General features: G+C 43.3%; 1 protein-coding gene and 1 long non-coding RNA gene across 8 annotated transcripts; one reads left to right on the forward strand and one right to left on the reverse strand.

The window, feature by feature from the left end:
- Window positions 1–6,190: 6,190 nt before the first annotated feature.
- Window positions 6,191–39,300, reverse strand: LOC121293828 (phosphoinositide-interacting protein-like). 4 transcript variants are annotated; one of them, XR_005946604.1, is made up of 4 exons: window positions 39,026–39,125; window positions 29,072–30,018; window positions 28,262–28,303; window positions 6,191–6,562 (listed from the first exon to the last, which is right to left on the reverse strand). XR_005946604.1 is itself a non-coding variant. In XM_041217202.1 (2 exons), the coding sequence occupies exon 2, from the start codon at window positions 30,008–30,010 to the stop codon at window positions 29,582–29,584; it is 429 nt and encodes a 142-aa protein (XP_041073136.1). In that variant the 5' UTR covers window positions 30,011–30,018; window positions 39,174–39,300; the 3' UTR covers window positions 28,832–29,581. The 4 variants fall into 4 exon arrangements, 2 of the variants coding, with proteins under 2 accessions (XP_041073136.1, XP_041073135.1); XR_005946605.1 differs by lacking the exon at window positions 6,191–6,562 and adding an exon at window positions 21,260–21,437; XM_041217202.1 differs by lacking the exons at window positions 6,191–6,562; window positions 28,262–28,303; window positions 39,026–39,125 and adding an exon at window positions 39,174–39,300 and having other exon boundaries at window positions 28,832–30,018.
- Window positions 37,879–93,960, forward strand: LOC121293829. 4 transcript variants are annotated; one of them, XR_005946609.1, is made up of 3 exons: window positions 37,879–37,993; window positions 41,833–42,073; window positions 93,863–93,960. It is a non-coding gene; the product is annotated as an uncharacterized LOC121293829 (long non-coding RNA). The 4 variants fall into 4 exon arrangements; XR_005946608.1 differs by lacking the exon at window positions 93,863–93,960 and adding an exon at window positions 58,173–58,242; XR_005946607.1 differs by lacking the exon at window positions 93,863–93,960 and adding an exon at window positions 45,664–46,534.
- The last annotated feature ends 50,219 nt before the right edge of the window (window positions 93,961–144,179 follow it).

A 144,179-nucleotide genomic window follows, 5' to 3' on the forward strand; every position in this document is an offset into this window, starting at 1 on the left:
CTAAAAATCATGAGGGGTCTGGACAAAGTAGATAGGGAGAATCTGTTCCAGCTCGTAAATGGATCGAGAACGAGAGGGCACAGTTTTAAAAAGTGTTTTGCAAAAGGAGCAACTGCGAGGTGAGAAAAAACTTTTTCACACAGCGAGTAGTTAGGGTTTGGAAAGCATTGCCTGGAAGTGTGGTGGAGGCAGGTTCAACTGGGGCATTCAAGATGGCATTGGATGATTATTTAACTAGAAACAACGTGCAGGGTTACAGGGAAAAGGCAGTAGGTTGACACTTAAGTTAAAATGCTCAGAGAGCCAGGGTAGACACGATGGGCTAAATATCCTCCTTCTACATTGTAACAATTCTGTGATTCTGTGAAATCTGCCATTCTTACCTGGTCTGGCTGACAAGTGACTCCAGACCCACAGTAATGTGGTTAACCCTTAACTGTCCTCAAGGGCAATTAAGGCCATGCCAGCGATGCCCACATCCCCCATGAATGAATGAAAAAATAATGCAGAATGAGATTCTTCAAATTTCTGGTATCCCACGTAGTAAAGATGGAATTTACCTTGGTTACCACAAGCCATTGAGTCTTGTTATTGCAAATGATCTTATCTACAGCATTTTGGAGAGCTCATTTAATGCTTTATAACTGTGAGCTCAATGTATAAATAAATTAAAAACAAAAACAGAATTACCTGGAAAAACTCAGCAGGTCTGGCAGCATCGGCGGAGAAGAAAAGAGTTGACGTTTCGAGTCCTCATGACCCTTCGACAGAACTTGAGTTCGAGTCCAAGAAAGAATAAATTATTTGCTTTTCCATAGTTTGAAATTTTTTGGTTAGCATGAATTCTTCCCTTCTAAAAGGGGTTCAAGCAAACTTATCTGATTGCTGTGATTTATTTCAGTTGACATAGGTTAGCATTTATGCTTCTCCCATGGTCCTCACTTGTGAGTCTGGTACTTCTTTTTAAATGAGACTCTTCCTTATCGATACCTGCCCAGTTTCTTGTGGGTAGGTGACACTAATGCACAAACAGGGCAACAACCTCAGCTGCTTTCTAGAAAGCACAAAGTTGAGCATTCCTGAGAAGTGTAAACATCCCATCTTTGGAATTAAAATAAAAATTAACAGCATTAGCGGCTGCCATTCAGCCCTTAGTGTCGGTGTTGTGTCTTTGCTGAAGCAATCAATGTCTCATGTCTCTATCTTTCCATCACCTGCTTCATTTAGCCAACTTTCCCCTTAAGAGATACAATGCATCCTGTTTCAACAGAGTGGCAAGGCATTCCATTGCATTACAGCCATCATTTAAACATAGACTAAAGAACTAAATTCCAGGCGAGAGGTGAGAGTAACAGCCCTTTACATCAAAGGTAGCATTTGACATCAAGGAGCCCTAGTAAAACTGAAGTCAATGGGAATTGGGGGAAAACTCTTCATAGGCTGGGGCGTATCTAACACAAGGGGAAAGTGATTATAGTTGATATTTCATCGAGGAGACTAGAACTAGGGACACAATTTAAGAATAAATTGGCCTCTCTTTTAAGACTGAGATGAGGAGATTTTTTTTCTCTCAGGAGGGTCATTAGTCTGTGGAGTTCTCTTCCCCAGAGAGCAGTGGAGGCAGGGTCATTGAATATATTCAAGGCTGGACTGGACAGATTTTTGATAGACGAAGGAGTCAAGGATTATGGAGGGCAGATGGGAAAGTGGAGTTGAGGCCACAACGAGATCAGCCATGATCTTATCGAATGGCGGAGCAGGCTCAAAGGGTGCAATGGCCTACTCCGAAAGATAGTCATCTCAGTCCCAGACATTGCTGCAGAATATCCTCATGCTAGTGTCCTAGACCCAAACATCTTCAGCTACTTAATCAAGAGCTGCACGAAGATCTTTCACTGAGTCTCTTTCTTCACTCTGTGACCATTTTAAGTTGATGACCCATTGTCACCAACTCCCCAACCAAAAGAAACAATCTTTACAACAATCATTCACATTTACATAGTATCCTTAACATAGTCAAATGCCCCATTAGGTTATCACTCTCATCAAAACACTTCATAATTTAAAAACTCTAGTAAATCTCCTTATTTGTCTTCTCTGCTGGATATGGCCTCCATATTTCAAGTACTTCTTCATCATGATAAGCTTCTCTTCCTTGGCATGACTGTTTTGGTGCCACGTCATGCTCTCGTCTGGACCTGGAAAAACCGATCAATTTTGCTTCCAATTTCCACTCCTCCATCATTTTCACACGGACCATCTCTGACACTTCCCTTCCCTTCCTTGACCTCTCTGTCCCAATTTCTGGTGATAGACCGTCCACCAATATCCATTACAAGCCCACCGACTCCCACAGCTACCTCAACTACAGCTCCTCACACCCTGCTTCCTGTAAGGACTCCATCCCATTCTCTCAGTTCCTTCGCCTCCGTCGCATCTGTTCTGATGATGCCACTTTCCAAAATAGTGCTCCTGACAGGTCTTCCTTCTTCCTCAACCAAAGTTTCCCACCCACAGTGGTTGACAGGGCCCTCAACCGTATCCGGCCCATCTCCTGCACCTCTGCCCTCACACCTTCATCTCCCTCCCAGAACCATGATAGGGGCCGCCTTGCCCTCACTTTTCACTCCTCTAGCCTCTGCATTCGAGGATTATCCTCTGCCATTTCCGGCAACTCCAGCATGATGCCACCACCAAACACAACTTCCCCACCCCACCGCCCCCCCCCCCCCCCAACCCCCGTTGACATTCCATAGGGACTGTTCCCTCCGGGACACCCTGGTCCACTCCTCCATCACCCCCTACACCTCAATCTCCTCCCACAGCACCTTCCCATGCAACTGCAGAAGGTGCAACATCTGCCCCTTTACTTCCCCTCTCCTCTCCGTCCAAGGGCCCAAACACTCCTTTCAAGTGAAGCTGCACTTCACTTGCACTTCCCTCAATTTAGTCTACTGCATTCGTTGCTCCCAGTGCGGTTTCCTCTACATTGGAGAGACCAAACGCAGACTGGGTGACCGCTTTGCGGAACACCTTCATTCTGTCTGCAAGCATGACCCAGACTTCCCTGTCGCTTGCCATTTCAACACCCTACCCTGTTCTCATGCCCACATGTCTGTCCTTGGCCTGCTGCAATGTTCCAGTGAAGCTCGATGCAAACTGGAGGAACAGCACCTCACCTTCTGACTAGGCACTTTACAGCCTTCCAGACTTAACATCGAGTTCAACAACTTCGGATCATGAACTTTCTCCCCCTCCCCCACCCCCACCCCCACCCCCACCCCTTTCTGATTCCCCCTTTTTTATTCATTTTTAAATTTATTAATTTTATTTATTTTTCCCCTACTGATTTTCATTATTTTTTATTTCCATTTTCATTCATTGCTTAATCCCTAGCTTTTAGCCTATTTTCGATCTTTCTTCCCACCACCATCCCCTCCCCCTACCCCACCCCCACTAGAACCATCTGTCACTTACCAGAGTGCTTACCCTGGTCCGGCCATTATCACATTCTGCTTTCCACTCAATGTCATCATTAGTACCTCCTTTAACCAGCACCACCACTATTAACAACCCTTTGACCTTCTGTTTATGACATCTTTCGCAATCTCTCCTTTGCCTCCACCTATCACAGGCTTTCTATCCAGCTTCACCTGTTCCACCTCCCCTTAAACAGTACATATTTCACCACATTTCTACTTCCCTTCAGCTCTGAAGAGTCATACGGACTCGAAACATTAACTCTGTCTTTCTCTCCACAGATGCTATCAGACCCGCTGAGCTTTTCCAGCACTTTTTGTCTCTGTTTCAGATTTCCAGCATCCGCAGTATTTTGCTTTTATTTTGGCATCATGTTGAGTCAATCCTGCATGGAATATGGGAAGTGGAAGGAATTTTGTGTTGAACTTTTAACCTGCTGTTGCACTAACTCATGGAAACAAATGGGTGAAATCATCCCAGATTTGCACTAAATGCGGTAGCAGACAGGTAAAACAATCGGCCGCAATGGCAGGTTTTCATGCCATATTATCCCAAACCGGCTGCATTAGTTACACATTTCCAGGAAACATGCTGCTTTCATGGTGGGCAGGCTCTCATTTGCCAGCTACACCATCACCTCGCCACTTCATCACGCCGGGTGCCATGTTTAAAGTCTAGATGCACAAACACATCTGTGCTTCCAGCCCAGGACTACTGAAGTGAAGATATCCACGAAAGGCAAAAAGACCCCCAGGTATACTGATGCATCACTGGAATGCCTTTTGGGTGCTGCGGAGGCCTGCCTGCTGCAATGTCCTCTACTTCCACTCGCAGGATGGGCAGCGGTGTGACCAAGCAGGCTTGCTAGACAGTGGCAGTGGTGGTCAGTGCCAATGTTGCACAGAAGAGGTTGGCCATCTAATGCAGATAGAGGATGAATGATCTCATCTGTGCAGCCAGGATACGGCCACCATCTCATCACCCTAAACTCACACACCCAAGCCCATCACGCATTCACTGGCATCTCACTCACTGCCAGCTCAAGGGGCATCACCACCCATTCTCTCTCTCTCACATATACTCACATGCCCATCTGGCCTCATCTTCTCTGGAGACTGCATCCTCAGCCCTCACCATCTTGAATCCACTTGCACAGATCAACATGTGCCCCACACACACCCTGGGTTACCCTCCTTCCCCAGTCCAGCCCTCGTCCTGCAGCCTCTTCCCTTGCCTGAGGCCACTTCTCCCCCTTCGCCAAGCAAGACCTTGCCCTGCAGCCATTGAAAAGCCACCCACATATGGCTGATCTCGTAGGTAGAGACCCGCCATGATCCCCCCTAAAAGTGATTTGGTGCTGTCCGAGAAGACTGGTGCTGATGAGTGCTGACCGAAGGAATGGTAGGCAGAAAAAACCCTTCAGGTCCCAAGCGAAGTGCAGCCCACCAGGTGCACATTGCTTACGTGCTGTTGTGAAACACGTCGGCATGATTCCCTGCCGGCGTGGATGGACGATTAAGCAGGTGGGGATGATTCCGGTGGGCTGGCCTAATAATGAGGCTCCCAACATCTGATGGCAGGAAATGTGGCCCGCCATCGGTGGGCTGAGCGATGATGGCAAACTGGCTTCACGCAGTCATTAAACTGGTCACACCATATTGTCCGCTCATGCCTGATGCTGGCAGGCACGGCCAATCCCATCTAATGTTGGAATCAACCCTACTCAAAATTAATATCACGGTGAGTTTGAGGAAATCATGTTGTGCAATATTTCTGCTTGATATTACGGTGTATTGACTGCAAAGCCAGCACCTAATTATTCAAATAGTAGCATCATGGTAGAGATAACAGCAGCCTCAGAAAGTCCATCATTTTCTTTCTTACACTGAAGCATTGTGCTCACTCGATCAACATTAAGAATTGCATGAAAAAGAAGTTTAGTTCAATTTTGTTATATATTTAGAGGAAACATGTTTCATGTTTGTCAAAGAGAAACATAACTCACCATTTGCAAACCCAAATGAATTTTCACCTATGCTGACAAGTAAAAAAAAAAAATGCATTTTATGAACCATTGTAGACAGCTGTCTTGTATGTATTATGTTCTTTTAAATGTTTCCTGCATGGGTAACATATCTACATTATCACAGATTTCATGAAGAGTCATGTTCAGGGCCCTTTATCTTGGTCAAATAATAGTGTTGCTAGTTACTCAATCTACTATCGTAGATCAGGTGAAATTAGATTACCTTATTTTGGATTTATATTGTCACTGATCACCAAAGACTGCTCTTGTAATTGATCTTTGGTTTTGTTGGCTCCACGCTCTAGCATCAAGAGGCAACATATTAATCCAGTCTAGAAACATAGAAGGGGTCTTCTATATAAGAGTTTCTGTTGTCACTTTGCCAAGAACATGTTCCTTTGAAATCATTCACCTCTGTCACAATAATGGGAACTCCTTTTCGCAGACAATGACTTCCTGGTACGGTTGTTAAATATTCCACGTGACACCAAGTGTGAAACAAGTTTAATACTTGACCTTTTCCCCACCCAGTTATGATGAAATGGTTCACGCTATTAAAATATCTCGGCAAATGCGTAAGTCTATGAAAACAAAAAACTTTATTCATCATACTTTATTACGTACAGTTATTCAGATGTGCAATGCATGAAAATTATGTGATGGGAGCAAGACGCCCAAACACAGTCTTCATGCACAATACAATATTGAATTTAATAGATTACACATTGGTACAAAAGTAAACAAACCCTCTCAAACATAATCATGTGCGGTTATTACACGGCTACGCTTCTTGTATTGTGACTTCTTGAGAAAAACATTCAATGCTGGCTTGATGCTGGTTGCAGTAAGCAATATTGTCCTTCTAAAAAGCAAAGGCAACTCAGTCAAGGATAAAGTCTTCCAGGGTTAATACAAGTTTAAGACGGACAATTTTCCCATGGGTTTTTGAGGTATCGGAGCTTTCATTGTTTGAAGAAAGCAAATTCTGTGTAAAATTTAATCAGTAAACAAAGAGCTTTCATTATTTAGTGGAACAGATTCTCCTTCATATTCCACCTGCATTCAAGAGATAAGATCATCAATTAGTAACTCAAAAGGTGATCATTTTCAAAGTTAGAGACAAACAAGCAGGAAATGAAGCTACTAAACTTTGTAAAACTAGTCACATCTCTAAACAATTGCTTGCTTATGTGAATAGTACATTCAACAACTCTTCTAGTCCTAAAAAAAATATATAATGCATTTAACCTAATCAAATGCCCCAAGGTGCTTTGCAGTACTTTAATTAAAACAATCATGACGCCAAGTCACATAAAATGATATTGGACCAGATCTTCCCCTCAGCGTCAGGAACAGCTATTCATGCTCCGCCACTTTGACCCAGGCACATTTTCCACAGTATTTTTGTCTCTGTGACATGCGGACAGACAAAGTTGAGCTCTGCTGCTTCCCTAGGCAGGCACAAGATGGTGACAGAGGAGGGCAGGTGGCAAGGCAGGCTGGTTAGAAGGCCCACCTCCATTTAATGGTACATCGGTCCAGTTCAATTCAGGGTTTGTAGACCCCCCTAGCCATCTCATCTCACTGCACCCACCCTCTCATGTCCACTCCATGCCCCCTCTTACTGCAAACTGCTTCTGATGATACAGTTGCCACATATGGGCCAATGTCTGCTTTTCCAGATGACCTTAGTCCAATTCCTAAGGGAAACCATAAACTAAAATAACCAAAGTTGCCAAATGATCCCCAAATGAAAAATTACCAAAAAGATTTCACTTTTTGTAAGTGAAGAAGTCACACTGGATTTGAAATGTTAACTCTCTTTTGCTCTCCGTAAATGCCGTCAGACTGGCTGAGTTTTTACAGCACTTTCTGTTTTTAGGAAGGAAGGATGTTTCCCCTAGCTGGGTGGGTCACGCTCTCAGAGTAAGAGGCAGGCCATTTAGGACTGAGATGAGGAGGAATTTCTTCAGTCAGAGGGTGGTGAATCTTTGGAAATTTCCACACCAGGGGACTGTGGAGGTTCAGTCACTATGTTCAAGGCAGAGATAGATAGATTTCTAAATAGTAAAGATATCAAGGGATATGGGGATAATGCGGGAAAAAAACGTTGAGATAGAAGATCAGCCACGATCTAAATGAATGGCAGAGCAGGTTTGAGGGGCTGAATGGCCTACTCCTGCTCCTATTTCCTATGTTCCTAACAAGTTTAGGTTTGTGAGTTGAGTGACAGGAACCCTGGGAAAATAGCTGCAGTGGAGAGAAGTGGCTGAGCAGGTCAATGGCAGCAGGATCGCTTCTATAGGGTCTATTTGCAGGGCCAAAAAAAAAAAGAGATTTGACTTAAATTTCCTGTGGCTGCCTGGAAGGTTCCAGTAGCATAAAAATTAATTCCTACCGTGACCTCGACTGTCACAGACAATGCAGTCCTGCGATGTCAAAGTCCCTGTTTCACAAGGTCACAGATCTCTGTATTGACCCTCTCGGTAAAAGCGCAGCCTCCTCATGCACTCATTTGGGATCACCTGAAAGTTGGAGTACTGGGTACTTGCAAAACTCAAAACAGTGTCCAACATCTAGTGATTCTGCAATCTGACAACATTCACTAAATAATCCTGAGTGTGCTAAGAATTACACTGACAATCAATTTAAGATCAGCTGGGTTCGCAGTGTGGCATATTTGTGTGTACTGGAAGCTACATATATTAATATACAGGGCTCTGTTCTTTGCAGACAGGAAGAACATGTACACACATTGTTTAGCTGAAACAGACACAAAATAAGTGACAGCCATTCGCTGACTCATTCCTCAGGGCAATGCCTTGACCAATTAGGGTCAAGCTGCCTGGTTTAAATTTTAAACTGCTTTGTCAGTCACCATCACTGCTGCATTCTCCATGGCAACACCACTTACAAATCAATCAGCACTCTCTTCACATACAGTATAAATTGTTTTCCCCTTATATTGGTATTATTGAGAGGCGTCCTGATGAGTGCAAGATGGAAAGCTTAGACATGTCTCCCTTTTCAGCAATACTCAGATTCTGTACTACCAAAAGAACAAGGTCTGATGTAGGCTGGATTTGACAATATTGAATGTTGTGACTGATTGACACTGATGAGCATTGGTTTAACATGTGCCATATGTTTGGAGTAAAGTACAGTGGGGTTGATTGTTTGGCAGTGGATTATTTGTTGACTTAAGAATTTTTTGTATGGCAGTCACATAGTCAAAGGGCCACATTTTGCAAATGCAAAGGAATACAATTACATAAAAAAGGGAGTGACAAAAGTATATTGCTTTGAAGTGAGTCAGACGGTATAACTTTTATTGTAGGAAATTCTTGGAACTTTTCACCAAAGTAGTCTTCTGTACCTTGCCGGGAGAATGAAAGATTAATATTCGAGACTGTCTTTGTATGCCGTGCAGACATCTCCAATTTCCACTTTTTCTCTTGTAATAATGATGTATAGATCCGATATCCTCAGTAGAAAACTGTGTGTGTGAACCATATCCTGAACACGACTATTTTTATACCTAACGTGCGTCTGAATACAGTAAATAGAACCACCTCATGATGATCTGCTCAAAGTTTAGTGAAGATGTTTCACAGACTGATGTGTGTGATTCCCTCAGTTATGAGAGTGAACAAGGTCAGGAAAAGACAGATTTGAAAGGTTTACAGAGAAATCATCTAAAACATATCTTGTCTTGCACTCACTCCCAAATAACGACAAACTCACAGATTCATAAGGAGGCTAGAGATGGATAATCAATGATAATCACAGCGAGAGAGACCTGCAACAACCCTCAGTGTAGGAAAGGCAATTCATTGTCCTTTGGCCCAAAAGCAATGAGTTCCTGTAGTTTGAGCTCAGGCTGGACAGTAAGAGTTGACTGGAATGTCCGGAGCTCGTGGTGTGACTGTGAATCTGGAGACTGGGGAGGTTAAGAGGTGGCGGAGGGAAGATCGGGCCCAGGGTCTTGGCACTCATGCTGCTGCTGAATGACTCAGTCAATGTGTAGCAGCAATAACCTTCCTTATAGCTCCCTGACTGTAAAAAAAAAAAAGGCCTAACAACTCTCTGCACACAGCTTCTCATGTACATGCATTGCAGGGTCTTTGAACTCAAGGTTTCTCGGATCTAAAGCAGCATCAATATTCCTAAACACCCTGCTGCGTTCCTACTGAACATTAATTCCTTGGCCTGAAGATGTGAACTGTGATAATAAGGTTTGTATTCCCTGCATGCAGTTTTATATGAATTTACAGCACAGAATCAGGCCATTTGGCCCATCTCATCTACACAGGTGTTCATGTTCCACACAAGCCTCCTCCCACCCTTCTTGATCACACTATCAGGGTAACCTTCAGCTTCTTCTTCCTCATGTGTTTATCAAGTTCCTTGAATGTATCTATACTAGAATGGTTACAGCACAGAAGGAGGCCATTCAGCATACTGTCTGTGCTGTGTTGCAGAGAACTGGCTCAGCTAGTCCCACTCCTCTACCTTTTCTCTGTCGCCCTGTAAAATCTCTTATCTTTAGATAATTATCCAGTTCCCTTTTGAAAACTGCAATTGAATCTGTCTCCACCACATGCTCAGGCAGTGCATTTCACATCCAATCCACTAGTTGTATAAAGAATTTTTTTCCTCATGTCGTCTCTGGTTTTTCTGTCAATCATCTCCGGGTTCTTGACCTTCTGCCCATAGGAACAGTTTCTCCCCATTTACTCTATCCAGACCCTTCATGATTTTGAGCACCTCTAACAAATCGCCTTTCAACCTTCTCTTCTTCAAGGAGAACAGCCCCAGCTTTGCCAATCTATCCACGTAACTGAAGTCTCTCACCCTCGGGACCATTCTCGTGGATCTTCTCTGTACCCTTTCGAAAACCTTTGCATCTTTTCCATTGAGGCGGAACCAGTGTTTTATGAAGGTTCATAGTTTACTTGCTTTTGTATTCTGTGCCCCTGTTTATAAAACCCTGGATTCATAATAATTCATTAACTGCTTTCTCAACCTGCCCTGCCCACCTTCAATAATTTATGCACATAGGCACCCAGGTAGCTCTGCTCCTGTGTTCCCTTTAGAACTGTACCCTTTATTTTATGTCACTTCCCCTTGCTATTCTGACCAAATGTGTCACTTCACACTTCCCTGCATTAAACTTCATCTGCCCCGTCTCTGCCCATTTCACAAGCCTGTCTGTATCCTCTTGAAGTTTATCACTTCCCACGGCTCACAATACTTCCAAGTTTTGCATCATCTTCAAATTTTGAAATTGTGCCCTGTACACCCAGGTCTGGGCTATAATATAAAATCAAGAAAAGCAGTGGATCTTCTATATACGAACCACCTCCCCCACTCCCCCACCACCCCCTCCCCTCCCGGCCACCCCGTCAGAAGTAACATTGCCTGTAATTCATGTTTCAATAGGCTTGAATTAAATAATCAATTGTTGCATTACAAAATTCTAACTGTGCTAAAAACTAATCATGCAATATACCACATGGTTTGAAATAAAATACCGGCCAGCACTCATATTTTTCACTTAAAAGCATTGTTTTACTGACGTTTGGGGACTCAAATGATTAGAACATAGGAAAACAACATAATGGTAGATTTGAGTATTGCTTTTCCTCTTTGGGACAAATGGCCAACATACCTAGCATCGCACTGGCACTGAAATTCATGTACCACATTACCCATATGTGTGATGATTGTCCCAAAGACTGGCGGATCGTATCAAACAGCATGTCCTTTCTGCTGTTCCCCACGGACAAGGTACAGACCGTAGCCAACCAGCTCATGCTGGCAAAACTCAAAACACAGTGTCCAACATTAGATGTGATTCCGCGATTGGACAACATTTCCTAAATAATCCTCAGTGTGCTAAGAATTACGCTGATAACCAATTTAAGATCATCAGTTGGGCTCACAGTGTGGCGCATTTGCATGTACTGGAAGCTACATATATTAATACACAGGGCCCTGTTCTTTTCAGAGAGAAAGAACATGTACATACATTGCACCTGTTTCAGCTAAACAAAATAAGTGACAGCCATTCACTGGTTCATTCCTTGGGCAATTATCTTGACCAGAGTCAAGCTGTCTGGTTTAAATTTCAAACAATGCTTGGCAGTTAACTGTCAGTCACCATTAACTGGTGCATTCTCAATGGCAACACCTCTACCAATTAGAGTCCACTTGCCGACCATCAGCACTCTCTACTCATACAGTATAAAGTTGTTGCTTCTCCTGACATTGGTGTTCTTGCAATTGTCCTGATGAGTTCAAGACGAAAAGTTTTGACAAAATGTCTTTTTTAAGCAATACTCAAGTCCTGTATTACCAAATGACTAAGAGTAGATTTAGAAGTGATATGGCCAACACATTTTCTGAGAGTTCTGGCACCTCAAAATTTGGCACTACCCACCTGGTGGCAGCCTTTGAGTCAGAAAGTTGTGGGTTCAAGTCTCACGCTAGCACAGAAAAAAAAGACCTAACCTGACACTCCAGTACAGTGCTGAGAGAGTTCTGCACTGTTGGAGAGGAGACATTAAACTGAGGCCCCTCTGCCTTCTTCAGTGGAAATAAAAGATTGCATTTCAACAGTGACTACACTTCAGAAGCTGTGGCTGTGAAGTGCTTTGGGGTGTCCTGAGGTTGTGAAAGGCACTATATGGAAGTCTTTCTTTCAAGGCTTAAACTGTGATATTTCCCAATTGACATTAATAAATGCATCCATTACTCTATACATCACACTAAGGAATTTACAAGTTCAAAGATTCAAGATTACTAACTACAGGCAGGTCCCAGCAAATCCCATGATTACCATTTTTGTAAGTATAGACCTGTCGAGCTTTACTTAAACTGACAGAGGCACCGTTTAGTTTAAAATGAAGTTTATTTTAATGAATGGCACTTCTAGTGATTTAGAATATGTTGAAAAATTTACCGCACTTGAGGCCACTCTGTCCATCGTATCTGGCCGGCTGAGAAAAGAGCCGCCCAGCCTCATCCCATTTTCCAGCATTTGGTCCGTAGCCCTGGAGATTACAGGGCTTCAGGTGCATATCCAGACACCTTTTTAAACGAGTTGAGAGTTTTGGCTCTACTACCCTTTCAGGCAGTGAGTTCCAGATTCCTACAACACTCTGGGGTGAAAATGTTTTTCCTCAGTTCTCCTCTAAGCTTTCTAGCGATTCCCCCTAGTCACTGACCTCTCTGCTAAGCGAAATAGGTCTTTTGCGTCCACACTATCCAGGCCCCTCAAAACCTTGTACACCTCAATCAAATCTCTCCTCAGCCTCTGTTCCAAGGAGAACACCACCAGCCTATCCAATGTTTCCTCATAGCTGCAATTTTCCATCCCTGGCAGCATCCTTGTGAATCTCCTCTGTATCCTCTCTAATGCAATTACATCCTTTCTGTAATGAGCTGACCAGAACTGCACACTGTGCTCAAGTTGGGGAACTAGTATTTTATTTTGTTCCAGCATAAGCTCCCTTCTGTTATACTCTTATGCCTTGGCTAATAAAAGAAAGTATTCCATATGCCTTCTTAATTATCCAAGTGGTCCTGCTTGCTTGAGGGATCTGTGGACATGCAGTCCTTCACTTCCTCTACACCTCTCAGTCTCCTCCCATTTATTGTGTATTCCTTTGTTCTGTTTGACCTCCCCAAATGCATCATTTCACACTTCTCTGGGTTGAATTCCATTTGCCACTTTTCTGCCCACCTGATTGATATTTTCCTCCAGCCTACTGCCTCCCTCCTCACTATCACTCACGAGGCCAATTTCTGTGTTGTCTGCAAACTTCTTGATCCTGTCCCCTAAAATAACATTCAAATCATTGACATATACCACAAAAAGCAGGTACTGAGCCCTGTGGAACCCCACTGGAAACAGCCTTCTGGTCTCAAAAACACCTGTCAACCTGTTTCCTGCCACTGAGTCAATTTTGTATCCAACTTGCTTTATTCCCCTGGATCCCATAGGCTTTTATTTTCTTTAACCAGTCTGCCATGTGGGACCTTGTCAAAAGCCTTGCTAAAATTCATGTGGACCGAATCAACTGCACTACCCTCATCAATCCTCCTTGATATCTCCTCAAAACATTCAATCAAGTTAGTCAGACAAATCCATTAACAAATCCATGCTGACTGTCTTTGATTACTCTGTGCCTTTCTAAGTAACAGTTCATTCTGTGTCTCAGAATTGATTCCAATAATTTGCCCACGACCAAGATTAGACTGACTGGCCTGTAATTATTCGGTCTATCGCTTGCTGCCTTTTTAAACAAAGGTACAACAGTCCTCCAATCCATCCTTCTGTATCCAGTGACAATTGGAAAGTGATGGCCAGAGCATCTGCTATTTCCTCCCTGGCTTCTTTTAATAGCCTGGGTACATCTCATCTGGCCCTGGTTATTTATCAACTTACAAGGATTCTAAATTCCTTAATATTCCTCTCTCCCTACATTTATCATATCCAATACTTCACACTCCTCCTGCTTAACTACAATGTCTGCATCATCCCCCTCGTTTGTGAAGACATATGCAAAGTATTCATTCAGAACCATTCTCACATCTTCCACCTCCACAAAAAAGGTTACCTTTCTGTCTTTTACGGGCCCTACTCTTTTTCTTATTTATCCTCCTATTCTTAATGAATTGATGAAACATCTTTGGGTTCTCCTTGATTTTGCTTGCCAATATTCTTTCATGCCCTCTCTTTGTTTTCCTAATTTCCTTTTTGATTTCACTAATGCACTTTCTATACTCCTCTTGGCTTTCTGTAGTGTTGAGTTCTCAGTGTTGGACATAAGCTTTTCTTTTCTGCCTCATCTCTCCCTGTAAACTCCTTGACAACTGTGGGGCTGGGTGGGGACGGGGTCTAGCTTTGACTGTCTCACTCTTTTTCTTTGTGGGACCCCGTTCACTCCGAATCTTGAAACTCCCCTTTTGATACCTTCCATTGTTCTGACACTGATTTACTTTCAAGTAGCTGTTTCCAGTTTACTTTTACTAAACCACTCTTCAGTTTAGTAAAATTGGCCTGGTCGCAATTTAGAAATTTAACTAAAAGCAAAATACTGCGGATGCTGGAAATTTGAAATAAAAACAGAAAATGTTGGAAAAACTCAGCAGGTCTGGCAGCATCTGTGGAGAGAGAAACAGTTAACGTTTTGAGTCTAATATGACTTCTTCGGAACTGAGAGAAGTAGAAATGCGATGGGTTTTCACTTTGATGTAGTATAAACTGCTGCTCCCTTTACTATTGGCATTCTTGTGGACTGACCTGATGAGTGCAAAACTAAAAGCTTTGACAGCATGTCTCTTTTTTCAGCACTACTCATGTTAAAAACTGAATTATGATCACTACCACCAAAATGCTCTCCCACCTCCACTCCTTTCATCAGTCCAGCTTCATTTCCTAAAACTTAAGTCCAGAACTGCACCCTCTTTTGTTGGACTTGCTACATACTGGCTGAAAAATTCTCCTGAATGCACCTCAAGTATTCTGTTCCCTCAATTCCTTTCACACAAACCATCCCAGTTAATATTGGAGTAATTAAAATTCCCTACTATTCCTATTGTTTTTACACTTCAGAGGTTTGCCTACATATTTGCTCTCCTGTATTCTTCTGACTGAGGGTCTATAGTATGCTCCCAATAGTGTGACTGCCCCTTTTTTGTTCCTTAGCTCAATCCATTTGGCCTCATCTGACGATCCTTCTAACATACCACGCTCCTCACAGCTGTGATTGTTTATTCAACCAAAATTTCCAGCCCCATCCCCTCTCTATCATGTATGAAAAGCCTGTAACCAGGAATGTTGAGCTCCCATTCCTGTCCCTCTTTAAGCCATGTTCCTGTAGTAGCTATATCATACTGCCACATTTCTATCTGTGCCCTCAGCTCATCTGCTTTATTTGTTATACTCTTTGTATTGAAGCATATACCCTTGAACACTGCCAAACTCCTTTTTTAAATTTTCTAACTTTTGTTTCTTCTGCCTTCTAGTCTCATTCACCAAGTTTTTTCCTTCCATTTCTGACTTTTGTCCCATCTGAACTCATAAATATCACACTTTTGAGGTTGAGTATGGTATATTGTTGGGGCACAGGAGATCATACTTTAACTTTGCATCTGGTTGTGCCTTGTACTAACACTGCGTGCCTGAACTGGGAAAAGTACCTTTCCTAAGAAAGGACACCGATCGCCTTGAGTGCAAGGAGAATTTCTTTTTTTCCCCCCCAACAAGAAATGGTGGCGTGGTGGTAATGTCACTGGACTAGTAATCCAGAGGCCCAGTCTAATGCTCTGGGGGCACAGGTTCAAATCCCACCATGGCAGCTGGTGGAATTTAAATTCAACTGCAAATTGAAAACTACTCTCAGTAATGGTAGTGATGTAATTATCATGATTTGTTGCAAAAGCCCATCTAGTTCACTAATTTAGGGAAGGAAATCTGCCATCCTTGCCCAGTCAGACCTACATGTGGCTCCAGACCCACAGCAATGTGGTTGACTCTTAACTGCCCTCTGAAATGGCTGGGTAAGCCAGTTCAAGGTCAACTAGGGATGCGCAACAAATGTTTGCCTTGCCAGCAATGCCCACATCCCATGAGAGAATATATATATTTTTTAAAAGCAGTTTAAGCATTCAGGGCAAACTAGCCATTGAACAAAATCAATAGATTCAGATTTTGAATTGCCAGTGCCTCACAGCCAATCATGTCAGACATGATCATGTCATGTGGTCCAATAGTGATTTGAGATTACTTAAGCATCAACAGTACAACTGGGCTGAATTTTCAAGATCCACTCATGGTGCCATCAGAACCTTCCCACTTTCCAGGAATGCACAGGCTAAGTGAAGATCTAAACAACTATCAAACATCAAGCCACTTCCTCCTGTAACCAAAGGCTCTGCTATTAGAAGCATTTAACTCTGAAGTAATACATCATCCAATAGGAAACATATTTATCATTCCTTTCAGGCTTTGTATCATTCAACTTTAAATTGACAGCTTCCTTTATAGAACAAATAAAAAAAATGAGATAAGTCAATAATAAAAGAACATTTATGATTCAGGTAATGGACAAAGAAAAACAGCTAATGGAAATGAACGTGATGAAGGATAATTAAGTCCACTACCTGTGTTGCTAAGTGTTTATCCTATTTTCCCTCTTGATGGATAAAGAACTTTGTACTGCTTAAGGAGCAAACAGGATGACATTGTTGTATCAGATCAGCATCTAATGCCAGCAGACTAATAGTAATAGAGAGACAGTGGCAGTGTTAGCACTCTTTTCAACTGTCAATGGATTAAAAAAAAATTCCAGTGATGCCAACAGACTTTCCTCAAAACATTCTAAACTATAAAGCCAACTTGACTTATATTTAATCTGGGCATAGATTCATACATCACAAAATACTGTGTCTGGGCTGGCTCTTTGGCATGGTTATCTAATTCCTCTCACTTTCTTGTCCCATAGACTTGCAAATTTTTCCCATTCATGCATTTATCCAATTCTCTTTTGAAAGTTACTATTGAACACCTTTCCTCCCACTACTCTTTCAGAATCCAGATCAGAACAACGCACCATATGTATATTTAAAAAAACTCATCGTGCACCTGTACGTTGGCTAGTTATTTTAAATCAGTGTGCTCTGACTCTTTGGCCATGGAAACAGTTTCTCACTAATCACTTCATCAAAATCCTTCATATTTTGAATGCCTCAATGAAATCCCTCCTTAAGCCTTCTCTGCTTTTAGGAAGTACAATCCCTGATTCTCCAGTCTTTCCATATGGTACCATTTTGTTAAAACTCTTCTACACCCTCTACAAGGCCTTGAAATCCTTCCTGAAGAATGGTGCCCAGAATGTTTTTAAAAATTCATTCTTGGGAGGTGGGTGTCGCTGGCTGGGCCAGCATTTATTGCCCATTCCTAACTGCCCTTGAGAAGGTTATTACTAAGCAAGTGCTAATGACTCCTTCCATTACTTCATGATGGAGAGTAGGCCGATGGGGTTGTAATTGCCCAGGTTGGATTTGTCCTGCTCTGTGCATACAGGACATACCTGGGTAAATAGTTGGGTAGATGTCAGTGTTGTAGCTGTACTGGAACAGCTTGGCTAGGGGCATGGCAAGTTCTGGAGCACACGTCATCAGTACTATAGCCGGAATATTGTCTTTGCAGTATCCAGTACCTTCAGTCATTTCTTGCTATCATGTGGAGTGAATCAAATTGGCTGAAGACTGACATCTGTGAAGCTGGGGACCTCCGGAGGAGTCCAAAGTGGATCATCCACTCGGCACTTCTAGCTGAAGATTGTAGCAAATGCCTTACATTTTGCACTGCTGTGCTGGGCTCCTTCATCATTGAGGGTGGGGATAATTTGTGGAGCCTCCTCCTCCAGTGAGTTGTTTAATTGTCCAGCACCATTCATGACTGGATGTGGCAGGACTGCAGGTTAGATCTGATTCGCTGATTGCGGGATCGCTTAGCTCTGTCTATCACTTGCTGCTTATGCTGTTTGGCAAGCATGTAGTCCTGTGTTATAGCTTCACCAGGTTGACACCTCATTTTTAGGTATGCCTGGTGCTACTCCTGGCATGCCCTCCTGTGCTCTTCACTGGCCTGGTGGTGATGGTCGAGTGGGGGATATTCTGGGTCATGAGGTGGTTGTATACAATTCTCCTGCTGCTGATGGCCTACAGCGGCTCATGAATGCCCAGCCTCGAGTTGCTAGATCTGTTCGAAATCTATCCTATTTAGTACGGTGGTGGTGCCATGCAACATGACGAAGGGTATCCTAAACGTGAAGGTGGGACTTCATCCTCAATGACAGTATCAGTAGGAGTGACTGCCGCTCAGTCATGGACAGATGCATCTGTGGCAAGCACGCTGGTGAGGATGAGGTCAAGTATGTTTTTCCCTTTTGTTGGTTCCCTCATCACCTGCTGCTGACCCAGTCTAGCAGTTGTGTCATTAAGGACTCGGCTAGCAGTGGTGCTACTGAGCCACTCTTGGTGATGGACGTTGAAGTCCTCCACCCAGAGTAAATTCTGTGCCCTTGCCACCCTCCAAGTGATGTTCAACAAGAGGAGCACTGATTCATCAGCTGAGGGAGGGCAGTACGTAGTAATAAGCAGGAGATTTCCTTGCCCATGTTTGACCTGATGCCACGAGACTTCATGGGGTCTGGAGTGGATGTTGAGGACTCTCAGGGCAACTCCCTCCTGACTGTATACCACTGTGCTGCCACCTCTGCTGGGTCTTGCCCGTGGGTGGGACAGGACATTTCCAGGGATGGTGATGGTGGTGTCTGACTCCATGTAAGGTATGACTCTGTGAGGGTGACTATGTCAGGCTGTTGCTTGACTAGTCTGTGAGACAGTTCTCCCAATTTTGGCACAAGCCCCCAGATGTTAGTAAGGAGGACTTTGCAGGGTCGACAGGGCGGATATTACCTTTGTCATTTCTGGTGCCTAGGTCGATGCCGCTTTCATTCCTTTTCTGTGACTTTGTAGTGGTTTGCTTGGCCATTTCAGAGGGCATTTAAGAGTCAACCACATTGCTGTGGGTCTGGAGTCACATGTAGGCCAGACCAGGTGAGGATGACAGATTTCCTTCCCTAATGGACATTAGTGAACCAGATGGGTTTTTACAACAATCGACAATGGTTTCATGGTCATCATCAGACTTTTAATTCCAGATTTTTATTGAATTCAAATTTTACCATCTGTTGTGGCGGGATTCAAACCCAGGTCCCCGGATTACTAGTCCAGCGACAATACCACTACGTCATCGCCTCCCCTAAAATACTCCAGCTGAGGCTTAACCAGTAACTTATAAAGGTTTGAATGACCTCCATACTCTTGTACTCCATGCCTCTTATTTACAAAGCTGAGTACCCAATGTGTTTTTTTAAAAAACAGCTTAATCTGCTCGTACTGCCACCTTCAAAGATTTGTGTACATGAACCCCCCGAGTCTCTCTGTTTCTGCACCTACTTTAAAATCTCTATTGTGAAACCTGAGCAATAAGAGCAGAATTCCCAGAATGATTTTATACCTCTTGTTTTAAGTGTATCTTGAAGTCTGATTGCCCAAAAACATAACAAGGAGGAGGAGTGCAAGAATGCCACCAGAATCCTTATGACATTGCCATGTTTTAGTGTCTGTCATCATGAATGCTGTGCAGCTCCTCCCTTTGCACTGGTTCGATATACAACCCATGCCCAGCAAAAACAGTTGAACATCATTATAATGTTGAGGTGCTAAAATCAGTTAAATCTACACTTGGCATTTTCAGTTTACAAATAGTTGTAACCATGAATATAAGTAAATCTATTAGCACAAAAACCAAAGCTGATACTCTAGTGCAGCACTGACAGATGTAAACTTTCCAAGGCACTATTTTAAAGAGGAGGAGAGTTATCCGTGGTGTCCTGGCCAATATTTATCTCTCAACCAACATCACAAGACCAGATTATCTGGTCATTATCGCATTGCTGTTTGTGGAAGTACACTTCCTATATTACAACAGTAGCTAGACTTCAAAAGTACACTATTGACTGTAAAGCACTTCTGGAATATCCTGCAGTTGTGAAATATATGCATGTGTATATAAATACAAATATTTCTTTCCTTTTTAAAGCTATTTAATCACTTGGTATTCAATAAGTGAAAATATTAGTGGTTAATGCCCATAACAATGAGATCTCCAAATCAGAGATCCAGGATTATTTACTTCAGAATCCCCAGACAACATCTAGAGCCGAGGGACAGAACAAGCGTGCCATTCGCAAATATCAATACTCGTTTGTACCACGGCAGTTCCCAACTTTTAGCTCAAACCTAATTATTCCATAACATTTATAAACTTTAATTAACAACCTCGTAGTGATGCCTGGAATTGAATAAAGAAAATATTTCAAAGAGCGTTATAGACCAGAAATAACCGCCCAGTCCATCATCCCTATACTGGCGTTCCTCCTCAACATGACCCACCCACTAATCCAACTCTCTAAATCTACCCCGCAAGCTACCAACTGCACCTGATTCAAGTTTAAAACTGATTGAAGATGTGTGGTGGAGCGCTTATGTTCCAACGACCTTTGTGCAAAGACGTGTTCTTAAACCCCTTAAATTCTTGACTCCAGCCCCAATTAACTCTGGCTATCAGTTCTCACCCCTTAAGAAAATCTGTTCTTTAAAAAAACCTAATGACTCTAATTAGTCATTATAATATTAAACTGTTACTGACTGCTTCATTATATTGAGGACTTGGCTGGGTTCAAAAAGGGTTTGGACGCATTGTCGCAAATTGGTCTCCTGCCCGAGTGTCCTGTGTGTTAACTTTGCGAAGCTGGAAAGTTCAATTCAGTGAATTCTCTAAAGAGGGAATGAATGCAACGCTTTCCAACTGATATCAGCAACAACAGAGAGAAAAGAGGTCAAGTCTGATATTGCAATAAACATTGTAGTATAACTCCCCATTTTGCTGTGTAACTCCACATTTAAATCCCCAGTTGTTAAGGTCAACTTGATAGATCTCACCGTTTAGACCAGTCGCTCTCCATTCAGTTGTTTTCTGGGTGGTAAATGCTGGGGGAGCCTCACATTGTTTAGCTCCACATATCTGGGCTCTTGCCTCTGGGACGGCGACATCTCACGGAAGCGCCGAACCACGTCCCAGCTGGTATGTGCGGGTACCTCTCCCACACCCATCTCCCTCTCCAGTTTATCGGCCTCCTCCGGCAACACCTTGCTTTTCCCGGACCGCCTTTCGGAAAACTTGCCGGCCAGCTTGGCTGAACCCTTCCCCCTGACCACGGAGTCTTTCTGCAGTTCCTCCAGGGGGACCTCAATGTTGCCTGTGCACCAGGAGAGCCACCAGATCAAGCTAAAGAAGATGATGATGGAGCCGCTGTAAATGAGACAGTCTCCAAAACCCCTGCCATCCACCCGCACATTGGCAAAAATGCCAATGAAGAGTAAGGATAGGCCTCCCACGTCCAAAGCAATAGCTATCCAGAATAAACCAGGACACCTCCCAATACCTCTCAGCAATACCATTGCCTGTGGCATGCAGCCCACCACCAATAAAAAAAAAGTTTGAGTGCAAACTTCCCCAGGTGTTGCTCCTGGGCAAACCAGCTGCTCGTGACGTAAATCCTGTTCTGTTTGGACGGAGAAATCGTGAGTTAATGTCTCTTAACAGTGTTACATGCAAAGTAACAGAATAAGCTCTTAAAAACATTTTAATATAGTATATAGGAATACTTATCCCTTTCATTTTTAGCATGATTTTGAATTGAAATATGCAAAGGCTTAGTAGTGCAGCTCTCTCGCCTGCGAATAATAAGTCTGAAATAACATTTTTAACCAGTTAGCTTTTTTTTTGCTGAGAATGGCTGACATGTAGTTAGGCATTTGAGTGTGCCATAGGTTATGTCACTGAGTGTGCTTCTGCAGGTTTGGGATTACAGCCTGAGGAGTGAGTTTGCATAGAACTAACAACATTTAAAGAAAATTTACCTGTAAATCCATATCAATCCAAAAATTCTTATATTTATATAGCACCTTTGACATCGTAAAATCTCCCAAGGCCCTTCACACCAGTATTATACTAAATTTCACACAAGCCATGAATGATGAACAGCTTGGCCAAGAGGTCAGTTTTAAGGAACACCTTCAAAGAGGAAAGAGAAGTAGAGAGCTGGAGAGATATCAAGATGGAATTCTACACCTTGAGGTCTAGGCAGCTGAAGGTGGAGTGATTAAAATTGCCAACCCCAAAGAGACCAGACCTGGGAGGAACACAGATATCTGGGATGACTGGAGGGCTGGAGGAAATTCCAGAGAAAGGGAGAGATTTGAAAACAAGGATAAGAATTTTAAAATTGAGAGGTTGTTTAACTGAGAGTCCCTATAGGTCAGTGAACACAGAGATGATGATGAATGGGACTTGACAAATGGGCAGCTGAATTTTGGATGAGTTCAAGTTTAGAATGTGGGTGGTCAGCCAAAAATACATTGGAATGATCAAATCTGGGAGTAACAAAGGCATGGGTGAGGGCTTCAGCAGCAGATGAGCTGACGCAGGGGCGGAGTTGAGCAATGTTGTGGAGGTGGAAATAGGTGGCTTTGGTGATTGCACGGATATTTGGTCAGAAGCTTATATAAACGTCAAATGTGACACCAAGGTTGCAAACAGTCTGGTTCAGTCTCAGAAATTTGCCAGAGAGTGGGATGAGGTCAATGGCTGGGGGATAGTTTTGGGAAAGGGGCTGAAAACAGTGGCTAAACTATAATATGCCCATGGATTTTTCTTTTTGCCATGCAATTGGTAACTGTACATTTGCAACTGTTTGAAAATATCCTCCACAAGTAGCTGGCGAGTGCAGTCTGGAGATTATATTGGGCACATGGACAAATCAGACAGTAATAGAAAGCAGTCGACTATTTCTCCAATTGCAATTTTAAAAATATGGCAAGGTCTAAGTGAAAGGCTATGGAGCACAAGGCACAGGGCAAGGCATAGATTAAATCAGCAAGTATTTGAAGGTGCCAAACTTGAAGTTTGAAAGTCTATGGATTGAAATGAATGTTGAAACAAAGATTAAATCATTGTAACAGGTATGAAATATAGGAGCGATAAGGGCAATGTATAAGTCTGCCCCTAGTGGCAGTGTGGGAACATGCATTACAGTACATGTCGCCTGGTCTCAAGGGTCAATGGCGATGCTACTTTCCAAAATATTGTACAAAATATAACAAGTAATATTCATCTCACAGCACAATTCCTTTTTTTAAAAACCTGGGCAGGAAAACTGCTGTTGTTATTTTGACAGGAAATAACTCTGTTTATCATGTTGTGACTCAGCATATGATATGCCACCATTAATGTTGTTCCAAGGAGTGTATATATTCAATTAAAACACAATAATACAAACTTTGCCAGAGATCTGTTTTGTCACGCTCAGTCTGCATTTGCTATAAATGTGAAGCATCATTCTCAAGCAGGCACACAGTCTGCTTGCTGATCTGTACAGCCCATTTAATCTGATGTGATGTTGGTCATCTTTTTAACAGGCAAATAAAGCCAAAAGTTAACATTTATATATTACAAAAGTTACAAGATAATTGGGGGAATAAGGTTACATAAATACACAGCAGGTTCAATTGACTGTTTTAATGGAATCATTGTTTTAATCCCAGGTTAATCGCAATAATCTGTCAACATGATTTTACCATATCACTGGTTTGCAAAGTGATCTTGCATATATCGGGGCAAGTAGCTTTTACAACATTTACTGCAAGTTTTATTCTACAAACTGTGTTTAGCCTCAACTATGAGGAATGATTTACAACTGTTGTGATTTTTCCATCATACTGTCTTAGTATATGTCTGAGTCATATCTGGATTAGACTAAAAGGACAGTTTGTCAGGATTCATGCTGTCCAATTTATTCCTGCCTCTGATGCCTGATTAACTGAAGCACAAGATGGTTAGTATAATAAGGAAAAATATGCAATTTATTAACTTATTTTTGTTACTCTTTCAGCTATCTACATCATGTACAGTAGCCAGGCTGGGCATCTGCCAATACTACTCTGTAACTGAGCATTAGTGTGTGCAGTTGTGACCTGGACTGTTTTGTCTTCTGTGTGTTGATGGACATGACCTCTACTCTCACTGACAACTCCATCAAATGGGCAATCGTTCATGCTACAGCAGATTAGTAAACCAACCCCTTGATATTACTCAATCTTTCATCTGCTGTAGCTCAAGTTAGATTATCAGTAAGTGATTTTGATGAAAGGCACAGTTTTTAGATACTCATGAAGAATGCTGAGATTGTCCTTATTTTTCCTTCAAAGTCTGTACTTTCTTACCAAATATAAACATGGCACAATGTTACATCAAACTACCACTGTATTTTGTTTGCATGTCATCAATGTCATACACTCATTTGGATTCTGTATAGACTGTCTGCTGATTCATTTTACCAGTTTACCTTAATGTGACACTAATGACAGTTTTAGGAGGCAAGTCAAGCTAAAATGTAACATCTAAGGTAAGGGGCAGGAGGTTTAGCGGGAATTTGAGGAAATTGTTTTACACCCAGAGGGTGGTTGGAATCTGGAACATACTGCCTGAGGGGGTGGTAAAGGCAGGAACCCTCACAACATTTAAGAAGCATTTAGATGAGCACTTGAAACGCCATAGCATACAGGACTACAGGCCAAGCTGCAAAATGGGATTAGAATAGATGGGTGCTTGATGGCCGGCATGGACACGATAGGCCAAAGGGCCTGTTTCTGTGCTGTATAACTCCATGACTCTATGTTATTAAAGCAATATATGATTGAGGATAGTACATATTATGATAGTTAACCTTTGCTTACACAAAACCAAGTTGGGTCCGTATTCCCTATTTTGATGCTCCTTCAGCTTATTCTAAGTATACTGCTTTCAGTCACTCCAGTATTCACGAAGACAGCTTTTCAAAAAGGAATCTCTAAAGTAGTGAACATACTGTTCTAGCATAAGTGCAAAAAAAATACAATACTAATGGAAAAAGAGAAAAAGTGTACAAAGACATTATCTTTGTGCTCAATCAATATGTAATAAGCCTTTAAAAAAATTTGAGTTCCTAATGGCATTTATTATGCTGTTTTATTAAACTACCAAATGGTTGCAGGAAGTTCCATCTGAGAGCCAAGGCAATTTGTGCACTTATCCAGGCAGTAACAGATTTCAACAAATTTGCTTTGTTGCCAAGAACAACTTAGAAGATAATAAAATATTCTCAACTGTCAGGACATGCAATATTAGGTCATCTTCTAACATAAATTATATGGATTGGAACAGGCACTTCAGTTTCTTTTTAATTTCTCTGATTAGCTAAATAAACTTTAGTGTCTTTTTTTATTGAGTTCAATGTCGGTCTTCTCTCATTCCTTAGGTAAAAGCAAAGTACTGCGGATGCTGGAAATCTGAAGCAAAAACAAACATTGTTGGAAAAGCTCAGCAGGTCTGACAGTTAATGTTTTGAGTCTGTATGACTGTGAGTCATCTGGACTCGAAATGTTAACTCTGTCTTTCTCTCCGCAGATGCTGTCAGACCTGCTGAGTTTTTCCAGCAATTTTTGTTTTAGTTTCTCCCATTCCTTATTTTGCTATCTTCTCGTTCTGTGGCCTCCTTGCATTGTACATTATTTTTATCCTCGGGGAAGGAGATATTCCAACGTACATGAATTCTATTCTGTAATTGATGGCAAAGACTGCCATAGAATGAGCCTCTCTGAGTTCCCCTTCATCTCAGTGGGAAAATGTCTCTCTCCGCCTTGTGCAATCCCTGTAATCAATTGTTTGGCTGTAGTATGGACATTGTTGTCTGGAGCATAGTGGCTACAGATATAGACTTCCCATTACTTGGTGCAATGTATTTGCTCCAGTTAATTGCCATCCTGCTCAAACTTGGAATTATTAATTCTTGCAGTTTTATTTTCCTTTATATCCTTTCATCATTGGTTTGTATTATGGTAGCATTGTGCAGACAGTAGGCCCTTTCCAGTACCTGTCTGACATGGACATTCTTCAATTATAAGTTGAGATGGCAAATGTTAGGGTGCTATTTTATTGCACATTCTATCCTTGCATTTAACCGCATTTGTGCATTATTGATTGGTGGGTTATTGGATAAAGATCAGTAGGGGGATCCTGGGTTGATCTTTTCCTTCCCGAGCCAGTGGCACTAAGACCAATTGCAGTGTGCCCACAACATCTCGGCTGACATCAAATAAATTAGTCAATTAACAAAGAAGGTGTACTAAAGGCCAAGGGTAGGTTTTCAGGTGGATCGCTCAAACAGGGAATAAATAAAGAAAAACACTGAAAAGCAGATGATTACAAATGGAAACACTCAGCAGGAGCCTCATTGTAGACACTGGGCCAAATATCTACTTTTACAACACTCAGAAGGCAATTAGGCTCCAAATCTTGGGGAGATATTTTTTAGCACAAAAAGGATAAGAAACAATACAGTGCCAAAACTATGAGACAATCTTATTGCCGATAGGAACTATATTATTGTTATTTTTTAGGTCTAAGAATGTAACCTGAGAGGAGTTTTGGCTGCTCTCTGTTGAAAGCTAATGTTGAAATCACATTACTCCTCCGTTCTGAGAGTTAAAATCACTATTAAAAGTTGAAAAAAATATTGTTCTGACTATAGTAGAAATGTTTTAACACAAACCATTCCAGGGTAACAGGATGTAGACTCTAGATTACAATTTCTCATGTTGTGAGTACTTGATTTCTGCTCACAAGTTCAGAGCTGTGATGGTAGGGGGTAGGTATTGATTATTATGTGATGGTAGGGGGTAGGTATTGATTGTTATGTGATGGTAGGGGGTAGGTATTGATTGTTATGTGATGGTAGGGGGTAGGTATTGATTACTATGTGATGGTAGAAGGTAGGTATTGATTGCTATGTGATGGTAGAAGGTAGGTATTGATTGCTATGTGATGGTAGAGGGTAGGTATTGATCGCTATGTGATGGTAGAGGGTAGGTATTGATCTCAATGTGATGGTAGAAGGTAGAGTCATAGAGGTCTACAGCACAGAAAAAGGCCCTTCGGCCCATTGAGTTTGGACCCATCAAACAATTGCCTAACTATTCTAATCCCATTTTCCAGCACTAGGCCCATAGCTTGAATGCCATGGCATCGCAAGTGCACATCCAAATACTTCTTAAATGTTATGAAGGTTTCTGCCTCTACCACCCTTTCAGGCAGTGAGTTCCAGATTCCCACCACCCTCTGGGTAAAAAAATTCTCCCTCACATCCCTCTAAACCTCTTGCCCCTTATCTTAAATCTATGCCCCTTGGTTATTGATCCCTTCACCAAGGGGAAAAGTTCCTTCCTGTCTACCCTATCTATGCCCCTCATAATTTTCTACACATAGATATTGATTACTATGTGATGGCAGGGGGTAGGTATTGATTACTATGTGATGGAGCAGGAAGGTAAAATGTGTAGCCAATTTTAGACTGTCCCTATGGCTCTCAGACAAAAAACAGCAAAGAAAGTATTATTCCAGACAACACTCTCTCAATATTTTGGGCAGACACCCTTTCATAAAAGGGGAGATGGTGGCATAGTGGTAATGTCACTGGGCTAATAATCTAGAGTTCTAGGCTAATGTTCTGGGACAAGGGTTCAAATCCCACTGCAGCTGCTGGAATTTAAATTCAATTAATAATCTGGAATTGAAAAGTTAGTCTCACTAATGATGACCATGAAACCATTGTCAATTGCTGTAAAAACCCATCTGGTTCCCTAGTGCCCTTTAGGGGAGGGAATCTGCTGTCCTTACCCTGTTTGGCCTACATGTGACTCCAGACACACACAAATGTGGTTGACTCTTAACTGCCCTCTGAAATGGTGTGGCAAACCACTCAGTTTGAGGGCAGTTAGGGATGGGCTACAAATGCTAGCCTTGCCAGCAAGGCCCACACCCCATGAAAGAACAAATTAAAAACTGGCTCTTGCTCTGTCACCCTACTTGGATTCCGAGCTGGGGCGTAGGTGTGTGGTATGAAGAAACTGAAAACAAAAAGTTGGCAAGGATTATCCAAAACTGTCACTTAAATAATCCTCTCAACACAGGGAAATTTAATTAAAATATTTTGTGGTTGATCCTCCCAAACCTACCTGTGGAAATCACAGATGAAATCTCAAATTCTAACCTTCACTCTGTTTAAACAAAAAACAGAAAATGGGATAAATTGGTAAATTTAATTCTACTTTATGTTATTTTGTATTACTTTTTTTTATTTCTTAGCTGAGTATTATTGAATTTGAGGTTTTAATCTGTTGTCACCTAAGATGTAAGAAAATCATGGCGACTTTTTGTCAAATTGTTCTCTGATGATGTTTCTGTGAAGTGCAGTAGGATATGTTCTTATGTTAAAGGCACTAGATAAATGAACAGTATTGTTGAAAAATGTTGTTCATACTTCAAATGGGTGTGTTTGTGATTTATTTGAGATTAACATTAAGGCTTTCTGTGCGCAGTGTTCAATCATTTACCTATGTAAGAATTAAGAGAATTGCACCATATTGATTTTAACAGCAGTTGCTATAACAAATATGATTGGTTGCAAATCTCATTATAAATTCCACTTGATATGATGGGTCAACTTGAGGGATTCTTGGACAAATATATTAGAGTGCAAGTATTTGAAATAAGGATTCACACTTTACGGTGCACAGATCATTTCCAATAGAGCAAGGCAGGTTTTTAATGATTAGGTGCAATATTTGGCTTGATGCATTTTTTTAATCTCTGGCAAAGACACCCAAAGTTATGCACCATGTGAAACATGCATATTTTCTACCATGTCATCTGTTGATTCACTGACTTATTTCTATGACAATATTTACAAATAACTTCACACCATAAATGATAACCTTTTACAAGCATAGTCAATTTCACAATCTCAAAAACTATTTGCTACATACCAGATAACTTGATAAACTTTGATGCAACAATTTTTGGTCCTTCGTTAGTCTGTTGCTAAAAACAGCTTTATAGTCAGAACTGGCTGGTCCCAAGAAGCCAAACGATTAAATTCTTTGATAAATATCGACTGGGTAGAAATGTTGAAAAAATGTAAGATATCTGCTGAAAGAAGGTATCCATTTTCTTCAATTATCATCGAGCTAATAAAATTCATTAAGTGTCACATTGTTACTTTATTTCATGTTTTATGACTTATCATGGTGATCACTCTTAGTTGGCCATAAAGCACTTTGGAATGTCGTCATGTCATGAAAGGTGTATTATAAATGCAAGTTCTTTTTCTTTCTAAACAGCTTCACCGATACCAAAGAATACATAAGGAGTGTGGTGTCATACATCTCCATTAACACCCATGGGCCTTGTAAACATGAATTACAGTGAACCCAGGAGACATCCACTCCCAGAAGTCAGTACTTTAGCAGTAAGCTTCTCTGTGGTGTGGCTTTGTTTCACAAGTTAAAGAAAGATGGTGGTTTCTGGTTCCTTAAATACCTTGACGTGGACTTTTGCTTACGTTTTTCTTTGAGGATGGGGAGCCAGACTAATCCAAATACAAGAAACATCATCCCAATGGACAGAAATGCAGGCCCCAGTACGTTGCATGTTTTCTTTATGATCTGTGCAAAATATAAGCCAGTCATTATGGACCCCAAAAAGAAAAAAGCCCCTCCAACTGACATGACAAAAATAGGTTTGTGGTAAATTTCCCAAGCAGTCTGTGGCTCTGAGGTCCAAAGGGATACACTTCTGGAACTGCTGTAGTAGGTACTTCCTGTATGGCTGGTCAGCAGATCTTTGGCCTCAGAACATAATTGCATGCTCAGATCCACGTTCTCGGTTGAACTTGACTTCATCATTAGATCTGGAGAGGATGCCATCTTTAAACCTGTGTTTAAACAAACAAAACACATTATTGAAAGTGCGCACTGACTAAATTGACAGAGGATCAGGGAGGGAAAATTAGGAAATTCATTGAAAGGAGTCATCCATTTTCTTCAACGCTCATCGAGCTAATGAAATTCATTAAATATCACATTGTGACTTTATTCCATGTGTTCCATATACCTCTGATATAAGTTCCTCGTGTTGATATATTTCCCAATGCCTGAATATTTTTCAAACATTTAAAAATAGAAGTATAGATTTATAAAGTACATCACCATCAATGCTCAATAATTGTATCATTAAAATAGGATGCTAACAAACCCTCCTCAGAAACTAAAAAAAAAATGAACTGCACACCTTCTCAAAACTTAATGAACAAACAAATCATCAGGCACAGGCTGGCACGTTTGGTCAGCTAAATTAGATTAGGTGGCTGGAAGAAACCTCTGAATTTAAGCCTAGCTCAACCATCCCACTGATTTATACTGAGGCATTGATGAGTATAAAAATGGCACAAATACACTGTTTTAATTTCTGCTTTGGTTTCTATTTTTATAACCCAGCATATAGTATTTCTGCAAAAAGTGACATTTTGAATGCTGAAAGTTGATTCAATATTAAACATACAGTCTGTAATGAATGGTGATCACATCAGATGCAGGGATAATATTTACTCAGGGGAGAGCGGAGAAAACAATGAAACAGTCTCAATACAATGTTGTCAGTGAGAATATCATGGGTTTTACAATGCAGGAGCAGTTAACCAATGTGTGAATCCTACTTTGAACATTCTGCATAGGGTACTGTCACCTTTTCTGACCTCATCCATCCACCATACTGTTCAATAATTGCTGAATGAGTTGATGAATAAAAGCCGTATTTTTTTTGATCAACAAGAGGAAATAGAATGCTTGGTGTGATTTATTATTCTGTCTGCAATATAAAGACCAGGAAAGTTACTTTGGAAAGGGATGAATGGCACAATCGGTTAGCCTAATGCGCTTTCATATTTGGGACTCAGTTTTGAATCTAGCACAAAGTGAAAAGGTGAAAGGCTAATTTTGTCGATGAGAATAAGAGTTGAATGTGAAATGAGTTCAGGAGTAATAACGCACTTCCTCGAAGTTATGTGTTTACTCTACGAAATTGCCCATAATTTTGCAAAAATTTGCATTAAACTGACAGCCTGAATTCAAGACATCATGAGACTAAATGGGTAAAAAGAGTAAAGAGTCAAACTAATGCAATAGAAGATCCTCTCCCGACACAGGGAGTTAGGCTTCTCTGCTGGGGCAGAGAAAAGGGAATTTACGTCCTTGAGCTAAAAATTTGATTAAATTCATTAGCAGGCACAGGGATCGTAACGCGAGATTAATCAACACCTGGACCAGGTGATGCAGGCAAACTTTGTGCTACCCACTCACCACTGTGATTGTGGTGGGCAGCTCAGCCTGAAACACACTGCTATCTACACACCCAGAAGGGGACCCTGGTTCATGCTATGGTGGTTGAGATCACAGACCAAGTCTGCTGCAGAGGACTCAGATGAGGACTTTGATGGAGCAGGAGAATGCTGATAGGCATGTATACCGAGATGGACACAGTGAACCTGTTGTCATTGTCAAGGAGCATGGAGAAGTCTAGCTCCAATTGCACACAGGACTTTGCACTGAGCTCGGAGCCTATCCTTTCCAGCGTGGAAGTGTCGGTCATCTTCATGACAACACTTGAGGATCCAGATCTGATGTAGCGCCCAGTAGCTAATGTCTCGATTTCCATTACAACACAAGCAGAAGCCACTCAATGTCTGAGTTCTACAGCGGAAGCTCAGAATGAGGCCACGAGATCCAGGCTTGCTGACAAGTGAGACCAGTTTTGTGCCATGCAGGCTCAGAGTTGCCATCATGGCTGCAGATACCGATGCTCAAAGGCACATAGAGGCCCTTACAGAGGAGTCGCAATCTGTCCTCCAACAGATCACTAGGATTGCTGAGCAAACTGCAGTGAATCCATTGTGATAATATTCATGCTCCCACTGCTGCCACTCCACCAGTGCCCTTGCTGTCGCCTCTCTGCCTGCGTGCTGCTCACGCCAAGGTGATGCAGTCTGAAGACTGGACTTTACAGTCTCCCCCATATTCCACCCTCCATGCTGCAGCCACTGGAATAGCACTGTGTAGGAGCCCAAGGTGCAAGACAGGCACCAAGGGAATGCACAAGGGTGACTAGTTTAATTTTGTATGCATTATTGGAAGTGTTGTTGGATAAAGTTGTTGTGGAAAAGCTTTTTTTGTGGTGTCTTTTATTTTGGGATTTTGGCCAAAAGGATGCTTTAAGGGTCCACAGCAGAGTGACGGAAAGAACATAATAAATAAGGGCAGGAGTAGACCATATGGCCCCTCAAGACTGCAAATTTGGGACTTGGGGAGCAAAGGTGATGTGGGGATGAGATTTTAAGGGGATTGCTCACAGACAGCCCATCCAAAGTGAAAACATCCCAGGTGCCTCCTCCCTTCCTCATCCTCTTCCTCCCAAGGTCCACACCCAAGGCTTGGTAGTAAAAGCTGTGCCCTCATGAGACCAGGTTGTGGAAAATGCAGCAGGCCATAGCTGTTAGAATTCGCTGCTCATTCACTGAGTAAAGGAGGAATCTGGAGCCAGTCTTCACCTAATGCAGGTTTATTCACAGAACACAGATACAGACTCCCTTTCTCTTCCCCACCCCACTGATGGGGACTGGCTCATATATATACTAATGCCCTAACCTTTCCTCAGTTGGTAACAGCTGCTCTCACTTACAATTAGAGTACTTCATTGTGACAGGATTGTGTTACCATCTCCTTGGTGAACTGTAGCCACTTCAGGCACTGCTCTGGCTGAGATGGAGGTAGGCTAAGTGCCTCTCCTAGTACATTGTTTCATAGTTTGCCATTGTGAGATTTGAACTCTTGATCTTGGGGTTACAAACCCAGTACCATAACCACTTGGCCATTTAGGCCAAGCCCGTCTCCTAGTACACTAGGTGGGTAGCACCTTCTATTGAGAACACTTCTCCTCCTCCCTTTATGCACAGCTTCTCCTCTCTCCTGCCTGTGTTGCGTGTCCCAGTTGTGCTGCAGCCTGAGAGGGTCAGCAATAGAGCTCCAATTAGTGAGAGCAGGTATGTAACCAAATCTTTAATGTTCTATTCGTCCTCCTTGTCAAGGTCCAGCACTGCTCCCTTCTGACTCCAACAACTTTTCGAAACTCCTCCAACAACACAGTATACAGTAAACTCACTCTATAGCAGCAAAGGAAAATCAAAGAGGCGTCACCTGAAAATCCCATGCTTATGTATTTAAATAGCACTGGTGTGGTGATCCCCCCTCCCCTGCAGCTGAAGACATGCTTGGTTGCAGGTGTTTAAGAGATGGTGTTATGAGGACCTGTGAGGTCCAGGATAACAGGTGCCAAATCAATGTTTAACACTGATCTGCTCACTTTGCACACTTCTGGCGCATGCTGGGACACCAAGTGAGCACCCTTACAAGCATGGTACAGAGCCCTAAGTGACTCAGCCTTCATTTTGGGTCTCTGGGCTTTGGTGGTGTGAAAAGGAAGGGAAGCAGGGAAAATAGAAAGGTTGAATTAAAGTGAAAACAATTCCCACTTCAAACTATCTTCCTCAAATACCAAGAGGAAAAAAGTGTTGGAGTCTGTTGCATTTATTAACTATGAAAGAAATGCATATTTTGGCACTGGTTTTTCAGCAGCCAATCCATCCAACATGGTGCTCTTGTTTTATCCGTTCATGAGATGTGGGCATCGCTGACTAGGCCAGCATTTATTGCCCATCCCTTGTTCAGACAAGAGTCAACCACATTGCTGTGGGTCTGGAGTCACATATAGGCTCAACCAGGTAAGGACGGCAGATTTCCTTCCCTAAAGGTCATGAAGATAATTCTTACTTAATACCACAAATTAGCACTCAGCTGGCAAGAAGATATATACACATGTACACTTCAGCAAAGGTTTTGACACACTGTTATGTAATAAGCAATGGCAGTGTTATTTCACGGTAATCAAGTTTAGATTGGCACATGGGAAACTTGCAATGATTACATCACAATCAATAATCAGAAAAATAAAAATAGTGGTGCTGCCATCATGTATAAAGTGTTTTAGCATCAAAGTCCATGTGACAGTAGCAAAATAAGCAAATCGACAACAGAATAAAACTGTCCGCAGTAACATCACACGTTATAAACTAAGAAAAACAAACACACCATAGTGATTTCAGACTGGGGCAGAGATGAAGATTATCAGTTACACAAGCTTCACATAGCAGTTGTAAGATGCTAAGCAGCCCCCTCAATAAGAATGAGGATACTTACTATTCCCTGCATGATAGGTACTGGTTATCCAATATTAGAAATCTTATATAAAATAAAAGCAAAAAACTGCGGATGCAGGAAATCCAAAACAAAAACAAAAATACCTGGAAAAACTCAGCAAGTCTGGCAGCATCTGCAGAGAGGAACACAGTTAACCTTTTGAGTCCGAATGACCCTTCAACAGAACTAAGTAAAAGTAGAAGAGAGGTGAAATATAAACTGGTTTAAAGGGGGGGTGGGGGGGGGGGTTGTTGGCGAGAGGTGGGACAAGTAGAGCCAGTGTTAGGCAAACTATAAAGGGAAGCAGGAAGTTTGTAAACTATCACACCTAATCAATTATAATCAGCTTACACTCCAGAACCTTTTAGAATTAAGCTAAGTGAATTGGTTATCACTCAGTTTAACTCAAAGTCTGGCACTTTCACTGCAACCCGACACTCGCAATGAAGAATTGTGGTATTTGCTCAGATTATTGTACTGCGCGTGGTTAGTACAGAGATTTGTGAAATTTATCATGAGATGTCAAACCGCCCTGGATATGAGGGTTATTATATTTTAATAGTGGTTTAAATACTATGTATATTTAGTTTAACTCCTTGACTTATTTCTGTACAAGTCTCATTACTTATGAATCTTTGACAGGGAGATGCTTTTACAAGAATAGGCAATCAAAAAAACCACACTCTCTGAGAACTGTAGCTGAGAGCTGCATTTGGATACCAAAGATTTGCACTTGTATTACCAAAGATTTGCACTTGTATTACCAGTGCACATCTTTTTCCTGTATAATCAAATTAAGGGATTGAACTGTATTTTAAACTGATCAAAAATTGGGACCAATTCATGCATTCAGAAATGTTTTATGATTCTGTGAAATATAAAGTTTTATATCCTAATGATAATCCTAAAGCTAATGATCATGTCTGTTTTATTTAATGGGTTTTGACTGACTTCAGTTCGGTCTCTACTGAGCATTACTTAGGCCACTCCAATAGGGAGAGACCACTTGAAACACCATAGCAAGGTAAACAAAACATGTTCATATAGATGTATTGCTGCTGACAAATCTTCAAAGTCTTGCGTTGATGTCAATAATCTGGATCTATTTATAGATGTTATATCATTAGGTTTTCTGTTTTTTTAAGTATTTTTTCATTTACATCATATTTTGCATTTATTAGTGGTTTCATTTTTGGTATTGTTAAGAAAAAGAAATGTAAGAACAAAGCTGGTTCAAATCTGAAAATGTTAAGTTGTGAGCTCAAATTGGGGATGCAAGCTTTAGAGCAGTAATGGTGGTGAAATGTTTGATTGGGGAGGGCTAGAGAGCAGAATGTTGATAGTGAGGGCTTTTAACAAGGGTATTGGCCTTTTCAGAAATAAACTAATCAAAACTGATGGTCTGTGTAAAGGTGATATCTTAACGCACCATCAGGTCAGTCTCACAAGTTGTCAACATAGCTAAATTTCTACGTATAGTGTCAGGTTAGCTGAAGTTTAGAACATCAATGCTACAAATTTAATCCAGTGAGTGATGGGGCAGGGTTGGCCACTTAAAATAATGAAAAAGTTGGATTGGGCTCCAGGAGAATGTATTTGATTCTACCAATCCTTTCCAAATCTAAATCCAAGTCCAAACTCCATGGAAAAGCAATAGTTAATATTGCAGTAACATACTGCATCCTGGAAGATTGCAGGATTGAACATGCTATATCAATGCAAATTCATGTTGAAAGTTCTTTATTAATGGACAGAATTTTTCAATTTTTTAAAATGTAGGTTAATGTAGGTTTCTCTTTGAATCCTCAGGACATTTTTTTTATGTTACAGGTGCTGTACAAACACAAGTTGCTACAGTTATAGCAAAGCCCTATTCATTACAGCAAACAGGTGGAGCTGTCAATGGACTAAAAGTTTGCAGAATTGACATGAAATATAACCATACAGAAATGCCAGGAAGTTTAGAATTTGATCTTCCAACAAAACGTCTTATAAAAATGCTGTTCCTTGACAATTTTACATCTATATTCAATCAGATCAAAGTTGAATCATATGCGCAGCTATACTAGATACTATGTTTCCACTTTACAAGAACTGTGATTGATTATAACAGAAGGATTGAAACTATTCCAGTGTGTATTTCATAACCCTTTCTGTTACATGCAATACTGACTGCTTGAGGTTGGGTGTAGAGCTGGGCATGGGCCATCATAATGTCTGGAATTACATAAGCAAGGTGCATCATAAATGAGGTATTTTCCAAAACAAGCCCAATGTTTTTATCATGAGCCTTTACTTTTATCCACTCCAGATTTCATAACTGTTCAGAGTTCAGTAGTATGTGAGTCACACCTGTGGCAATGATTCATGCATGTCCAAAATGCCTTTCACAGTGCCAAGCTCATCTCAGAGTGGTTGAAAATCTGTTCCTTATCCACTGATTCCATCTCCCTCCCTGGCACTCTCTAATGCTGAGCCAGACTGTTGGCAACCTTGATGTTCCGATGGACCCTGAGCTCAGCTTCTGATGTCACATCCTCCCCATCACCAAGACTGCTTACCTTCTACCTCTGTAATGTGACTCACTTCTGCCCCTCCCTCAAATCATCTGCAGGTTTAACCATCATCCATACCTTGTTACCTTCAGACTTGCCTATTCAGGCCGACCTCCATCCTCCGCCCTCTGAAACTTCAGTTCATTTAGAACTTTGCTGCCCATATCCTACCTGTTCCCTCCTTCACTCTTGTGCTCACTGACCCATGTTAGCTTTCAGATGAGCAAGGCCTCAAATTTAAAATTTCTATCTCTATGTCCAAATCTTCAACAAACTTGCACCTCCCCATCACTGTAACTTCCTCCAGTCCCATAACTTTCCCTCTACCCCTGAGAACACTACATTCCACTAAATTTGGCCTCTTGCGAATTCTTAATTTATTTTGCTCCACCACTGTCAGACTGTCAGCTATCTAGGCCTTAAGCTCTGAACCTTTCTGCCTCTCTCTACTGCCCCTCCCCTCTTTAAGACACTCCTCCAAACCTAATTCTTTAACCACCTGTCCAAATATCTCCTTAGGTGGCTCCATTCCATATGTTTTCTGCTTATGTTCATACGAAGTACCTTGGGGCATTTACCACATTAAAGGCACTATATAAATGCAAATCATTGTTGGTTTGGGGCCAGTGTTCCTTCCACCAGAGAATGCTTATTTCCCAAGTATAAATCGGTTGGGGGATGGGAGAAATATAGATACAGGGCACATTTGCACTAGTACTGCAGTATTATAAATACACTGATGGCTTTCTAAACGTTATATATTGATTTACTCTGCAAAACTGTCCTGACTGACCAACTATTTTTATTTCTACAGCTGTCCATTTGTTTTACTTCCGGATTATTCCTTTATTTACTATTGGAGTTATTGTGGCAGCTTTGGGTGTGGTTCCCAGTTTCTGCCAACACTACTCCCTTTCTGCCTCCACAGAAATATTTGCATTGGGTCGCAGTACAGCTGGTCCTGCACAGGCTCCATCTATTGCATTGTCCTCTGAAGCTCCTATTGAAATCCTAGGAAGGCTTTCACACCATCAGCTTCACCCAAACGGTACAGATCAAAGTGTGACAGCTCCACACAGATTAACCACTTCACCTCCTCCAACTTTCCACAATGTCATAAAAACAAAAAAACTGCGGATGCTGGAAATCCAAAACAGAAACAGAATTACCTGGAAAAACTCAGCAGGTCTGGCAGCATCGGCGGAGACCTTAAACCAGCTTATATTTCAACTCTTTCTTGGACTCGAACTCAAGTTCTGTCGAAGGGTCATGAGGACTCGAAACGTCAACTCTTTTCTTCTCCGCCGATGCTGCCAGACCTGCTGAGTTTTTCCAGGTAATTCTGTTTTTGTTTTCCACAATGTCCATGTTTCTGCCCGTGACAGGTTCACAGTTAAATCCTTGCCCGTGCTAAACACAAGTGGCTCGGTCAGATTATCTAATAGGGAAAAAACAATACTCTCATTTCCCAGTTTTTACTGGCGTTCCATTTTAAAGTATACACGACCAGTTCAGACCACTATCTTTACTTCCCAGTTTTTACTGTTTTTTTTTCCACAGATATCAGCCACTTTATTCACCACCAGCCCACCCCCATCCCCCAACATCCCCCTACAACCCCAACTTTCTTCCCAAATCCTGAACTTGTCTTTGAGACTGTTCGCTGCATGAGACAGGGGGTGGCACCTCGACTTTAGACAGATGGTAACTTGCGATCCGTTTCCAACCTTCGACTCGATTGTAAATGTTTAGAGAGAAAAAAAAAAGTGGAGTCTTGTTTAGATCTTTGGAGTCGTGTTTCAGGCTCGTATTAACCCGTTCAGTGCCAGCCTTTATTTCTGTACGGCCCCGAAATTTCTGCCTAAAGGCATCAGGTCATTAAAAGGTACGTGCGATTGTTGGAAAGCAACTGAACGACCACACGCTCCTGTTTCACACACACACCTTTCCTTCCTCGCCCTTTGAGCCGATATCTAACTCCTATGTCAACTCCTCGCCCACAGCCATCCCTATAGTTGCTGCTCTCCCTCGCTTCGCCTTGCTGCCCACAGTAGCGAAGCCTCGCAATGGAGATACTTACTTTATTTCGCCACTTTTCCAGCTTTCTTCCCCCTTTTTTCTCTCTCTCTCTCTGCAGAGGCCAAGGGTCCGTCTCTGGAATGCACCCCCACCCCTTCCCCACCCCCACAAAACGGGTCAAGGCTGCGCCCCACTCCTTCGGGACTCACTTGGGAAGTGTAGCTCAATGCCAAAGAGCCAGGGATGCGGATCAGCGAGGCTTCATAATCCGAATAGCGACAGGGGAAGTCTTTCCCTGGGGCGGAGGAACTGAATTACATCATCATGAGCCTGGCGTCAGTTTCCAAACTGCAGATACTCCTTCGGACTGTTTTGGTTGCACTATTTAATTTTGCAGCACATTACAGAAGGGTGCATAGTACTTTTACCCCCCCTGTGTAATTCCCTTACTGCTTTATATCTACTGCACCTGTACAAAATTAATGGGAAAATTGATATATTTGAATAACTTGAAGGGTCTTTTTTAAACTCATCGGTGTTGGGATGTGGTGCGAGGGAATAAGAAATTTCCCTAACTTTTCATCAGTATTATAAACTCCCTGGACAGATCTAAGGTCTTCCTGCACTACACTCAAGAAACGTGATACCATCCAGGAAAATCAGCCCATTTGATCTGCACCCTTTCCACCACCTGAAACAGCCACTCTCTTCACCCCTGGTGCACAATGTGTACCATTTACAAGATGCACTGCAGCAACTCCCTAAAGCTTCTTGAGCAGCACCTTCCAAACCTGTGACCTCTGCCGCCTAGAAGGACAAGGTCATCAGGTGCATGGGAACACCACGACCTGCAAGCTCCCCTCCAAGTCACTCACCATCCTGACTTGGAATGACATGACTTCCACTGTTGCTGGGTCAACATCCTGCAGCTCCCTCCCTATCAGCAATGTGAGTTCATCTACTCCACATGGACAGCAGCAGTTCACGAAAGTGGCTCACCAGCACCTTCTTAGAGGAAATTGGGCATGCGCAATAAGCGCTGACCTAGCCGGCGATGCCCATATCTCATGAACAAATAAAACAAGTAACATATGAAGAGTCAAAACTCTGTAAAAAAAAAAGCAAAACTTATAGCTCTATTTGTTTACAGCCATGCTGCATTGAAGTAAATTATCAAAGGACATATCACATCGCTCCTTTGTAACCTTGCTACAATGAATGTCATGTGCTGCTCTTTAATCTTTCCCTTTGTTTAATTAAACAAGATTTGCCAATTGCCACGAAGACTTATTTGAGGTCTTAGCACCTACTTAAATAAGACGTTTACATTTTTTGAATCATCCACCCTTTACAGCTTTCCATGTATGGCTGAAACTTCATTATGGCAAATGACCCAGGGAGGAGATGAAGAGAAATGTTTTTCTGCAGCAAGTGGTTACAATCTGGAATGTACCTGCCTGAAAGGATGGTGGAAACAGACACAATAGAACTTTCAAAAGGGAATTGGACAGAACCCAGGGGTGTCCAACCTTTTCTTGTGAGGGGCCACATTTAAATCTTTTTCTCAAACAGGGGGCCAGTGACGCTTTGACCAGTGGGGGGTCTGGGTGGGAGAGTGATTGCTGATGATATACTTGGGGGGGAGCAGGGTTGCTGACAGCTCCATAAGAGTGGGGGTGGTGGGGGGAGGGTATGAGTGAGGGGTGGGGGGGTGACAGTGACTCTCCCTCCTCTCTCACTCTATCCCTCCTCCCTCTCTCCCTTCCCCCTTCTTCTCCCCACGGTTGGTGGGCCAGATATAAACCTTGGCAGGCCAGACTGTGGCAGGTTGTATTTTGGACAACCCTGATACATTTCCCAGGCTATGAGGAAAGAGCAGGAGGTAATAAGACTAATTGAATTAAAAGACAGTGTGCTGGAAAAGCTCAACAGGTCTGGCAACATCCTTTTTTTAAATTCATTCATGGGGTGTGGGTGTCACTGGCAAGGCCAGCATTTTTTGCCCATCCCTAATTGCCGTTGTTCAGAGGGCATTTAAGAGTCAACCACATTGCTGCAGGTCACATGTAGGCCAGACCTGATTTCCTTCCCTAAAGGGCATTAGTGAACTCAATGGGTAACAATCACTAATGGTCTTGTGGTTATCATCAGACTTTTAGCTCTAGCTTTTCAATAAATTCAAATTTCACCCTCTGCCATGGTGGGATTTGAACCCAGGTCTAGTGTCCAGGAGCAATGCCATTATGCCACTGCCTCCCCTGTGGAAGGAGAAACAGACTTAATGTTTTGAGTTGAGTATGACTGTTCTTCAGAACTAGCTTCGAATGGCCTGCATCTGTGTGTTTTGTTTCTGTGGTAACTAATGGCAAATCACAGGCAATTTGGATTGTGGATTTACACTCAGCAAGAGCAATTTTTTTTTAGGGGTGGAGGGATGGATTGTTGCTTCACTCTCAGGATTTAATTCTAGGCCAAATTGATGAACTGAAAGCCCTTTCTTTAACACAGGCCCCAATGGAAATGAGTTTGGGAAGTTCCTACTCACTTTCTAAAGGACAGGAGGTGGATTTTCTGTTTGGTGTCTAGGCATAAGACTGGTGTTGCAGATTGGCCACACGTTATAGAAACCACTTGATCTTCATTGCACACTTTCAGTTGGCAAATCCACAAAGTCTACTTTACAGCTGGGTGTATAAACCCACAGACTGACACAACCATAACATGGCACTAAAGCAACACTAAAAACATTTAAAGTTTGTAAGGATGCTTATTGTGGCACATGAAAATGTCAGACTGCATGTTCTAGAACAGATTTGATCATTTTAGATGAATCGAGCTTTAAATATACGACCATGCTTTTTCTTATAGATTTCGTGATTGACAGGATTGACAAATGGACCAATTAGACATTAGATTTGTGGTTTTTGATCATTAGGCCTTGGAAAAAAGAAAGAGACGGATCGTCATTTTAAAAAGGCATCACGGGACAACAATGTGCAGTTCTGTGAGTGTATGTGAACCTGCCTGTGCAGGATTCCATTCTTCCTGGCCAGAAAATGATGTGAAGCTAACAGTATTGAATGGGTTTGTCAAACCTGCATCACTTTAAGTAGGTACTAGTCTGTACTAAAATTAAACCTTAAGAATGTGTCAAATGGTATTTTGTAAGTCATTTTTATGCTTAACAATTATTCTTAATGATTGAACACTATTACACCAATCGCATATTAACTGTATTTGGATATAACTCCCCACTGAATATTAATGCAAACCGCTTCTTGAGGAAAATCCTTTTATTCAGGGCTAAGGGGATAGTTTGGAGGAATGGGATTGATGAGGTTGCTCCACAAAAAATACCAGCAAAGACTTGATGGGCTGAATGGGCTCCATCTGTGCCATAAATGACTCTACTTGTTACAAGCAGCTATAACAATAGGATTAAGGGCCTGTTTAAATTATCAATTTGTCCCACCCATGTTAATCACTCACTATTTGATCTTGGTTCATATATTGATGATAAACCCTGCTTCCAGAATACATTTATTTTCCCTCTCTCTATTCCTGCATCTTCATGGCTTAATGCATTTCTGACATGACTACACTTCAAAGCACTTCATTGGCTGTAAAGTGCTTTGGGACAGACTGAGGTTGCATAAGCCACTATATAAATGCCATGTTTTCATTCTTTTAATGCAAAATGTTATTCTAATTATATTTTTGGGGTGAGATGATGAATCTTGCCTTGGGAGAAAGATTTCGTCTGTGTACCGGGTGTTATAAAATCATAAGCCCGTTCCTTATAAATTGTGTTTACAATTTCACTACAGTTAATGGAGGAAGTTTCCCTATCGTTGTTTTTCCAGTTTAAAGCTAATGTTCCAAAATGGATAATTCCCCTCAGCTATAATATTTTATGAGATATTAATTACCTTCACATCCATTCTATTTTATATAAATATAGCTTAGAACTGCATTTTTACAGAGTAAGTTGCATGCCAATGTTATATGTACAGAAATTTTACCCAGAAATGACCCAAACTTACATCTTGGGTAATTAACAATGTGTCGATCCTACGTAGCTTCAAAATGAATTGTCATTGTTTCCCCAAAACTGTTATCCACTGGTCCCGATGTGCATTCCTCAGCATCAGGATTATTTCTTCAATTTGGAAATAATTACTTAAAAAGGATCCATCTAACGTCAATCACCCTGTGTGTGTTTCTTGCAGTGAAACACTATTAAACATATTTGTTTCAAAGAATAGGACAACTAATCATTGTTTTATGGAGTAATTATCTTCGGCCCTGGCACATTTGTGCAATGTGATCCATAGATTTTGTAGCTTATGTTGTTGCCAGTGCAGAGCTGCATTTGGAGGGAATGTTGAGGCTTGGAAATTGAGTTAAGATCTGGAATACGCTGCCTGAAAGGGAGGTGGATGTGGATTTGTAACTGTTAAAAGAGAAGCGTGGGCCTTGCACTTTAGGATGTGAAGTCATTGGAACGAATGCAGGAAAGATTCATGAGAATGCCTCCATAGATGAGGAACTTCAGTTATGAAGATAGATGAAGAAGATAGGACTGTTTTCCTTGGAGAAAAGAAGGCTGAGACGAGACCTGGTAGAGGTATTCAAAATCATGAGATGGTCAGAGTAGATAGGGAGAAACGTTCCCACTCATGAAAGGATTGAAAATGAGGGGGCACAGATTTAATGTAATTAGCAGAAGAAGCAGTAGTGATATGAGGAAAAACTTTTTCACGCAGCGAGTGGTTAGGGTCTGGAATGCTCTGCCTGAGAGATTGGTGGAGGCAGGTTCAACTGAATCATTCAAAAGGGACTTAGACTGTTATCTGAAAAGGAAGAATGTGCAGGGTTACGGGGAGAAGGGGGGAGAATGGAACTAGGGGAGGTGCTCATTCGGAGAGCTGGTGCAGACATGATGGGCCAAATGGCCTCCTTCTGCACTATTACATTTCTGTGATTCTGTGAAGTGAATATATTAAATAGAATCAGCAGCACAGAAAAAGGCTAACTGGCCCAAATAGTCTGTTCTGATGTGTATACTCCACATGAGTATTCTCCCATCCCATCTACCTCATCAGCCGAACCTTTTATTCCCCATGTACTCACCTAGTTTCCTTTTGAATGCATCTGACCACTTCTTGTGGTAGTGAGCTCCACATTCTAGCCATAGGTGCTTAAAGGGAAAAACTTGTAGGGCCACAAGGAAGGAGCAGGGATGTGGGACGATTATAAAGAAAGCCAGAAAATACTGGAAATGCTCAGCAGGTCAGGCAGCATCTGTGGAGACAGAAATAGAGTTAAGTTTCAAGTTGATGACCTTTCTAACTGGGTAGCTCTTATAAACAGCTAACACAGGTATAATAGGACAAATGGCCTCTGCTCTGCTGTATGATTCTATGAACACTGGAGCATTGGTACTTCAAATTTCTCTGTGTGTATTACCCTTTGAGAGATCTCTTAATATGGGCAGTCTGCATCAATGTTAAAGAATGCTGATGGAGCTTCTGTGCTAACCTGGGCCTCTGCACAGTTTCTGATTCCTGCTTCACTCTGATGTCCTGCGATTCCTGTTCCCCCGGAGAGGCAGTCCTCAGTCTGAGCCCAATATAGATGCTTGTAACACACTGCTGAGCAGTTCCTGGAGTCTGAACCAATAAGAAAGAAGCAAACTGACAGGTGCCCAGAGAAGATAAGCGAAGGAAGCTTGGACATTTATCACTGACTGGAGTTATACTCTATCTAGTGCCAAGGCAAAACTATGTGTCATGGAGGAAGTGGGGGAGGTGGGCCTCATCGTGCTTGACTTCGTGTATTTTTAAGTCAGATCTTGACCTGATTCCATCCATGATGGCTATGTGTCCGCTTTCTCATGGCACTATTGAGGAAGAGGAGGGGAAATCTCTTGGTGTTATGGCCAACATTTAACCTCGAGCAGCATTAACACAAAAGTTTATTTGGTCCTTCTCCTCATTCTGGGTCCTTGCTGTGTGCAAAACGGCTGCCACATTTCCCTTCATTACGACAGTGACTACATTTCAAAAGTATTCATTGATGCCAAGTCCTGAGGTAATTAAAAATGCTATAAAAATGCCAACAGTCTATCTTTCTGCCCAGAGATGAAGGGGAACATTTATAGAGATTTTTTTTTGAAAAATGTATTTTATTCATAAAATATCTGGAAGAACATTTCAAAATTCCACCTATTTTTAGTGCTATGATCCTTGGTCAAACCCTGGGATGTGTGGGGAGGTCCAGTTAGGGATCAGTAACATTTTGTTTAAGGTAGTTAAAGATTGAGATTAAAGACACCTGCTTTTGGAATAAAGCCTCAAGATTTCACAGGTTTTGAACAAACAAAAAAACCCCAAAATTTATTATACAAGTTTAGAAAGATAAGACAATTTACAAGATGTATCTTATTCTGTAACATTCAAGGTTAACATGAGGTACACATGAGTTAACAGACAAACTGGCTGAACACACCACACTACAGAGTAAATGACAGATGCAATCAGTGGATTTCTCAAGAGCCCACCCAGATGTTAGCATTCACTGTGAATTACACAGTGTCTTCTTCACAAGGGATCCCAATTCCGTACTTTCAAATATATAGCCTTGGAACTCCCTCAAAGCCGCTCTGACTCAGCTGCCTTACCGACTGCTCCCTTCTAGGGTTTGATGCTCAGGACTTTTCTCGAGCCATGACTGCCTGGAATCTGCTCACCACAACACCTCTGTGCTGCCTGGAGTCTACTCACCACAACACCTCTGCTGTCTGCAGTCTCTTCTCCCTGCTTCTGGACACACCCGGTCACTTGGGATTTCTTGAGCCCCAACTCTTGTCTGCACCGAGCTATCAACGGCTCCCAAAGCTTTTCCTAAGCTGAACCCTCTCAGCAGCATGGAACAAGCAAATACCTACTGGGGCTTCGTCTGAACCCCGACTGAGTTACCAGAAAGCTCCCAGGGCGAACATCAGCACTTTAGCTGCATGGGGATGGTCGTCTTTTTCTTCACCTGCTCATGACTTACTGACTGACTAAAATTGACTGACCCTTGAACTGCTCTTCACTGACTCTTGAACTGATGTGAAGAACCTATGAACACACTCACAGTGGGTCCCACCCTTGTTACTAGGTGGAAACAATGCAACAGCATTGGAATACCCTTGAAATATTACGATGTCCACAGGGACACACAGGGACACACTGATCAATGGATTTCTTAACACTAGGGAGACCGAGGCTGAGGATTACCAGCCTGAATATCCCTGCCGGAACTTGGAGGAGGATACCACGTTTGAGTTTGATCACTGTGACATCTGACAGTATGGGATTTTCTGTGGTATGAGACCTGCAGTTAAAAACATTTACTGAGCAATACAGGATGTGAAGGAAATTGTGTTGATGCATAATATGCCAAATGGTTACTTTATTAGAATCATGCTGTATATGACAGATTCATATCAGTAGCTGCAACGAACGTGAATTATGCTGTAGCGTTAATTACAATTGTCTGGGTTTTAAGTTCAGCAGGCTGTTAATTATATATGTCTCTTTGTCAGACTCCATGTATAATGTTCTTATTCAGGTTAAGATCTTAAGCTCTTAGCATCTTTTCCCAGCTTCCCATTAATTTCAAATTTTCCTGTTATGGAAGCAAATCTGCCGCACAGAATCTATGGACTTTCTGGGGTCCATGTGTTCTTTTTGTGTAATGCTGCTGTGATTTTCTGTTAACTTTAGGGTCAGTGCCACAGCTTAATTAAACTTTGATTTTTCAAATAATTTGTGCACAATTATTGCTTATTTAAGTAAGCGATGCCAATGCTCTGGACTGAGATGTCGCCATATACTGGTATGCAGTATTAAGTGCTCCCTGACCACTTATCTCACCAGTCTGGGCTATTCATATCCAGGGTCCCAGATGTGTAAGAAAGAACGCATTTACAACCAAAGAAGTACTTTTGAAATACCTGACTGTTGTAATGAAGGAAACAAAGCAACTGTTAAAAGTTGCAATGCTACATATACTCATGGCCAGCATACTGAAGTTCCTGAGCTTTTCTGGAGAAGATACATACATTACAGTTGGGAGTATTCAGCCTGTCAGGTGTCTCTTTTCTTCATCTCCCAATCTAGGGCTACAATTTTACTGCATGTTTTACTGCATCTAGCTGCACTGCTCCTTTGGCATCCTCGTTCAAGATGTCCTTAGGGCCTACTAAATATGCTTGGGTCAGCAAGGTATAAATGGGAATGGTGTCCCCAGTTGGGGTGATAAAGCAAATCTAAACAACAACAACTTGTATTTATCTAGTGGCTTTTACATCCAAAATGTGTATAATTTGGTCTTATAGAATGCTGTGCCAACCTTTTGTATCATCATTTTCAGCCTGTTTGTGGTCTTTAATTCTAAAATGTAACTACAGGTCTTAATATCAATTAATTCATTCCATAAAATTATTTCTTTTACTATTTCTCAATTTTGATCTCTAACATCCTTAATCGTTTAAATACTAATTTATTATAGTGATAAAATAAATTGCCTGTTATATCACAGATATTTTAATCCAATCAGCAATACAGGGAGACAAGAAATGCAGCTTCTTTTCAGTCAGTGATCAGAATGCTGGGTAATGACAAGCAACATGAGCAAAAAATTTCAAACTTTTAGATGATGTTTAAGAAGCACCCACATGGCTCACTTTTAGTTTTTGTCTGTTCTTGTATTCTCTCTTCTAATAGAAAAGCACGGAGTTGGCAGACCAGGCTTTGTTGCTGACTACAGAATAAGTCTCACTGAGAGCTAATGATCTAGCGTCTCTCCGCTAAGCATGTCCCCTCTCTTTCTCCATTCAGTGTTGTAACCACTTGGCAACATTCATTACTGGGGAATTTGGAGCCTGCAACCGGCTTGTTGGCAAAGCTAGAGCACATGGGATAAAAAGGACAGGAACAACAGATATGAAATTAGTTGAGTGACAGGAAACAGAGTTAATCGTTATTTTTCGGACTGGAGGAAGATTTATAGTGCAGATCCCAGGGGGCAGTGTTAGGCCTCCTGCTCTTTCTGATATATATAAATGAACCTAGGCCTTGATGCACAGGACATAGATTTAAAAGTTTCAGGTGATATGAGACTTGGAAGCATTGTGAACTGTGAGAAGGGTACTGTAGAATTTCAAACGAACGTAGACTAGTTGGTGTTATGGGCAGAAAAGAGGAAGATGAAATTTAATGCAGAGAAGTGTGAAGTGATTCATTTTGGTAGGGAGAATGCTGAGAGACAATATAAAGTAAAGGGTACAATTCTAAAGGGAGTGCAGGAGCAGAGGGATCTAGTTGTATATATGCATAAAACATTGAAGGGGGCATGACAGGTTGAGAGCACAGTTAATAAAAAATACAGGTTTAGTGGGAGGTGATGGCGTAGTGATATTGTCACTGGACTAGTAACCCAGCAACCCAGGGTAATGATCTGGGGACCAAGGTTCAAATCCAGCCACGGCAGATGGTGGAGTTTGTATTCAATAAAAACCTGGAATTAAAAGTCTAATGATGACCGTGAAACCATTGTTGATTGTTTTAAAAACCCATTTGGTTCACTAATGCCCCTTAGGGAAGGAAATCTACCGTCCTGACCTGCTCTGGCCTACATGTGACTCCAGACCCGCAGCATGTGGTTGACTCTGAAATGGCCTAGCAAGCCACTCAGTTGTATCAAACCGCGACAAAGCCTCAAAAAAGGAATGAAACTGGACGGATCGACCTAGGCACTGGAAATGACAATGGCAAACTCAACACTGCAAAGCCCTCCTCATGAAAATCTGGGGGCTAGTGTCAAAAATGGAAGAGCTGTCTCAAAGGCAAGTCAAGCAACAGCCTGACATAGTCATCCTCATGGAATCATATCTTACAGATAATGTCCCAGACTCCACCATCACCACCGCTGGGTGTGTCCTATCTCACTGGCATGACAGACCCAGCAGAGGTGGCAGCACAGTGGCATACAGTCGGGAGGGAGTTGCCCTGGGAATCCTCAACATTGATTCCGGACCCCATGAAGTCTCATGGCATCAGGTCAAATATAGATAAGGAAATATCCTGCTGATTACCATATACCGCCCTTCCTCAGCTGATGAATCATTGCTCCTCCAAGTTGAACATCACTTGGAGGAAGCGCTGAGGTGGTAAGGGTGCAGAATGCACTCTGGGTGGGGGACTTCAATGTCCATCACCAAAAATGGCTCAGTAGCACCACTACTGACCAAGCTGGATGAGCCCTAAATGACATAACTGTTAGACTGGATCTGCAGCAGGTGGTGAGGGAACCAACAAGAGGACAAAACATACTTGGCCTCATCCTCACCAACCTGCCTGCCACAGATGCTTCTGTCCATGGCAGCATCGGTAGGAGTGACCACCACACAGTCATTGTAGAGATGAAGCCCCGCCTTCACATTGAGGGTACCCTCCATCGTGCTGTGTGGCACTACCACCATGCTAAATGGGATAGATTTCAAACAGATCTAGCAATTTAAGACTGGGCATCCATGAGGCGCTGTGAGCCATCAGCAGCAGTAGAATTGTACTTGAACACAATCTGTAACCTCATGGCCCTCTATATCCCCCAATCTACCATCACCATCCAGCCAGGGGATCAACCCTGGGTCAATGAAGAGTACAGGAGGGCATGCCAGGAGCAGCACCAGGCATACCTAAAAATGAGGTGTCAGCTATAACACAGGACTACTTGTGTGTGAAACAGTATAAGTAGCAAGTGATAGACAGAGCTAAGCGATTCCACAACCAACGGATCAGATCTAAGCTCCGCAATCCTGCCACATCTAGTTGTGAATGGTGCTGGACAATTAAACAACTCACTGGAGGAGGAAGCTCTATAAATATCCCCATCCTCAGTGATGGAGGAGCCCAGCACATCAGTGCAAAAGATAAGGCTGGAGCATTTGCTACAATCTTCAGCCAGAAGTCTGAGGGGGTGATCCATCTCGGCCTCCTCCAGAGATCCCCAGCATCACAGATGCCAGTCTTCAGACAATTCAATTCACTCCATGTGATATCAAGAAATGGGTGAAAGCACTGGATACTGCAAAGGCTATGGGCCCTGATAATATTCCGGCAATAGTACTGAAGACTCGTGCTCCAGAATTTGCCGCGCCCCTAGCCAAGTTGTTCCAGTACAGCTACAACACTGGCATCTATCTGGCCATGTGGAAAATTGCCTAGGTATGTCCTGTACACAAGAAGCAGGACAAATCCAACTACTGCCAATTACTGCCCCATCAGTCCACTCTTGATCATCAGTAAAATAATGGAAGGGGTCTTCAACAGTGCTATCGACCGGCACTTGCTTAGCAATAAACCGCTCACTGACACCCAGTTTGGGTTATGCCAGGGCCACTCAGCTCATGGCCTCATTACAGCCTTGGTTCAAACATTGACAAAGGAGCTGAACTCCCGAGGTGAGGTGAGAGTGACTGCCTTTGACATCAAGGCAGCACTTGACCGAGTGTGGCATCAAGGAGCCCTAGCAAAACTGGAGTCAATGGGAATCAGGGGGAAAATTCCCCACTGGTTGGAGTCATACCTTGCACAAAGGAAGATGGTTGTGGTTGTTGGGGGTCGGTCATCACAGTTCCAGGACACCACTGCAGGATTTCCTCAGGGTAGTGTCCTTGGCCCAACCATCTTCAGCTGCTTCATCAATAACCTTTGTTCCATCATAAGATCAGAAGTGGGGATGTTCGCTGATGATTGCACAATGTTCATCATCATTCGCAACTCCTCAGATACTGAAGCAGTCCATGTCCAAATGCAGCAAGACCTGGACAATATCCAGGCTTGGGCTGACAAGGTGGCAAGTAACAATCATGCCACACAAATGTCAGGCAATGACCATCTCTAACAAGGGAGAATCTAACCATTGCCCTTTGACATTCAATGGCATCACCATCACTGAATCCCCCACTATCAACATCCTGGGGGTTACCATTGACAAGAAACTGAACTGGACTAGCCATATAAATACTATGGCTAAAAGAGCAGGTCCAGGGCTAGGAATCATGTAATGAGTAACTCACCTCCTGACTCTTCAAAGCCTGTCCACCATCTACAAGGCACAAGTCAGGAGTGTGATGGAATACTCTCCGCTTGCCTTGTTATGGCACAATGGATGGTAAATGCTGAGCTGCTCAAATCCCAGAGGGAAACTTGAAATAACTGCCACAACTGTTTTGCAATTTGTATTTTTATTTTGCGATGCATGCATTAAATTGACTAGTAATAAGTTCACCCAATCTTAGAGGTTTTTTTACAAAACTAAATTAAACATTTATTAATAAAATAAATAATTGTAAGCACATACATAGGTCTACAATTTACCACTATGATCACTCCTAGCTCCTCTAATTAATCTGGATCCCAGTTACACCCCTGTTAAGCCAACAGTAAAAACAAAATAGATCTTAAGAGACCCAAGCAAAGCACACAATACCCTGGCCAGGGATATTCACAGTGAATCCTCTTAGCTTTAGTTCCTATAGGCAGCAGCTTGGTACATAGAGGCTGGAGGCTTTTCACACTTGTTAGATCTTAGAATTCCTTTTTCTTACACATAGCCTTCTGTCCTCCATGCACATTTTATCCTTTGAATGCAATTTTCAGTTTTTCAATACGTGTTGGACTTTACCTTTATAATAATAAAAATCTTTCATAGTACCAATTTTATCAGTAAGCTTTGGGAAAAATAAACACATTGTTTTGTCTCCTTCTGGCTAAGTGTAACATTTCATCCTCTCTTATCTGGCTTATCTAAAATGCAAATTTTCCTTCACACCTCACATTCTAAAACTTTAACCATGTTTACTTATTTAGCATTTCAAACCTAGCTTCTCTTCTGATACATCAAAGCCTTCAGACCAGCTGTCTTTAATTCAATTAAGTCGCACACACGCACACACAGACACACACACGAAGACTATCCAGACCCCACTATTTCTACTTTACAATAAATCCCAATAACATTATGAAAATTGTTATATTTTCATGACAACCTGGATCAGTGCAGCTCCCACAATGCTCAAGAAGATTGACATCGTCCAGGACAAAGCAGCCCGCTTGATAGACATCACATCCACAAATGTTCACTCCCTCCATCACTGATGCACAGTAGCAGCAATGTGTACCATCTACAAGATGCAGGAATTCACCAAGGGTCCTTAGAAAGCCCTTCCAAACCCATGACCACTACTATCTGGAAGGACAAGGGCAGCAGATGGGAACATCACCACTTGTAAGTTTCTCTCCGAGTCACTCACCATCCTAACTTGGAAATATATCACCATTCTTTCACTGTCGTTGGGTCAAAATCCTGGAACTCCCTTCCTAACAGCACTACACTACATGGACTGCAGCAGTTCAAGAAGGCAGCTCACCACCACTTTCTCAAGGGCAACTAGGGATGGGCAATAAATGCTGGCCCAGCCAGTGAAGCCCACATCCATGAATGAATTTAAAAAAAAGCATCCTAGGCTTTATTAATAGGGGCATAGAGTATAAAAGTAACAAAGTTATGTTAAACTTGTATAAAACATTGGTTCACCCTCAGCTGGAGTATTGCATCCCATTCTGGGCCCAATACTATAAGAAGGGTGTGAAGGCATTAGAGAGGGTGCAGAAAAGATTCATGAGAATGGATCCAGGGAAGAGGGTCTTCAGTTATGTAGATAGAGTGGAGAAGTTGGGACTGTTTTCCTTGGAGAAGAGAAGGTTGAGAGGAGATTTGATAGAGGTATTCAAAATCATGAGGGGCCTGGACAGATTAGATAGGGTGAAAGTGTTCCTATTGGTAGAAGGATTGAGAAGCAGACAGCACAGATTTAAGGTAATTGACAAAAGAAGCAAAGGTGAAATGAGAAAAATCTTTTTCACACAGCAAGTGGTTAGGATCTGGATTGTAGTGCCTGAGAGTGTGGTGGAGGAAGGGTCATTCGAGGCATTCTAAAGGAAATTGGCTTATTTTCTGAAAAGGTAGAATGTGCAGGGCTATGGAGAGAAGATGGCGAATGGCACCAGGTGAATTGTTCCGTCAGAATGTCTGTGCAGACACGATGGGCTGAATGGCCTCCTTCTGTGCTGTAACAATTCTAGGATTCCATGGAGCAGCAGTGATGTCATCAGGCTGTCAAATAGCCAATCACATTAAGGGATTTTTATAGGCACCCAAACAGGAAACAAAAACATTCTAAAAATATTTTACACAGAACGTATAATAAATTATGGCATACACATGGGGTGAAGATAGGTGGTTAAATAATCTGTACTATTTTTAAAAAAACTTAATAAAAATATCTTTCAAAATCTACTAATTAGTCATTAACCAGTACATTACACCAAATTAATTTTCCAGGCCTGCTCTGTTGTTCATCAAATCCTAGTAATTAGATCAACTTTAAAGACGAAATCACATCTGATTGAACTAGGTGTATCTTTTAGGGTTTCCAAGTGCGATGTGGGAGCGGGAAATTTGAAATTCTCGCTGATTTCAGTGATTATCAGGTCTGGGTGTTGGGTCCACAGTGTAGCCTCTGTCGGAGCCCGTGTGTGGTGGAACACAACTTCAGGATATCCATGTTAATCTGGACATGCCTGAAATGCCGAAGTTAAATCAATTTCAGAGGGCTAATGGCGGTGAGCGCTGATAATTCGCCATTAAGCACTCCTCTACAAAATCGGCTTATTTCACCAGCAGGAGTAGGCTGAGCTGCCTGTGAAGTTTGTGGGACAGAAACAGTTGTATATTCTGCCAGAGACATTTAGAATTAGAGCTGCACAAGCTGTTAAACATAAATCCTTTATTATCTAGGTTCACTAGCCTGATACCTGGGATGGAATTTTCCAGCCTGGTGGTGGGTTTAATGGCGGGTGGGAGGGGAACAATGTGGTGGGAGCTGAAAATCGGTTTCCCTCTGCCATGAAGTGAGGGTGGGAACGCGCACCCCTGCCCATCGTGGGGGGGTCGCCATACCCGCCAGAGGATGGAGCGAAGCCGTTTTGCGTCGTGTTAATGGGATTCAGATGAAGGCCTGACTGGAATTGTCACCCCTCCCGCCCACCGCCTCCACCACCCCCCCCAACCCCCAGCCCAGTCCAGTCACCTGCGCTGCCAACGGGCTTTCACGCCGGTCCAGAACGCATCTGGACCAATGTGACATGGAGATAGTGGAACTTAGCTGCCTGGGGCAGCTGGTGGGGATCGGATGAACCCTGGAATACCACGTGCAGCAGAGCAGTGGGTGGCAGGGTCATCAACCATGTGGAACCTCTGCCTGCAGCAACTTCCAAGAGGTGGATCTTTGAGCGGCAGGAGATACTTTTGTGCTGGGGTGGGGGACGTTGTTGTTGGGATTAGGCGAGGAGGAGAGGATTGACGAGGTGGGGTGTATGTGGAGGCCCTGAGTGGGATGGAGGAGGTTGGGGGTGTTAGGGACAAGAGAGAGATGCTGCGGGGGCTATGGAATGAGTGAGCTGGTATAGAGCGGGAGGGGGGAGGGGCCACACTGGATTGCAGGTGGTGGTGGGGTGTTGTGCAGGTGTGAATGGGCATAGGGAGGGTGGGTGGTGTGTTGTGCAGGTGTGAATGGGCATGGGGAGGGTGGGTGGTGTGTTGTGCAGGTGGGAATAGGCATGGGGAGGGTGGGTGGTGTGTTGTGCAGGTGTGAATGGGCATGGGGAGGGTGGGTGGGGTGTTGTGCAGGTGTGTTTGGGCATGGAGTGGGGGTAGAGGGGAAAGGGGTTCAGAGGGAATGGTCTGTAGTGTCAATTGAGGAGCCCTTGTGGGCATACTTAGGAAGTAGGTGATAGTGAGGGATGGTGAGGATTAAAGGGAGCATTGGGAGCTGATAGGGTGGGAGGGTGAGGGTTCGGCAATGGCAGGTGAAAGGGTGCTGAGGGTTGTTGCAGTGGGTACAGAAGGAGAAGCAGATTCTGCTGGTCAGCAGAATGAGTGGGGGCAGATCAACTGTCACAGGGGTGGCCTTCTTGGGAAGGTAGGGGGCGTGGACATTCACCTTCACAGGAAGGAGGGTGATGGGGGAAGGTAACTGTCAGAAGCTTAAATGTTGCACCTGGCGGGGGGGTCAGTGGTTATGGGGTATGGAGGGGGGGTGGGGGATAAAAGTATTTCACTCGATGTGGAACGTCATGACAACCATGGCTGCTCCAAAGTGTGCGGAGCCTCATGGTCAAGATCTCAAGATGCTGCATTGGGAGTTGGGTCATTGGCGGTGGGTGGAGATACAGGTCATCTCAGCTGGCCAACTGAAGGGGAACCACAGCAATAGAACTTATAATACTAGGGCATTGTGAAGGTCAAAGGATCAGCGTGCACGGGAGACTTCTCACACATGGCTCACAAAGGCCCTGGTAAAGACCTTTGCCTCCCTGCCTGATTCTGGGGGACACAGAACCAGCCTGGTGTGCCTCTTAGAAGATGATGTGGGGGAGGGAGGCATTCACAGGCTTAAGGACTAGATCGCAAATAAACCAGATCAGACCTCATTAAAGTCCAAGTGGACTATATTTGCAGAAGTGTCATAAGATCAACAACCAATGCAACCACATGTGAAATCAAAACTTCTTAACCTTTCATTCCCAACCACTTCTTCTGGATGCTCCTCCGACATCTGCAGCAGGGGTGTAGACAGCCTGATGACCCATTGGCCCGGCTGCCTTGGATGACTTTGGCAGCCGTGCTCTGGAGACCCGATGCTTGGAGGGCCGCAGCTTACCGTGGAGACCTCAATGCATGCACATGTCAGCAACACTTCATCAGGGAGCAGGCAGACAGACTCCTCGGCCTCATGTGCCACTCTGTTGAGGGCCTTTGACACCTCTACCTGATGTCCCCCTGTTGCAACTTCTCCAGCATCTCCTGGATGGCGCAGTCCAGAATCTTGTCACCCAACTTGGACATTTGCAGATACCTCTTCTGCAGCAATCCTCCGAGTGCGGGTGAGTTTGGCTGACCATTCCTCCTCCTGCTGAGGACACCTGTCTGTGTTGGGACCACCAGAATGTGAGAGGGTGCAGGTGACTGTTATGATGCCTCTACAAGTACCTTTCTCCTCATACCCAATGTTCTTGGTCCTCTGCGGGCTGGGGTTATGGCTGGACAGGGTCTCCTCGCTCCCTTGCCTGCTTCCTACTGGCACCTGTATGTAAGGGAGGAGAAAGCAAGTAACTGCATGAGCTGCCTCCAACATGGAGGATCACGTGACCCTTAGATTTCTATGTGACGACATTATGCATAGATCCTTACTGGATGGAGGCCACCCGCTGACATCTCCATTACCACAGGCTCGGTCTGGTTCTTCCCCAGCCAGAATGGCTGTCCACTGCTCGAAGTCGGTGAGGTTTTTGAGGTCAGGCCGACCCCTTCCTGTCTTCTCTCTCTCTCCTCGTTGTGCCTCAACGTTTCCTGTGCAAAGAGAGAAGATGGGGTTGAGAGCAATTAAGTTTCATGTATTTTTCTCATGCTTCCAGTCTTACAAATAGCCCAATGGTTGTGTGCTATATGACTGATGCACGGCAGGTTGTCCACAAGGGTTCTGAGGCAGCGCCTTCCAGAGGGGTGAGGCTCACAGAGGCATGTCATTACCAGTTCTTGCTGGTGCCCTCAATGCCTAACCATCCCCCCCTCTCCCCCAACCCTCCCAGACAGCATCTGAGCTCTCTCATTTGGAAGGGTCAGGGACCCATAGTGTCCTCTTCACCTGCAGACTAGATGGAATGCAGTGGGGCTATGAGGCATCACCTTATCACGTTGAGTAGCTCTTTTACGCATGGGCCACATGGATGGTGCCCACTTGCCACTAAGGCCCATGTTCCCTCTATCATTCAGTGAGGTGAGTGTGAGCAGTTCAGTTACACTGGCGGAGTGAATAGGGTCCGTCATGTATTTGTGGCATTGGGCATTTACCTCCCTGGAGACTTCCTCTCATGCTGGGTTGTTGTGGTAGCTCGACCTCCTCCTATCCTCTTGGTAGAGGAAGGCCCTCCTGGCCTCCACTGCATTGAGAGGGACGCGTCACTGAATCTGGGGATCGGAGGTCCCTCTGATTGGCGGGCCATCTCCTCCTTCAATGGTGGGTAAGTGTGATGTCTGGGTGCCTTTTAAATATGGCGTCAAGATATGATGGTGGGATGTGCGCCATCCAGCTGCCCTGCTGCGCGATACATCAGGGAAACTCCCAACTGCATAATTAATGAGGCCAACATTATGCAATGTGGCGCAAATTCCCACTGGCCTCTGTGGCGGGAAACACTCTGAGCTCCTGACCCGTCACAGGACAAGAAAATTCTGCCCCTGGAGTGGGTGGGTTGTCTTATGAGGAAAGGTTAAGCAGGCGAGGCTTGTATCTACTGGAGTTTAGAAGAGTAAGAGACGACTTGATTGAAATAAAGAAGATCCGGAGGTGTCTTGACAAAGTGAATGTGAATAGGATGTTTCCACTTGTAGGAGAATCTAGAACGAGCGGCCACTATTTAAAAATAAGGTGTCACCCATTTAAGACAGAGATGAGGAGAAATTCTTCTCTCTCAGATGGTCGTGAGGCTTTGGAACTCTTTTCCTCAAAAGACTTTGAGTATGTTTAAGGCAGAGGTAGATAGATTCTTGATCAGCAAGAGTGCAAAAGTCCATAGGGGTTGGGGTTGAGGTACAATCAGATCAGCCATGATCTTATTAAATGTTGGAGCAGGCTACTCCTGTTCCTAATTCATACATTTATATGTTCGTATGTTCATATCTCTTCCTAGCAGACTCCCTCTGCTGGTTTATGTGTGTATAGTAGCCTCAAGTGGACAATATGCACAATGCAATTTCAATACACTACATCAAATGCACTACACTATACACAGTTTGTTCTCCAGATTAGAGCATGGTGTAAATGAGAGAATATTATTCAATGAATCCATTACACAAAAAATCCAAGATAGGTGGCACACAGCTCATGCAGTATAACTCTTGAGACATTAACCCCAACTATATTATCCAGTTGCATGAAGCGATAATTCTTCTTTTGTGAAGTACTGAAAGAATTGAGCACCGTGATTGGAAAGGGAATAACTATTATCCTGATGTTTTTTGTTGACCTACAGACTCAGAAGTCTCCCGCATGGTGGAAATATTAATTCTGGGAACAGGCTTGAGGAACAGCACCTCGTCTTTTGACTCATCAACTCTACAGCCTTTGGGACTCAATATTTATCCCTTTATATTGCATATGCATGGCTGTTCTGCCACCATTGACACCTCATCTGAATATATCTTTTCTTTATTTACTAAAACCATTACTGCTCTCTTTGGATTTTGTACTATGAAACCTTCTGTCATTTTATCTTTCCTATCCTCCACCGTACCTCAGATCTTCCCTTTTGTTCTTCCTGCCTTGACTCTCCCCCTTCCACTGGCTCAAAAACTCTTACATTTCTATCCTTCTTTGGTTCTGATGAAAGGTAATTAACCTGAAACATTGGGCTGGATTTTACCGTTGGCGAACGGGGGTGGGGCCTGCTTGCCGACACGTAAAATGACGCGTGGTGATGTCGGGTGGAACTCTCGATGTCACCGCGCACCATTTAAATTTTAAAGAAGGCGGGGGCGCAGCAAAATCAGCTGCGCGCCCGTCGACCTGTCAATGACCAACTGAGGCCATTAACAGAGCAATTGATGTAATTATTGGACCTGCCCGTCCAACTTTAAGGTTAGTGGGCAGGCCAGGAGCCCCGACGGGAAGTAGAAAAAACACGAAACCTCATCCACAGGCGGGATGAGGTTTCATGTAGGGTTTTAAAAATTTTAATAAAGCTTTTTTTGGAAATTATGAACATGTCCCAACTCATGTGACATTGCCATATGAGGGGACATGTTAGGGAAATTTTTTCTATTTTTAATATTTTTGAAAGTAGAGGCGATCTCCCTGAGGCTGCACTTAGCCTCAGGGAGATGAGTGCGCTCTTTCATGCGCATGCATGAAAGAGCGCACTCTCGAGTTTAGGCATTCCCCCTCCGCCCAGACAGGGAGTACATAGCGCTTTTGTGCAGACATTATGCTGGGTGGGCCTTAATTGGTCCGCCCACGTATAATGGCACCGCATCTCCGATCGCGGGCACCAATCAGAAGTGCGCCCGCACACACCCACCTATCAACTCCCCCCTCTGCTGACGGGGGGGGGGGGGTGGAAAATTCAGCCCTTTAACTCTTTTTTTCTGCAGATACTGCCTGGCCTGCTGAGTTTTTCCAGTATTTTCTGTTTTTGTGATAATTCTTCTGCTGGTTGCTAACTGAGGTAATAATAATATTCCCACATACGTAATGCCTTTGCATGCTAAAATACCCTAAGATGGTACTTCGGTATTAGAAGTAACTATTGTTACGTGGGCAAATGTATCATAGCCACACGGAAATCTACCAACACATAACTACAGAAACTAGAATGGCAGGGGAATAGGAACCTGAGCAGGGAGACAGAGGAGGGGGAAACAGGATAGAAACAAAAGGTAGAAAAGTAAGAAGCAAAAGTGGAAGACAGAAAAAACAAAGGTGATAAACAGATCAGGTCATAGTGCAAAATAGAGCTAAGATGACAGGGTTAAAAATTCAAGCCTAATGGCATTGTATCTTAATGTGCGGAGCATTCGGTAGCATGGTAGATGATTTAATAGTGCAAATAGATATAAACGGTTATGATACAGTTGCAATTACGGAGGCCTGGTTACAGGGTAACCAAGGATGGGAACTGAACATCCAGGGGTATTTATTATTTAGGAAGGACAGACAAATAGGGAGAGGAAGTGGGATAGCATTGTTAATAAAGGAGGAAATCAATGCAATAGTGAGGAAGGATATTGGCTCAGAACATCATGATGTGGAATCTGTTTGGGTGGAGATAAGAAACACCAAGGGGCAGAAAATGTTGGTGGAGATTGTCTGTAGGCCCCTAAACAGTAATGGAGATGTAAGGGAAGGCATTAAGCAGGAAATTAGAGACGTATGCAATAAGGGTACAGCTAGAAACATGGGTGACTTTAATTTACATGCAGATTGGACGAACCAAACTAGCAACAATACTGTGGAGGAGGATTTCCTGGAGTGTGTATTGATGTTTTTTTTAGACCAATACATTGAGGAACCAACTAGAGAGCATGCTATCCTAGGCTGGGTTTGGTGCAATGAGAAAGGATTAATTAACAATCATGAGGAAGAGCGACTATAAAATGATAGAATTGTTCATTAGGATGGAGAGTGAAGAAGTTGAATCTGAAACTAGAGTCCTGAATCTGAATAAAGAGGACTAGGATGGTATGAGGCGTGAGTTGGCATTGATGGATTGGGGAACCGTACTAAAAGGGTTGACAGTGGATAGGCAATGGCTACTATTTAAGGAACGTATGCATAAATTACAACAGTTATTCATTCCTGTCTGGTGCAAAACTAAAACAGGAAAGGTGGCTCAACCATGGCTTACAAAAGAAATTAGGGATAGTATTAGATCCAAAGAGGAGACGTATAAAATTGCCAGAAAAAGCGGAAAGGATTGGGAACAGTTTAGAATTCAGCAAAAGTGGATTGATCAAGAAGGGGAAAATGGAGTATGAGAGTAAACTTGCAAGGAACATAAAAACTGACTGTAAAAACTTCTATAAATATGTAAAGAGATAAAGATTAGCGAAGACAAATGTAGGTCCCTTAACAGTCAGAAATGGCGGAAATTATAATGGGGAACAAAGAAATGGCAGAAGAATTGAACATATATTTTGGTTCTGTCTTCACAAAAGAGGACACAAATAATTCCCCAGAAGTGTTAGGGAACCAAGGGTCTAGTGAGAGGGAGGAATTATAGAGGAGAGAGAGGAAGAAAATATTAGTAAAAAAAATGGTGCTAGAGAAACTAATGGGGTTAAAGGCTAAAAAATCACCAGGGCCTGATAATCTACATCCCAGAGTACTAAAGGAAGTGGCCCTGGAAATATTGGATGCATTGATGGTCATCTTCCAAAATTCTATAGATTCTGGAGCAGTTCCTACAGATCGGAGGGTGACAAATGTAACCTCACTATTTAAGGAATGGGGGAGAGATAAAATCAGAGAATTACAGGCCAGTTAGTCTAACAACAGAAGTGGGGAAAATGCTCAAGTCTATTATAAAAGACATGGTAACAGAACACTTTGGAAAGCATTAATGGGATTAGACAAAGTCAGCTTGGGTTTATGAAAAGGAAATCATGTTTAACTAATTTACTGAAGTTTTTGAGGATGTAACTAGTAGAATAGATAAGGGAGAACCAGTGGATGTGATGTCCTTGGATTTCAAGAAGGCTTTTGATAAGGTCCCATATAAGAGGCTAGTGGGTAAAATTAAATCACATGGGATTGGGGGTAATATGCTGGCATGGATTGAGAATTGCTTGACAGATCAGAAAACAGAGTGGGAATAAATGGGTCTTTTTCCAGATTGCAGGTGGTGACTAGTGGTGTACCACAGGGATCAGTGCTTGGGCTCCAGCTATTCATGATATATATAAATAACTTGGATGAGGGAACCAAGTGCAATATTTCCAAGTTTGCTGACGACACAAAACTGGGTGAGGTTATGAATTGTGAGGATGATGCAATGAGGCTTCAGGGTGATTTAAATTGTGTGTGTGGGCAAACACATGACAGATGCAGTATAATGTGGATAAATGTGAAGTTAACATTTCAGTGTGAAGAACAGAAGAGCAGAGTATTATTTAAATGGTGATATATTGGGAAATGTGAATGTACAAAGGGACCTGGGTGTCCTTGTACACCAGTCAATGAAAGTAAATAGGCAGGTGCAACAAACAATTAGGAAGGCAAATGGTATGTTGGCCTTCATTGCAAGAGGATTTGAGTTCAGGGATGTCCTACTGCAGTTATACAGGGCCTTGGTGAGATCACACCAGGAGTATTGCATGCAGTTTTGGTCTCCCTACCCAAGAAAGGATATACTTGCCATAGAAGGAGTGCAGTGAAGGTTCACTAGGCTGATCCTGGGGATGGCAGGACAGTCATACGAGGAGAGATTAGTTCGATTGGACCATATATTCACTAGAGTTTAGAAGAATGAGAGGGGATCTGATTGAAACGTATAAAATTCTAACAGGGCTAGACAGGCTGGATGCAGGGAGAATGTTTCCCTTGTTGGAGGTATCTAGAACCAGGGGTCACAGTCTCAGGATATGGGGCAGGCCATTTAGGACTGAGGTGAGTAAAAATTTCTTCACTCAGAGGGTGGTTAACCTGTGGAATTCTCTTCCACAGAAAGCCGTGGAGGCCAAGTCACTGAGTATATTCAAGAAATAAATTGATAAATTTTTGGATATTAGGGGCATCAAGGTGTATGGAGAGAAAGCGGGAATATGGCGTTGAGATAGAGGATCAGCCATGATCATATTGAATAGCGGAGCAGGCTCGAAGAGCCGAATGGCCTACTCCTGCTCCTAGTTTCTCTGTTTCTATCTTTCTACGTTAAATAATATTGATTGACAGTACCTCTCTTCCAGGACTCTAGGTAGGATGGATGTAGTTTGGGGAAATATAGAAAACAAATTGGCTTTTGAGTTTACACAGAGGTTATGTTCACTGGTGGCAGATGGTAACCCTTAAAATCAGAGAGGAGAGAACAGTGTGGGTGGTGTTCTTGGTCAATAAATGTTCTTTATTCAAAAGCGTCAGTGTTGTTACATTCTCTGAAATGGGCTATTGACTTCACATTTGTTTTAAAGTGCTACGTATTCTCATTCATATTTAAGAATGATTCATTTTATTAACAAAAAATGAATTATATATAAGGAAGACATTTGCATTTACGTCATTTGATTTTGAGTGCAATACTTCTGAATTGAACTGACAGGTCAGGAGAGTTTGCTTAGTCCCTTTAGAGTATTGGTATATTGCAGTGTTGTTATCAGTTGTAATCTTGGAGACAGATCCTGTTGATAGCAATTAATGAACACTAACATGCTAATTTGTCCATGTTGCCCTGGTAGCCTCTCTGACATCAACCACTTTGCTACTGCATTTTGGTGATAGCTTCACTCAGAGTTAGCAACCAGCAATGGGAATCATTTTTACAGAAAAGGGTTCAAGTTTATATTTTTAATTTGTTAAATTTTACCATTTGCTGTGGCCTTGAGAAGGGAACTGGTTGTGGTGCTGCTTATTCGACCTAAGATCATGCAGTATTGAACTGATGGGGATGTGGGACTTGCTACAATAATGTACCAAGCATACAACAGAACTATGAAAATTGGAGCAATTTATTTGTAATTATTTTCTGAGAAGATAGCTAATTTGTATTGAACGAGATGAAGCAGCCATTTATTGACCAAGAACATAAGGATTTAGATGAGGCCAGTTGCGAGGGAGTGTTTTGTTTTTAATTGATGGGACATACTTTCTAATTAGTGTCAATATAATTGCATGAACAGACCAGCAGATTCAATAATTCCTTGCTTTCAAAGGCTGATTGAAAAGCATACTGAGGTAATTTTATCTGTGATTTATTTAGAGGGGGAGTGGGTGAGGGCTATATCTGCATATACATGACCAATACAGGCCTGAATAAATGATCATAGAACCATAGAAAATTTACAGCACAGAAAGAGCCCATCCAGCCCATTGGGTCTGCACTGGCTGAGAAAGAAAAATAAAGAAAACTAGCTGTCCATTCTAATCCTGTTTTCTAATGCCTGGTCTGTAGCCTTGCAGGTTACAGCGCTAAAGGTGCAGATCCAGGTACATTTTAAATGAGTTGAGGGTTTCTGCCTCCACCACCAAACCAGACAGTCAATTCCAAACACCGACCGCCCTTTAGGTGATGAATTTTTCCCACATGTCCCCTCTAACCCTTCCACCAATTGCCTTAAATCTGTGACCCTTGGTAATTGACCTCTTTGTAGGGGAAACAGGGCGTCCCTGTCTACTCTATCTAGGCCCCTCATAATTTTGTACACCTCATTCAGGTCACCCCTCAGCCTTCTCTGTTCCAAGGAAAACAACCCCGGCCTGTCCAATCTTTCCTCATAGCTGCAATTTTCAAGCCCATGTAAATCTCCTCTGTACTCTCTCCAGAGCAATTATGTACTTCCTGTAACGTGGTGACCAGAACTGTACCCAAAATTCCATCTGTGGCCTAATCAGTATTTTATACACTTCCATCATTACATCCCTGCTTTTGTATTCAATACCTCATCCAATAAAGGAAAGCATTCTATATACTTTCTTCACCACCTTATCCACCTGTCCTGCCACCTTCAGAGACCCGTGGACATGCACTCCAAGGTCTTTCATTTCCTCTATCCCTCCAAATATTCTCCCATATATTGAGTATTCCCTTGTTTTGTTTGCCCTCCCCAAATGTATTACCTCTGCCACTTTTCCGCCCAATCAGCCAGCTATCCTTTTCACTACAAATCACACATTCAATTTTTGTGTCATCTGCAAATTTCCAATCATACCTCCCACATTTATGTCCAAACCATTAATATATACAACAAACAGCAAGGGCTCTGACACTGAGCCCTGTGGAACGCCACTGGAAACCGTTTTCCATTCACAAAAACATTCATCAACCTTTGTTTCCTATCGCCGAGTGAATTTTGGATCCAACTCTCCACATTCCCCTGTATCCCATGGGCTTTACTTTTCTGACCCAGCCATGTGGAACCTTGTTAAATGCCTTACTAAAATCCATGTAGACAACATCCACTGCACTACCCTCATCAATCCTCTTTACTACCTCCTCAAAAAATTTGACTAAATTAGTGAGACACGTCCTTCCTCTAACAAAGCCATGCTGACTATCCATGATTTATCCATTCCTTTCTGAGTTACAGTTTATCTTGCCTCTCAGAATTGATCCTAATAATTTTCCCACCACCGATGCCAGGCTGACCAGCCTATAATTATTTGGCCTATCCATTGCACTCTTTTTAAATAATGGTACAACTTTCGAAGACCTCCAATCCTCTGGTAACTTACCTGTATCTAGTAATGTTTGGAAAATGATCCTCAGAGCATCTGTTATTTCCTTCTTGGCTTCCTTAAACAGCCTGGGATACAATCGATCCCGCCCTGGTGACTTATCCACCTTCAAGGATGCCAGTCCTTCCAGTACATCCTCTCTCACTATGCTTATTGTTGCTCATATATCACACTCGTCCTCTTTAACTAGAATATCTGAAACATCCTCTCCTTAGTGAAGACAGAGATAAAGTACTCATTGAGGACCCTGCCCACATCTTCAGCAACAGCGCACAAGTTACTATGTACATCTCTGATAGGGCCTACACTTTCCTTAGTTATTCTCTTGCTCTTAATGTACTGGCAAAACATCTTCGGGTTTTCTTTGATTTTACCTGCCAATATCTTTTCATACCTCTCTCTGCTTTTCTAATTATCTTTTTTACTTCACCCCTGTACTTTCTATACTACTCTAGGCTTTCTACAGTAGTATAGTAGACTGTCATAAGCTTTCTTTTTCTGCTTTATCTTGCCATGCATGTTTCTGGATAACCAGGGGGCTCTAGATTTGGCAGTTCTGGCCTTTTTTCTTTGTGGGGATAAGTCTAAGCTGTGCATGTAGAATCATGCTTTTGAATGCCTCCCACTGTCACTGATTTCCCTTCAAGTAGCTGTAACCAGTCCACTTTCACCAGATCACCTCTCAGCTTCTTAAATTTGACTTTCTCCAATATAGAGCTTTTACTCCTGTTTTATCTTTATCCTTTTCCATAATTATGCTAAATCTAACTGTTATGGTCACTATCTCCAAATGATCACCCACTGCTACTTCATCCAGCTTAATTTCCTAAGACTAAATCTAGAATTGCACTCTTTCACATTGGGCTTGTTACTTGCTGGCTAAAAAAGTTATCTTGAATGCAATTCAAGAATTTTGTGCCCTCGGTGCCTATTACACTGTTCGTATCCCAGTTGATATTCGAGGAGTTGAAGTCCCCAGCTATTATTGCCCTATTGTTTCTGCACTCAGAAATTTGCCTAAATATTTGCTCTTCTATCTCCCTCTCACTATTTGGGATCTATAGCACACTCCTAGTAGTGTGGCTGCCCATTTTTATTCCTGAGCTCAACCCATATAGCCTCATTTGATAATTCATTTAGCATATCATCCCTCCTCACAGCTGTAATTGGTTCTTTAACCAATATTGCTACACCCCCACCATTTTTAGCTCCCTCTCTATCCTATCTGAAACCGCTATATCCAGAAAGGGTGAGTTGCCATTTTTGCCCTTCTTTAAGGCAAGTTTCCGTTACAGCAATGATATCATGCTGCCAGGTGTATATCTGTGTCCTCAGCTGAGTGGCTTTGTTTGCTATCCCCTTGCTTTTAAATAAATAGCATTTAACATTGCCAAATACCTGTGCAGTAAGCCTTTTAACCTTTGCTTCTTCAGAGTCACTTACTAATTTTCTGTCTCCCGCTTCCTGCCCTGAATTTGACCTATCTGAATCTGCCCTCACGTTCCCATTCCACTGCCAATCAGGCTATTTTCATGAACAAACCAACAGTATCCTCAGACAATTCACTTCCCTTATATTTTTTTCATATGTTATTGGCCCCTTGACAACCAGGTTTGGCCATGCTGACCCTAATCTCACCGTTGACCGCTACTGATTGAAAATACTGTACAAATATGCACAATACATCAATACAGCCTCCTGTATCTGTCATATTGAAAATATATTACAAAACCAGCGTACAATTTTCTCTTTTTAAAAAACTGTGTTTGAAAATTTTAACATAATATTGTATAAGCCTTAATTGCTAATAAATGTTTACCAGAACAAAAACAGAAATACCTGGAAAAACTCAGCAGGTCTGGCAGCATCGGCGGAGAAGAGCACAGTTGACATTTCAAGTCCTCATGACCCTTCAACAGAACAAAGTAGAAATAGGAAAGAGGTGAAATATAAGCTGGCTTAACGGGGATGGGGGGGTGGTGGGTGGGGTGGGGAGGTGGTGGGGTGGGGGGGGGGAAGGTTGTTGGGACAAGCAAGCAGTGATAGGAGGAGATATCCAACAGATGTCACAGACAAAAGAATAAAGAGGTGTTGAAGTTGGTGATATTATCTAAAAGGATGTGCTAATTAAGATTGGAGAGCAGGACAAGCAAGGTAGCTCTAGTGGGGATGGGGTGAAATAAACCATGGGTGGAATATATTTAAAAATGGAAATAGGTGGGAAAAGAAAAACCTATATAAATTATTGGAAAAACCAAAAGGGAGGGGGAAGAAACGGGAAAGGGGTGGGGATGGAAGAGAGAGTTCAAGATCTAAAGTTGTTGAATTCAATATTCAGTCCGGAAGGCTGTAAAGTGCCTAGTCGGAAGATGAGGTACTGTTTCACCAGTTTGCGTTGAGCTTCACTGGAACAATGCAGCAAGCCAAGGACAGACATGTGGGCAAGAGAGCAGGGTGGAGTGTTAAAATGGCAAGCGACAGGGAGGTCTGGGTCATTCTTGCGGACAGACTGAAGGTGTTCTGCAAAGTGGTCACCCAGTCTGCGTTTGGTCTCTCCAATGTAGAAGAAACCACATAGGGAGCAACGAATGCAGTAGACTAAGTTGGGGGAAATGCAAGTGAAATGCTACTTCACTTGAAAGGAGTGTTTGGGCCCTTGGACGGTGAGGAGAGAGGAAGTGAAGGGGCAGGTGTTGCATATTTTGCATTTGCATGGGGAGGTGCCATAGGTGGGGGTTGAGGAGTAGGGGGTGATGGAGGAGTGGACCAGGGTGTCATGGAGGGATGATCCCTACGGAATGCCACCAGGGGGGTGAAGGGAAGATGTGTTTGGTGGTGGCATCATGCTGGAGTTGGCGGAAATGGCGGAGGATGATCCTTTGAATGCGGAGGCTGGTGGGGTGATAAATGAGGACAAAGGGGACCCTATCATGTTTTTGGGAGGGAGGAGAAGGCATGAGGGCGGATGCACGGGAGATGGGCTGGACACGGTTGAGGGCCCTGTCAACTACCGTGGGTGGAAAACTTGGTTAAGAAAAAAGGACGATATGTCAGAGGAACTGTTTATGAAGGTAGCATCATCAGAACAGATGCGATGGAGGCAAAGGAACTGAGAGAATGGGATGGAGTCTTTACAGGAAGCGGGGTGTGAGAAGCTGTAGTCGAGATAGCTGTGGGAGTCGGTAGGCTTGTAATGATATTGGTGGACAGTCTATCACCAGAAATTGAGACAGGAACCGGCGACTATCAGGTTCGAAGCTGTGGAAGGAAGATCTCCAGAGGAGATGAGGTCAGTGACAGTCCTGGAAACAATGGCTTGATGTTCAGTGGTGGGGTCATGGTCCAGGGAGAGGTAGGAGGAAGTGTCTGCGAGTTGACACTCAGCCTCTGTGAGGTAGAGGTCAGTGCGCCAGACAACAACAGCACCACCCTTGTCAGCAGGTTTGATGACAATGTCAGGGTTGGACCTGAGAGAACAGAGTGCGGCAACCTGACTGAGGACATCAAACTGTGAATCTACCAAGCCTGCGTAGTGATGAGACCAGGACCTTCCTCCCACAGCTTCCAACCTGATAGTCGCCCAACCTCGGATGGCCCGCTTCTACCTCCTACCCAAAATCCACAAACAGGACTGTCCCGGCAGACCGATCGTGTCAGCCTGTTCCTGCCCCACGGAACTCATTTCTCACTATTTTGACTCCCTTCTCTCTTCCCTTGTTCAGTCCCTTCCCACCTACATCCGTGATTCCTCTGACACCTTACGTCACATCAACAATTTCCAGTTCCCTGGACCCAACCGCTTCCTCTTCACCATGGACGTCCAAGCCCTCTACACCTCCATCCCCCACTGGGGATGGTTTGAGGGCCCTTAGCTTCTTCCTCGAACAGAGGCCCAAACAATCCCCATCCACCACTACTCTCCTCCGTCTGGCTGAACTTGTTCTCACACTGAACAATTTCTCCTTCAACTCCTCTCACTTCCACCAAATACATGGCTATGGGTACCTGCATGGGCCCCAGCTAAGCCTGTCTCTTTACGGGGTATGTGGAACATTCCTTGTTCCAGTCCTACTCCGGCACCCTTCCACAACTCTTTCTCCGGTACATCGCTGATTACTCCGATGCTGCTTCATGCTCTCGTCGGGACCAGGAAAAATTTATTAATTTTGCTTCCAATCTCCACCCCTCCATCATTTTCACATGGTCCATCTCTGACACTTCCCTTCCCTTCCTTGACCTCTCTGTCTCAATTTCTGGTGCTAGACTGTCCACCAATATCCATTACAAGCCTACCGACTCCCACAGCTACATCGACTACAGCTTCTCACACCCCGCTTCCTGTAAGGACTCCATCCCATTCTCTCAGTTCCTTTGCCTCCGTCGCATCTGTTCTGATGATGCTACCTTCAAAAACAGTTCCTCTGACATATCGTCCTTCTTCCTTAACCGAGGTTTTTCACCCACGGTAGTTGACAGGGCCCTCAACTGTGTCCGGCCCATCTCCCGCGCATCCGCCCTCAAGCTTTCTCCTCCCTCCCAGAAACATGATAGGGTCTCCCTTGTTCTCACCTATCACCCCACCAGCCTCCGCATTCAAAGGATCATCCTCCGCCATTTCCGCCAACTCCAGCATGATGCCACCACCAAACACATCTTCCCTTCACCCCCCCACCCCGGCGGCATTCCGTAGGGATCATTCCCTCCGTGACACCCTGGTCCACTCCTCCATCACCCCCTACTCCTCAACCCCCACCTATGGCACATCCCCATGCAAACACAAAATATGCAACACCTGCCCCTTCACTTCCTCTCCCCTCACCGTCCAAGGGCCCAAACACTCTTTTCAAGTGAAGTAGCATTTCACTTGTATTTCCCCCAACTTAGTCTACTGCATTCGTTGCTCCCAATGCGGTTTCCTCTACATTGGAGAGACCAAACGCAGACTGGGTGACCACTTTGCAGAACACCTTCAGTCTGTCCGCAAGAATGACCCAGACCTCCCTGTCGCTTGCCATTTTAACACTCCACCCTGCTCTCTTGCCCACATGTCTGTCCTTGGCTTGCTGCATTGTTCCAGTGAAGCTCAACGCAAACTGGTGAAACAGCACCTCATCTTCCGACTAGGCACTTTACCTTCTGGACTGAATATTGAGTTCAACAAAAACAGAATTACCTGGAAAAACTCAGCAGGTCTGGCAGCATCGGTGGAGAGGAAAAGAGTTGATGTTTCGAGTCCTCATGACCCTTCAGCAGAACTGAGTAATATTAGGAGAGGGGTGAAATATAAGCTGGTTTAAGGTGGGGGGGTTGTAGGGACAAGCAGGCAGTGATAGGAGCAGATAATCAAAAGATGTCACAGACAAAAGAACCAAGAGGTGTTGAAGGTGGTGATATTATCTAAACGAATATGCTAATTAAGAATGGATGGCAGGACACCAGGCCTAATCCCACTTTCCAGCATTTGGTCGGTAACCCTGCAAGTTACAGCACTTGAGATGCACATCCAGACACCTTTTAGATGAGTTGAGGGTTTCTGCCTCTACTACCCTTTCAAGCAGTGAGTTCCAGACCCTTACTGTCCTCTGGGTGTAAAAATCTTTCCTCATTTCCCCTCTGATCTTTCTACCAATCACTTTAAATCTATGCCCCCTAGTCACTTACCTCTCTGCTAAGGGAAATAGGTCCTTCGTGTCCACTCTATCCAGGCCCCTCAAAACCTTGTACACCTCAATCAAATCTCCCCTGAGCCTCGACAAAAGCAGAAATACCTGGAAAAAATCAGCAGGTCTGGCAGCATTGGTGGAGAAGAGCAAAGTTGACATTTCGAGTCCTCATGACCCTTCAATAGAACTAAGTAAAAGGGTCATGAGGATTCGAAACGTCAACTTTGCTCTTCTCTGCCAATGCTGCCAGACCTGCTGAGTTTTTCCAAGTATTTCTGTTTTTGTTTTGGATTTAAAGCATCTGCAGTTTTATGTTTTTATCTCCTCTCAGCCTCCTCTGTTCCAAGGCGAGTAACCCCAGCTTACCCAATCTTTCCTCATAGCTGCAATTTTCCTCTACACTGCTCCTCTGCACCCTCTCTAATGCAATTACATCCTTTCTGTAACGAGGTAACCAGAAATGCACACAGATGTGTAATCTAATTGTTTGTTGTGTCGAGTTTCATGAAATAAAATGTGAGGATTTTTCAACTGGAAATTGATCCTGGCCTGTCTTTGGCCCTGAAATAAAATGTGTATCAGGAGCAATTACCAGAAGCTGGACAGCTGGACCTCACCCAAATTTGGGCTTCTTGCCTCATTGGCATATCGCCAGCAAGGTGTGATGCCTCCAGAGGCAGCTTGCTGGCTTGACAAGGACGATCCTGGGCCAGTTGCCTTGTTGATAGCAGCTGCCAGGTAGCTCTTTGGATGATGGGGGAGATTAGGATGGTGGCAATTTCCTATAGAATGTCATCGGTGCAAGAGGTACTCTTGGTTCTCCTGGATCCTCAGGACAGTAAATTTAAAAATATTTCCTTTCTGATGGCAGCATCTATTGGTGCTTATAAGGTCAGCTAAGGTCTGCTTAGTGCACAGATCCATAAATCTGCATGGAATAGGTCAGGTACCAGCTTTGCTCAGTGCCAGTAAATTTCAGAGAAAGATCCTTAAACTGTCATTAGGCCCCTGTTAGGTACTTGGCATTTGTATATATGCTGCCAAGGATATGCCTAAATATTGTCTGATCAATACGGGGTCAAATGTGTTTCCAGTGAGTCATTAGGGTGCGGAATGTTTTGTCCAAGTTGGTCCTTTTTGCCCCCATTACCACTTGCAGAGAATGGAGGTAACAAGGAGCAACTTCATCCCCTCTGAGTCCAATTGTAGCGCTTTTGCCCCAGTAGATGAGCTCAGGATCACATAATGGAGTGCATTTACCCCTGCATACATACATACATACGAACATACGAATTACTAGCAGGGGTGGGCCATTCAAAACAAAAACAGAATTACCTGGAAAAACTCAGCAGGTCTGGCAGCATCGGCGGAGAAGATAAGAGTTGACGTTTCGAGTCCTCATGACCCTTCAACAGAACTCAGGTGTTAGTTGTGGCTCAGTTGGTAGCACTCTTATCGCTGAGTTAGCAGGTTGTGGGTTCAAGACCCATTCCAGAGGCTTGTGCACACAAGTAAGGCTGACACTCCCAGTGTAGTAGAGATGGAGTGCTGCATTGTTGGAGGTGTTAGTCTTCCAGTTGCGACATTAAAAAATTAATATTACAGGTGTTAGTTGTGGGCCATTCAGCCTGCCTTGCCTTTTGATAAGAGGCAATGATTCATCCATGTTAAGCCTGGTGGATGTTTTTTAAACTAACTATCCATAAAAAAACATGAAAAAGATCATATACATTGCACTTTTCATGACCACTGGACACCATAAGGCACTTTATAGCCAATGAAGTACTTTTGAAGTGTAGTCACTGCTGTAATGTAGGAAACTTGGCAGCTAATTTTGCAAACAGCAATACGATAATGATTGAGGGATAAGTATTGTTCAGGGCACCATGGATAACTGCCCTGCTCTTCTTTGGAATACTGCCATGGGATCTTTGACATCCACCTGAGCAGGCAGATAGGGGCTTATGTTTAATGTCTCATCCAAAAGGTGGCACTTTTAACAGTGCAGCATCTCCTCCACAGGAGTGGGACTTGAACCCAGAATGTAACAGCTCTGAAGCAAAAGTACTATCAGATGATCTACAGCTGATATCCAATTACAATGTACCAATACACCACAGCGACACTTTCCAATTCCCAGTTACAGATTGCAGGAGGAGGTGGCATTTTGAGCTGATCTGCACAAGACTTTGGGGAAACTATGCTACCTGAAGCCAAAAATCAGCTTTCGTAACAGGACCTCAAAACATTTTGGTGGGTCACTCAATCTTCCAGATTCAATGTCAGTTCACAAACACCATGCAGTCCATTTCACCTGTGTAACTCCCCAGTATGGAAAGGGTGTTGTTACACAGATTACTGCCTCATATTAGCCTATATTTGCCTATAACAGCTTATATTATAAATAAAATAATATTAGCCTATATTATACCACCCCATAGTAGCTCATATTATACCACCCACATTATCCTTATTTTACTTCCCCATTTTAACCCAAGTGTGGAAGGACACTGAAGATAGAGCAAAATGAAGTCTTTGGAAGGATTTGTCCGGGTCTTTAGAAATAATTAAACATATGCCAAGATGGTGCAGAGACCTTGGTCTGTCTCATGTATTATTTTCAAACATGAAGCCACAATAAGGTACCTCTATGGCTTGGACCAGACCTAATTGGAACCAACACCAGACTTCCCAATCAGTCATTGGTCAGTTTCATGTCAATTTCACATGAAATCACTCAGAAGAGGGAGTGTTTGGGAAATTAAACCGGAATTATGTTCTAGATTTATCTGATTCCTAAGGGAAGGAGAGGCAATAATGATTACACGGTATCATATCCTGGTATTGTCAATGTTCATTAGCCCAAATAAGCTGATCGATGTTTTTTTTCTGTGTTACTGATTCTGCCAATTAATGTTGGAAAGAAAAGGAGCATGAAATCATTACAGGCAATGAGCCATATAGTGCTGCATTTTGATAATCCATTTACTAATCCAAGCACATTGGTGAGAGTGAGTTTCTGTAATAGATGAGCAAGATATTGAAGGCAGACTTAGGTCCATCAGACAGAAAAGATAGCATCATGCTCCAATGTTCATTATGGGGAGAAACCTTTTTCAATCGAGTTTAGTCCAAATGACAATGCAATAATTATTGACTGCAACGTTCAGACTGATTGACAAATTAGGGAAGGGCAATAAATACAGGCCAAGTCAGCAACGCCCACATTCCCTGAACAAATAAAAAAAACTTCAAGCCTGAAGAGCAAAATGATCCTTAGCTTTCAGCAGCATGAAGTCTTGGCCATCTTTACAAATGGAGCAGTTTTTAAAAAAAAAATGTTATCCACATCTCCTTCTTTTAAAATTGTGCTTTATAACTAAACAAATTCACTTCCTTATTGGAACTTCCATAAGCCACATGGTCATATTATTCTGGACATTCTGATACGATGTTAATTACAGACCACACCCAAGTTCCACTGGCAACCAGCAAAGGGCTGTGATCTGTTCTAAATATGTGAAAAAAAAGAGCAAGCTATGGAAGAAAGTGAGTACAAAGCAGTTATTCCATACTGATGACATCTTTTTGGTACATGTTTATTACCGTGCAGTGGATTGGGTGAGAGGAAGGATGGAAGCAAAGCAGGTCAGGTTTGAATAATGGAAATATGCTAACTGGCAGGTATTTTTGGCGCTTTACTTGGTGGCCTTTACAAATCGGAAGAATTTACCCAGAATTTTCCCTTACAAGGATAAATCAGTGATGTAGTGTCCATGATAGGCTAGATTGTACGTAACCCATGGAAGATTTGTGGCTTCATGGGCTAAATGATGTTTCTTATTCCGTGCATTTTGATGCTGTTTGTATCCTTGAGATTACAAAACCATTTGAGCCACTTGATTAAATTGCTGTTGTTACTCATGTTCAACCTAAATTCTACATTGCATTGTGTTGCCTTTTGTTTTACAGTTGTGGTAATATCTATTCTTCCTCAGCTACACCTCGTCTATCCATTATCCCATTCCTCTCTCCCTAACCTATTGGTTGAAAGTCTGACATGTGTTTATTCCATAATGGAATTCAGTCCCGGTCATTTTGCTCTGTCACTCCTGTACCCATCTGCAGCTATTTTCCCTTCACCCAACCATCATTTTAATCACACTCTACAAAGCAGTCAGCTGCTTGTCCTCTTCCATTGTCTCATTTTGAACAGTCTGTTGCAGGGAAAAATACAACAGTTGAAGTTAATTCTGCAAAAGCTTAGTAAACAAAACAAACAAAATTAAAAGATACACAAAAACCCATGGGAAAATAAGCAATTCTAATCCATTTAAAAAAGAAAATGAGATCAATTTCATGTTATTATAATGATATAATTCCTTGGGCTTTAATACTATACAAGACACAAGGCACCAACCACTCATAAGGGATTTGGGTAAACACGTTGTGGATTCACTTATTAAGACCAGACACATGAGAACAGTTACCACAGGTATAAAGCTCGAAGGCGTCAAAGTTGTGTGTGTCTGCGTTCTGCTCAAAGCAAAAGTGAAACTAAGACTGGATCACATGACATGTTTCCCTTTTAGTGACATCATGCTGATGTCCCTTAAGGGCACATTACAACAACCAACAGCCGCAATAGTAAAATAACACTTTATATTTCTGTAGGTGTAGCACACCTCGCCGTAGAAAGATTGTTCAGAGTGCTATGCGAGCTGGCCACCGAGCAGGAGGGAATAAGGGGAAAGGAGTAGAGGGTGAGGGAAGGAGGGCAGGAGCGATCAAGGGGGGAGGTGGGCAAAAGCATGACCGAAGCCAAAGGAGTTTGAGACAAGCAGAGATTTTCAGAAGAAAGAGAAGTAGACGGGAAATTTTAGGATGAGAATAAATAAATATTAACTCAAAGTTTCAGCATTTATAAAGGCTTGGTTGCTGGAATGCTCTCAATTTGTTCTGTTTTGTTGGCCTGCACAGGATGTGTCCTCCAGTTACTCTAACTGGGGGGGTTGGAATTTTACAGCCCTGTCGTGGTGGGTGTGAGGCTGGAAAATTTGGCAAGCTGTTCAAAATTCCATTGACTTTGGCAGGACTGGAAGATCCCGCAGGTGGGAGGAGCAGCAAAATTCCACCCGTTGTTTCCTGACAACAGGAATGGCACTGATGGGAAAAATGTGCTGCTGACGAGCAGGAAATCTGTTGTCTGCGTTATTTATTGTGCTTGGCTGACCCCAAGTGGTAAAAGATATTAAATCACCTAAAACAAAAACTTATCTAAAGAAATATGGGCGAGAATTTTCTGCCCGTTGGGCGGGCTGGTTGGGAGAGGGTGCGGGCAGAAGCGGAGCCGATCGCTGTGCACCGTCATTTTATGTGGGTGGGCCAATTAAGGCCCGCCCAGCGTGACGCACGGCTGATAGCGCTCAGAGGTACCTGTGCGGGCGCGGGGGGAGGGAGGAGGAGGGAGAGTCGGGGCCTGCACTGTGCGAAAGAGCACAGAAATCGCCCTGAGGCACGGAGTTGCCTCAGGGAGATTAAGTTCAGATTGAAATTTTTTAATAAAGAAAGGGAAAAATTATTCACACATGTCCCCCCATGTGGAGGTGCAGCAGCGATGCTGTGGCATTCAAGGGGATAGTGGTCAGAAATGGGATATGGCGAATTTGGAAGGTGGTTGACACATGCATCTTTGAAGGGCCGAGGGATCTTTGCCTATGACCCACACATCTGAATCTATCACTCTGTGACCGAGCAATGTTGCAACAATAACGATTCAAACAATCATTAGTGCTTTGGATGGTGGGAAGACAGAGCGGACCTCGCTGTTGGCCTCAAATACCTGGCTGCTGCACCCCCGCTTCACTGACACCTGTGGACCTGGGCGCATGGCGCCTCTCAAGCTTCAGGGCCTCCTGCTCGAAGCGGCTTAAGATCATCAGCTGGGCCTGGCCGCCTCCAGTCTGCAAACGGTCACACACATTGTGAGCATTTTTCTCCTGAAAAACAGAGAAGGCCGTTCATTGTGGCTAATCGCACATGGACTCTGCATGCACACATCACACCCTAACCACAGGGGCCCATATCAGGCCTCTAGTGCCTCCTCTCTCTGCGACTGCTGATCAGTCACACAAAGATAGTACATCTGCTCCCAACACCTCCACAACGGCCACCTTGGACACATTCTGCGTCCATCACTTTAGGAACCACATGGTCTTAGTTCCCATAACAAGGAGGCACAACTAGGTGTGACGCCAAGGGCAGCAGATGGCTTTTAGCCACGAGTCCTTGAGGCTCCCCTTCCGCAATCTCATCACTGTGAACAGGACATGTGTTGGAGTTCTGAGTATGTACCTAGCTGCATCTACTGCAGGTTGCCCCCAGACTAGTCATGTGCGACTAAGAGCAACACATGGTGAGGGGGAGAGCTCATCTCCTCATGAACCACTCAGGCTGATCTAAGCATGGGCACTATCTGCTTGTCCACCCAGCGTACGAGAAATGGCCAATATGATTCAATGGAGTCACGACAGTAAGACTTGGAGGGGGAGCCCTCAAAGGCTAAGGCTACCTGCTGGGTTAAATGCCCAATGCCAACATGTTACACACCCTTCCAGAGTGCAACAAATCGTTAAAGCGCTTACAGCACTGGATCCAGGTGTGCCGCACCACATCGCGGGAGCTCAGCACCTCCGCCACCTCCTCCCAGGCACGTTTCGTCATGTGGGGGGGGGGGGGGGGGGGGGGGGGGGGGGGGGGGGCTCCTCCTCCCATTCGAGGGGACCAACACCTCCCGCTGTGCTGCCACTTCCTCGAGGAGGGCAGCAAGGCAGTCATCAGAAAAGCGAGGGGCATATTGGCCCCCCCTCTGGCCTACCCTGCAGCCTGGCCTGCTCCTCTGCCCTTCCCTCCAGGCTGCCCTGCTGAGCAGACCCCCTGCGGTTGGAACTCGAGCTGGCCATTGTGAGCAGCCTACAGGAGGCTGCTAGGCCTTCCTTTAAACAGGCCGCTGGGTGGTCATTGGACTTGGCGGTCTGTGCACACCCACCGCCGCCCACACACTCCCGCTATCCACGGGAGTCGGAAATGCGCTGGGCGGGCCTTAATTGGTCCGCCTGTGCAAAATGGCGGCGTGGCCCTGATTGTGGGCGCTGATCGGGTCCACGTCCACTCCTGCTCCTGAAAATCTTGGCCCTAGATTTTTCTTTGAAATCCAAAAGCTATTTAGTTCTCAGACTCCTGCACAAGCTGCATTGTCTTTCTTTCGTACTCTGATTTCTGTAAATATTCATCCACTTCTTCCCACCATATCTGCTCTGCTGATTCTATTCTCCCTATCAGAGTTGCTGAAATGTCCTTTTCGTTTCTTTAACTGATTTCTGCTCATTGCTAATGGAGCCCTGGATCATATATTTGTCTTATTATCTGTGCTTCTTTTATACAACTTCTTGATGTACAAATACTCCTTGCTTTAGCTTCCATCCCACTAGCTTCCACACCTGCATTTCTATTGCCTGCAGCATTATTCCACCACCAAGTACATCTTCTCCTTCCTCAGTCCACTTTCCAGAAGGATTGTTCTCTCTGCTGCTCCAGTTCACCCTTTGATTACCTGACCTTACACTTGGCACTTTTCCATGTGGGAGATTTGCTTCATCCCACACCATCTCCAGTAAACACTTCTTCCATGTGAAACCACAATTTAAATACACCTTCTCCAATTATGTTTTCTCCGATACATTGGAACACCAAATCTAAAAGAAAGAGACACTTGCATTTATATATCACTTAACATGACCACTGGACATCTCAAAGTGCTTTACAACCAATTAAGTACTTTTTGAAATTTAGTCACTGTTGTAAAACTCAAGTAGAACTTATAACCTAATTATTTTATATTCATAAGGAAGTATTATTCAACAGCTTTTCCAGGTTTCTCAGAAACCGTTCATAGGCTATATTTGTCAGCTGCGGCTTAGTGGTAGCTTTTTGCTTCAGTGGTTTTAAGTCCCACTACAGAGACTTGAGTGCACAATTCAGGCTGACACTAGAGAGCAGTACTGAGGGAGTTAGAGGCACCAATTACAGATGAAGCATTAAAATGAGGCCCTGTTTGATCTCGCAGTTGAAGCTTGGCTCAGAACCCAGACATCCATTAGACTGTTGAAACAGTTGCACCCCAGGGAAAACATTGATTGATTGCCAGCTCTTGCTCTCTGATCTATGCTGTCAAATGCACAATATTTATTTACACAAGATACAGAGGTTTCAGGTGCTTGTGGTTTCAGCTGTTAATACTTTATAAGGACTGGATGGTTGACACTTTTATAAGGCTATAGTAAAAAGCGTTTCTTCACAAAAGAAGAAAGTTATGAATGAATAACTGTTTTTTTAAAAGAAAGCTTTCCCACACATCCTATTGTTACTATAGGGTTCATTGGCTCTGTACAGAGTGTACAGAATGGGTGAGTGGACATGGACATGCCATAGGTTGGCATATGTGGGGCCATGGGTGGTAGGTGGAGGGACATAGATTGGCATGGAGGGTATGAGGAGCAATGGGGTTGTATCTGTGGGGTGGGGAGGTTATAGCTTGGCATGGGGAGCATAGGTAAGACCTTTTGAACTTACTTTTCAAAATGTTCCCTCATCCAGACTATGGATCATGACACCTCTGCGGTGCCGTGAACCATGAGTCCTTTAAAAGCTGGCCCAACTCTATGAAAGTTGCGTAGGTTTAGAATATGCCCAGTCCCGGTGGAGCTATATGGCTATGGAGCCGGCTAGGCCTGGAGTTCAGGTTGCGGGCTCACGACCCACAGTAGCTCCCACCCTTAACAGCTGCTGGTGAAATTTAGGGGCACTGGGAATGGGGTTGGGAATCCCGGAATCAGGTCCTGGTTGCCATTTTTACACCTCCATGGAGTCTCTCCGACTCTGTGATAACCCAGCCCCGTAATTTGTTGCCCTGCTCTTTATAAAACCATCATTTGGTCAAAAGCCAAAATAAAGCTGTCATTCTTCTTTTCCCCTAATGTTTTATTGGGGTGCATTATTATTTGTACACTACATCACTTCAATTATTACTTACAGTGCAAATTAATAAATATTTTTCAAATACGAGAGACACTAGAGCTACTTGGACAATAGAGAAGACTCAGGTGAGCTGGATCTTGGTTGTTTGTGGGGGTATTCTATTTATCTTAAAAGGGGCAGAACCTTATATTTAAAATTCCTTCTTTGGATATGAGCACCGCTCGCAAGGCCAGCATTTATTGCCCATCCCTAATTTCCCTTAAAAAGCTGGACCCCTGGAAACTGACTGCAAGGAAGCTGGAGGGAGTAGGAGGAGGGCTTCCCTTTGCTGGGAGTCTCTCTGCGCCTTTGGCTTTGTCACAACTTGGTAAATTAGTGGGAGTCTGCTGAGGTAAACCATACTGGAGTCCGCTTGGGTGGCTTGAGGCTCCCCATCAATGGGGCGCCCAGGCTAGGAAACCACTTTAAATCCCCTATCCAAAATGGTGAGTTTTTCTTAGGACTTTTCAGGATTAGCTCCCTTCAATGTGGCTGTTACTGGATAACACCCCACCCCATCCCCCACACAATGGCCATAGCTTTTGGTCACATATAGCTGGTGGGTACCAGAAAAATGCCTGTAGTGGGGTTTGGTCCCATTTTCCTCATTCTAATTGGAAGACCTCCCACTGACTCGATGAATTCTGGTGAAGTCAGCCCGAGAGGGAATGGTGAATGTGATCCTGACATAACTGTTGGCATTGCCTCTTGAAGAGTTTCGGGCCTCCAGATGTATCGGAGACGCTTATGGCCCATTGGTCAGCAAGAAGCGTTTCCTGAGGAAAAATTTCTAACTTGGCCTGCAACGTTTTTATTTGCTAGAAATAGAAGCTCTGCCAATTGAAACTGGGAAGACAACCTCACAGAAATAACACGCAGGGAACGTCCTGCTGGTCTCATGAAGCTAGTCCAATACCATCAATAAAATGCCATAAACCCCATCACGCTTACCCAGTACAAATACTGGGAGAGGCAAAAAAATATGCGTTGGGTTCCCTTCACTTTCAGCTTAGGAGCCCAGAATGTAAAGCATTCTAGTCTATGTACACACTGCGCACGCTGGGTAGCATCTTCCCCGCCCGTCATCAGTCGGATTTATGGAGGGCTGAGGGCAGACTGGGCTACCTGCTGAAGCTCGGCAGGAACCCATTTCATGCTTATTAAAGCCCCTGTCGAATCTTCCACCCCCCCCCCAGCCGGAATTTACGTCGTTCCGTCACCCGACTGGACATTTGTGTCGCGCACCTGGTGAGGGAGAATTTGAAGACACTTGCCCGAGAGTCGAAGCTGGCTGCGCCACTGGAGCTGGCCGCAAATATGAAGCACACGGAAGACATGAGGTGGGGGGAGGACTGGGGGAAATGAAGGGAGGGTGGGCGCAAGACATGGGGGTGGGGGGGGTGGTGGTGGGTGCTGTCCAGAGGAGATGAAGGTGGGGGCGTCCAAATGAGTAATGTGGTTTATGAATTTCAGTGCCAGTGTGATGCTAGATGTATAGGTGACATGTCCCAAAGACTGGCGGATCGTATCAAACAACATGTACCAGCCGCTGTTCACAATGGGCAAGAACAGAATGTACCCAACCAGCCTGTCCTTGCAAAGCTCAAAACACAGTGTCCAATGTTAGATGTGATTCCGTGATTGGACAACATTTGCTAAATAATCCTCAGTGTGCTAAGAGTTACACTGACAACCAATTTAAGATTGTCAGTCGGGCTCGCCTTGTGGTGTATTTGCGTGTACTGGAAGTTACATGTATTAATACACAGGGCCTGGTCTTTGCAGGCAGAAAGAACAAGTACACACATTGTACCTGTTTCAGCTAAACAAAGTAAGTGACAACCAATGGCTGACTCATTCCTCAGGGCAATGCTTTGACCAATCAGGGTCAAACTGCCTGGTTTAAAATTCAAACAATGCTTGGCAGTTAACTGTCAGTCACCATCACTGGTGCATTCTACATGACAATTCCTCTACCAATCAGAGTCCACTTGCCAACCAATCAGCACTCTCTTCTCATACAGTATAAATTGTTGTTTCGCCCTTATTCTTGTGAAGTGTCCTGATGAGTGCAAGATGAAAAGCTTTCACATGTCTCGTTTTTCAGTATATTTTCCTTTGTGCTAGGTATGACTCCAAACCAGTAGAGAGTTTTCCCCTGATTCCAACTGACTCCAGTTTTGATAAGACTCCTTGATGCCACACTTGATCAAGTGCTGCCTTGATGTCGAGGGCAATCACTCTCACCTCATCTCTGGAGTTCAGCTCCTTTGTCCATGTTTGAACCAAGGCTGTAATGAGGTCAGGAGCTGAGTGACCCTGGTGGAACCCAAACTGAGTATTGGTGAGCAGGTTATTGCTGAACATGTGCCGCTTGATAGCACTGTTGATGACCCCTCCCATTACTTTACTGCTGATTGAAAGTAGACTGATGTGGTGGCAATTGGCTGGATTGCATTTGTCCTGGACATACCTGGGCAATTTTCATCATTGCCAGGTAGATGCCAGTGTTATAGCTGTCCTGGAACAGCTTGGCTAGGGACACGGCAAGTTCTGAAGCACAAGTCTTGCCAGAATATTGTCAGGTCCCATAGCTTTTGCAGTGCCCAGTCATTTCCTTATATCACATGGAGTTATTCGAAATGGCTGAAGACTGTCATGTGCAATGCTGGGGATCTCTGGAGGAGGCCAAGATGGATCATCCACTCAGCACTTCTGGCTGAAGATTGTTGCAAAATCTTTTGCACTGATGTGCAGGGCTCCCCCATCATTGTGGATGGGGATATTTGTGGAGCCTCCTCCTCCAGTGAGTTGTTTAATTGTCCACCACCATTCATGATTGGATGTGGCATGACTGCAGAGCTTTGATCACTTGCTGTTTATGCTGTTTAGCATGCAAGTAGTCCTGTGCTGTAGCTTCAGCAGGTTGACACCTCATTTCTAGTTTGCCTGCTGCTGCTCCCGGCATGCCCTCTTTAATGGGCCAGGGTTGATCCCCTGGCTTGGTGGTAATGGTAGAGAGGGCGTATGCCGGGCCATGAGGTTACAGATTGTGGTTGAGTACAATTCAGCTGCTGCTGATGGTCCCAATGCCTTATGCTTGCCCAGTCTAGAGTTGCATCTAGCAAGATGATAGTGCCACACAACACGATGGAGGGTATCCTCAATATGAAGACAGGACTTCGTATGGCGGTCACTCTTACCGATACTGTTGTGGACAGGTACATCTGCGGCAGGCAGGTTAGGATGAGATCAAGTATGCTTTTATCATTTAACTTTTATTTAGTTTGATTGAACTCAAATTCAACCATCTGCCGTAGTGGGATTTGAACCTGGGTCCCCAGAGCATTACCCGGGGCCTCTGGATTACTAGCCCAGTAACAATGCCACTACTATTACTCCTCCTCCTCCTCATCCTCCTCCCCCTCTCTCTCTCTCTGTCTCTCTCTCTCTCTGTCTCTGTCTCTCTGTCTCTCTCTCTCTCTCTCTCTCTCCCTACCAGTTGAGCACCATGATTGGACCTTTCCCTTATAATTCAGAATTTGTTCACTTTCAGTCCTCTCTCACTATTGAAGTGTTAATGGAATGAACAAAGATCAGGTTTGTGGAAATCTGTTTACGGGACTTAAAACAACCTTGTCCTTCTGTGCTAAATTCTCTTTGAAATGGAATGTATTACCACACAAATGCGTTGGCTTACAGACCAAAGTAATTAATATCTTTATTAATAATGAAATAGTAATATAAAATGTAATATTTGGCAAATGCTAAAATGCTATAAACACACATAAATGAGGAAGTCTACAATGTGTAAATGCCCCTTTGTAAGAATATTTTTGGATTCATTTTAAGTGTAGGCTTCACGAACAAATCTACCCATGCAATATTAGACAGCTATACACTTGGACATTGTTCAAAATCCATTAGCAGCCAGTTTGGCCCTGCCAGGTACTGTCATCCTGTAGAAATGCCAGAGCTGACAGCCTGTCATTCTGGCCAGGTTTGTTGATTTGCTCAGATTACCTGACATCTTTCTTTAACAAGATGGGTCAAGTGGTATTTTTATATAAAAACAAAAATACTGAGGATGCTGGAAATCCAAAACAAAAACAAAAACAGAATTACCTGAAAAAACTCAGCAGGTCTGGCAGCATAGGCGGAGAAGAAAAGAGGTGACGTTTCGAGTCCTCATGACCCTTCGACAGAACTTGAGTTCAAGTCCAAGAAAGAGTTGAAATATAAGCTGGTTTAAGGTGTGTGTGTGGGGGGCGGAGAGAGAGAGAGAGAGAGAGGTGGAGGGAGGGGGGTGTGGTTGTAGGGACAAACAAGCAGTGATAGAAGCAGATCATCAAAAGATGTCAATTTACACACACACCTTAAACCAGCTTATATTTCAACTCTTTCTTGGACTCGAACTCAAGTTCTGTCGAAGGGTCATGAGGACTCGAAACGTCAACTCTTTTCTTCTCCGCCGATGCTGCCAGACCTGCTGAGTTTTTCCAAGTGGTATTTTTAGTCCATTTACCGATGGGCAGTTCAACAATTCATTCCTTGTCACTTGCCAATGGCTTTTCAATTCACTCAATTCCTGCAATTCCTTGGATATATTTTCAGCCAATTTGATTGCTTCTAACGGGCTTTAAGTTGCCCATATTCTCCAATGGATTGGAGCTGTTCAATTTTATCGTTCCAGCTTGGGAGTTCAGTAATTGATTGATCATCAGTTTTCTCCACTCACTACAGCTCACATTCTGCTTCTTAAGTACCCGAGGACAGATAAGCAACGTTTTCCAATTGCTTTCCTTCCTGAAATTCTCAGATAATCATAAATTAAGAGCCGATCATCTTCAGCGGTAGATATAATGATTCTCTGATTTGAGTCTATTTGCTTTCTGATTTTTTTGTTTATCCAATGAAACTTGCTCAGGTTTAAGGTATAATTGGCAAAAATACCTGAGACTGTGGTTGAAAGCAAACGCAAAGTGATCTTAAAAGACTATTTTTTTTCCCTGCAAACTAGACCCCTAAGGAGGCAATTCCACTGTAAGGAAAATCTTGTCACTTCAAACAGGCTACTTGCAAATAGCTTTATTAACAAGTCAGTTCTATAATATCTATGCTTCGTTTCTATCAATAATGTGCCTAAGTATTGCAGACACAAAAGGAAATAAGCTAATGTAGATCCCTGGTTCAATTATGAGCCATTTATCTCTACAAGGATTTTGGCTTCACAACTCACACTGACATCTTTTCCAGCATGACATTTATAGGGAGAAATGTCTTGGAGCTGTATGGAGTATTTGAGTATAGAGTGAGGAACTCACGTAAAACATACACAAATCCATGTTTTTGTGCTGAACTTGAGAGACTCATCCATTTCTGGAATTTACTGATACTGTTGACTTGGCGAAGCTTTATACTGACCGTCTTAGTGACCCTCCTTTACAATTCCTACAGAATACACTTAGGCCCGGAGTTTTGCCATGATGAAGAGGTTCTTTTCATGGCGAAAATCCCGGAATTGGCCGAAAATTCCACTTCCTACCCTGAACCCAGCATTTCCCATCTTTGCAGGGGTGAGACTGGAGTTGGACTGAGGTTTTTGACTGCATGATTCACAAAGGCAGGATGTGGGATTTTGGAAGAACAGGAGTGTGGAATCCGGAGTGTGCAGAATAGAAGAGGTGTGAGGAGGTCTGAACTTGGTGGGTGTTTTTGAGAGAGTAGAGTATTTGGCGGCAGTTGACCAAAATGAGACAGGAAACACAAATACACATAATAGGTGCCAGAGGCAATTTAAGCAAGCTGTTTAAATAGACTAAAGTACAAGCAACTGCAGTTTTACAGACAAAACTTAGATAGAGTCCTAGGATGCCTTTGAGAGAGCTAAGGCCCCCTTTGGGGAAGTTAAGGCACCCTTTGGGATTGTTAAAAGTGAACATGATTATGCACTTTTTACACACAAAATCATTGGAACTGTCAAGTTGTCAAAGAGCTGTCCAGCTGTCAAGGAACTGTCCAGTTGTCAAGGAAATGTTAAGGAGCTGTCCAGCTTTCAACCCTGTCAAATCTGTCCAAGAAGTGTCAAACCTGTCAAAGCTATCCAGCATTGGCATTGGTAAAGGGTGGTTGGTTGGCGGCATGGATTGGCATGAGTTGGCACTAAGTTGGCACATGGGGTATGGGGCCACGGGTGAGGTGGGTGGGGGCATGGGTTGGCATAGGTTGACATGGATGGGGCATAGTGAGTGTGTGGGTGTTGGGGGCTGAAGAGATGTTTTTTGTTTTATTATTATTTTTTATTTACTTAAACACGGTTTCGGTGCACAGGGGCAGGCCTTGTGCCCAGCCTGCCTCTGTACCTGACAACCTTCGCGTTCGTTCTGGGGTCACCTGCCCGACTCCTGTTTCAGCCCGAGCCCCTGGCACCCCCCTTGCCCCCGATCGAAAATCCAACCTGTGGGCAGACATTTTTAAAAAGCCGGGTTCACTGCGCTGGGAAATCTCCTGACTCTGCGAGCCCAAAAATCTGGGCCTTAGTTTCAGGGAAAATAGTTTCAAAGACTTCCACCTGTCAGTCAGTCACGTTCTTTGTCACAATGGGGGCAATTTTAAACGTTAATAAATGGATGGAATATTAAAGTTTTAAAAATCTCAAACACAAACCTGACCTAATTCCAAACTACCCCTGTCTGGATTTAAGGAGAGGGTGTGTTTGGGGTGGTTTTTTAAATACATTCCTTCTTGGGATGTGAACATTGCTGGCAAGGCCAGCATTTATTACCCATCTCTAATTGCCCTTGAGAAGGTGGTGAGTCACCTTCTAGATGCAGTGCAATCTGTGTGGAGTAGGTACACCCACAGGGCTGTGAGGAAGGGAGTTCCAGAACTTTAACCCAGCGACAGTGAAGGAATGGTGGTGATATGGTTCTAAGTCAGGGTGTTGTATGACTTGGATGGGGACTTGCAGGTGTGGTGTGACCATATGTATGCTGCCCTTGCCCTTCTAGGTGGTAGAGGTCACGGGTTTGGAATGTACTGATAACCAACTCACTCTGAGGAGATGGGTTGGTCATTTAAATATTATAATGAGGCTGCCTGCCTCATATTTAACCTGTTTTCCAGCTTTCACACTAGCCAGCTGGGCATGGGGACACGTCCTAGATAAAGGGAAGAGAAAACTGCTTTGTGGACTAGTTATGGGCCTTTGCAGCATGGCTTATGGGTCAGGAGGAGCAGGAGTGTTCCCTCCTTGTCCTCCAAGCTTACCTGTTTCCCTGCCTACTATTGGACTCTGCTCCCAACCTAAGGACCTCCTTAGGAACCGACCTTCCAAGATGTGGGATGGGATTCTCCTTTAGGCTGCTGACCCCTCCCTCGCTAACAAATGACACCTTCTCCCCACCCAAGGGAATGGTGACATTCCCTCCCCCTCCCCCCATACTGGACTCCCACCACCCCCCCCCCAGGGATCGGATTGATCTGTCAATCAGACTGGCCTGCAGGTGGGGAACCTGCTTGAAAAAAGTCTGGATTTTGAACTGCACAAGGTGCAGGGAAACCCAGATTTTAAAATTTTCCTGTCACAAAACCTCTCTCCCCACTCACAAAACACATCAAGATCGGGACCAATGTCAAATTCCAGGGAATTGGGCCATTAGCATGAAAGGGCTGAGTGCCTGTGTCACTTGCTGAGCTCCCTGTGTGTGTCTGCCCTGCTAGGGGGGAGGGGGGGAGTGGGGAATATGGGGCAGGGAGATCCAGCGGCATGTTGTTGCTCCTTTGAGAGGGGGGAAGAGCAGTGGGCTGATCAAGGAAGAAGAACCTTTAGTGAATAATGATGGGGCTTGGCAGTATCAGGCCAGTCTTGGAAACGCACTAGACCTTGAAAAATAAAACTTGAAATTATGTTCACAACGGAGGAATGGGTATTGTGGTTCTCACTAACGCCAGGATCACATCCTGAAAGTGTCTCTGTATCAAACAGACAGACTTTGCACTGGGGCAGAGGAGGTAAAACTGTTGGGATCTGGGTCACTTCATCAGCCCAGCTTCTCCTTGGATGCAAGATGGCCAGGCCGGGCACAAGAGATATCAGAGATTTGGTTCCAACCTTAAAGTCCTCCCAAACTGTGCAATTTCCCACCAAAACCAGCAACATTGTGATGAAAATGTTTATTTATTGTACCTCCCCCCAGCCTGTTCCCCCCACACCCAGCCAGGATTGCAGCCAGTGCCTTGAAGAAAAAGGACCATGAATCCTGGAACGAGGTAACTCCGAGGTTTCCAAGGCCTGCCTGGCAGGCTCTGGCAAGGATCGGAGGAAACCTAAGGGGGAAAAGAACCTCTAGGGTAGCCTCCGATAGGAGACAAGCACCCCTTGCCCAGCTATCACTTTACCAGGCTTCACTTGGCAGGGTGGACGCTCGACGATTGCCTCTCCTACTGTGGGTGAAATCTCAGTGGCAGCAGGAAGAGCCTCTTAAATGGTTATTAGTTGGCCACTTAATTTTTAAAAATTATTTCCTCATGGGATGTGGGCGTCACTGGCTAGCCCAGCATTTATTCCCCATCCCTAATTGCCCTTGAGAAGGTGGTGGTGAGCTGCCTTCTTGAACCGTTGCAGTCCATGTGGTGTAGGTACATCCACAGTGCTGTTAAGAAGGGAGTTCCAGGATTTTGATCCGGCGACATTGAAGGAACAGTTATATATTTCCAAGTCAGGATGGTGTGTGGCTTGGAGGGAACTTAACAGCTGGTGGTGTTCCCATGTGTCTGCTGCCCTTCTCCTTCTAGATGATAGTGGTTGTGTGTTTGGAATGTGCTGTCTAAGGAGATTTGGTAAGTCTCGGCAGTGCATACTACTGCCTCTGTGCTTCGGTGGTGAAGGGAGTGAATGTTTGTTGTGCCAATCAAGCGAGCTGCTTTGTCCTGGAAAGTCAAGGTTCTTGAGTGTTGTTGGAGCTGCTCTCATCCAGTCAAGTGGAGAGTATTCCATCACACTCCTGACTAGTGCCTTGTAGATGGTGGACAGGCTTGGGGGAACCAGGAGGTGAGTTATTCACTGCAGGATTCCTGCCCTCTGACCTTCTCTCGTTGACTATGGCTAGTCCAGTTCAGTTTCTGGTCAATGGTAGCCTCCAGGATGTTGTTATTGGGGGATTCAGCAATGGTAATGCCATTGAATGTCAAGGGGCAATGGTTAGATTCTTTCTTGCTGGAGAATGTCATTGTCAGGAACTTGTGTGGCATGAACGTTACTTGCTACTTGTCAGCCAAAGCCTGGATATTGTCCAGGTCTTGCTGCATTTGGACACGGACTGCTTCAGTATCTGAGGAGTCACGAATGGCGCTGAACGTTATGCAATCATCAGCGAACATCCATACTTCTGATCTTATGATGAAGGGAAGGTCATTGATGAAGCAACTGAAGATGGTTGGGCTGAGGACAAGACCCTGAGGACATCCTGAGTGATGTCCTGGAACTGAGATGATTGATCACCAACAACCACAACCATCTTCCTTTATGCTAGGTATGACTACAAGCAATGGAGAGTTTTCCCCTTGATTCCTGTTGACCCCAGCTTTGCTGGGGCTCCTTGACGCCACACTCGGACAAATGCTGCCTTGATATCAAGGGCAGTCACTCTCACCTAATAGCCTTAGTTGGCCTACAGGTGAGCCGGCCGCCTGACGCCTCTCCTGCCGCTGGTGAAATCGCAGTGGGACTGGCTGGGGTGGTGGCAAATGCCACTACCATGGCACCCAATTTTACGGCCCACACCCCGCCTGCCATCAAAACCCCCCTTACCAGGGGGCTGTTAACTTCTGGCCAATATCCATATATGTGCATCATTTAGAAAAGAAGAAAAATAATAAAACACATGCATTTATATAGCACCTTTCATGACTTCAGGATGTTCCAAAGTGCTTTAAAGCCAATTAGGTACTTTTATTTTTGAAGTGTAGCCATTTTTAGTAATATAGGAAACATGGCAGCCAATTTGTACATAGCAAGTCCCACAAATGGCAATCTGTTAATAAACAAACAATTTGTCTTAATGATTTTGGGTGAAAGATAAATATTGGCTAGGACACAAGGGAGGACTTCTCTGGAGGTAGGGCCTTGGTTTTATATTGCATCAGAAAGATGCCATCTTTGAGAATGCAGCATTCTTTGGGCACTACTCTGAAGGGTCAGTCTAGACCTTGTGCTCAAATCCCTGGGGTGAGATTTGAACCCACGACCTTCTGACTCAGAGGTGGGAGTGCTACTACTGAGCTTTGGCTGACACTTTCAATGGAAGGAAATCGCTAACTAGTGATCAGGAGTGTGAAGGAGGGCTGCTGTTACAGACAGACTGGTCTTAATTTGTTAAGCCATGTGCCTGTGAGGATGAAATAATAAGAAGGGCTTGCAGTATTATTCTTTCACTCCGAGTGCTTGGATGTCAGAATGATCTGTTCTCTTGAATAGCTGTGTAGCCCTAAAGGAAATGAATTTGGCTAGTTTAATCCTAGTTTTATTGGGGCAAAAATCTTGCCATAAAAAATGGCCTTCTACTAATTAGGATTAGAAATAGAGAATATTCACTCAATGAGGCTCTAAGAATGGCAAACACAATGGGCAGAATTTTCTGCCGGTCGGGCGGGCGGGCCCGACACAATCTCCAGTGGGCGGGGAGCCGATCTCCGCCGGAGAAGCAGGCCCCGCTGCCACTTTAAGTGGGCGGGCCAATTAAGGCCCGCCCAGCATGACATCCGCCGGGAAACGCCATGCGCTCCCTGTGAAGGTGGGTTGGGGGGGGTGGGGTGGAATTCCTCAAATGCGAGAGTGCGCTCTTTCGGGCATGCAGAAGAAAGAGCGCACATCTCCCTGAGGCTAAGTGCCGCCTCAGGGAGACCGCTGACATCTGTAGAAACTTTAAAAATAGATAAATAAAAAATCCTTAACATGTCCCCCTCATGTGACAATGTCACACGAGATGGGACATGTTAATAACTTTCACTCAAACTTTAAGAAACCTTTTAAAACCCTACGTGAAGCCTCATCCCGCCGTTGGATGAGGTTTCATGTATTATCAGAAGCCTGCTGGGGCTCCTGGCCTGGCCACCAGCCTTAAGGTTGGACGGGCAGGGCCTTTAATTGTTTTAATTATCCTGTCAATGGCCTCAATTGGCCATTGACAGGTCGGCGGGCGGACAGCTGATTTCGCTGTGCCCCCGCCTTCCTGAAGATTTGAATGGGGTGGGATGATGTTGGGGGTTCCCTCTGATGTCATCCTGCATCATTTTTGCTTCGGCGAGCAGGCTCCGCCCCCTGCTCCCCGACGGAAACATTCAGCCCAATGTCTTTGAAGGTTGGGGTTGAGCTATGTTGAGCTAAGGTTGAATTCCTTGTTTGTTCTTTCAAGATGAAGATGACCATGTTCATCATCTGGGGTGTCTGGTAGGGTTCCTGTGCGTACGTAGGTGTTGCTAAGGCTGTTCTGCGTTGGGAAGGTTCTGCTGAAAATAGCACAGGATACCACAGACAACTGAGTTTTGGACGAGTTGCTGGTTTAGGATTTCCTCTCTTTGCATTTTCTCTCTGCCTCTGATGTATGCTTACTTTCGAAGGTAAGTATAGAGATCTTGGGCGAGCTTTTCCCAAATCTTGAATTCGACATCAAAACTCCTAAATGAAGACTTCTGAGTGTACTTGTAGCTCTCCCTTTGATTGCCCTGAGAGCACACCCCAGAGTCAAGATCTCCATGGAAGGTTTGCTTTGGTGCGTGAGTGTCAGGCATTCTGGCTACATGACCAGCCCAACTCAGTTGTGACTGTCTCAATATGGCGTGGGTGCTTGTCATACCAACTTGGTTGAGCACCTCATTGTCTGGTATTTTGTCCTGCCATCTGATCTTCTGCAGGCAGCTCAAGTGAAAGTGGTTGAGCTTCTGGGCCTGACACTGGTAAACAGTCCAAGGCTCACATGCAAAGGGCTGATGGGGCAGGACTATTGCTCTATGGACTTGCAGATTGGTAGGCAGACTTACTTCTCTTCGTTCCCAAACTGATGTTCAAAGTCTGCCGAAGGCTACACTTGCTTTGGCAATTCTTACATGTGTCTCGTAGTTAATATAGACAGGTCAAGGGAGTGTGATGCCGAGATAAGTGAATTTATCCACTGCAGACAGGTTCTGGACATAGACTGAAACCTTGGGTTTGAGATGGGGCTTTCCTGGAGCAGGCTGGCACTTACATCAGTTTTCTTCGTGCTGATTGTAAGGTTGAAAGAAAACTTACGATCAGCACTAAGAAAACTGGGAGATTTAGATACAGCTTTAATCTGTTCCAACTTACACAATACTGGTTCCAATTATCAAATGCTAATACTGATTGTCGAAAGCGGAAGAACGATTCTATCCTAGGTAATTGAATTTTCACTCACCTTGAGGGGCACAAATATTTCTCCCCCGACACCTCTAGAAAGGTCAATGCAAAATAATTTCTAAGTTATGAAAAAGAATATGATTGTTATGGAAAGATGTTATAGAAACAGCTAAGGTTCCTTTGCATTTAGACACAAAAATTAATTGGGTCCTTTGCCCATAGTAATAGGAGAACAGATATAAGGCCACTTGGTGGAGCTCCTCACCTATGGTATAATGTACCATTAATATTAAATCAAACCGGCAGTCTGGTGCATTGGAACACAGAGCCATAGAGTCATTATGGCACAGTAGGAGGCCATTTGACACATCCAGTCCATGCCAGCTCTCTGTAGAGCAATCCAGTCAATCCCATTCCCTCCGCTCTATCCCTGTAGCCCTGCAAATTTATTTTCCTCAAGCGCCCATCCAATTTCCTTTTGAAATCATTCATCATCTCCATTTCCACCACCCTCATAGGCTGCAATTTCCAGCTCATTGCTACTTCCTGCGTAAAAATATTCTTTTTCACACCCCCCCCTTGTATTTCTTACCTAAAAGCCTTATGTCTGTGTTCCCCTAGTCCATGTGCAATCAGCTAATGGGAGCAGCTTTTCTGTTTAACTTCTGCTACTTACTCTTGTGAAAGGTGCACTGGGTACTGACTGACCTATGCAATGCAACATCTTTACATTATATTATCAGTGGATTTATTGCTAATCTTTTGTTTTGTTGGGGAATTGCCGTAAATTTCTTAATTTATTTGGTTAAAAGTGAATGTAAAAATGAAAATAGCTGTATTTGGCTGTTACCTGCATCATATAATTATTGAGAAGTATAAGCACTTTTGCTTTCCTTCAATGTATAAACATAGGATAATGAGTATTAGGTATTGAATATATCATTAGCTTTCATCTCTGGAGAGCTACAGCCCTAGTAATTAATAGCTATTTATTTGAAGTTAATCACAACTTTATGTTAAAATGAAATTATGCTGCAAGATACAAATGTTGTCTCTGAATACAACTCCAGGCGTGACTATTCATGATATTAATGTGTGAAGTGGTTAACAATTGTTGCAAAATTTCAAGCTGGATTTTGAGGTGAGGCAGCAACACTTGCCATTGCCCTGGAAGAAGGCTACCCACAAAGATCCAGCAATCTCTGTGTTGTGTTCTTCCCCTTTCCTGGCACCAGGTCAAGGGAATTTCTTGGCATGGAGCGGCAGTGATGTCAACAATCAGGAAAGCAGCCTATCACATTGAAGTATTCATGCACAGCACACCAGAAAGTTAAAAGTACTTATTATCCTTCACTTTTAATTCACATTTTCATATAGCAAAATAAATGATTAGGATTGGATTAAGATAGAAGCTAAAATAGAGGGGAACACAATATGTGAATTATTCTATCATTATGGAAAACTTTGACACTTCACAAACACAAAATTAGTTTGTCAGGGCCAGTGAGGGTGTTTGTTAGTAATTACGAAATTAGTTCACTGTTAAAAACTCAGTGACACCTTGTTCAACAAGGTATAACTTTATCAAGGAGTTTGCAGCGAGTTGAACAACGTGAGAGTGGAAGTTCTTGTCAATTCATAAATTTTTCTTTGATTGTTGTCTAGGGATAGCTCAAACCTCACCCTCTGGAGAACCACTGACAGAAACATCTGGATCTCTGCATATATGAAGGGTAAAAGAGAGACAAAAGTGGACATTGGGCCGTTGGAAAATGATGCTGGAGAAGTAGTAGTGGGAAACAAAGAAATGGCGGAGGAACTGAATAGGTACTTTGTGTCAGTCTTCACGGTGGAAGACACGAGTAACATCCCCAAAGCTCAAGAGAGTTGGGGGGCAGAGGTGAGTATGGTGGCCATTACCAAGGAGAAGGTGCTAGGAAAACTGAAAGGTGTGAAGTTCGATAAATCACCTGGACCAGATGGACTACACCCAGAGTTCTGAAGGAGATAGTTGAAGAGATAGTGGAGGCGTTAGTGGTGATCTTTCAGGAATCACTGGAGTCAGGGAGGGTCCCAGAGGACTGGAAAATCACTAATGTAACCCCCCTGTTTAAGAAGGGAGTGAGGCAAAAGATGAGAAATTACAGGCCGATTAGCCTGACGTCGGTCGTTGGTAAGATTTTAGAATCCATTATTAAGGATGAGATTTCAGAATACTTGGTAGTGCATGGTAAAATCGGGCAAAGTCAGCATGGTTTCATCAAGGGGAGGTCATGCCTGACAAATCTGTTAGAATTCTTTGAGGAGGTAACGAGTAGGTTAGACAAAGGAGAACCAATGGATGTTATCTACTTGGACTTCCAGAAGGCCTTTGACAAGGTGCCGCACAGGAGGCTGCTCAGTAAGATAACAGCCCATGGTTTTAGAGTCAAGGTACTAGCATGGATAGAAGATTGGCTGTCTGGCAGGAGGCAGAGAATGGGGATAAGGGGGTCCTTCTCAGGATGGTGGCCGGTGACTAGTGGAGTTCCGCAGGGGTCAGTGTTGGGACCACAACTTTTCACTTTATATATTAATGATCTAGATGAAGGAATTGAGGGCATCCTGGCTAAGTTTGCAGATGTTACAAAGATAGGTGGAGGGACAGGTAGTATTGAGGAGGTGGGAGGCTGCAGAAGGATTTGGACAAGTCAGGAGAATGGGCAAAGAAGTGGCAGATGGAATACAATGTGGGGAAGTGTGAGGTCATGCACTTTGGTAGGAAGAATAGAGGCATAGACTATGTTCTAAATGGGGAGAGAATTCAGAAATCTGGAGTGCAAAGGGACTTGGGAGGCCTAGTCCAGGATTCCCTTAAGGTTAACTTGCAGGTTGAGTTGGTAGTTAGGAAGGCAAATGCAATGTTGGCATTTATTTTGAGAGGACTAGAATATAAAAGCAGGGATGTGCTGCTGAGGCTTTATAAGGCACTGGTCAGACCACATTTAGAATATTGTGAGCAATTTTGGGCCCCGTATCTCAGGGATACGAAGGATGAGCTGGCCCTGGAGAGGGTCCAGAGGACGTTCATGAGAATGATCCCAGGAATGAAAGTCTTAACATATGAGGAATGTTTGAGGACTCTGGGTCTTTACTCGATGGAGTTTAGAAGGATGAGGGGGGATCTGATTGAAACTTACAGAATACTGAAAGGCCTGGATAGAGTGGACGTGGGGAAGATGTTTCCATTAGTAGGAGAGACTAGGACCCGAGGGCACAGCCTCAGAGTAAAGGGAGGACCTTTTAGAACAGGGATGAGGAGAAACTTCTTTAGCCATAGAGTGGTGAATCTATGGAATTCATTGCCACAGAAGGCTGTGGAGGCCAGGCCATTGAGTCTATTTAAGACTGAGATAGATAGGTTCTTGATTGGTAAGGGGATCAAAGGTTACGGGGAGAAGGCGGGAGAATGGTTTTGAGAAACTTATCAGCCATGATTGAGTGATGGAGCAGACTCGATGGGCTGAATGGCCTAATTTCTGCTCCTATGTCTGATGGTCTTATAATCCTGTGCGTGTGTGGACTCCAGAGATTGCTGCCAATTTCAGTGGATTAAGATGGTGAACGTTGACAGTTTCACTGGCATTACCGTGGCAAATCCTGGGCCATTGGCTCATAAGACCTTAAGGCTGGATATCTGCAAATCTGCTATTCTTTCTTTAGAGCAAACTCATAAACAAGTGTAAAAAGCAATTGAATAGTTTTACTATGAGTAAAAAACTGGAGAAATCTCGCCCACAAACCAATCATTTGATGCTATCTCATCCTGATTGTATTGGTCACAATTTGCTTGTGTCTCTTTTAATTTTGTTTTTATCAGAATGATGTTCCAAACTATTTAACTAAACTACATTTCATATCAATATTTTGTAATTTTTTTTGCATGATTTTGCTCATTAATATGAGAGATGGTGCAAATAAAACATGTTCCTACTCCCACTTGTGGCATCCTGAGTCAGCAAGGCATTGCCCAGAAGAGATGCACAGTGGATTATAGCAGAGCTCCCTATACTCTGTCCCAACAGTATGTTATATACCTAAACTTGAAAGGATACCATGCCTGGATTTGAATTCAGAGTCAACATTTGTGTGTTCATTTTAAGATAAAGCTGTAATTAACTTCAAATAAATAGTTATTAATGACTAGGATTGTGGCTCCCCAGAGATGAAAGCTAATGATATATTCAATACCTAATACTCATTACCCTACATTGAAGAAAAGCAAAAATGTTTATACTTCTCAATAATTATATGATGCAGCTAACAGCTAAATATTCATGACCAGTGAGGCATTCCCATCTATCACATGAATCAACCTTGGAGTCTTTCTGAGTGTGTCTTACAAATTAGGTAGCGCTGTGATACTCAAGACCATTCACCATTCCCTGGGTGAGATAGACCGAGCTTATTTCACTGGCTCCTCAGAACTAACAGAGAGTGGAGACTTCCATCTCACGAGTCTATGTTGAATTCAAATATAGGTCTCAGGTGAAAGAGCAGTGTTTTAAGCCCATTGTGCTAAAACTGCAGGCAAAAATCGATGCCGTGAAAGGTTAGGAAAATATTGCTGCTGGAATCCAAAGTAGGAGCGGCAGCAATGCCGGTGCAGGTAGCATTTTATAGTATCAGTTTAAGACAGCATTCAAGGTGGACCTGAATTTACTGCAGGCCTCCTTCTGGGCTAAAATTTCTGTATCTGTGCTGGCCCTTTGCTAGAGAAATCCAAATGGCAAATCCTAACTCCACAAGCCTGCTCTCTCCTGTACCTTCTTCGACTACAAATATTTCTCGACTCTTTCTTGAAAAACAGGCAGTAATCTCTGCCTCAACCACACTTTTCCATGGTTTTGTAATACAGAAATTTACATTGTTTTCCCTATTTTTGCGACATTTCTGTATTAACAGGAACTAATTACCAAAGTTGACGACACTGACACCACTGCCTCTCTCTCACTTCTGACTAAAAGTTGGTCAGTTGTTTTTCTCCCTAGGTGTGGGCTTATATACAGCTCCCATGAAAATACTGGGAAATGAGGTTGAGAAGAATTAACTGCACAAAGTGAAGCAAAGGGCAGAAATTTACAGCCCCTCCCACTAGGATTTTCCAGCCCTACCGAAGTCAACGGACTTTTGAATGGCTTGCCGCATTTTACAGCTCAGCAGATTCCCCCCCACCACCCAACGTGACGAGGCTGTAAAATTCCACCCAATGGGTTTAACACCATATGTTATGGAAATTTCAAGATGTCATTAATTTCTATTTTTTATGCAATATAGTAAGATACATAACAACTTAGTCTATGGGGGTGAACACCCCACTAGAAATACATTTTTTAAGCATTCCATTAACACTTCTTCAGATCGATATATAGGCTGTGGCTCAGTTGGTAGCATTCTTGTTTCTGAGTAATAAGGTTGTGGATCTGAACACAAAAATCAAAGCTGATACTAAGGGAGTGCTGCAGCGCCGGTCCTGTCTCTCAGCTGAGTGGTAATACTGAGGCCTTCCTACCCCCTCAGGTAGATGCAAAAGATCCCACTGAATGTGCACAGTATTTAAAACAAAATGGATGAATTGATAGCACAAATAGAAATAAATATATATGACCCAATAGCCATTTGAAAGGCATGGTTGCAAGGTGACCAGGGACCTAAATGTTCAAGGTCGTTTGACATTTTGGAAGGACAGGAAGCAAGGGGAAAGTGGCAGGGCAGCTCTGTTAATTAAGGATGGCATTAATACAGTAGTGAGGGATGACCTTAGTTTGGAAGATCAAGATGTAAAATCAGTTTGGGTAGAAATAAGAAATAGCAAAGGAGAGAAGTCACTTGTGGGAATAGTTTATAGGTCCCCTAACAATAATGACTCTGTGGGATGGAGTATACAAGAAAAAATAATGGGGGCTTATAAATAATAATCATCGGAAATTTAATCTTTATATAGATTGTATGAATCAGATTAGCAAATGTAGCCTGGAAGATGAGTTCATTGAGTGTATACAGGACAATTTTTTGGAGTAGTACATTCTAGTGCAAACCAGAGGTGGGCTATTTTAGACCTGGTACTGTGTAATAAGACAGGATTGATTAGTGACTTCATAGTAAAGGAGCCTCTAGGGAACAGTAATCATAATATGATAGAATTTCTCATTCAGTTTGAGGGTGAGAAATGTAGATCTAAGATTGCTGCATCAAACTTAAATAAAGGTAATTACAAAGGTACGAAAACAGTGTTGACTAAGTTGAACTGAGAAAATAAGTTAAAATGTAGCACAGCAGAAAAGGAATGACAAGCAATTAAGGAGATATTTCATAACTCTCAGCAAAGCTATATACCATTGAGAAAGAAAGACTCTATGAGAAGGATGCATCAAGTGTGGCTAACTAAGGAAGTTAAATATAGTATCAAATTGAAAGAAAACGAGTACAATACTGCGAATATTAGTGTTAGGTCAGAAGATTGGACAGATTCTAAAAACCAGCAAAGAATGACAAAAAATAAATAAATAAACAATTAGAGTATGAGAGAAAGCTGGCTAGAAATATAAAAAGCAGATAGTAAGAGTTTCTACAAGTATCTGAAAAAGAAAAGTGGAACTAAAGTAAACATTGGTCCCTTAGAGGGGGAAACTGGGGTATTAATAATGGGAAACAAAGAAATGCCAGAGGCATTGAACAAGTACTGTCTGTCTGCATTCACTGTAGAAGACACAAAAATCACTCAAAGAACACTTGAAAATCACAAGGTAAAAGGGAGGGAGGAACTTAAAACAATCGCAATCACAGGGAAAAGGTACTGGGGAAATGATTGGAAGGAAAGGCAGACAAGTCCCCTGGACCTGATGGCCTGCATCCTATGGTCTTAAAAGAAATGGCTGCAGAGGAAGTAGATGCATTGATTGTAATCTTCCAAAATTCCCTAGATTCTGGAAATGTCCCAGCAGATTGGAAAATCACAGATGGAACACCTCTATTCAAGAAAGGAAGGAGGCTGAAAGTAGGATTCTATAGGCCAGTTAGCCTAGTATCTGTCATAGGGAAAATGCTAGAATCCATTATTAAGGAGGTAATAGAAGGACATTTAGAAAATCATAAAGCAATCAGGCAGAGTCGACATGGTTTTGTGAAAGGAAATCATGTTTGACAGATTTATTAGAGTTTTTTTGAAAAAGTAACAAGCATCATGGATAAAGGGGAACCTGTAGATGTGGTGTACTTGGGTTTCCAAAAGGCATTTGATAAGGTACCACACGATAGGTAATTACATGTATCACACAAATTAAGAGTTTATGGCATATGGGGTAACACATTAGCATGGAAATGCTTGTCCTGTTTTCTACCCTTAATTAGTACATTCCTTAGATAATATCACCACCTTCAACACTTCTTTGTCCTTTTGTCTATGACATCTTTTGGCTATCTCCACCTATCACTGGCCCTCTATCCAGCTCTACCCCCCTCCTTAAACCAACCTATATTTCACCTCTTTTCTATTTTTACTTAGTTCTGTTGAAGAGTCATACAGACTTTAAACATTAATTGTGCTCCTCTCCACAGATGCTGCCAGACCTGCTGAGTTTTTCCAGGTATTTTTATTTTAGCATGGAAAGAGGGTTGTTTAGCTAACAGAAAGCAGAGAGTTGGAATAATGGGTCATTTTCGGGTTGGCAAGCTATAACTAGTGGAGTGCTACAGGGATCAGTGCTGGGGCCTCAATTATTTATAATCTATATCAAAAACCTGATGAAAATCACAATCCTAAAGTGCTAGACTCCTTCCACAGTGCCTCCTAGAAGTGTAGTTATAACCCAGATCTTGCCATTGTCAGCAACGACATCACTGGCCTCTGCAAGAAGCTGGTCACAGACCCAATACCACAGACACAACACCGTCCTATTGGTATCCAGGTAAATGCAGCAGTGTTACCAACCGTTGTACCATTCAAAAGCTGCTTCAACTTCAAGAAAGCCAATTGGAATGGGTTAATACGAGCACTTGACCGCAAGGTTAAACGCATTAAACCATTACCTGAGCACTACAACCTGTTTGCAAAAGCTGTCCAGTAAACAGCCAGAAGGAAGATCCCCCGAGGTTGTAGAGCACACTACATCTCTGGTCTCACCAAGGAGAATGCTGAACTCTACTGGGAGTATGTCTCAATGTTTGAATCTGACCCCTTCTCAGAGGAAACAATATCTGCCGGTGAGAGGATGATGTTAAATATCTCTCAAGGGCGTCAAAACACCTGGGACACATTGATAGAGACAACAGATCTTACAAAAAACAGCAAGAAGGCATGGTCTCTCATACACAAACTTGGAGGCGATCCCAAGAAAGCTGCCCAACATCCAAATGTATTGGCTAATCAAGTTGCACACCAGTTGCTCCTAAATGGAAAAATCAACAAGAAACAACCAAGAGCACAACAAGATAAGAAGCAGTACAGCGATGATCCTGGCTTCACTGAACCAATCACCATGGAAGAGCTGGAAATGGTATATCTAGTGTAAAACACGGGAAAGCAATTGGTCTTGACAACATAGCAACGGAGCAGATAAAGCATTTTGGACAGCAAGCTAAGAAATGGCTCTTACAATTGTTCAACCACTGCCTGGCAACACACAAGCTACTTAATATTTGGCAGAAGGCACGTGTAATAGCACTGTTAAAGCCTGGAAAAAATCCCTCAGATTCTAAGAGTTTTTGGCCAATTTCACTGCTTTGTCACACCAATAAGCTGTTTGAATGCCTGATACTCAATAGGATAGCACCAACTGTAGATGAGAAGATCATTCCAGAGCAAGGAGGTTTCCGCCCCGGCAAATCAACAACAAACCAACTGCTCAACCTCACACAACATATCGAAGATGGTTCTGAGCAAGGGATGGTAACAGGTGCTGTTTTTGTAGACCTGTCAGCAGCTTATGATACAGTGAAACATAGACATCTCCTCTGCAAGATCCTAGAGATGACAAAAGATATTCACTTGACAGAGCTGTTAGAAAGCATGCTTCAGAATCGCTGGTTCTATGTTGAACTAGGTGGGAAGTGCAGCAGGTGGTGTATTCAGAAGAATGGTCTTCCTCAGGGAAGCCTGCTTGCACCGCTGCAGTACAACATTGACACGAATGGCCAACCTATAGATGGTGTCACACACCGTTTTATATATGCTGATGACTTATGTGTCACTGCCCAAAGCACTGATTTTAACACGCTTTCTGAGGCCTTGCAGGGACTAACATCCTATTATGAAGAAAACCACCTTCGCGCAAACCCATCAAAGACACAAGTTTGTGCATTCCACCTCAGAAACCGTGAAGCCAAACGCCAGCTTAAAGTAACCTGGTGTGGAGCAGCACTGACGCATTGCGAGCACCCTATCTACTTAGGAGTTTCTTTTCTCTCAGAGGGAGTCTATGGAGTTCTCTTCCTCGGAGAGCAGTGGAGGCAGGGTCATTGAAAATATTCAAGGCTGAGTTGGATAGATCATTGATCTATGAGAGTCAAGGTTTACAGGGGTCAGATAGGAAAGTGCAATTGAGGCCACATTCACGTCAGCCATGGTTTTACCGAATGGCAGAGCAGATTCGGGGGGGGCTGAATAGCCTACTCCTGCTCCTAGTTCTTGTGTTCCTGGCATGGCCATATTTGCTGAAGCAGGTTTGGGGCCAACAGAGCTACACACCCCTCTGCAGTGGCCAATTGTTAGCCTCAACTGACTGAATCTGAGCAGCTGGAAGTTCCCTATCACCCTCCAGTTTCCCTGACCGGCATGGTCAGTTTAGGTTTCAGGAGGCGGGCATCGACAGCAGACTGGGAGGTGCCAGGGCACCAGGCAGGCCTAGAGGCATGCCCTGCCTGGGTGTGGGTGCAACCACAGACTGCCCTGACAGCACGGAGTCACGTGGGCCAACCCTTCTAGCACTCCTCCCTCCCTCAGGTGAACTGCTTCTCCGGTTGGCTCCCAGGAATTCATCACCTTAGATTAACTAGGGTTATTGGCTTTAAGAATTCTTTGTCAAGAGAATCTTTAACTTTTATTGGCTGCGTCTCCTCGGGTGATTCTGCCCCCCCCCCACCCCCCACCCCACCGGCAACCCCCGGTAACCAGCACCAACACCCCCTGTAGCCTGACGGCACAAACTGCGTTTTAATTAAAGTTTTAAAGATGTTGGTAAGAAGGTGCCTCCATGTTGAAGCACCCTCTCCGTTACTTACCTGCCAATACAGCCTGCTGCTCCTCTTAAGCTGGGAGGCCTCTGATTGGCCTGAATTGGGCGGGGAATCTGTCTCCATGCCAATTAAAGGGGTGCTGCCATCAAAATCCCAATGAATGACTCTGCCACGGGCTGGAGTGGGGTGTGGGTGGTACCAGGACTTCTATTTGCCCCCCACCTTGTAGTGAAAATCAAGCTTGTTATATCTTGTCACAATTGATGACAAGTGAGAATTTCACTAAATGCTACAGTAGGGGGAGCTCAATAACTTTAGTAAATTGAATAACTAAATTCTTGAATTATGAATCCCATGGAGACACTATATGGGTGAATATTACCTCCTTGTTTTTCAGGAACCTGTGTGCTTATGTTTCATTCAGACATGCAGCTCTTATAATCTTTTTATGTAAGCCAGCTGCGTTTACTGCCAGAATAGTGGATTTGGCAGTGGGAATTCAGAGTCGGTTTGACAATATTGAACCAATACCACTTGCTGGTGAGGACATTTTAATTGATGGGGGTGACATAAATTTGATAAAATCATCGATGTAAAACAATATTTATTCAGCCCTTAAAAACCCATTTCCAATAAAATTTGGCGTTGTTCTATTGTGTATCATCTGACTCATTAAGATCTCTTTTGCAATTGTTTTTCTCCTTTAACCTGAAGGAGGTGAACTGTAAAATAATGTACTATCTGAGTTTAGTTCCATGTCCATGAAAAATGTAATTTTTACAATGGGTTGTAAAGTTAGCTCTCGGTACACCTAAAAGTATGAAGCTGAGTAAAACGATCAAATATTTCACACTGACGGGTTTTCATGTGGTTTATTTTTCCAGTATTATTTCCATGTGTTAGCTTCTGGCTGGAGGATGTGTGGAATTTTATCTTGACCCTTGAAACCTCTGACAGCACAGAGTGACGTGAGTCAACTCCCCTTGTGTTTCTCCCTCCCTTAGGTGGACTGTTTCATCTCTGCTGCTTTTCCGGTTGGTTCCCAGGAATTCATCACCGTAGATTAACCAGGGTACTTGGTTATAAGATTTTTTTTTTGTCAAAACAGCCTTCAAATTTTATGAGAGACATTAGATTATTGGATGCATTGAAGGTACTGGGAGCCAATTCTTGACTGTTTTATATTTCTGAAGGATAACTTTATAATGTATATCATACTCAGAATGTCCTCAAAACATGCAAATCCTTTATTTATAAATCCACATTCCTGTGAACATGTCAGTGGTTGTTGCATTGTACTATTTTGCAGCTCGCCATGTCACAAGTGTTAACTTCAAGCTGGTATCTGCAGGATGTGAAAGAAAAGCCAGCAGACCTGAGTCTCACACAGCTCTAGTAGAACTCTGGCTTTCATGTGGTCATAGACCTGTGCTCACTGATTTTAAAATGCTGGTTAAATCCTCATGATTTCCGTGTAATTTTATTATTTATTCCTTCGTGGAATGTGGGCATTGCTGGCAAGGCCAGCATTTGTTCCCCATCTCTAATAGCCCTTGAACTGTGTGGCTTACTAGGCCATTTCAGAGGGCCGTTAGGAGTCAACCACATTGCTGTGGGTCTGGAGTCACATGTAGGCCAGACTGGGTAAGGACGGCACATTTCCTTCCCTAAAAGGCTTTGGTGAACCAGGTGGGTTTTCATGACAATCAGCAAGGTTTGTCACGGTCACCATTGCTGAGACTAGCTTTCCATTCCAGATTGATGGCATTTACATTCCACCAGCCGCCATGGTGGGATATGAACCCATGTCCCCAGAACATTAGTCTGAGCCTCTGGATTTCTAGTTCAATGATATAACCACGACAACACCATCTTGGGAATAGTCTGAACACCCCTGAAATGGTTAAACATTATTTATTAAGTATATTACGAGGCAGCTGACTCTCTTACATGTTGGTTGGCTTCTGAGTGCAGTTAAACAGCGGCTTGTGTAAAACTATCTCATCGAGATGGTCTCCCACATTTAACTTTTAATATGGTTGTGAGTCAGGTGATTTTACATCCATATGCTTCCAAATCATTTCACAGCAACATAGGCCGGGGATTTTCCACTCCCGCCGGGAGCAGGAAGTGTCGTGTGTGGGATAGAAAATTTGACAGACCAGCCAAAGGTCTGACTTTGGGCAGGAATCTCAAAATCCCGGCCATGGAGCCAATAGTTGAACTGGGTAACGTAAGGAATTTGTTCCACCAGAAGCCAGAAAGAAACTAAAACAAGGCTCTCCTGCTGAAAAATTAGAAATTAGAAAGTTAATTATATTAAATAGCAATGCCATAGGTAAAGATGACAAAGCTCGAATGGTATTTCTCATGCACGGATGTTCCTCAGGCATTTTACAATAGGAGGAAAGGGATGCAACAAACACTGAGTATGGGGGAAAGGGAGAGAAATGGAGAAGCTCAGGTGGATTATGGCTGGAGGAAAGGGGTTTGTCAGGATTTTGGATGCAGGGAGGGAAGCAGGAGGTAGAAATGTCTAGAGTTCAGATTTGATACCTGAAGAAGCAACTACCGATGGTGGGGTGCACAGAAAACAAGTGGTGAGAATACGGATGTTAGAGCAGCAGAAGGTGCATGTAAGGGAGGTGGACTTCACTGTTAGGGTGAGGGTGGGCCTAGGCAATTTGAAAACGGAGGTGAAAGAAAATGGCCTGGGTTACAGTTTGGTGGAAGAATGCTGAGCCTAGTCATCAAGTAAGATGCTAAGATTGTTGCATGGGTGAATAGACTTCAGGCAGAGATGTGAAGATGCAGGTGGGAGCTAATGAGGATGGACTCAGGCTCAGCAGCATTCAACTAGAGGTTCATCCAGGTCCCAAGGTTGAATAGGTAATTTGAGAGCAGGATAACAACCTTTGGGTCAATGGAGGATGCAGAAAGCCACAGCTGGGCGTCATCGACATACAGGCAGAAGTTGACAATGCATTCCTGAATAATGTTGGTAATGGATGGCCAGGCAGATGGTGAACCAAAGGAGACCAAGGATGTATCCCTGCAGTACACCATGAGTCATCATTTGGGCATAGGGCAAGAAGCACTTGACAATAAGTCATAACTTTTGTATTAGGAAACAGTAGAATTAATAGAAACCAGTGCCCCAGAGGTGGATTGCAGACACTAATTCAGACTTAATTTGGTTTGAATTCCACCCCATTGCGTATAAAATGGAGTGAACTGGATTGTTCATGAAGAATGGCAAATTTATTCCAGTCTACACTAATTATTATTATCTTTTTTATTTGTTCATAGGATGTGGGTGTTGCTGGCAAGGCCAACATTTATTGCCCACCTCTAATTGCCCTTGAGAAGGTGGTGATAAGCTGCCTTCTTGAACTGCTGCAGTCTGTGTATTTTAGGTACACCCACAGTGCTGTTAGGGAGGAATTTATTGATTATTATTTATATATGGGGACTATGATTTTTTTTCCCCTACTTAAAACATCAATAAGGGGAAAATATACTTTACAAATTCACGTAACCAATGTTTTCTAATTTGATAGAGAGATTTAGGTGTGTGTGATGAATTGGAGATGATGGTGTAGTGGTGATGGTTATGTAGTCTAGGTGCCCATATTAATCTGCTGGGGACATTGGTTCAAATCCCACCAAGGCAGCTGGTGGAGTTTAAATTCAATGAATAAATCTGGGGCAGAAATTTCCCCTTATCAGGGGGGTTGTGTGGGGGTGAGCATGAACCTGATTGGTGTCCCGCCACCAATTAAGGCCAGCCCAGTGTGATGTGCACCCGGAAGTGCTGAGCTCTCCCTGTGTTGGCAGGAGGGGATTTCCCTGAGTTGGGGCCTGCGCACTTTCACACGTGTGCGCTAAAGAGAGCAGAAATCTCCCTGAGGCACAGAGGGAGATCAGTTTAAGTTATGAAGCATTGAAGAAAGGTAAAAAAATATTAAGGATTTGTCCCTTCATGTGAAACTGTCACAATGGCTGGGACATGTCCAATAATTTTCTCAAAAAAGCTTATTTAATTGATAAACCCTTCATGAAACCCCATCCCGCCCGTGGATGAGGTTTCATGAAAAATGTTATTGCGCCAAGCAACGTACCTTTACCATAGAGTCTCTTTTTAAACATAACTCTTTTAATCCAACTCTGACTATTTTATAATTATTAGCAGGTCTTTAGCTGAACATCTCACAAGTGATTCAAAGGTTTTGAATGAGAAGGCTGGTGTGTGGGAGTATGTTGCCTATTTCTATTAGAAGGTGGTACAGAAGATGTTTCTTACTGATGCTTGAAAATAAAATTGCGCATGTAATAAGGGTAACAGAGTGCTCTCATAGCATCCGTGTTACCATAACTATCTGTTTTAGGTTTAAGTTTTCCTAGTGAAGGGAGAGGATGAAAGGAAATCTTTCATCCATATAGATCCTTTCATGATATCCCAAAGCACTTTACTTGTGATGAAGTACTTTTGAAATGTAATCACTGCTGTAAAATAGAAAATACGGCAACCAATTTATACACAGAAAGGTCCCATAGCTATTGGATGTTAGATATTAAGTAATGATCAGATAATCTGTCTTAATGACAGTGGCTCATATGTATATATTGGCCAGAACATTGCTGTACTCTTCTTTCTGTAGTATCATAAGATCTTTTATGCCCACTTGACAGAGTAGGTTTAATGGCTCATCCAAAAGTGGACTCACTGAGAGCTAGATCAGTGTGTCAACCCAGATTTTGTGCATTGATATTATAATCTAGTTTGAACACTGTGATAAGGAATGTTATGTTTTTCAAGGTGACAGCTCAGTGGACTGTCTAGTAAGCTAAGGATGATTGGGAATCTTATTCAGTGGCCATAGTTTTGCACAGAATAACCCTTTGAGTTAACATATTGTCCGATATAACACTTTAATCAGATGAACTGTTAATAAGAAAGACTTGCTAAAGACTTTTAGGCTTGCATACTATTGGGGTTTAAGTCTATTTTAAGTGCCAATCCATTTTGCCAGAATGCATTACTTTTAAATAAATTCTGATCCTACCTATAGGGAAAGTGTGTAGTTAGTCAACAGTGCAATCATAGTAATATTTAACAATAGCAAATCCATGCATTATTTTTAGTAATATGATTTCAAGAGGCTACCAGGGTTAATCCTAATGAATTTATTTATACGCTAAAAAATAGGTTTCTTTTCAGATTTTCGATCCTCACTTGGCAGTGATCACCAATAAAACATATGGATGCTTTATTTCACACATTCATTTTGGAGTGAACTTTTACTGGGAGCATGGTCCTTTTAGAGGTTGAGGCATAGTTAATGGTAATGTTTACTTCACACTAAGTAGATTCAACAATCTGTTGAAAATATTACTTTATAAAATATTTACAAAGCTAATGAATTTCCAAGGCAGCCTCATTTATTTCTTGACTTTTAACCATCTTTTATAGAAAATTATAAACCTATGAGTGAAAATCAACACACTTCACGGTTGTAATACTGGTATTCGTCATACATCATCACAGAACTGAGACCTATAACACAAATACTGAGGCAGTTTTGATTTTACTCATTCTTGCAGTGGATGCTTCTTTGGGGTTTAATTTCCTCTATAAGTTAAGGCCAACATACATATACTAATTGTGAATCAAGATATAGGGGAGGATTTTCCCCAACTAACGGCCAGCCAACATGAATCCTGCGCTGAGATGCTCAGCTCTGCCTGGGCTGTGGCGGGGAGGGGGGGAGGGAGTGGGGGTAGTGCGGTAGAAGGGTGAGTATGGAAGTCAGCACATGCATGTGGGTGCGCTCAGTAAAAGCTCCCTGAAGGCACAGAGTTGCCTGAGGGAGCGATGGCTTCTAACATTAAAAATAAGGATTTTAAAATTAAGGTAAATATGTCCCCTCATGTGCCTCTGTCACATGAGTAGGGACATGTTGAAAATGAGATTTAAAAATTTTAATTTTATTTTTAGTTAATGCCGGAAACCTCATCCTGCCCGTGGATGAGGTTTCCTCAAAAATCCAAAGGTCGCTTGGCCTTTTTGCTCGACCACCAACTGTAAGGTTGGGCAGGCGGGGAAAAATTCACTTTAATTAATTTATTAATGGGCTTAACAGCCCTCTCAATTGACCGAAATATCGCGTGAGTGCGCAATGACATCGGACCACCTGACGCCATCGCACACTATTTCACACTTGTGCATGTTGGGCACGCACCAGCACACCAAGCTGAAAATCCAGCCCATAGTCATTTTGTGATGTCATGTTAGTTAAGTCTACCCTCCTAAACTGGGAGTAAACCTTTCCAATGCATGTGAATGTATCAACCAAGAGGTTAATTGTATCAGTTGAGGTTAAGTCCATACAGGTGAAGAGCATTGATTGGATGGATACTTGAGCACATATAAAGAGACACTTACACAGGAGTGGAATTGGGTCAGGAGATATATACCTGTAATGTTTCATTCTGTGAATAAATCTATCCCAAGTAAAGGCCGGCTGGTTTCTTCCTTCACCAACTGGCTATCAGAATTATTACACAAGGATTCTAAAACTGATTCTCTCCTAGCTTGCATTACTCCTTTTTACAGGAAAAGGCATTCTTTTAAAGCTGATCTTGTCTCCCAAGATATAAAACTTACAGATTTATGCTCTCTGTGACTGGGATTGTATGTTAAACAACTTAGTTTCTATATTTTGTAGATTTGTTGGGTTTTTGTGCTTTACAAGATACTGGGCAATAGGATGTTTTTTTCCAATTTTGCATATTGGCATTGAGGACGTTGCAGATTGGGTGTTGTGTTGCTAGGTAGAGAATAAACTTCAAAAAAAACAAGAAAATTATTCCACAACCTTTAGGTTGAATAGCTCCACTTCCCAAGGAAGAATGATTGAGCGATATTGTTACTTTACTGTCAAACTGTGGTAAATCTGGTAACCAATAAAGCTTGTGTGAGCTTGGCCAGGTGCAGTGACTAATGGATAACATTGTGCTTGGGAATTGGTGCTTCAACAATGTTTCAAGTCTCAAAACTTAGGAGATGCTTGTTTAAAAGCAAAAAAAAAAAAATTGCACACAAAAACTAAGTTCTAAGGCACTATGATTAGCTTTCAAATTAACTTGTCTGCACCATTACGGAGACAGTTAATGTGAAAATGACAACAGGAATTTAAATTGAAAAAATAAATGACCTATTACAGTGAAACTCATTGAGTACTGATGATAGCTCTGTCCCACCAAAGCGCAAAGGGAGGTTAGTGTGTTTTCCTGTTTAGACTAGGTGGAATCAAGAACACATGATGCCGAAAGTCTGCTTCATCTAGGAAGAGAGTCTAGGGCTGGGTGGGGGTTGGGGGTTGGGGGGGTGGGGTTGGGTGGGGAGGGGGGTCATAGTCTCACGATAGGGGGTCAGTCATTTAGGACAGAGATGTGGGGGAATGTCTCTACTCAAAAAGTTGTGAATCTTTGGAAATCTCTACCCAGAAGGCTTTAGTTGCTCAGTCGATGAGTAAATTCAAGGCTGAGATTGATAGATTTTTGGACAATAAGGGAATCAAGAGATAAACAGACAGGACAGGGAAGTGGAGCTGATGTAGAAGTCCATGAATTACCTGATTGAATGGCATAACAGACTGGGAGAACCATAGTCCTGCACATCTTTCTAATGTTCTTATTAGGCCTGGGAAGATATGGTCTACATTGTTCCCTTAGTGTGACATTAAATACACCATATAATTCCTCATCATGCAAAGGTTCATTGGCATCTCTTATAGCTTTGCCTATGGAAAGCAAATTTCTCTTGGAGCGCATATGACATGCTGTAGCTATAGGTATGTAGTTTCTGGGGCTTATAATCCTCCACCTAGTGTAGGAGTGTTCAATTACATGTATGATTACATTAAAGAGCTGTAGGGACCACTTCCAGCTCCCCGACCCCACTGGAGGTTGGAGTGTGACATGCATTAGCATTTTGTGGGAGGCAACCAATTAGTAGATTTCCCCTGCAATATCCATCTAATTAGAGAGGGCAGGCACAATGCGGGTGATAGAAGTGGGTGTGCGGACAGATGTCTGATGGAGCAGCTGCTGAGTCGAAGGAGGTCGAGTACCTAATGTTTTCTCTCTGACACGGGACGCTGCTGAGAGATTGCCAGTAGCCGATTGTGGAGGCTGCGATGACCTCAGAGGACGACTTGCTCTCTTTCTAACCGTCGTCACAGGATTCAGGCACACCCTTCACCAGTGCTGATGGATGCTCCTCAGTGAAGCCTCAGGTGACTTTAGAATGGGTGGCAAAAACCACATGTGAGCAGGTGCAGGAGATAGAGGCAGAGGCCACTGTGGGCAGTCCCCATTGGAGGACAGAGGACACTCTAGACTTGCCTACCTGGCTGGTTTTACTAAAACTTCAGAATAGCAATGGGAGTTGTGTGGACGTCTGTCAGGGTTTCCTGAGGTAGTGTGATCCCTTGCACCGAAAATGGAGGAGTCCATTCGTGACACAAGCACGACAATGCCTCAGGCATATTATTGTAATTATTACTGTCAAAAGTTTATTTATTTAAAAATCAACATGTCGCGGCCAAGGGCCGAACTGAGACAAGTTTTACAATCAATCTTTCCAAGTGAAATATAAAATACAAAAATGTAGAAAGAACAGTGTAGAATAATGTAATGATCAGGTTGGGGTCTTTGTGTTATTAAGGTTCAAAGTGTAGTAGGATCATTAGGATTTGTTCATTGCAGTAATGAGATATGGCACTGGGCTATTCTTAGTTGTTGTGTATTCCATAGCTGGCAGCCATTCTGAGATCTGCCTGTGGGTAATAAGTAGTGCAGCTTGGAGAACGGCAGTGACCCTGTAAAAGTTGATTGCGTCTGTTCTTGAGTGTCTTTAGACCACAATCGTGTAAGGCATCTGAGTTATTAAGCCCAATTGTGACTTTACAGGCCCTTTGATGAACACTTTCAGTGTTCATATGAGTGCATGAGCTTCTGCCATATTGAAAAGGTGATCACCATGATGGGGAGTCACATGGACCATCTGCCAAATGGATACAGGAGCAGCGAATAGGCACAAGCAGATTGTATGATGCATTCTGGTCTGTTGCAGTGATGGCGCATGCATGCATGCTCTCCTGCAGCTGCTAAGTGTGGTCATGTAGGTGGACCAGGAAGGGATGATGTCGATGATGCCAGTAGTCAAAGAGGTCCATCTTCTGATACTGACCCCATCCACTCCTCTAACTGAGACACATAACAAGCCTCAGGCTCCCATGGACTGAGGCTGTCCCTGCCCAAGTACAACCAGCGAAATAGGTCACAGTGAGCCTGAGGAAGGGCACCACAGGCATCTCAGCAGCCAGACCACCCTCTTGAGCAGCTGCCTCCACATCAGCTGTATCTGGAGTGGGAGCATTACGGAGGAGCTCTCAGGAGAGGACAGAGAAATTATTGGTAGCATCATATTGGCTTCCATCCGGGTGCAGGTTATAAAGCTTTCATTCAATATGTAATGAAATGGGCTGAGGTTGATACCTAACATTTGTCATGTCTTTTTTTTTGGCGGATGGGGTGGAAATTGCGACTTCATCATAAGGTCCTTCCTGTGCGTGAGGTCTCAGTGTGTCTCGTGGCAAAGAGCCCTCACAGGAGACTTGCTGCATCTTAAGTGTTAATGTCCATGAACACTTACGTTCAGAGCTCTGAAGAAGGGTCATATGGAACCGAAACGTTAACTCTGTTTCTCTCTCCACAGATGCTGTTAGACCTGCTGAGTTTTTCCAGCATTTTGGATTTTTATGATATTTGATGGTGGTTTCATGGTCACGCTTACAGAGACTAGTTTTCAATTCCAGATTAAATAATTAAAATTATTAATTATTTGAATATAAATTGGAAGTTTTAGCTGAAATATATATTCAAATATATAAACCGGATGTTTGGATTAGACATTTCCACTGGAGTCACCCTATGGCTACAACATGGATGAGTAGTAAACACAACCACCTCCTCCCCTCAAAACACACCCAGAGCTGGCAACCTGTATTTTTTTTAAATTCAAAGGATATACTTTATTCATCAAATTTATAAAAGCAAATTATATGACTAATGTAATGTCAGATTTGATGACATGAATCAGTTTCTTCCAATATAAAAACAAAGTGCTGCAAGTACTCAGCAGGTCTGGCAGCATTTGTAGAGAGAGAGAGAGAAACAGTTTACATTTCGAGTCCAATATGACTCTTCTTCAGACTCTTCTTACTATGCTTACAATTAATGTTGATATTTACAATATTCACTGCATATCAAATGTGCAGCCTGGGGATTTTTCTAGCCCCTCCCTGACCTATAGCTGAATGGCCTCAGATGGTGGCCTTTGCCCAATGCCCCTTTGTGGCGGCTGGCCAAGGTTCAGCGCACCCCTTACAGCACGTAGTCTTCTTGGACCTTGGAAGCTGACAACCGGTGTATTAACAGTTTGAGATTGTAGACTCTCTTTAAAGAATTTAAATTATCTCCCCACTCACCCTCTCCTTTTGTTTCAGTGCCTACATTGATGAATGTAACCCATTTGTCCTAGACATTTTGATATGTTTTCAGGCTGAAGTTGGATAATTCAGCAAATAGATTTAGGTCTGAACATGTTTGAAATGAAAATCCTTTATTCTGAATTCAAATTGGATAATGAAAATAATTTTGTTAATTAACAACAAAATATACCACATTATTGATCAACGTGTTACCACAAGAGTCTGAGCTCTGGAGACCTGATGGTCCTCTTCAACATCTTCCTTCTTCAATGAGGCAGTAACTCTTCCCCATGGGACTCCTCTAGGTCCACGCCCCTCTGAAAGATCACGTTGTGTGGAGTGCAGCTGACCACAATGATATGGAACCGCTTGAAGGACCATTTTGGAAGGTGCCACTCGAGTGGTCAAGGCATCAGAACCGAATCTTCAAGAGGTCTGTGGCCTGTTCAACACTGGCCATTTTGCTGAAACAGCAGCGGTTGTATCATTCCTGTGCCTCAGTTGTGGGGTTTCTCACATGGGGCCAGCAGCCATCTCTTCGCCTGTCCACAATAAGCCATTCACAGAGGCTGCGTAGCGGGATGAACAGTTCTGGCATGTTCCACTGCCTCATGATGAATGAGTCATGGCAACTGCGAGGGAACCTTTCGGACACCTGAAGGAACCGCTTCCGAAGGTCGCACACCTGCTGCACCTTTAATGTGTGGAGGCCCTTCCTGTTAATGAATCCCCTGGTCTGAGATTCCTGGGTTTTGATGGCCAGATGGGTGCAGCCCATCATGGCCTCCACCTGAGGGAATCCTGCTATTGAGGCAAACCCACCAACCCTCTTTGCCTGACAGACCATAACTGTGATGAAGGTGCTGAATTCAGATGCAAACAGTTGCTTGGTAATACAGAACTTGATTCTTGCTGCAAAGAGAGACATGTTGCTGAAGCATTTCATCCTGCACTCATCAGGACAAACACAAGAATGCCAAATTTCAAACAATCACAATAATTTATACTACAGGAGAAAAGGGTACTGAATAGCTGGCAAGCCGACTCTGATTGGCTGAAGCATTGTCATGGAGAAACTGCACTAATAGCTACACTAACAACCAATTTAAGATAGTCAGCCGTGCTCATAACATGGCTCATTTACACTTGCTAGAAGTGACACGCATTCATATACAGGGACACGTTCTCTGCAAACAGAAGAATATGTTCAAGCCTTGAGAATTTTTTCAATTATCTGGGAGCTTGGGGAGCCTATAGCTCCCTGTTGCTCTCTCCATGGTAATGCTTCAGCCAATCAGAGTTGAATTGTCAACCAATCAGCACCCTTTTCTCCTGTGGTATAAATTGTTGTGATCGTTTGAAATTGGGCATTCTTGCATTTGTCCTGACGAGTGCAAGATGAAAAACTTTAGCAACATGTCTCTCTTTTCAGCAATATTGAAGTCAGATGCCCTCTCAAAATGTGCACTTATCACCAGAGAAATGTTGCTGTGAGAGGCTGATTACGAGATGTCAAAGAGATCCTCTTCAGTGGTTAGAAAGTTCAAGGTTAGTGTCAACCTGACAGCTGCTGACATAGGGAGACCCCCCTGTGCTTTGTGGCTTAAGGTTGTCCTCCAAGAATGTGCCTAATTCAGCCTCCACCTGCCTTGATTGGTGCAGCTGTCGGTGGCATTGCTGCTCGGACAGTACAGTCGGCTCTGCGGGCAATGCCTCCTGATTGCTTCTGCCCCTCAGCTAGCAGCTCTGTGTTACCCTGCATTAGGGGACTGTCTGTGTTGCTGCATGTGCTGCTCCTCAATACTGCTCCAGCCCAATTCTGTGTGTGTGGCCCCATCTCCCAATCATAGCCCCTTAAATGCGGAAATAACCTGGTACCTTAATTGTGACCAGGATTGAGGTCAAGTCCAATTACCACACCGTCCTCTTTGACTTGCTCAATGTAGAAGCCTGACTTACTCAGCGGCAAGTCTGTCACTATGCCTGGGCTCCTCGTTGCCTCCTCCCCACTTTAAACCAAACATTCACTCAGTGGCCTCCCACTGTGCAGCCACCTCAGCTCCTTGGATGAGGCTCAAATATAGTGTGGGCCCTTGTGCCATTGGAAAAATTGCTGATGCGAGGAAATAGAGAACTCAACTGGATTGATAATGAGATTAAATGATGTCCTGCTCCTTCCCAAAAAGTAGCTCTCCTTCCGGGGATGCTGCCTCCAGAAGAACTTTGTGCAGGCATCGTGTCAGCCAACTGGCATGCCGACATCCTGCGCAAATTTGCCAGTCACCAATCTCCAAGTCCATCTCTAGCTCTATGGCAAAATCCAGCCCAAAGTCTTGCATTTAGACGGCACCTGGCCTTAGGACAGCCAAAGCACTTGGCAGTCAATGAAGTACTCTTGCCACTTGGCTATTGTTGTAATGTAGCAAACACAGCAGCCAACCAGTACACAGCAAGATCCCACAAACAGCAATTTAATAATGACCAGCTTGTTAGGGATGTTGGCTGAGGAATAATTATTGGTTTGGACGCAAGGGGAGAATTCCCCTGCACTCCTCCAGTACTGTACTGAAGTGTTTAGTCTAGATTTAGAGTTGAAATCTCTGAAGTAGCATTTGGACCCAACATCTCTTGACACAGAGACAAGAATGCAGCCAAATGAGCCATGGCTGACACTTACAGAATGGAAGTGCCCAAATGAGAACTCTGCCACAGGCCTAGCATATCTGAGTTCTTGTAGATTATGAGGAAGACTTGGTGGAATGGTTCCATCATTCTTCTAAGGAACCTGGGCTTGATGAAACACACAAACTCAACAGGAAATCCAAATTACTTGAAGCTACAATGAAGTTTACTGCAAATGGTTTTTAATTCCTCAGTAAATCTGGACATGGCTTTCTCATGTTAAAGGAAAAGATGTGTCTGCAATATCTCTGATGGAATTTGGGAATAACTGCAAAATTGAACTGACTGAACAGTCACTGTGATCTATAAACATGCAAATCTCTCCTGCTTTTGTTACTGAATCAGCATCAATGCAGATTCCAGTTTCCCTATGGGAAATCTGGGACTTAAACTGGTTCAATTACTGTAAGGACTTCTGTGTTTCCAGCAACTGCTGGGCTGTAATTTGGAAGAAATCTGATTTTCCTCAATTGCCTCTAGTTACACCATGTTGTCATATCAGTCAAAAACCTAACAGCCAACCTTTATTCCAAAGCTTTTGTTGGGGGGGGGGGGGGGGGGGGGGGGGGTGGGTGTGGGGGGTGGGGGGGGGGGGTGGATGCCTTGCTAGAATTTTCAAACTAATTTGACTTTTTGTGCATTCTCAGAGCTTTAACTGCATTGTTAATTAATGAAATCATACATTGGATAATTCCACAAGGTCATCATTAATTTACGGGTTTCTCTCCAAGTAGTTGCTGCTTGCCGAATCCTTGAAACAATTTCTCTCCCCCTCCATTCAATACAACTCTGTTCCCTGACATTGGCTTGGCCTTTAGCCTTGATGTCCTAGCACGTTCATCCACTTGACACCCTTTTCACTGTGTGTGTGTGTGTGTGTGTGTGTGTGTGTATGTGTGTGTGTAGACTTAAGAAACATGGAATAGCATCTGAAGCAGTTATTCCAGCCACCTCTCTTGCAAAGACCCATGAGGTTTCCTGTCAGTAATGGATATCTCTCCTAACAAAACGTGCTAAAGCTTTTCAATGGGGCCTATGTCAAGTCATATTTGGCAAAAGATATCAAAAGGAATGAGAACCAAATGAATTCTCAAAATCCAAAGGTATTTAATTTTCTAACAGGACTGCATCCCAATGTATTTAAGCCTCAATTAGGCCCTAAACATGAACAGTCCAATGTACACATTTTTTTTTAACTATGCTCGAAGTAATTGAAAGAAGTATTGGGTCAGAGCTAATGATTGCTCACATTTCTTCTGCAAAGCAAATACACAGGGATGATGAAACAGTCACTGTCACCACAGGCACTTGCCATGACTTTAACAAAGCAACACGTTTGTAACAGACTTATAAAGGGAAATTGTAACCACAAAAAATGCGAATTTGAATCCAGTGTACTTGCCTGGGCAAATCCTGCAATCAAGCAGCCTGTCCCTCCCTTGACCTTCCACACGAGGCCTTTGACCTCCCCTACCTAAGCCTCCAATTCCCACCCCAGGCCTTTGATCTCATCACTAAGTTCCGATTGCACCCCCCAACCACAGACCTCTGGTTTTCCTCCTTCTCCGGGCTTCCCACCCCTCAGGCCTTTGAATACCATCCCCCTTGCCTCCCAAACCCCTCCAGCCTTTGCCCACTGAAGACTCCAACCTCTGCCCTATCTGGGACTCCGGGAGCTCAGCAACTCTTAGGATCATTACCAACTCCCGCTCACCTTTGCTCGCTGATGCTCATTGGCTTCCGGTCAAACAACTTCTGGACTTTAAAATTCTTATCCTTGTTTCCAAATCTGTCCATGGCTTCTTCCTCCCTATGTCTGCAATCTCCTCCAGCCCACGTACCCATGAAATCTCTGCCCTCCTTTAAATCTGGTCTCTTGATCATTCCTGTTTTTAATCGCTTCATCATAGGTGGCTGTGCCTTCAGTTGTCTTGGCCTTAAGCTCTGGAGTACCCTCCCTCCGCCTCTCAGCTCTCCACCTCACTTTCCTCCTTTAAGACACCGCTCAAAGCCCAACACCTTGACCACACTTTATGTGGCTTGGTGCCATATTTTGTTTTATAATACTTCTGTGAAGCACCTTGGGACATTTTATTACATTAAAGGTGTTACAAAGATGTGCCATATAGAATATTAATTTGTAATGTCACCTGTTGGATATATATATATTGAACTTTTTGAAAAGAACATTTTCTGCTAAACAAAGGACACCGGCCTACGGTAGCTGCTAAGTGCATTTGGAATGGGCACAAGCCAGTTCTTGGACACACTGAGTCTACAAGCTCTCAGAGACAATAGCTAAGATAAGTCCCACGTTGAAACAAGAGAGAGGTCATGTGACACAGCTCTTGGGTGTAAAATATACTGGATTTGAGCTAACAGACAGAGACTGTCAGAGGGAAAAATAGAGGCAAGAGCCTTAACCCCTCTGTCTCTGAAGCCTCTCAACAATGCTGAGCCCTGTTTGTGGTTTGAAAACCCACCAGAAGCCCTCATTGCTGCAAACCAAGAGTTTGTAAAGGAGGGTTCCAAGTCAACACCACTGTCTTCAAGAGAATATAAAGCTAGTCTCAATAGTCTCATGATAACCATCACTGATTGTTGTAAAAAAAAAACCCATCTGGGTCACTAATGCCCTTTAGGGAAGGAAATCTGCCATCCTTACCTGGTCTGGCCTACATGTGACTCCAGACCCACAGTACTGTGGTTGACTCCTAACTGCTCTCTGCAATAGCCTAACAAGCCACTCAGTTCAAGGGCAATTAGGGATGGACAACAAATGCTAGCCTTGCCTACGCTGCCCATATCCCATGAAAGAATAAAGAAAAACATCATATTAAACCATTTTGTTAGTAATTTCTATATCTTTACCTGATTGACTTTTAGTAATAAAACTAACTACTTACTTGGTAACTTAAGGAATCTGGTTGGCTTAGTTCTTGTACTGAGCTAAGCACAGTTAAGTACATATGAAATTGGCAATGTCACTGCTTTGTAAAAAATCTGTTATAACTAACCTAGGAGTGGGACAAAAACAGGAATCATCTCACCCTCCTAACCTGGTAGTAACACATAAATACTAGTTGTGGTTGTTGAATATTGTCTGATTTACCCTTTCAAGTGGCTATAAAAGATCCCATGGCACAATTTGAAGCACAAGAGAGTCCTCCAAGTGTGCCAGTCTCTCAAGCAACAACACTAAAACAGAGTACCCTTGCTACGTGCAAAATGGCTTCCAATTTCTCTACATTACAACAGTGTCTATACTTCAAAAGAACTTAATTGGCTGAAAAACTCTTTGAGCTGTCCTGAGGTGGGGAAACTATTATGTCAATGCACGTTCTTTGTTCCTTAGTAACAAGTTTTTGCAAACAGTCAAAAACCACTAAATTAATTTTCATTAAATTTATTTAATTAAGCTGTAGCACTCATGTCTGCATGGAAATTGAATTGATCATAAGCTACTAAAGGTTATGTTACAGTGAGCAGTGGGGTTTGATTTAAACAGCCCTGATTTCTCCTCTCACCACTCAGTGGTTGTTGATTTGATTTCCCCCTTAATAAGCAGTGGCACTTTCCCAACATCTTGGCTTTGCTGTGATCCAATTTCTATTAACAACCCCACAGCACACACTCAAAATGTGGGAAGGGGTGCCTCTATGTTGTACCCTGTCCATTCATACAATCAACAAGGGATAAAGAAAGAAACGTTTACAGGGCAAAGACCACAGAGCAAAGAATTATTGTTTCATGTGTGCCCAGCGTTTAGAATCAAAAGGCCAATGATGAATTCCTTCACGGAAGTTGCCAGGCTGAACTGATGGTGTATAATTCACTTCTCCAGTAGAGTTGACTTCAATGATGTGATAGAAATGTCGAGATGAATTAGTCCTGTGGGTGATGGTACAGAAGTTCAGGGGGTCCAGTAAATATAGTGTAGATGGGAACCAGGCATCCAAATCTAGGCAGAGCCCCTTTTCTGTGCTTCTGCTTGCTAGATGGAAGATGGCTGACTGATTTGCAATACGGCAAGATGATATAGCTGGCTTTCCCAGCTGGAGGTGGAGGTGTAATATCACATCGACTCCCACCTCCCCACTTTGGCTTTGACAAAGGATGTATATTCATTTGCCTGGGCTCCTGAGATAGTTAATGTTTTATGACCATTAAGAACATAAAAGTAAGGTTGCAGGGTCCTTTGTCCTAGCTGATGACTCGGCTCCGGTTGGTCAGGTTTGGCTTATGAAATGGAGATAGCCTTTGTATAACTCCCTCTGAATTTGCTCTCTGCAGTCCACAGGGACCATCAGTATCTCTTCAGAGATAATGAGATGCAAGTCTCTGTGATACTGAGATAAAAGCAAAGAACTGCGGATGCTGGAAATCCAAAACAAAACAAAAACAAAAATACCTGGAAAAACTCAGCAGGTCTGGCAGCATCAGCGGAGAAGAACACAGTTGACGTTACGAGTCCTCATGACCCTTCAACAGAACTAAGTAAAAATAGGAAAGGGGTGAAATATAAGCTGGTTTGGAAGGGGGGGGGGGTGGTGTGGTGGTGAGGGGGGTGTGGTGTTGGGACAAGAAGAGCTAGTCTCCACCGATGCTGCCAGACCTGCTGAGTTTTTCCAGGTATTTTTGTTTTTGTTTTGTTTTGGATTTCCAGCATCTGCAGTTCTTTGCTTTTATCACTGTGTTTAATTGACTGCCACTTCTCTTCAAGGAATGCCTACCTTGAAGAAATTTTGCTCTACTCTCCGTCAGGATTTCCGTATCTCCCTTTTGCCTTGTTACCTAGCTCTTCTCGTCCCAACACCCCCCACCTCTTAAACCAGCTTATATTTCACCCCTTTCCTATTTTTACTTAGTTCTGTTGAAGGGTCATGAGGACTCGAAACGTCAACTTTGCTCTTCTCCACCGATACTGCCAGACCTGCTGAGTTTTTTCAGGTATTTTTGTTTCTGTTTTGTCTTTGTGATACTGCCCCGATAGCTCTTTTGTTTAGGGTCACAGCCAGATATCGCTTCAGTCATTTTAAAAGGTCATTGTTCAGTTTAAAAATTTTAGGAATTAGCCATGATGATAAAATATATATATACGTATGTTTTTATAAGAATATAGTGTGAGGTGCTGGCCCCATTACAGTTATTACAATGTGAATATAGTGATTTTCCATGATTATATGAGCCTGGGAATACACAACTTTATAAAGGCAGGAGGCCATGTTGTGCAATGTACCACGTATTATCTAACAACAGGAGCATTTCCAGCTCAATTTCTAATAGACATAAAGTGTGTCATGCAGAAATTGTCTGCTGTTAAGATGGAGTCACGTTTAACATAACCTATCCCTTTAATGGCACAATGTATCATTGTTATAAATAGGTTAATGCTTAGGTCCATTCAAGAGAAGTTTGCATCTAGATTGGCAACTGCTTGTGAATTCTTTGTTGATTTTGAGGTAGAGAAGTGTGACACTTATTTTCTTCCAGCTATGGATAAGCTTAATGTGCTACCCATTGGTTTAATGTAGGTGCACTAAGTGCAGGACTTAAAGTTATATATTAGCCCCTGGCCCCACTTAAATAACCACTTGCCAAACGCTTCTATATGTACACTGTTCATCTTTAAGCGGCAGGTGTCGCTGACATCAGAAGAGCTGGTTTGGATAATATGCTATGCTTGACATTGTAGAAAGAATGAAATCAGTTCAGAGGAGACAAAGTCATTATCTGAAGATGCCTCAGCAATTTTATCATTTTCAAGATTATGGGCGGAATTTTCCGTGCCCGCTGGCATTGGGCGTGATAAGTGGCATGAGCGGGCAGTACGGCGTGTTTGGTTTCACGACGGTGGGAAGGCAGGCCGGGATTGTCCGCTCGGCCTGCGTTTCCCGCTATCGGTCGTCGGGAACCTCATTGTAATACATCAGCATATCATTAACAGGCCATCCTGACAGGCTGTGCACCCCCCGCTGGATCGTCCACCCACGTCGGTGGGAAAGCGCGCCGACGTGTTTCACAACAGCGCAGAGGCGATGCGTACTTGGCGGCCTTCGGTTTGGGTGAGCTGGAGGCGGGAGCGCAGCAACGTCCTGTAGAGCTCGCCAGGGTGGCCTGTTGCTTTGCAGGCTTCAGGGGTGCTGGGGGGTGGGGGTCGGGGTTAAGTGGAGGCAACTTTTAAGGGTAAGGGGGAAAGGGGGGCAAGTGCAGCCTTGCCGTTGAGGTGACTGGTGGAGGTGGTGAAGGGGAGGGTGGTGGTTAAGGGCAGCCCTGCCCCTGATGCGACTGGTGGCGGTGGGGGTGGGGGGAGATGTCTCGGGGGCAAGGGCAGCCCTGCCATTGAATATAGCGCACAAGCATTCGGGATGGGGGATAGGGTGGGTGAGGGAAGTGGCCATGTATTTGGGACACCTGTAGAAAGTGACCATTCCTCTGCAATTGAGAGAGTTCAGGCGCAGCCGCATTGATCAGATTGGGGTTGGTCTCCTAGCTTATCTGCCCACTCAAGCAACGCAGAGGGATCAAAGTGACACCAAGTTGTCCAGAGCTCCCCACTCTGGCACAGACTGCACCAGCACCCCACCACCCCTCCCCTGCCCCACCCAACCCCTGACTGGCACAGGCTGCACATTCATGAGCATGTTGGTGGATTGCAGAGCAGTTGGATGACTGCACACGATGTACAGTCTCCTTGCTAAAACTGGCCAGGGAGCAGTCACTGGTGGAGGTGCTCATAGTCCCTTGGCAATGTCAGCATCCCGGTTTGGACCAGTCTCCCCCATGGTTGAAGCTAACAGGGCAGCCATACAGCGTGCTGATCTTTGGCCAGCCAAGGGAAGCATTAAGGGACCATCACTTAACCAGGACAGGTTCATAGTACACCCATGCTAACCATGTGTCTCTCTCTTTCATCCTGCAGGAGGAGTGCATCAGGATCATGGAGCCTGGTGAACTAGCTGAATGCCTGTTGGTCTACAGAGTACGAAGACGATGGAGGAGAGAAAGAGGCTGAGGCTCCTGGCTGCGCAGAGGCTGCAACCTCATGAAGAAGGGGCGGCTGAAGCTCCCACACACGGTGCCCAAGAGCCACAGTGAGCTGTCGCAGGCTGGCGCCTAGCAAAACCCAGGGTCTACAGACACCGCCTTTCAATCCTGCAGATGACTGAGAACCTGTGTCGCCGAAGACTGCACATGTCTAGGGGAACTGGTCGCTCACATCTACCACCTGCTGCAGGATTTGGCTCCATGGGGACATGGAGGGCATCCACTGCCAGTGGCTGTGAAAGTGACCATGGCGCTCAATTTCTATGCCAATGGCTCCTTCCAGGTGTTCACAGGTAACCCTCTGTGGGATCTCACAAGCCTCCACCCACAACTGCATCCATGAGGTCAAAGACACCACCATCGCGAGGGCAACACAACTTTGTGCATTTTGCCTGGGACCAGGACAGCCAGGGTGTAAGACCGATAGGATTTGCCCAGCTCTTGGGTTTCCCATAGTTGCAGGGTGTGATTGGCTGCACTCACATGACGCTCAGATCTCCGACTATATCAGCTGCAAGGGTTTCCATTCACTGAAAATGCAGCTGGTGTGCGACCACCAGAAACACATCCTGCAGGTGTGCGTACGGTTTCCAGGGAGCGTGCACGACGCCTACACCCTCAATTGGTCACAGATCCCTGGAGTCTTCCAGGGTCCACAGAAGCTGCTGGGATGGCTCCTCGGAGACAAGGGATACCCACAGAGGACATGGCTGATGACACTCGTACAGTAGCCTCAGACTGTAGCAGAGTGATGGTATAATGAGGCTCATACTGCAATTTGCAACTTGGTGGAGCAGACCGTCGGGACGCTGAAAATGAGGTTTCAGTGCCTGGACCGGTCTAGTGGAGCCCTGCAGTCCAGTCCACAGGGTGTCAAGCATCGTCATCTTCTGCTGCGCCCGTTAAAACCTGGTGCTCCAACGGGGAGATGAGCTGGCTGAGGAGGAGTTGGAGGAGCTGGAGGTCTCCTCCAATGAGGAGGACGCCAACAGCAATGAGGGTGAGAAGGTCCTCGAAGGTGGCGCTGACATGGATGAGGCCCTCGCACTGGCTAGACGAGGCAGGCACATTTGGGAGGCCCGCATAGTTGCTGGATTTGTGGAGGATGATGACGACGTCCAGTGAGGAGACACCATTGATCCTCACATTGCATTTGTGAACACTTGACTTCAGTGTGGCTATGGCAGTGTGAATACCCTCTGTGAGAATGCTCCTGTCATGGAGACGCAGTGGAGTCCCCAATAGTCGCTCAATTGCAGGAGGGTGATGATACATACAGTGAGGACACTCCATAGATCTTCACACAGCCTCTGAGAGTGTCTGACACTGGTCTGGCCTAGGGCAGCTCACTGGCGCTCCATGATCAGGGTCATATCATAGAGAAGCAGCCATGAAGCTTTAGAAGCAGCTGATGCTGTGTCCATCTTCAGCACCTGAGACCTTCAGGAGCTGGTGCACAGCATCACTGGTCACAGATACTGATGAGCTGGGAGCCAGCCCCACCCTAAGGTTGCTAAGAGCACACTGAGAGAATGAGAGAACTCTGTGATGCCTGCCCACTATATTCTGGTAGCAATGACCAGCACCGTCAAGGGGCAGGCATCGGTAATGTTTCCAGGGAGCGTGAGGCTGGACCATCACTTTGGTCTGAAGGCCGCACAGGGAAGAGGCCCTGGACTGAGACACCTGCCTTTACCTTGTGCAGGAAGGTTTCACACCTGAGGACAAGAGCATTGCTCATCAGAACAAGGAGCCATAGGCAGGGAGACATTCTTAGGACTTTATTGACAATAGTGAACGGTGTGTACAAACGATTAACACCCATACCCAGGCTGTGCAACTAATTATCCTTAACCGCCCTAACCCTGACTTTGATGGGCTCCTCTGCAGGGCCCAGACTTGCAGGGCCCTGGCCCGCTTTCGGGGTGCTGCTGTGTGGTAGTGGCACCCTCCTCGGAGCTCCTGTGGAGCTAGTGCTGCTGAAGTCACAGGAAGAGGGAAGTCAGATGGGCTGGACTCTTTCGGAGCCACAAGATGGCTGGGCCTGGAGTGCGCACCTGCTGATCCTCCTCCCTGTGGGTGCCTGGGGGCCCCTGGCTGACTCCTTGAGGAGCAGGGGTAGCTGGAGTAAGATCGAGCTGCCCAGCACCCCTCTCGTGTACACAACTGTTGGAGCATCAGCGATGGAGTTGAGCCTGTGCAGCAGCACAGGAGTGAAGCCCTGGATCAAGGTCTCCATGGCGGCCGCCATCCTACCAGTGTTGACCTCGGTACATTGACATGCGGCTCCACCACCACAGACTGAAGGCAGGCAAATTCCTCCATCATGCCTTGCAATCTGAGGAGTGCAGTGGACATCCCTTCCTGATGTTCCCCAGCTTGCCTTTGCAGCTCCAGCAACTGTGACATGACTGAGTCCAGAGACCGGTCAACTAAATCGGACTCAACAATGTTCTGGCCTCCAGCAGTCCTCCGCGTGCCCAACACCTGGGAAGTCCCTACTGCTGCCTGCTGTGGATCTGACAGTGTGATGTGCTCCCTAGATTGTGATCCTGAGGCCACTCTAAAGCTAGGTCCCAACGAAGTGTGTGTCTCTGCACTGGTGGAGGGTGTGGGTGAGCGCTGTGACGGGACTTCAGGGATGGTGCCTCCAGATTCCTCTTCAGAGGTTTCTTCGGGGCTTGATTGGAGACCCTGGGTCATGGACTCTGTTGGCTGTTTCCCAGATGTGCCTGAGGAAGCAAGGGGAGATAATTAATGCATGGCAGTAGCCTGTGAAACAGGACACATCACTCACGGCATGGTTGTCTGATGGATGTTGGGATGTGTGGAGGTGCCTCGAGAGAGAGAAATGAGTGCACCTCCAAGGTGTATTGGTCTGAGGAGCAATGCAGGACCCTCACTTGGTAGAGCAGCGTTGACCTCACTGTCAGCACAGGACCGGTCCAGATCCTCACCGGCTAGCTGAATGGCTCTGTTTTCAAAGTCCGTGAGGATCTTGATTTCAAGCATTCCTCCACCGATCCAGCTTGTCCTGCATGAATAAAGATGGACAGTGTGTAAGCAGATGCCTGCCAGGCCAGATGATTACTATGTGTGGGCGTTGAGTAGTCCCATAGATGAGATGAGGCCAGTGATGGTGAGTATGAGAGACTGAATGGTGATGTCCCTTGAACTGGCAGTGAGTGAGGGCCCTTTGGATGTGTGCTAGGTTTGTGAGTGTGTGCATTGGGAGTAATGAAAAGAGTGATTTACCCTGGAGGAACAGAGGAAATCATTCATCCTCTTGTGGCACTGGGTAGCTGTCCTTTTCTGACGGGCGTTGGCGCTGACCATCACTGCCATCACCTCCCAAGCCAGATTGGTCACGTCCTGCAGCCAGAGCCGGGGTACAGGACACCCCGGCCGGCCTGCTCGGCATCCAAGAGTTGCCCGAGAGACCCGTCATTAAACCTGGGGTCTACAGTCTTTTTCAGGTTAAGGGCCATGTCTGTCATGCAGCAGTGGTGAGCTGGACGCACTGAGGTGTGTGCTTGTAGCTGGACTTTAAACGTGGTGCCCGGCGTAATGCAGTGATGGGATGATGGCGGGAGGGCAAATGAGAGCCCACCGGTCATGGAAACAGCCTGATTCCTGGGAGTGCGTACATAATGAGGCAGGTTTGGGACGATACTGTGTGAAAACCCGCCATCACAGCCGGCTGGTAAAACATCGTTTTACCCACCCGCTACCACACTTAGCGCAAATTTGGGAAAATCCCACCCTATTTGTTAATTCATCACTTCCCTTTCCCCTTTGATTTTATATAATTAAAAACAGAAAATATTGGAAATGCGCAGCAGGTAAGACAGCATCTGATGGAGAATGACAAGGGGGCTTATTTTAACTGGACTCATCTGGCGGGAAAATGACAAGATCTGGTTGGGAATGCATTTAACGCCCAGGCTGATTTTAATCTCCAATCCGAGAATGAGACAGGTTAAAATTAACCTCAGAGCAACAATTTGGATTATACTGTCACCAGAACCCATTTGCAGTTTTTCCTCGTTTGCTCTTATCTCAAAAGAATGAGGAGGGAGATCAAGTGAAATTCTTTTATGCAGTGAGTTGGAATAATCAGCAGTGACTTAATCTCCACTGAGCTGACTTCATTCTTTCTACAATGTCAAGCCTAGTAGATTATCCAAACCAGCTCTTCTGATGTCAGCAACACCTACCCCTTAAAGATGAAGTGTACATGAAGAAGCATTTGGCAAGTGGTTATTTAAGTGGGACCAAGGTGGTAGAAGCAGATTCAATAGAAACTTTGAGAAGGGAATTGGATAAATATTTGAAAAACAAAAATTCACAAGACTATGGGTAAAAGGGAAGAGGGTGGAATAACTGGATAGTTCTTTCAAGGAGCCATCTCAGGCAAGATGGGCCGAATGGTCTCATTCTTTACTCTCTGATTTTAAATGGGTGATCAGGAATAGCACATTCAAAAAGAAAGTTCAAGTATACCCACTTTAAGAGACAGTAATATTATTTTAATTATAATTTCATGTTGTGATTTGTCAGGCTATCTAACCCAGGAAATTTAATTAAATACAGAATGCCAACTTGGTAGCAGAGAACTTGAATATAAATTGTAACTCCCTTTAAAATTTGGCATTCTTGTGTCTGTCCTGATGAGTGCAAGATGAAAAGCTTTGACAATATGTCTCTTTTTTCAGAAATATAGATGTCATTGTCTGCGACAGGTGCAGGCTAGTGTTTTTCTTCATGATAGATAAACAATCACTAATAACACCCTCAGGCATAAAAAAAGTTGTAAAAATGGTTGAGACCAACGACAAACATGTTTTAAAAGCTGTTATTTGCTTTGACGTCGAGGAGAAGTTTTACATACCCTAAGAACCTGGAGACATGATGTCTGGGGAATGTTCTAAAATGCTAATATGTTAGTTAATAATTGTCTGGGGAGCTGTAAGAGGGAACCCAAGCTGACACTGATTGGCAAAACCTCCTTTTGCAATGCAGAGAAATGGTGCTTTGTCAGGCGGACTTTGTTTCAATTCTCCAAACAGAGTTTGTAAGGAGTCAGGAGCTTGAGAGAGCTTGAATCGTTTCGCTATCCTATGTCTGGGAAAGAATTTGCTGATAAAGACCTTGCAACAGCCACAAAGAATGGGAAATTACTGAAGAAAGTTTTGAACATGTGGACAATATCAAGGAGTGTCTAATATCATGGTTTGAACAAAGGATCACACAGCCCATTGGACAATGTAGCTTAAGCTTGATTTCAATAGGACAATATGATCTTGACAATGAGACTTCTGCCCAAAAATGAGAAACCATTATTGCAAGAAAGTGATCCATTGTTTAGGTATGGTAGCTCGGCCAGCTGCTAGATGGAATGGTCGAATAAGATTGATGGCTCACTGTTGATCATGGGTATGATTTTTTGTGACGTGTCTGTAACTAACGGGTATATTGGAGCTGCTGAATTGTATTGTTAACCAGTATTCCTACCAATCTAGTAAAGTTGTGTCTTTAATTTGAGCTCTGAGTGTCTCCTTGTGTCTCGTAATTCTTGCGTTTGAACCATACACTAACTTATCGAGGATAAAAGGTTACACCTTAAACTAACAAGGTTCTAAATCACAGCCCTTTCTAACAATGTGCTTTTTAAAGGATACTAATGATGAGATTTCCTGTTTAGTGTTGAGATTAGGAACAAAACGTGAAAATACTGAAGACCTCCAACTGATCAATTAGCAGCTGTGGAGAAGACAGATCATGTCCCCAGTGACTTCATCAAAAAACTGGAAAATTAAAGCTGAGCATTCATTTTAAAAGAATGGGAACAACAGGGAGGGAGAAAAAGATAAGAGAGGAGGCAGAAACCCATAACATTTAAAGAAAAACAGAAGATTGTTAGAAGACTGGGATGATCTTTCCATCAGATAAGAAACATTAAAGACATGAGAGAAACAACATAACCTGTGAATAACTAAGGAAGTAGAAATAAATTCAAGGAAGAGGAAGTGGAATGAAAGCCTTTGAACAGATCCAAAAGAAAAAAACAAACTGTTTGTTCATTTTTCTCAGTTTTAGGAAGGTATATGTCACTAAAACATGTCAGTTTTCCTCACTGAGAGTCACTGTATGTTTCCAGCATTTTCTGTCTCTCTTTCAAAATTCTGGCAGTTGTCGTTTCCCTTTGTCTGTTTTTTGACCTTGAAGATCAGTGCTGAAACAGTTAGTACTGTTTGCATTGTGTTTGTACTGAATTCCTTCATCTGCTCTAACAGAGGTGTTAAGTGAACTGAATATTTTCATATATTACATATAATTATTAAGCTTATGGGTTTGAATGTATTTTACTAGTTTTAAAAATAACTGCTTTGTGGAGCTGCGTCATTTACAAAAGCTTGTATGTCTTTTACATCCTGCAGGTTACTAACAGCTTGTTTACACTGCAGGTGTGCATCCATAAACGTTTTCCTATTCCCGGAATTTAAAACAATTGCTGTGGTGAAGATCACAATTTGAGCCCGCGAATGCAACTAAATATCTTGGGCGGATAAAGCAAGATGGCCCCCTTGGCCTCGAAGGGAGAACATTCCCCAGTCCACAATGTGTGCTCTCTTCTCCAGCCCTATGTTCCCCACTCTATGACTCTGACCTTTTTTGCTTTAACCGCATTCCTTCACCCCACTATTGGTGGGAGAACCTTCAGCCACTTGTATCCTACTCTAAACCTCCACTTCTCCATTGCTGTTCTCTTTTTTTTAAAGCCTCATTAGAGCCTGTTTCTTCAACAAAGCTTTTAGTCACTGTTGTGTATTTTATATGTTTGCTTTTCCTCAGAGCAATGTAGAGATTAAACTAGTATTTAAGTGTGCAGGAATTTTATTTACAGAGTTTTTTTTTAACAATGCTTTAAATTACCTAACCTCTCATGCCTCAAGTAGCTTCCAGCATCATCTGTGGTTTCTGTTTACTTTTCTCTGAGTCAACACCCAAGCATAACCAATCAAGCACGGTGAGCATAGATCACTTATCAGATTCACATAACCAAACACAGAACAATTGAATACTACTGTCACCAATTCTAATCTCTTCTGTCTTGGCATCTGGTGTCCACATGGCTGATTATGAAGCTCCTTGGGATTTTTTTATATAGAAGGCAGTATACCAATGTAAGTTACTGTAATGACACTGTTGTAATCAGCATGTGAGTATTCTCTAGATTGAGTGTATGAAATTACATTGTATACTTAGCAGACGAGGGCAGCAGACGTATAGGAACACCATTACCTGGAAGTTCCCTTCCAAGTCACTCACCATCCTGACTTGGAAATATATCGCTGTTCCTTCACTGCCGCTGGGTCAAAACCCTGGAACTCCCTCCTTAACCACACTGTGGGTGTACCTACACCACATGGACTGCAGCGGTTCAAGAAGGCAGTTCACCACCACCTTCTCAAGGGCAGTTAGGGATGGGCAATAAATGCTGGCCCAGCCAGCGACGCCCACATCCTGTAAGTTAATAAAAAAAGGAATTCCTTGGTTTATTGTTCCCAGCAAAATTGTAAATGCATTTGGAAAGAGGAAACCTTCCTGATTCATAGCAACCAGAGGAAAATCTTACCTCTCTTCCAAATGCATAGAATTATTTAACATCTAACATCATGTTCAGAGAGCATAACGAAACAAACACAAATGGGCATTTTCGGATGTTTTCAAAATGGAACAGTGAAATATTTCTATAACAAAAACAAAAATTGCTGGAAAATCTCATCAGGTCTGACAGCATCTGTGGAGAGGAAGACAGAGTTAACATTCTGAGTCTGTATGACTCTTCATCAGAACTAAAAAGAAATAGAGATGTGGTGAAATATAAGCTGGTTGAGGGAGGTGGAGCTGGATAGGGGGCCAGTGATATGTGGAGGCAAAGGAGAGATTGCCGAAGATGTCATTAACCAAAGGTCAAAAGGGTGTTGACGGTGGTGATATTAGCTAAAGGATGTGCAAATGGTGACATTAAGGGTAGAAAGCAGGATGAGCAAGTGACAGATGGTCCTAGTGAGGGTGGGGGCAAGGGATCAAAATAGGCTAAAAGGTGGGGATAAAACAATGGATGGAAATAATTTTTAAAAGTAATAAAAGAAATAGAATGAAATATTTCTTCTCTGCATGTAAATTGTGCAATACCTGGGCCAATGTTATAGATAGTGTATCGCATGACCAACACATGGCCAACAGAGTTCATGCAGCAAAGCCAAATTAGATGGAGGTTCAAATGGTAGAGGGCATTAGAAGCATCAGTAACAACACAGACATTTTATTACCTCTAAACATCTCGTTAGCTTGTTTAAACTTATGCTTTGTTCCCCATATGCCACAGTGTCACACTGCAACTCTATTAGGGACATAAGGATTGGGGCACCAGTAGGTCATACGGCTCCTTGAGTCTGCTTAGCCACTCATAAAGATTAGAGCTGATCCTTTACCTCAACTCCACTTCCCTGCCTAATCCCCATGTTAAGCCACTAATCTGATATGAGCATATAAGTATCAGCGAAAGGGAATAATCTAAATAAAATGCCTTCTAGTATTCACAGGATCCCTGTAACTCCAGTGTTCTGTCCATAATACGCTGTATCATCCCCTTTACTGATGTTGTGTCATGAAACTAACATTTGTTTCATAATATTTTTCTGGTTTATTGTGAAATAGGTTTATAGGGGTAAGTATAGTTGGGTCTGTCTATGTGTGATTTAATTACATTTGTAGTCAAGTAGACTGCAAGTTGAAATCATCAAAAAAGCTAGGTGCTTGACATACTAATAAGTAAACATGGGTGCTGGCTTAGCATATAAGGTGCAAAAGGAATTTGCATTTTTAGATAAATGAAGGGATATTTGGATTTTAAAGTGATCTGAGTCTATTTACAACTAGCCAGATAAGCAAGGCTAAGAAATATGTTTATTTTTCCCTATGGTTGCTGGTAATATTGGCAACATGACGTTTTATATTATGAGGAAGAAAGAGTTTCGAAGACATACGAAACAATAGAATTTACATATTTAAAAGGAGAATAAAAGATTATGTGTCAGAAGGCCGTGTAAGATCTAACAGAAGTGAAATAGCCTTAATGAAGCCTCCAGCATTTGTGCATAAGTCTGCTGTCTTACAAACTGAAGCTGGAGAAAAGCCATTGGGAATTCCACTGTCCAGAGTATTTATGTTAACTTGCTGAATTTGTTTTAAATCTAAAATCTATTTCTGGACTGTTTCCTTAAAAAGAGTGTAACTGGGATTAGGTTAATTAGGAATTTTAGGAGTTAATATGGTAGTAATTGTAGTCTTATGTATGTGCTTGACATCTTTTATTGTGTTAATAAATAATTTAATGTAATTTTTAATTTAAAAAAAAAAATCCCTAAAGGTCTTGGTGGGCTCATTACTTCTGAATTCAGTGCATACATTTCATAATAAATACAAATTGCAAAACCGTTGTGATAGCATGACCAAGTTTCCTGCCTGGATTTGGTCTGCCTGATGCACATCATCTGCCACATCATAACAAGTGGAATACTATCACTTTACTACCCTGCCCTGTTATTGTTTTGGGCATTGCTCTTTCATCATATTTCTGGTTAACCACTTACATGCCACAACCTGTGTTCAAATTTTGAGTCAATATACATTGCCCTCTGAAATTCTCTTCTTAAATCATGTTGCTCTTTTATCTATCGCACTGCCTGCCAAAGCCGTCGAACTGCACCTGAATTTCTCACTAAAAGCCATTCACTTCTTGATGGACCCCAAATCTCTCCCCTTTGTGTCTGTTATGGCTCAATGGTAACACTCTTGCCTGAGTCAGAAGGTTATGGGTTCAAGTTGCTCTCCAGAGCCCTGAGCACATGTTCAACGCTCCAGCGCAGTACAGAGGTAGAGCTGGACTGTCATTGACTGTCTTTCAGGTGAAGCATTAAAACTGAGGCTCTGTCTACCCTCTCAGGTCGATGTAAGAGCTACTATGGCACTATTTTGAGGAGGAACAGGACTCATGTCCTAGTTAATATTTTTCCCTCAACCAAAATGACCAAAACAGATTATCGGCCCATTATCATGTTGTGGCTTGTGGAAGTTTGCTGTGGGTAAATTGGGCATTGTTTACAGGAACTATGCTTCAGATATGCTTAATTAGCTGTAAACTGCTTTGGGAAATGCTGAGGTCATGAAAGGCATTGGATAAATGCAAGGTCTTTTTTGTAAAGTTCTCTGATATATCTTTTTACACAAGGATCACTCTATGAATGTAAGATGACTTCTCGGCTCACATATATTGGCCCATACAACTAAACTTTGTTTCTCTGCGTATAGTTGGTTCACTGATCCTGAAAAACTAGGTTAGACGAGAGACAGAGAAAGAGAGACCTACACTGTCCTTTTAGGTAAATAAAACAAGGTCTATGCTTAGAAATGTTGCTAAGGCTGGGTCACTTTGAACACTTTTTCAGCAAAATATCTTTGGTGTAGAGTTGTTTAAACCATTTCAAATTTCATAGAATGACAAGAGGTTTAACCCCTACCTCCATCTCTCACCTGCTGATGGAAGTATGAGAAGTTTTTTGGTTTTACTTTAAAAAGCAGATGGCTTATATTAGAATGGATTATCATTTCTTGGATTAGCTTTAGAAAATTAAACATTCTAGTTTGTTTTAAATCACACAACCACAGCAGATTGATCACCCACATCACAAATTTACTCTGCTTCTTGTGGTATTTAATTTGATATCTTTCATCTCACTGACTATTATAATAACCTCTGAAAAATAACCTTTCAAGACTTCTGCTCCTTCATTACCTGAACAATGGAGATTGCTAATGCTGCCACATTATGGACATAAATGTCACATCATTGCATTATTAGGCTCACTGGATTGTAGTTCATTGCCTTGAATTACAAACTAGAACAATATAAAATTTTGATTGGAAGTTATATATTCATTCGTGTCTTCATTGCATCTCAGAAAGACTAGCATTTGCTTAATTTTAAGTTAAGCATAAAAGGTCCATGGTCACTACAAAATTCATATTATATTAATATAACTTGGCGTATTATTCCAAAGTACATATAATCCATTCTTTTCATCTGCCTGTCACTGGCAATGGTTTATTTGGCCTCACTGACAGAATTTTCTTTCCTTTGTGATTCATTAGTGTTGTGCTCTCATTTCACTTTAACTTCAGCCTAGAGAAGGAAGAGAAATTTGATTCTTGCTGAAAAGAAAGACATGTTGCTGAAGCTTTTCGTCTTGCACTCGCCAGGACAAACACAAGAATGCCAAATTTCACACTCTCAGAACAATTTATACTGCCGGAGAAAAGGGTGCTGATAGCAAAGCCTTGGCCAATCAGAGTTGAATTGCCAATCCATTCATTCCTTACTTTTCTTCAAATAGTGCCATGGGATGTCTTATGTCAAGCTGTGGGGGTAGAGAACGCCTTGGTCTAACAGCTCATCTAAAAGATGGTACCTCCAAATCAACAACATTCCACAGAAGAATCAGCCAAAATTACATGCTGAAGTCTCTGGATTGGGGCTTGAACTCATGCTCTTCTTCCTCATGCTATCATTGAGTCAACATTGACACTGGGTAAGGAAAGCTTAATCTTCTCTGTTGTTCAACTTTTCAAACCTCAGTAAAACATTTTAGAAAACCATCTATAATGGACAAAGCACTCATGAATAAAACACTCTACTGTAAATTGCTTCCAAGTGGTTTGCTTCGTTAAAAGCTTGCCAAGTGTCTGTGGTGACTGCAATAACCAATTCATCATCCATGTTTACATGCTTTTGAAACTGGGAAGAAAAATCCCATTTTCAGACACACCACCATAAAAATACCATAATGGGTCTGGTAGCATCAGGACATATGTTCACCCTTTAATGTAAATAGTCAATAAGAACTGCAATTAAAAGCTGGTGCAGTCTTTCTTAAAGTGCTTTTATGCATTAGGATAGCAAGGTCCTCAAAATTGCTAGTACCCCTCTGTTAAACTCTGGTTCATAATGTAAGCAAGTTCACTCTCTCACTGCAGTATGTGATTTTTCAAGTCTCCTGGTGGAATAAGGTAGTTGATTTTAATGATGTAAATATGTTAATGTAAACATTATTTTTGTTCTGACTGTCTGTGTAAAACAGGAGCCTAGTACATCTATGGAGAATGCTCTTCCCTTACCGAATGTAAAAAGCAGGAAGAGCAGTGAATGGATGTAGCTCTCCCAACATAAGGGTTAGTGTCAAATGATCTTTAATTCAACATAGAGAAGCCATAGGAAAGGCCTTGGTCTCTTGCCAAAACCAGTAAGAGAAAATGCAACTGCAACCATGGTGGTATTATGTGGAGTGAAGTACCAATATAGTGCTACGTGTTTTAGGCAGTTTAGCTTCCAGAGCTGTACCCTGATTTTTGCTTCAGTTGAAGGAAAGGGATTATATTAAACATATATTCAACTTTATTTTCAATTGTTTGGAGAGGGAAGAAACAACACAGAACAAAATGATTACATACTGCAATTAGCGTAACCACCTGAAGTATGACGCTTAACCTATGCCAATGACTTTTTCCTAATCTGTACAGCCTGTAAACATATAAAAATGGTATCTGCTTCAAATAAGAGGAGAAAATTTAAGGTCCCCACATTGGTGTCACAAATCTATTCTTAGGTAAAACATATGAGATGTTTTAGACCTACCCCTGAGGTCTGCTCCACCACTGAAAGTAATGTGTAGACCCAAAGACTGTCAGAAGTACAGCAGTGTTACACAGCATAGTAATGGACATCACACCTTAACCAAAATAACCTGGCCAGAAAACACCAACGTGCCAAAGAAGGAAATCTGAATATAGTTAGAACAAACCATGGTCATAACATGTTCCACTTGTGGATGACCTACTCTGACTCCCAATGATTCAGTTCAGCATACCAATGCTCTGTCAATTCAATAATATTTTATTTTAGACATAACTGTTTTAGCTGTTCATATTATGCAATGTATGAGATATTTTGCATGCCACCCATTAAAGTACATGTAAATGTTCTAGACCCATTATCAGCTATTTTTGAATATTTCCAAGAACATTGTTTTTTCACCTTCAAAATTTTGGTAAAAACTTATTTTAGGCACTTTAACTTCCAGAGCTCTATCAATATCCAATCCTTATTGAATTAAAGCTCTTATCCTTTATCTCTACAGCTGGTTTTACTATATAAATGTTCTAACATACAGAACAGCAGCACATAATTGTAATTGTGGGTGAGGAGATTTTTTTTTATTCATTCATGGGATGTGGGTGTCGCTGGCTAGGCCAGCATTTATTGACCATCACTAGTTGCCCTTGAGAAGGTAGTGGTGAGCTGCCTTCTGGAACGACTGCTGTTCATGTGATGTGGGTACATCCACAGTGCTGTTGGGAGGGAGTTCCAGGGTTTTGACTCAGCAACAGCAAAGGAACAGTGATATATTTCCAAGTCAGGATGGTGAGTGGCTTGGAGGGGAATTTCCAGGTGGTGATGTCTACTCATTGTAAATAACCTTGGAGAATGATTTCATCTGGTTGTCTTGATATTGTAACCAAATTCACAATGATTCTTCTTTCCAACAAGGGACAATCTAACCATTGTCCCTTCAATTCAATGGTATTGCCATCGCTAAGTCCCTCACTATCAACATCCTGGAGGTTACCAGGATAGAATAGAAACTGAACTGAAGTAGCCATATAAATACTGTGGCTACAAGAGCAGTTCAGAGGCTAGGAATCCTGTGGCGAGTAACTCACCTCCCGACTCCCCAAAGTCTGTCCACCATCTACAAGGCACAAGTCACGAGTGTGATGGAATATTCTACACTTGCCTGGATGAGTACAGCTCCAATAACACTCAAGAAGCTTGACACCACCCAGGACAAAGCAGCCTGCTTGATTGGCATCCCATCCATAAACATTCAGTCCCTCCACCACCAGGTGCACAGTGGCAGCAGTGTGTCCCATCTGCAAGATGCACTGCAGGAACTCACCTAGGCTGCTTAGACAGCACCTTCCAAACCCATGGCTGCTACCATCTAGAACAAAAGAGTAGCAAACATATGGGAACACCACCCCTTGGAAGTTCCCTTCCAAGCCACTCACCATCCTGAAATATATCACCGTTCCTTCACTGTTGCTGGGTCAAAACGCTGGAATTCCCTTCCTAACAGCATTGTGGGTGTACCTACACCACATGGACTGCAGCGGTTTAAGAAGGCAGCTCACCCCCACCTTCTCAAGGGCAACTGGGGATGGTCAATAAATGCTGGCATAGCCAGCAACGCCCACATCCCATGAATGAATAAAAAAAAAGTCTTCATTGATCAGAATTTCTAGTAAAATTGTGTATTTGTTTTTGTGAAATCATCCCCCAGGCAAGTGTGGCCAAGGAAGGCAGGAAAACTGAAGAGTCCACACGGGCATGTTCCCAATTTTTAAGGCCCACAATTCATATGGCTCCCGCATTGTGTGGTTTCTAGTCTGTACATTTCCCAGCCCATTCAGTCCTTACGCCATTTAAGTTCTACTGCCAAGCTTTAACATAGTCTACATGATCAACATTGGTTAGGACATATTAGCCATTAGTTGTTGCTAGACTTCCCCAACCATTCCGATGACATGCAAAAGTGAGAGTTCGTACTGAAACAAAATCACAAAGAAACTGGCTCAGATTTTCACCCGTTACCGGGTATGACCCAATTCTGGAATTCCCACCTCCATTCCCATTTCAGGCAATTTTTGCCGACATCGGATAAGGGTATGGGCAGTCAGTCCGCATGCAGCACTCCCACCATTGTCGACTCCATTGTGGGGTGGGCATTTCAAAAGCTCCGGCAATTTTAGTGGGAGTCAGGCCCCTTCTGAGGTACACGTGGTTCATGACCTCTCATAGAAGGTGTCAACCGTGGGTAAACCCCTGTCTGAAAGTAGGTAAGAAAAGAAAAACAGTCACCTGCCCTTGGAATTCTTTCATTGACAGATTTTGACATTTCAGTTTCAATAGATGCTATGTTGTAAGTTAGATGTGATTTTTAATTGCAGTTTGACTACTGGACTCTGTTCTTCAAAGATAAGTTGACTAATGCAATGATTAGCTCTGTGTAAGTGTTGAGGTGCATTTGAATGCTTTTCCCATTGGTAGGTGCTCCTATGCATTGAAAGCTGAAGAAAACACTACTTGGGATCTCTGGTGTGATGATCTGAAGTGATTAAGATGTCCATAGACAATTTAAATTGAAAAGAAAACCTTCAGCAGCTTTTATTTAGAGGAAAAAACTCCACATACTTCTGGACTGCTTTGCTTGACAGGATATCTGTTGTAGCTTAGAAAGCAAAAAAACACCTGTTTTTTTCAGTGTTGACATCTTCCATTGTTTAGATTTCCTAGGGTTTGTTGTTATAGCTGGGGCTGTTTTGAATGCTTGGCTAAGTTTCAAAAGCCCCATAAACACTTATCTCAGCAGAGGTCTGTGTTCACATTTTGAATTACATTTTTCTGAGGTTATTAAAGGATCATCAATCTTTGATGTGGTAAATGAAATAGATATTTGTTTGTTTTTACAACAGATAGACTAATTGAGGAGACATAATTTTTTGGAATGTGTTTTATGAATAAGATAAAAGCAAAATACTGTTGATGCTGTAAACCTGAAATAGAAACAGACTGAAGAAGGGCCCTACAGACTCAAAACATTAACTCTGTTTCTCTGTCCACTGATGCTATCAGATCTGCTGAGTTTTTCCAGCATTTTCTGTTTTTGAGTAAGTTTTGTTTCAGTATGAAGTGTGTTTGAGTGAGAGCTCTATTAAATTGCTGGAAGTTTAATTTTTTTCATTCCTAATTCAAAGACATGGCTCCTGAGTTCTGCCCACAATGGATACAGGCTGAGATGCTATGGAGAATACATGGAGGGCATGAAGGGAGCATTGGGCTTATTAGGGAGCATGGAGAGACATGGGAGTATGGGGGAATGGAGGGAGCATTGGGGTAAAGGGGCATAGAGGGGACATGTGGGGTGGGTGGTGGGGTTAGGGGTGAGCGTTTGAGCCTGACATTCATCATTAAAATTGTTGCAGTAAACAAGGTGGGCATTCTAGCTTGTTGGCCTGACCGATTGCCTGCCTCCTTAGATGCCTCTACCTCAGGGGTGGCAGGCCCGACTCCACCCCATCTCCACCTCCCCGGAACGAATATATGGCGGGTGGGGCCTTTCTAAAGGAGACGGCCTGCTGGATCGGGAAGTTCGCTGACTCAATCTTCCCACCTCCCCCATGAACATCTGGCCCATAAACTCAATAACAGGCACTTTTTTTTTCTCTCAAACGCAGATTTCTCAGGCTGCAAGTTACTGGGCATTAGATCACAAACTTGGTGATTTTAATTGATGCTTGATTAAAAGAGAATAGGAATTCTAATCATTTTAACCAGTAAGTGAAATGCTTGCGTATATGTATTTACTTTCAAGTTCCAACACTCTGATCAAGACTATAAAGAAAATGTGGTAGCAGCCTCCTTTTTAAACTTAGGCATTTTGTTTTAATGAATTGTTGCTACAGGCAACCAGCTTTCTTCTGCTATGGTGCACTTTATCCTCAGCTTGACAAACATTACAACTAACCATTCATTGACATGCTTCTGATGCCTCACGAACTTGATGTCTTTTGTATACAGTTTGGAGGTGGCAGCAGCTGCATGCTGAGGTTTTCTGCTTCATCCAGTATCTCCCAGTGTAACATTTACTGTTAAAGCTCAGTAGAGCAGTGAGAATCAAAATTCATTCTTCTAGTTCTTGTGCCTTGCAGAGCAGATTTTAGCGCTTAAATTTCAATACTCAATTTCTTTCACGGCAAAGCCAGTGTTTAATGCCCATTCCTGATAGCCCTTTAACAGCGAAAAGCCAACCACATTGCTGAGGGTCTGGAGTCACATATAGGCCAGACCAGGTAAGGATGGGGAAGGCAGATTTCCTTCTCCAAAAGACATTAGTGAACCAGATGGGTTTTTTTTTAACAACAATCGATGATAGCTGCCATGGTCACCATTATTGAGACTAGCTTTTTACATTCCAGATTTATTAAGTCAATTCAAACCCCACCAGTTGCCATGGTGGGGTTTGAACTCAAGGCCCCAGAGCATGAGGCTGGGCCTCTGGATTACTAGTCCAGTGGCCTTGCCACTACATTACCATGTCCCCCTAGAAGCTATTAATTCAAAGCCCCGAATTGTCTTTACAAACAGATGGAGTCAGAATGGACCTAATTTAAGCAGATACATAGCTGTGGTGAAATGCATTTGCATACAGCTGACTGAATGGGTCCTTCACTGCTTCACTGTCTTTTCTGGCTTTCTTACAGATTTACAGCCAGAAGCACTGACAGTGAAACTGGCTCCTATTGTTTTGTAAATGTAAAGGCATAAACATGTAAAGATGTAAACATGTTAGAAGCAGTTTAGAGAGAGTTTACTAGACTAATACCAGCAATGGACGGACAGGTTGCCTTATGAGGAAAAGTTGGACAGGTTAAGCTTTTATCCACTGGAATTTTGAAGAGGTAACCTTTAAGATCCTGAGGGACCTCGACAGGGTGGATGTGGAGAGGCTGTTTCCTCCTGTGGGAGAACCTAGAACCAGGGGTCACAGTTTAAAAATAAAGGGGTCACTCATTTAAGACAGAGATGAGGAGAAACTTTTTCTCTCAGAGGGTCTTTCTTCCTCTGAAGGCAGTGGAAGCAGGGTCATATAGATTCCTAATTAACAAGGGAGTGAAAGGTTATTGGGGGTAGGTGGGAGGTTACAATCAGATCAGCCGTGATCTTGTTGAATGGTAAAGCAGGCTTGAAGGAATGCTGAGGTTTCCCAGTGAGATCCTGTCACCAGACCAGCCAAATGGCGGAAGGTAGCTGGTTTGCTACCCTCACAGCAATTAAGAAGCCTGTGCCTCCAGAACAAGACTTTGGCCTAGACTTCCAAAGATGTGGGTGGCCCGGGGAACTTAAGCTGCACATTCCAACATTTTGTGGGATGGGGGACAAAGCTAATCGCAGAACATCCCCCTAAGTCTGTGCAGCGGGGGAGCTGAGCAGGATCTCGGTGTCAAGACTTATGACCTCGGAGCAGGGCTGGATGCTAGGCTCTGCCTATTGCAGGGCATTCCCTGCGGGGCACTGGGTCCCCACCAACCGGATTTCTCAGCCTGGAATGACGCTGGGCAGGGGACTCAGTCGGTCTGGTGGGACCTCCCCTGAGACAAGAGGTGAAGCACCTGACAGGCTGGGGTGGGGGAGGGGCAGTGGGGGTGGTGGAGGCTGAGCCTGGAGCATGGGCTGAAGACAAGATGGAGCCAGAAGCCTCGTGGAGAGACAGAGGAGAGCATGGCATCGTAAATGGTTTGTTTTTCTGAATTAAGCTTTTCCATCGATGTTTGTAAATATCTGTTGTTAGTAGATGAAGGATCTCTGTTTTATAACCTCTCTACAGTCTGTGTACTTGAATTAGTAACACCAGCAAATTTTGGCAGGGCCAGTGGTGCAGGGTGGTGTGGGGGGTGGGACTGAGGCTGACACTTTGCGATACTCACTACAACTTGTGCCGTCCAGAGGATTTTTGGGGCCATGCCGTTCTTTGAAAATTGGAAGCGGAAAAAAACTGGAAAATGAACAGCGAGTCTGTGGAATGGAGTCTTTTCCCACAGCCTTCCCTTTGCCTTTGTTGGATGCTATTAATGTATTTGTTCATCTCTTACCCATCAGGTCTAAGGAAGATGAAAACTCCAAATATTGACTGTCTTCTCCACACATGCTGACTGAGTTGCTGTTCATTTCCAGGTTTGGTTTTGTTGCTATTGTTTCAGATTTCTAGCACTTACAATATTTTTTTCTTATTTATATTTATTTCCGGATGGAGGCGTTGTTTTAAGTAGCTGCTCCAGGATTATTGGAAAATTGCCATCAAAACTGAAAGAGTACTGCAACAAGACATTCCTTTTGAATGTAAATACAATGTCACCAAACATAGTGGGCAGAGCATCTTTTGATTTTTGTTGCACTATGTGTTGATTAAGCCCTTATCTCATATTCACATTCACTAATTTCCAGTCGAGCAACTGGGTACTGATCATGAGCAATAGGCCTGGCTGATACTCTTCCCAAATTAGACCTGTGACACTGAAGTCAATTGCAAAACTCATGAGGTCTTCAGGAAACAGACCCCTGCCGAGTTTTTCCAGGATTTTCTGTTTTTATTTCAGATTTTGCAGCATCCTCAGTATTCTATTTTTAGGAAACTCCGATTGTTTGCAGCTTACAGTGGATTTGCTTTATGCAACTTGCTGTGAACTGTTTAATGCAGGCTTATGTAGCTTGCTGTGGACTTGTTTGAGTTGAGCGTTTGCACCTTACTGTGAAGCTGTTTGATATTGGTTTATGCATTGTATTGTGCATCTGTTTGATATAGCAGTGTTTAGGCTACTGTGAGCCTCTTTTATACTGTGCAACTCTTTGATATTGAGTTATGCAGGTTACCGTTTAAATGTGGGAATGACCTTGAAACTTTGAGGGTGGGTCAGTAATCTCCTTCAATTAGAAAAGAAAATCTCAAGAGCAGTTTTAGAATTTCTGTGATTAAAATGTGGTTTAAAAAAAACACTTTCATCTTCAGAGATTGATAGACCGAACGGCTGCGCTGAAATTGGCATTGATTAAAAGGCGTAATAAGACAAATATTGACTGTAATTTTTTTGGGCTTTAAGCACTCACTACATTATTATGAGGGTTCCAGAAGTGACCATTAATGTAGAATAATACCAGAAGTTGAACAATGCAACATCTCAACACAGAATTTCTATTCCACTCACTCTCTGTTCTCATAATTTTTTTTTGTGAGAGTGTCAACTTCGTGCTAATTAGTTTCAGACTCAGCACTTTTGTGCCGAGAACTGGAGTAACTGCCGGAAGACTTTTCATCTCGAACCTTAAAGATTCATCCAACACAGGAGAGGTCTTCACTGGCACTGTACCAGGAGTCAAACACAAAGCTGAAAGGACAGTGCTCTGAACAGTGATAAGCCATAACAGATTTCAGTCTGCTTCAGCTCTTCAACATTTAATTGCTGCATGAATTAATAAAGAACCTATATAAATACAAGAACTCTGGTAGTTAATCAGCAGGGTCCGCAATATTGTAAAACCTATAGTCTTTCTTCTGACTGAAGTCTGAATGGAGCTGGTACGAATTAGAAACATTAGTCTTAAGGAGTGAGGATTGGGACTGGGGAGAGGTTTTATATTATGAATGGATATTAGTGAAGAGTAGTTCTTAAGGAATAAAGGTGATTGTGAGCCACATTTTTAAATGTGCAATATATTGTTCTGAGACTTGAAGAAGTGCCTCAGTGTTGAATAGTATCAGATGCCATTTGGCAATTGTATCATCAGAAGCAGGCTGAACAGATGACCAGACATCTGCTTTGCCAGATATTCCCATTATGAATGCTTGGCTGAGCTATAAGATTGACAAATGCATTCAGCCCTGTGGGGGCGGGGGAGGGGACGGTGGTGGCAGTGGTGGTAGGGGGAGCTCTTTACACAGGTTGAAGGGAACTGATAGCTATGTTTAATTGATAGTTTTATGAGAATGTAATAAGTTTATCTTTCTTTGAAGCAGTTTTTCAAAGCCTGTTTGTTTATTTTGACAAGATTGAGAGGTGTTAAGCAGGTTAAAGGTTTCTTCAATGTGACTTTCACTGCCTGTGCTTGATTCACAATTTTATGAGAATGTGAGAGGGGAAATTTTTCAAAGCCATTTTTTATTGACTGGATTCTTAAAAAAAATTTCACGATGATTTCAAATACTTGCCAATATTACTATATGGCTCATTGATTCTGTACCTAGTGGGTACTGGAAGAGTGCTTCAAAGGCTCAGGAGTTGTTAGGACATTAACTCAGCGTGAAAACCAAACTACAGTGTTCTCTACATACATCCATATCTGATTCTCTATACTGTGGAATGCAGGAGAGGATGTTATCCACTGGAGAAAGAACTCTAATGCATCTGAACCCTTACACTGTGCTGGTCAAGTAAATGGTCTCCTACCTTTTAAAGGCAGAGTCCAATGATCAATCCCTGTATTGAAAACATGCTTAAACCATCAAAAACCCTTACTTTATGAGAGCTGAAGTTGGAAAGAGATTTTAAACTTACCTGCCGAAAGAATCCTGACTCCAGAGCAAGCTTGCCTCAAGGTTCCTGAACTGACTTAAATGGAGTAGTTCCCACAGCCTTCAGGAGCCCACTGACCTCCACAAACATAGCAATGACAGGGAAACTTGAGTTTGCAGCAGGCATTTAAATAGTGGACCTGACTTCACTTTAAGCAAGCATTGAGTCCTGAC

This window comes from Carcharodon carcharias, chromosome 22 (assembly GCF_017639515.1).
Source record: "Carcharodon carcharias isolate sCarCar2 chromosome 22, sCarCar2.pri, whole genome shotgun sequence".
In the NCBI taxonomy this organism is placed as follows: Eukaryota; Metazoa; Chordata; class Chondrichthyes; order Lamniformes; family Lamnidae; genus Carcharodon; species Carcharodon carcharias.

Excerpts from the sequence above, each read along its gene's own strand:
- LOC121293828 (XM_041217202.1), bottom strand. The coding sequence starts at position 30,010 with ATGGCATCCTCTCCAGATCTAATGATGAAGTCAAGTTCAACCGAGAAC.